Below are 144174 nucleotides of genomic sequence, written 5' to 3' on the forward strand. Positions count from 1 at the left end.
GACTGTCCTCTCAATTCCGGGGTCTGTGTGGTCCGCCATTGAGTCTTAACTCTTTGATGCATCGTGCGCGCATATTCATTCGCTCTCGCTTCGCACAATACCCATAGTGTCCATACACGGCATTGTATGACCCGTGCGCCGAGCGTTAAACTCTCTGACACACACGTACACAGTCGTACAGTACCTACATACACACTTAGAGAAAAGCGTACAGATACGTTTATAGAGAAAGAAAAGTAAAGAGAGACAGAGATACGTGTAAGGGTCTTCGTGCCTTTAGAATGCTTCGAATAATTCATTCTGATTGACTCGGGCTCGTCCGTGAGGGGCCAAAGTTTGTTTAATTTTTTAGGAAATCGGTTTTCTGTGGATGAGCATGGTATGAAAAGCTGGAAGCGCGGTTGGATTTTGTGACAAATGTGTATTTCTTTATTCCTTTCGGTATTCTTAATAATGGATATATTTCACTAGAGAAGCAAGTAATCACGTATACTTCTCTGATGAATAGATATACTTTTTCGGATAATTTATTTTCTTGTTTCGAAAATATGAAAAATATCTTCTTATAATATTTCAACAAATATTATTTCTCTCCGTTGAGAGGATTAGAGATTTAAAAACTAGTTCTACATTTACCATGAAAATTCAACCCGAAACAATTCTGTCAAGTATACCAAATACACTTTGCTCTTTTCTCCATCTAAATTGACGAAGAATGGTGGGCGACGACTCGACCAAAGGAATCGTAACAGTTTCCGAGAAATTTCACGATGATTGAAAGGCGTTCGGAGACATGTAATAAGCGGCACTATCGATAATGAGATCCCAGCTAGACGGTTGTCGACACTATTCCGTCGACATTATTCCATTCCGCGTAACGTGAATTAACGAGACGTCATTGTCGCCTAGCATTTTCTCGGTCGACGATGAAAAATGAGATGCGTCTTCGGGCACCGAGAGCAACGTAGCTGCTTTCCGAGGCCGACGACGGACCACCGGACATGATTTTCCGGATATTAATGATGCGAGGTTCCGGGCCATCGAGCACCCGCGACGCTCCTGCAAATCGTTCACCCTCCTTGTACACTGCTGTTTCCAATTTGCTGGAACTTTGCCGGATAATGACATGTTTCCACCAGTCATTTCCGTTGTGGTTGCCGCGTCCCGTGCTTCGTCGACGATGTTCTTTATACCTCGTTTCTTCCGCCACATTGATGAAACGTTAGTTGAAAAAGAAAATAGAAAATTTACATGGGGGGTATGCTTCTAAGATATTCGTTCAATAGATTCTTTCCTTTTTATTTGACGGTGCGCGAGATGTTTAGGCAGCTGGTGATGATTATTGGTTTTGGTGATCGTTCGAAACATTGGAAAATTAGTTCTTTTTTCATTTTTTGTTTTAAAGTCAATTTTAAAGTTACCTAAATCAATCTTAGCTACTTGTCATTGTGACGGTATACCGAAATTTAAATTCACTTTAAAATCTGTTACAGGTACAATCCTGTCTTTGACGAATTCATACCAGGAGATGATATCGCGTCGACGGCTCAAAGGTAATTTACTTCAAAAAATTTTCATTTTAATCTTAGTCTTTAGTCTTTATTTTATTAAAATGATTAATTAATCTACATTGAAACTTTCATTTATATTTATTATTGTTGCTATACCACTAGTCCTGGTATAATCATTTTCCGTTGAGAAGGAAAATTGAAATTTCGTATTTACCGCAAAATTATAGCTCATTTTAAAAGTCTTTTACGTCGTTAACACGTTCGGAAATATATCTTCACATGTTCTCTTTATTATCCACTTTCCATTTCTCTGAGAATTGATCTGTTAGACTAGACGTAAAAGCTGTCTTATCTGCAAAGGCTTCGAGCAGACAGCGCCGCATTAGACCCTTATCTCCTTCGTTAGCTGAAAGCATTTTACAACATGTTTTCAACGTTTTACGACCGAATCGATATTCGAAATTAGTCGCTTCCGTCGATTCACAGAAACCATAAAATCTCCGCCGATTAAATCTCATTTTAGACACGTTAGTTATATTATCAATCCCATTCAGCTGCCTACATTCCATCTCATCCCACAACACCATAAAATTCTCTTTTAAACCTAATAGTAAGAACCCTTTTCGTCGGTCTAATCACTTTACTACTCAAACGAAATAAAGCGAGAATATTTCTGACGTTAATACAACAACCTGTGATATTTACATAAAAACCAATGAAATAAATAGTAAATAATGAAATATATTATTGCTATGTTTTCTAATGGATCTATATTTATAGCCTGATGATTCTATAAAAGAGTATGTACTAAACTATATTGCTAAGATACGTATTGCTAAATATTAATTTATCGTCAATTTTCACACTTTGACAATTCTATATATCGAATTACTCTCGAATCTATCAAAATATCCAAATGTCTATGGACGGTGTGAACTGTTGTACACGACAATGTCCACCTGTTCCAACACGAACCTCCGCTTCCTTCTTCCTCCATTCATCGTGAAAGATCAATGCTCGCGAACCAACAAATAATATCACCTTCACTCGTATAATCCTCACTTTACACGTTCGGTTAACCAAGTCGGCAACCGACTTCTTCACCAGGTTGTATCGATGCCGTGGAGTCTTTCGCGAGCACTTGGCCCTGAATAGCAGTTACAGGGAAACAATGTCCTCCGGAGTACGATTACGAAGGGGTTGCGCGATCTTCCCTTCCGAACGAGTAATTTTTCTCTATGGCATAGCACGAGGTGGATCTTAATCCTGGCGAAAAGCGTACGAAAGAAAACGAGATTCGTAGAGTGAGGGTAAAAGGATGGGGGGTTGGGGGGGACTTAAAACTTCAAACCGGACACCGGTGGATGTGTTTCGGACAACACGTACACGGTTTGGCGCGTTCTGAAAGACGGCGCGTCGCAGCCTCGCGTCCCTTCGCGATTTCACCCCGATTCTAATGCAAATCGGGGTCAGTTATGGCGATACCCCGGAGTCCCCATTGAAATAACATTAATCTAGTGTGGCAGCGAACGCGCCGCACGGTTGCCACGTTCGATTATGCCTGGGTCTGGCTACCTTCTCTTCTCATTGCCTTCAGACGAAAGTCTTCGTCAATGGATCGAACCCCTCTCTTTCTCTCTGTATTTTTTTACTTCTTTTTCTTTCTTCCTCTCCTCCGACGTCATTGTCACTCGGGTGCGAGCCCCTGGCATACATTATTTCTTCCGTTCTTCCGTCGCGGAAAATGGACCGACGTTAGACTCTGTTTTTTTTCCTTTTTTTCTTTTTTCTTTCTTAGATAGCAGAGGGTTCTATGTAGAGGGTTTAGAAAAGAGGGAGAATGCTCGATGAGAAGTTTAGAGATGCCTCTGACGAGTTCTACTCTCTTGACGTTCAATGGGGCCTTGCATGGTGAATGACAGGTTTGTGGAGTTATGAAGTTACGTCAGTGACGGTAGGAGGTAGAATCGTGCGTAGAATCGTGCAGCGATTCTTCTGTCGCTGCGGTGTTCACCGTTTTATGCAGACGTGTGTTTTCATTTTGCATAGTTCCTTCATTCAATCGTGGTTCTGTGATCCTAATATCGTATCGCATGTGAGAAAGGATCCATTACAAGCTACAAACTGATGAAATTAGTAATAATCAACGTTATCGATAGGAACCTACGTTATGTTTCTTCCGCCAAAACTAATAGCTTCCACGCTTTGACACTTTCCCATTCTTATCGCGTCTCTTTCGTAACGTTGCGTGTTTTCAAAAACAAGCGCGTGCAAATGCAACTCGTTCGTATCGGACCTCAACCACTGAGGCCCTTACTTTCTGCGCATTCAATAGACGGAATACGTTCAAAGACGATCACCGAATTCGCGGCGCCGCGTTGTCAAGCGCACGCGCGCGCACGTCGAAACACTAACGCGGCAAAAACGGCTAAGTGGAATTTATTGCGGTCTCGACAGGTCGCGGCACTGCCAGTGTTATGTTATGCACGGCCGGACACGTGTAACGTGTATGCGTGTGGTGCAGCTATGTGTCCACGCGCATCCCATACAGACACACGTGGGCGTCGGACGCGGCTTCGTGTTCCCGTGTGATTTACACGGTTTCCGTCGTAACTCTTAGCGGACCATAAAACCGAATTAATCGTTCGAAAACGGCCCGCGGCTACGAGGGCCTCCCGCGAATAAAATCGACCCGAGTGCGTACCATCGTCGCACAATTCCTTTCCACCTTCTTTCGTTCGCTCGTTCGCAATTCCCGCTTCACCTCGTGTTCGATCTCCTTTTTCCTCTGCCGTCCACCTCTCCCCCCTGTCGTCTTCCATCCACGCGAGAATATTTATGCGGGCCCCGTTCACCTTTCCCTCCACGACGTCTCTCATTTTCTGCCTTTTCTCGCGGGTGAATAGCGCGAACGGTTCATTTCTCCGGCTGCGTTCGCTTTTTCTTCCTATTCCTTCCCTTCCCTTCTTGCTCGCTCGAGAACGTGGAGCCACGCACAGAAAAGAATACATTATCGCTCGTGTCGCGTTTTAACGTTCGCCAGAATTCCTTCTGTCAGCCCATTCGAGCAGGATCGAGTTAACGAAGCGGGTTTTCTTCGTCGTTTCCAACGACCGAGCTGATTTTGTTTGATCGGAACACTAAAGGGGTTGCGGAAAGAGAAAAGAAAAGAATAACGTGTATCGAGAAGGGTTAGCTAAGCTGAAAGTTTCACACGGATCGGGAAAAAAGGGGTAACGATTTCTTCACCTGCTCCTGGTCTTCGAGTGACCGTTGTTAAGGGGCTTTTCTACGTGGAAACGAAGGGGTCCCGCGCATGGATCGCGATTCCAAAGGGCTGACGCCACGTCGAACCCTTTAACCCTCGCGAGAATACACGCGTGCGGCCGACCTTCGGCTGGATTTCCAAGGAAATTTGGGAAAAGCTTCTGTTAAACGACAGATGCGTCCGGGGATTTTTGTCGAAACTCGGTTTAACGGATACCGAGTTTTTTTTTTAGCCATGACTTTCGCGTCGTTCTTTTCGTCGGGTTATAGTTGTATATGTGTTTGAATTCTACGCTAACGGTCGCGCTTTCTTGGCTGAAAGATATATCGAAGAATGGTGGGAATTGAGATTAAAATAAAATTGAAATTTTACGCAACGCGAATTTAAAAATAAAATCGTTCGTGTATTATAATTTGATAAGTTGATAATTCAAAAATATAACTCACAAAGTGATAAATAACCGAGTGAATCAGAATCAATCTAACCTTCGTCGCCCAAGTTTTGAATTAAATGAAAGGAATCCTAAAACGTACAACTACGACCGGATGCCTCGAGTTCTCCGGAAGTGAAGACGTGAGAAGTTCGCCACGTTTTCCTCGCGTTCCAAGGCGTATAATACCAGTCACTTTCAACGAAGTCTGGTCTTCTTTCTCAGCCTCTACACGGCCGTAAACCCTCGAACGCGTCGAAAGTTGAAAGTGAAATAGTTTAGTGGCGCGCGAGCCAAAGGGCCCTGACAAAGCAGCGTTCCTCTATATTCTATCGGGTGTCCCGGCGAAAAAGCGAGATCACCGACGTGCTGGCTCGTAAACTATGCGCCGGGGTCCCCATTGAAAGCAGTCGAGCCGTGATATTTCAGGCCCACGACGCTTGTCCGCGCGCGTATGTCCCGCGTACGATTCGTATTATGCAAAACAGACGCGGAACGTATCGTCTGTTGCGAATCGCTCACGTCTCCGAGCTCATGCTCGGCTATTTATCCGTGTGGCCGCTCGAAACACATATATTCTCCGCCTAATTGCCGTGGCGTTGGTACCGCCGGCTTTCCTTTCTCCTCGGCCGCTTCGGTTCACCGGGAAAATGTAACGCAGGTAGAAATCGTTGCATGAACTTTATGGTAGACACGTTTGAACGATCCTCGGTGAAGAAGCGAGAGGAAGCGAGTTGCGTGTGAGTTTAACTGGTAGTGTAAGAATACGTGTTAGACGCGGAAGAGGAAAATTCTAAAATAGAATTCAAAGGTCATCGTTTCATACTTTGCTTAAATAAAACATTACAAAATTTCATTGTAGAAATAACTATATCTCGCAATTATAACAGATTACGTTGTAATATGTACATTATGTTATATTAACCAAGGTTTATCTATATAAGAATCTGTGTAGATCTTAACCTCTTGTTTCCTGATCTTCTTAACAGATACTAAAACAAGTGTTTATAATCTATTCACATTCATAATCATAATCGTAAATATATTACAGAATTATATATTTTAGAAAAACGAAATAAAAATGAAGCTTTCCGTGATACAGTTAGTTAAATTTGTGACTAAGCAACTTTATATGCTCACCGCTATATCCACATATATCAATTTCAAGCTACTTCCTCCGCATCAATCCGGCAAAAAAGAAAATCTACCTCAACGCGCCTCAAACTATTCCAAACATCCCTCGATTTGGCTCGCGGAATCGTACGTACGCACAGTCGTCGAAAAAAATAAGTTATCTGGTCGGAGAGAGCTAGTTCGCGACAGAATAATGGAGCAGCACCCTCGAATCGCGCGGGGCACTACCCGGCCCCTTTGATAAGGAGTACAATCGGGGATTCCATTAGAAGGTATTGGGTACACGGGGAAAAAGATAGAGACAGGGTGCGGGGGTGGGAAATGGAGGAGCGAGAGGAACGATAGAGAGTCCGGAGTATCGGTGAATTCGGACACGGGCTATCCATTACGAATCCACCAACAGAATTCCGTCCTATCAATCTTTGCAAACGCCATGCTCACCCTTGCTGCTCGTCTTTTTCTATCCGTTGCAACCACCCACTCTATCTGCCCTATTCCCTCTCTAGCAGTGGCTATCTATAGGTATTGAGTATTCGTCGGATGTTCGATGTCCGAAGGCACGAATCAGTCCGTTAATGCATACCATCGACGGCCAAGTGCCACTACGAAATTAATAGTCATCCACGTACGCCTTCTTTCTCACGTTTTTCAATCGCCACCCCCTTCGGGTTTCCAGATGCCACGAAAAAATAACGTCCGTGGTCGAAATGGACCGGTGTGATGTAAGCAGAGGGTGGTGGTGGAAGCTTTTCTTTGGAAATCGAACGCTGTATGGGGAACAGTCACTTTGCATCACGATGCTTGATTCGAGGGTGATAACGAATCGCGCTGGTGCGCTCGTGTTGCCCTGTCAAGTTCGGCCAGGGGTGGCTTGGCAGTGGATGTTTCACTGGACACGACGATCTTTTAATAATTTTACGTACGACGTAGTGATATCTTCGCTAGTGGAGATTTACGACGATGATCTTTACCGTGTGGATAATATCCGTGAGCATAGGGTGGGGAAATTAATAGTCATCCCTATCACCATTTTCGTCGTTGCGAGTTTTGTAACGAATTAGATACGTTGGTCGACTAGTGGGAAAGTATCATGTGAATAGAGATTCCGTGGAATGCGAGGAAAATAGAGATGAGATTGCATAATACGTTGGTAGGGTCAATATCGAGTTCTACGGCCCAATGGACAAGACTTGTCGAGATCAACGATGAAGTTACATTGATTTCTAGATAACCCACAAACCCATAAATAGATAGACCACCTATCAAATCATACAGATATTCCGATATTCCTCTGAAAATTTCTTCGATGCCATCGAATCTTGTTACCAAGTACGTACGTGAAACATTTCTCAAAATAATAGGCATATAAAATAAAAAAAAAAACATTCGCAAGAATATTTCCAAATTTGTACGAAGGACACGAAATTTCGATGCATCGGTTGTCAACGTAGCAACGAATCGTTCGAGACATTCGGTTGGTTTGAAACGAGTAAGAGATCGCATCAACCCTCTCATCGGTGGGGGAGGCTGAGATAGTAGATGTAGACGGGCAATAAAGACAGAGACATAAGCTCGCTTGGGTGGGCACACGAGGCGGAGTAAAGGGTGGGAAATAGAAATGGGTTGAAACTTTTGCGAGGAATAGGAAAGATATTCAGGGAGCCGCGGTCTAATTATGAGTTCGCGGGATAAAGCTGGCATTATAAGGGAGCGTTCGTGCAGCAGGCATTCGGCGTCAGCGCGAAGCTATACGAGGCTGGGTGTGAAAGAGAACGAGACAGAGCTTGAAACAGACGCGAAGCTTTTGCCTGATGCCGCGCATAGAAACCGGCAGACTTGGAATTTCTGCGTATCCAGTCGTATGGATAGACGGGATGCAGGCACGCTCGGATGGATGGTTAGGAAGAGGCGTCGAATATATACGCGGCATTGTATCAGCATATATGAGCGGTTAGGCGCGTTTCTGGCTGTTTGAGAGGCAGCCAGATAGAGGGTGGGCGGTGGTGGGCGGAAAAGAAAAGGTAGCAACGCGCACAAAACCAAAATGTTATTCGTAATATTCATCAGGCAGCCGACTGCATAGGTGCGAGGATAATACGCCGCGTATATACGTCGTCGCAGCGTTAATACGATAATGCCGGTAATACCCGTATATATCGTAATTATAGCGAAGTCTCCAAGCCGCTATAGGTCGTTCAAACCGTCGAATACCAACCCCGTTCCTTTCTTCGCTCTTCTTCGTTACTCCTCTGTGTCTCTCCCTTCTCTGGCCCCTTTTTCTTTCGTACGTCTCTTTCCTTCTCTATCTTTTTCATTCGCTTTCTTTCTCCATCGGTTGCTTCGTTGCACGTTTGTTCGCTTCTTTCTCGCCCAGTTCACGACTATGCCCTCGCAGCCGCGATCCGACGATACGCTTTGGCTCGCGCGGAACGCGCGTCATCTCTGACGCCACGCCAGACAAAAGCCACAGACTCGCTTGCCGACATAACACCTCTGTCTTGCTCTCGCCAGGTTCCCTGTGTTCCGACCGCGACATCGCGAAACCGCGACTAACGAGAGCAGGGGCGGAGAAAGGCACACGACACCACCGACAGACCAATAGAAACGTTAGATTCGTTTCAATATTTCCTTTGTCCTTTCATTCCGCACCCCTTTCCTTTTTTTCCTTCGTTTGCCGTCTCTCTTTCTTTATTTTGTCCTACCACGTGTACCACGAAAGAGAAAGAGAGGTTTTCTCTTCTGACTTCTCGCGAATTCTTTCGCAACTCTTTTCCCACCTTTACCTTTCTTTTCCTTTTTACCTCGCTGTAGCTGCACCACTGGCTTGTATGCTAATTTTTCTCGCGTCGAAAGGGCGGTTCGAAGAAGATCCACGCTTCCCTCATTGACGATTTGCGATTATTTATAATAAACGACTGCTTTCACCGCGGCTGTCTGTTGACGATTTTGCCACGGGTTTCATCGTAATTACGGACAATCTCTTTCGCGACGCTTCTGACGCTTGTTTTTTATCACCGCTGAATTTGCGGTGAAAACCGATTCCTGGGTTTTACTCGCTCGTCCTCAATTCACAACACTGTCGCGGAATTAAAGCTACGACCGAAGAAAGGGGTTGCTCTGTGACATGGTGCGGTTGACGCCAACGTTACAAGGATTCCTGGAATCTTTTTGATCAGTGGCTGATTTTCGGGGACAAAGGGGCTTTCGTTGATCCAGACCGAAATTTTACAAACATTATTGTTCGCTCTAGGTAGAAATTTACGTATTTATTATGTAATTATTTCTCTATGGAGACTAGAATACGTTTCTCAAGGTATTCTTTCAATTGACAGCTTGTTATTACAGATTATTAGAGGAATTACAACGTGATCTTTAGAACTTTTGTTCTGTCCAAATATATTCTCTAACTTAAATTGCAAGAATTATATCTAGAACATACTATACATCTAATATATTCAAGTTCGATAAAGCAATATGCATACATCTAATATCAGTTCGATTGAATTCCTCGATCCTTGGATGAAATCAAAATTCGTAATTAACGTATCAATTCTAAAATCCAGAAATTAACCACAAAATTGATCCAAGTCCAGCAAATCTCAACAACTTCGATGTTCTCCGTTCCATAAATCGAAACAAAATTCAAGAAACCAATTCCAATGTAAAATCGAGAGAAAGACGAAACAATGTAACCAGTGAAAAGGAAAAACGTCAAGTTCAAAGTAGTGGCAAGGAACAATTTCCAATCACCAGGCAAATAGTGGCGGGTCCGTTCATAAATTACCTGTTCGTTATCGATAACCCGATCCACGGGCAATCGTGATTCCTTCAACGGTGATTACCACTCTGGTCGGACGCGATGACGCGGATCCAAAGGGGCCACACAGAGTCCCGAAGGTGTCGGCTCGACACGTTTCGGAACTGTTGCCACGCTAACGAACGCCCATAAATAATAACGTTCCACAGGGTTCGCGTAGCTACGTGGAAAGGTGCCGGTTGATTTATTGCGCCGAGCACTCGTCCGACGACGTAGCTGATTGGTGCTCGCAGGTGTTGCGAGCCGAGCACACGAACATCTTCTCTCCTCGTGTTGTTGCCGCTCAAACGATGCCAGGCACCGTCACGTCAACCGTGCGCCTTGCCTGTCATCCGAATCATCGATTGCCCCCCGCGATATTTTCTCATTCGGCCGTCTCGAGGCCCGCACAACGTGCCGTTGGCCATCCCTGAATCTCATCTTCCGTGATACGCGAATAAGTTCTCAGGGATATTCTATTCGTGCTCGACCCAAAAACTTTGATCGATGTTGAAATTTTATAAAGATCTTTTTAAATATCGTATACAGAAATTTATTTATACGATCCGTGCAGTTATTTTTCTGTACAAAGCCCAGAATGTGACTGAACCACCACTGCACTTAAATTTCATTGTACGTATATTGTTTATTCCCCGATAATTGGATTCCAAAGAATCTTATATTTATGTTATTTTAAATATTTCGTAAGATCCAAAGCCTCGTTTTTACTTAACACCACCAGCTTTGTTCGGAGCAAAGATTAAAAACTCAGGACAAGTGAAAGTTTTCTGATCTCAACCCGAAAGGACTTTCCAAATTTTAAATGCTCCACTGCATCTAAATATGCAAAATTACGATGTATTAGAAATTTCGAAATTGCAAAATTTTCTTCTCTCCCTTCGACTTTACCATCTATCGCTCTACCTTTTCCTTTCCCGTCCTACCAAGCGTTAGCAACAAAAATCCATCGCCTTTCACTTAGCCTACCTGAACCTGCAGGCATCGTTTGAGAAAACCTGCGAAAGTACACACGATCTTGCGTTCGTTTAGAAGAAATCGTCGAAAAGTCCCGTTGGAAGAGTCGAGTCTCTCGTACACCGTGAGCAGATCCTCTGGCTAAGGTCCGTTCAGGGTCAGTTTGATGGCTCGTCCAACTGTCAGATACGTCAGGATAGTGCCAGATCGGATCTGTGTTGGCGGAGAAACGATAGCTGCTAATGTACGTCGCGGTGAACAAGAGGTGCCACCCAACGTGGCCCGATAGGAAGCGTGTTGCTTTGATCCGGGCACCGGGAGTGCGCGAGCAGAGCGACCGTTTCACGACGATCCACGTCTATCTAGTTAAAGCAACTCGACACGGAGATTTCTGTCCAGCTGTCCGTCCATCGACGAGACGCGAACGACTTCTCCATATAATCACGATGATTAGCAGGACGCAACATCGGGCAACGATGGTTACCCGTGTTTGCATTGTATTTCGAATAGATAACCGACCTGGTCGATCGAGGCAAGGGATAAACGGATTTCTTGGATATGAGAAAGTTGCCGTTTGCTTTCCTCGTCTTGATTAATCAGACGTTGATGTTGGAGTTTGAAGTATAAATGCATAATATCGTAAGTATTTTATCAAAGTGTACAAATTATATATACGTTGTATATATAATATATATGTCGAGCCCGCACTGGGGTTAGGAGCACTTAACGAACTTAGTCACTCAATGAATATAATAATAAATTCACAAGATAATTATGTAACTGTTGCAGAATTTAACAATTAACCGTGACGATTAGATACTCGAGAAGCTAGTGACAATAATCTTAGATTCAATAACGAATACACGGTCAACAGGATAGCAACTGCGCTTACTCACTTGTTCAAAGTCCAAGTCAAAACTGAACTCATGTACTTTTCTATATCTGCGGCCAAGTTTCAGGACAAAAATACAACACAAACAAGAATACACAAAAATTCCGCTCCCCTGCGGCTTAAATCCAAAAAACAAAAATAAACACAAAAACCGTAAAACCACGACACATAATATAGCATGGCTACGTCGTACCGTCATTGTTTATTGTAAATTTCAAAAATGTATAAAAAAAAAAAACAAATCTTGGCAAAATAAACGATTTAAAAAAAAAGAAAGTACTTTTCTATGTAGCTCTCTGTATCTCTTGGGTCAACTTTCTTTTAAGAAGAGCTATATAACTGTCATACCTCTCCTTGGCAAAAATGTCCATCTCGTGACCGTGGCTACGTTAAACAATTAGATGTGTCACTTCTATTCTAAGCCTACTGTCATAAATCTTGGACTAAATCATAAACAACTATCTGTAAGTTTTATTATTTAAGTACAGCTGTAATAAAAGGTCTAGACCAAAGTATCGAGGACTTTCTCGAAAATTCCAAAGGAAAGGCGCCAATGTTACAACGGCCTTGTTCAGTATATTTCGATTATTTCTAAGAAAATATTCATCGTATTACACAATTGGTGTGAGTATATCTACAATTAATTACATTATAGTAGAACAGCGTTTAATCTTCATCTTGAAGTTGCGAAACTTTGATAGAGGTAGCTTTCGGAGAATTAATTTTTACGTTTATATTTTCCACTATCATAAAAGATATAACTTAGAAAAAAACGAAGCTGGCACCCCGCTGGGGGTAGCCGCCCACATGCTATATTATTTTTTATTTATATTTTTTTTCTTCACCAACAAGATATAACACTTTACCAAATGTCCGCAAGGACAAATTGTAAAATAACCAAAATAAAATAAAAAAAAAATATTTTCCACCCGTGATTTTCATCTGTGAATCGTCGATCGTCAAATCACGTTAAACTAGCTTATTACTTATATTTCATTGCAAATTTCAAGTTGCAAAGGAAAACGTCTTTGAGAATCTAATTTCATTCATTGCGATAGGTATATCACTACACCGCAGAATTCTCACAGTTACATTCCCTCGACCAAGAAGGAAATAAATTATACTAATTTCCCGGAGATCCTCCACTCGAATCTCGAGCGCAGCTTCTCGGTTCATTCTTCTCGCGTCAATTTCGAAAACCGTATCGATTTCCATTCGCTTCGATCCCGTTAATAATTCCAACATCCCTCATATACGTTTCTTGCTCGTTGTCGAGTAGCCTGGCCGGATTTCGTTGTATCTAACGATACTCGTGTAACATTTCTTCTTCGCCATCGATCGCGTTCGTCTTTCAACGAGAAGCAACCCCTGGCTCCCGATGTCCTTTTCTTCTGATACGCGTACACGTGATTGAAATAACATCGAATACGATGGGGAACCGGATCGACCTATCGATAACCCAGCCGATCACGACCACCAAGAACGAAGAAAAGGACCATACGAAAGGTTTAGATACGGATTCGCCAATAGGAATTCCATACAATGCTAATTAAGGAAAGGGTTTATTCCCAGCCAAAGAGCACGAATGGGAATTTGTAACACACGTGGATCACAATGAGACAGTTTACGGGACACAATGTCGATCCGTGGAAGGGCTCTTCCTTTCTCGACTTTCTCCCCTTTGGGTTACCTTCTTTTCGATCGTAGATCGTCCACGAGCCGTCGAATTTTACAACCGGAGCAACGTTTCTACTCGACAATACAATTTCTTCGTTGGTTCATTGTCGCCTAGTGATCTCGTCTCGAAGTCGCAACGGATCCCTTTCTCCGCGTGTACAATGCACCTGAGTCGATTTGCTGATTATTAAAAAATATTATTTCTGCATAATCGATCGACGATCGTTGTTAGGACAGATGTCGATATACGCTTGAAAATCGTGTCCAAAAGGAAAGCTAAGAAAGGGAAGATGTTATGGGAGGGCAACGGTGTTGTGTTACGAACGCGTTTCCCGTGAGAACGATAACGAAACTCGATTGGAAATGGCATCGGGAATTGAACGATTCAATTGTTAATTGATATTCATCCTACGATATTCGATTCATATTCATCGATTCGTATCTTAATTGTAATGAGAACGAGAATCTTAACGCAGGCTGACTCTAGGTTGATTCGTGTGAACGTTCAAGTATCCTTCCTTAGAGCAAAATATCAAATATCACTTTAGCTATTGACTACTAAGACTACCAGAGATCCTATCAAGATCGTGCGAAGACTAAAAATTATCCAAGCTTATCCGAAAATTGTACAACGAAATTACAAAACGAAGTCGAGCCTTATAAAACCTTCAAGCAACTTTTCTGATCGTAAAACTTGTCGAACCGAGGATGTCGATTGCTAACGTTTCGAGTATTGTGCGCGATTCCAAGCCGATTTCCAACGATTTCAAGAGAAAAAGAGAGAGATGAACACCACGTCTGTCAGGGGTATTGGCGTCTCGAAGAAAGCAGGGTGAAAACCACGGTGAAATAAGGGTGTCGAAAGTCTCGGAGCGAAAGTTTCGACCAACCCCCATGCCAATCCTCGCGCGTATATGAGTACGTGGAGCAGGGTATACCACAGTATACAAGTGTCAGGAACACATGTCACCGTGGTGCTCCTGTACTCGAGCGCTACTTTAAAGATGTCACTGCATCGAAATTGGTCGAGATACATGCGTCTTATAATCCTGAATGCCCCATTATCCACTCGCCAATCGTGGCTTTCGCAAAAAAAGCAGGATAATTTTACAAAACGGAATTGTATTTGACTAGGATCATAAATGGACGCAATATACAGGATGTCCTAGCAGGTTCAAGTTAAACTTTAGAAACACGTAGCAGGTACTCATTAAGATAAGTAAAAGAAACTCTTAATAAATATGAATCCAAGCACCGTTAGCTTTTAATTATTTCAGTGAGTAAGGTCTCACATGTTTCTAAAGTTACACATCGACATTGTAGAATTCCTGTATACTCTACGCTGGAAAATATTATATATTAACATGGTAAAAAGTATGTGATACAATAGTTGCTAATATGCTCTCATATAAACAAATACCAGTCTTAAACCTTCGTTTATCAGTCCCTTCTCTTATCAAGCGTCCGTATAACGCTTGCTCGTCATTCGAGCCACACGATAAATCTCAATCTCTGAAACCGCCCTAAACAAATTCTTGTTTCCACTACCATTCGTATTACCACCATAATCACGGTATGATGGTAGAAAATCGAACCCCCACTCTAATTCTCCCTATCTTTGTCGATTGTTCAAGGACAGAAGGTATCGTCGAATCGAATCTTGAAGAAGCAGCAATCTCGATCGAATCCGGTAATCGGTGTCGCGCTCGAGGACACCTCGAAGGTAAATTAAACGTCGAATTTAGGCGATTTACGTCGCGGCAGTCCTCTCGTCGCGTTAAAAAGAAGCGGTAGGAGGCGCTATCAACGAAAGAAGACGAAGAAGAAGCTCGATCCCAATCCTCTTCTTCTTTCTTCGCGCAGGGTTCAATCAATTCGCTATGCAAATTCGCGGTGGCAACGAGCACGTCGAACAATCACGGAAGATGGCGCGAGGGAAAATAAACCGGCATATCGAGGGTGGGTTAGAACGACGAAGTCGAGCCACGAATATCTTAATCAATGCCACGGAGTTTTCCCTTACCCGATGATCGTTGGTCGATCCAATCCCCCGTCGAATAAAAGTGATCCAAGAGAAAGAGGGTGTAGAGAAGTGGCCGACAAACAGATCACGGGCTGGAAAAACGGATAATTATCCGAGCCGGTTTAGTCGTCTATTTACATATCAGTGGTGTCGACAATGGCGAACGCGGATCGGCCACCGAGCGGGGATTCTAAATTAAAATGTTGTTTGCGCCGATACTTAAATCGCGCGCACACTTTGTCTTTGCTCCATCGCGTTGCCTTCGTTCCATCTCGTTCGCGACGATCGGCACCGATTCGACGGGGCGCTCGAAAGAAACGCGCGGCGGGAAAGATTAAAGAGGATCGGTGGACGTTGAGCAGCTAGGAATGACGAGAGATTTCGAGGTTGGTCGGATACGATCGGCTGGATGAATTGTATCGGACCGTAGTTGCGAGTGCTTGTTTCGCAACTTTTATTTCATTAAGGACGTTCGATGATTAGGAAATGTAACGAGTTGAAACGTTTCGCAATTTCTATTTAGATTTTAGTTGTTCGTGCGTGTTCGTAAAGGTAGGAATTTACGCGAAAGAATACGCGGTCTACTTAGAACGGATATTTCTATAATGTGGTAATTTTTAATTGTATGTAGCAGAGCGTAGCTACGTACGACGTTCGTTAAAAGCCGTGATGGTCACGCGGTCGAATGTTTCGCGTTAAATTTAACAAACGAATTATAATTCCTAGTTATCGCGTACGACAAAACGAGGTTGACAAACGGGCCGAACAGCCGGGGGAATTTATGATAAAACTCGGTCGAACAGGCATGCAGGGGTGCATAAAACGGGCCGCGGCGAATCCGTCGGGCAAAAGTGCGCGCGATGCGAGCGCTAATTGAAACGTTTGTTTGCCTCGTTTGACGAGCCGCGCTTTTCAGAGAAATTTAATGGCCAGTGACAAAAACAACGTCGCACCGACGCTCGATACACGCCACAATGGCCGCGTCGTCCATGTGCAATTGCATTTTGAAAATTGGAGTTCGGTAACACGCCACAGGTTCCGCCGAGTTAAGGCAGATTGCGCGGCATCGAACAATGAAAGAACCCAGCTACGTTCTGTCCGTTGATGAAGTTAAATAATAAAAAGTATAACGAGCTGTTTTGTCCCTGTGCATAGATGGTACAGCTATATTGTTGCACCATAGAGCGGAACAAAATATGCATTTGATAATTGACGCGTGAACACGGATTTGGATAAATGCCATAAAAATATTTCGTAAAAAAGAATCTTTTTAGCTTGGGGATCAACTGAATTATAGCAAGTAGAATATCACGAAAATTATTTATTCTTTTTTACGTATTCTGATAATAAGAAAATATATTTCGTTTCTAATGTAAATACAAGATAATACAGTCTTCTATCTTTTTAAAAAAGAAATATCTTATCTATGACATGTTTCTACTATCTTTTGCTAATAACATTACGTTTCCATAAAATATTTGCAATATTTATGTTGCTTAACATCGGAATTATCCATCTGCTATATACTATAATAAAGATACGTTCATTTTACCAGAAACATTTGCGTATTTTTCTTCAAAACAAAGTTTCGAAACCTGTTATTTTGACAATTTTAATAACTTCGAGGCTTAACCAAAAGTATACATATCGCAACGAAAGTATTTTCAAACAGGAGTTTACTGAAATTTAAATTCGAGAATTCGAGTCGAGCCGTGCTCCGATCTATTGACACGAAGATTTCGGGAAAATGTAGAAGAAAAATTTGCATGTCGTCGAGCCGTGCACGTGTTATGTTAGAAGCGAGGTTGGAGGAAGGTGCGGTGCTTGGTCATCCTTTGAAGGGACGAAAAGCTGGTCTCTCCCATAGGGACGTGTCCTTTAATAAGCTGTCCACCATTCATCGGCGATCTCCCTTTTTCAATTTTCATTGACGCCCGCGTAGAACGTGTCACGGACCATTAACATCGTAAATCCATTGATAGATTTTCCGTCTTGAAGAAAGAAAAGGGTCAGTGACAATAATCGCGTAGCACCTGCGCTTTTCGCATACTTTTTATTCGCCTGATCTGAAATTACAACATTTGCAAGCAGTGATAGTGATCATTATAAATTTGTAGATATGAAAAATTAATTATATGGCTTGTCATCGACGTATTGTTCTAATCAAGAAAATAGGAAGATTTAGAGATTTAGATTTTTATTTATGATGTTGGATCTAGGACGCGAATAATCGATAGCTTTTCGACGATCGCTATCTTCATTGCAAAATGACCGTTCTATCTTGTATAGCGATTCATAATACACGCGAATTATTCTCCCTTTTTAAATATTTTCTTAACAAAATGGCTCAAATTACTATATTTCCTGTGTAACATATTCTCGCAAACGGGGAATTTCAAAGGAAACAATATGACATTCAAGACGATGCGATAAATTTGAAGAATCTTTCACTTATTCACGCGTCTCAAAATTCTGAAGAAATTTCTCACAATACTCTCATCGCCTCCAATCTCTATTTACGTTATTTACGAAAAATAAAAACTCGATAACGAATTTTCGCTCTCCTGCCCTCCTATAATTCCGAAACTTCTGAACTTTATAAACTCGCTACCCTACACAATCCCTCGTTCTCTCCATTCCATTTCCAACGTAAGACAACCAGTATATATCTTCGACCGATTTGCCCATTCAATTCTCGCCACTCCATAATCTACGCGCCCTTCGCCCGAATCTCAAGTATTCATAAATTCCCAGCTAAGAGACAAACCCTCCGTAGAATCCGAGAAAGATCTCTGGCCCCGCTGTTCCTCGCTAAGAAGGCAATCTCTTCGTGGCTTCCCGACAAAAACGATATTAAGAAGCTTGCCTCAAAAGAACTAAGCAACAGCTCGAAAATGGCGAACGCTGAAAAATACGAAAATTATCGGTGTCCTGTTCCGATTCTGCCTTTTTCCATTCACCATTTCCCGCCTGTGGCTTCATGAATGGAAGAACCAGAACGATTTTGTCGCCGATGGCCTCTCGTTCTGCCCATCCTTGTCTATTTCGTGCATCTTCCTGCTCGTTCCTTTCTGTCATTCTCTCTCACACACACACACACGCACATTAGCTCTCCTTCTTTTCCCATCGTGCTCTCGTGACTGTTTAAGGTCGTCGTGGACTTTTCTTCCAGTATTGTCGACTTGATCGCAACAAGATGCCAAGACGCGCGACGATTCTCGTCGCTTCTTCAGGTACAATGAGCTTTCGTTTTCGAGAATTCGTCTCGGCCTCCATGGTGCCGCGCAATGGTACAACGTGTTGAATGACCGTCCGGGAAAAACAGCGTTTGGTCACGCGTATACCTTGTTACCCAAGCGAAAAGGGACCGTCAGGGTTTTGGTAGAGCGATGGACGTTGGTCGGTTACCGGAAGATTTCAAAAGTCAAGTGGTGGGCGACGTTTTAAGGGTTGGGAAACTGGGAGAAAGTTGTAAGAAAGAAGGCTGTATGACCGTTGGAATGATTTGGAAACCGGATTTGAAAGAGATTAATGTCATTTACGATACTGCTGTTGAGCAAAGAACGTTCTTAAATAATTGTAGAATTTTGTTCGTGAAGTATAAAACGATAATTGCAGGGTTGATATCTTTTCAGATATTTCATTTTCGAATTTCATCTCATATATAACCTTAATATCGTCTCAACTAAAGACTTCTAGCCGTTTCTTCTTACTATATAATAAGTTTCCAATCACCGTAGGGCTCTAGTCTCATCTCAACCGATTCAAATTAAATTTTATTCCCTCTTAACCTAACCGTTCAACGAAAGGAGAAAAAAAAAAAAACGATCATCTGTATATGCGCCTCTCTACCCAAAGTCCCAAACATCAAACTACATCACATTTTATCATTCTCTGACGCCATTCGTACAACGATCCGAATTTTGCGTCACATTGCTCTGCTAACGTTACAAAGGCCAATTCACAACTGCGAAGATAACCGTTCGTTCGTAAGGAAAATTGCTTTCTATTGAGATTCAAAATTCGTTCGCCGTTTGCGCGACTTATTATTGGTGGCGAGGTTCGCGCCGTTGGTAAAGGAGAAAGGAGAAAAAGAGGAATTACCATCCGAATTCAGTGGGGCAACGGTAGTAGCTTAGCTCGATGGGCGGCGATCCGACCAAGCGATTTATTAACCGGCGAACGAATGCGAAATCAATCCCCGGCGTCTCGTCGCATCGCGTGTACCACCGATATGTCGGGTTTTGTGCTGCTTCGCGATCGAGGCGTGGCCCGTAAAACCCGCCTGAGAAACGACCGATCTCTCGAGTCGCCGACGAGGTAATAAACGATTATTTATCGGTAGGCGTGTTTCGCGGCTCGACCGAGGGAGATCGATTGAGTCGTTGCCTTTCGTATCGTTTAACGAACCCTATCCGCGCCTCGACATTCCCCGCGAACCAGATCCCGAGGTTATGAATTTTATATCGCGCCGCTTTATACCCGCGTACGCATCGTCGATCGAGAGAACAGATGTCGCCCAGACGATTCTTCTTTTTCACTGTGCGAAAGATATTACGATCGTTCGATTTATCGAGGGGTTGATTCGTTATTATATTTCGTTTGGATGGAATTAATTCATGGGGTGCGATTGGATTTGATAGGAGTGTGATGATTTGGCTGGCAGGTTTTCGTTAATTGTAAGCATTTAATAAATTCCTTTCGTTCGATATATATATATGTAATGTCATAAATCTCGGGGTAATTCAGGTGATCGATTCTGAAGTCTGAAAATCGAGTTTATTGTGTAAATAGTTAAGTTCTGTGCAATGTCTACCTGAAAATCGAGAATCGATTTTCAACGTCCTGAGCTACCGATCTTTCTCCGTCAATCTTCAATATTTTAAATAATTATTCTGCGATCTTGTCTATCTCTGATGTTGCTCTCTGTCTGTCCATTTGGAAAATCAGTGTCTCTCAAAATGGTTGTCCGTAAAATAAAAGAAAGTCACTCTGTCCGTGAAACAAAGAGAGTTGTGCTGTCCGTAAACAGAGAGAGTCCCTATCACACGTGAACTCTATGGAGTTTACATACGCAGGTGTTTGAGGAAGGATTTTTATAAATTTTAACGTAGAAGAAATATTAATTTTCAAGTTGACAGTTTTATGTATTTTATAACGTAAAGCAGAAACGTATGTTAACTAAAAGGTATGTTTGACAGTAGAGTGCCGATCGAGTCTTTCCTAAGTCAGAAATTCCTTTGTTTCCCCATGTAAAAGTCCACAAAGACGAATTTAGACGACGCACAATTTCAATAGCGAATGTAGAAATAAAATACAGGAGTAAATATGTATATAATTGTGCCATGGAATGAAATATCATGAAATGATTTCAGTCAAATAGACAGAAATTCTTTCGCCTATTTATATTTTCATCGTTATGTCACTTCGAATACCAATCTTCTTAACAAGCTAACAAATGTCCAGAGATAAATACAATTTGAATTAAAATTTCAATTAAGACAATAAAATAATCGTATCGTACAATGACGGTGCACGGTATGTAACGTAGTCGAACAGATCTTCAAATGCATCTTTCACAACGATTAACCATATGTCCATAACCAGAGGCGGCTAATCGCTGATCCGGGCAGGCGAAAACCATCAAAGCTCCGCGGCGGCGAACAGTGGCGAACAATGATCCCTGGCCGGGATTGTAAAATCAGCGCGAAATTGGCGCGGTTCGAGCGATTTGACATCGTCTATTCTAACGATTGGCGCAGCGTGTGCCATTTCGATGTGGCTTACACGGGGCCTGGTCCACTGTCATGCAAAACCGCGACACAAATCTCGAATCCCCGATTCGATTGCCATTCATCGAGAAATGGGGATGGTGACTGTGGCCTGGCGGGACGCGAAATCGAATCGAGTCGAATCGATGTTTCCAGCCGCACTCCTCCGATGCAAATGCATCGATCCAGCCTTTTCTTTCTCTTTTCTTCCTCCCCTTTTCTATTCTCCATGCCTTCTCACTCGCGCTTTATCTCTTTCTCTGTCGATCATTCGGTTTTTTCTTTTCTAACTACCTTCTCTGTCGGTGAATCCTATCCGTGTCTGTCTACCCATACGCCACTTAGCCTATCCACAGCACAGAAGGTCGTGAAAAGGAAAAAAAAAAAGGGAGGTCGATGTTCGAGCAGGTAACGCGCACGCTTACGACCGATGCCGTACGAGGATCCTGCTGACGGTATGAATAATTTCTAATCGGCCGTTAACGTTCTCCCCCGACGGTAATTCGACACGTATTTTCTGCGTACCAGGGCTGGATCGAACGGTTGTTCGATTCCATTCGGTGACATTTTACCTTTCTACACCACCGTTGCTCTTTTGTGGATCGACTGGTGAATTTTGATTATTCGTCGAGTTATCGAGTCTAGACCAAGTTGGAACTATGTTCGGTCGAGGTTGGAAAAGCGACGTGTTGCGGAAATAAAATCTACTGGTAGCGTTTGACATTTTATGGATTTTCTTCGATAAAATAGTTTGTTACGTGTTGCGTATAATTCTATGAACCCGGTAGATGTAGAATTATAGATATAGTTGATAGACAATGTAGGGGACGAAATTAAAAACGTTATTAGTAGAAACATATTATATTCTTTTCTGATTTGAGAAAAGTATGTATGCGAACGTGAAATTATAGAACACAAATTAAGATTACGCGTGTACAATTTTACTAGCAGATTTACATACATATAGATTCGTACGATGCTATGCTTGTGCTTATGTATCGTAGCATGTTTATGTATTTTTTAATAATTGAATATCTTTACTAGGTATACTAGACGTTTTTACAGTTAATCGATACTTTCGCTGAAGTCTTTCTATCCTACTATATTAGAAGAAATATACCCAATATTTTCCTTACCTTCATCAAGATTGATGCTAATGCTTTTACTACTTATAACTAATACTTATATTGTTAATACCCTTTTAAAATTATTACAATTACTTACAGTAGCAAACATATAAATAGGGAACGTTCGTATACTAAATTTCATTAAATTAATCAATTTCGGTAAAAGTACACAGAATGCATATAATATACAAAATATGAAAAGTAAAATACCTGTCTATTGAAAAAATAAAACAAACCTCTATCTAGATATTTTCGTAATTCTATTCACGAGAATTCATACATATATCCTGTAACTATAAAGAAACTCCAACTTCTCTTTCAACAACCCCTCTCCATAGACCAATGCTCGATATACGTTATATACAATGTACGTTACACCTGCTCTACATTTATCCACAAACAGATCGAGTCCACGTTCACGCAATTAAAATCCGGTTTACCGGACAAAGAGGGTGACGAAAGGAGGAAGGTGTTCCCCATTCGGTTAACAACGAGGCAACGGGGGCGATAAAAACGGGGAACGAAGAAGGAGGACGAAGCTCCGGCAATCGCCTTGGCCGCGCACGAATGGGGCAAGGACGGAGATTTAGTTTCGTCTAACAGGGCAACAATAAATTCGTCGTGCTGTTAATAAATCCCATTGCCGGTGAGACGAGAGATCCCGAAGCCGGTGTACAAAAGCGCGGATGAACGAGAGGATACAGAGGGCGGCCCCTTTGCAGCATTTATTGTAGGAAGCCAGCTTAAGCATTGTTACCTGCTGCTACTGGCATTGTCACTCCCTCTACTATTCCACGTTTTCCTCCTCTAGCGTCTGCACCCTCTGTGTCTCTTTCCTCTTCCTTCACCATTTTTTCGATTTCGAAAAAGTCTGCTCTATTGTCGACGAACCATGTCGAGAAATTTGCTAGGAATAAAGTCACAGGTCGGTTTCCATGGATGCGAGTGTTTGACATCGCGTGAGAATGTTTAAGATGTTGACTGAGTCGATGTATATCGAAGGGTGCTATCGAGAACGAAAAGCAGTATGGATGATTCTTTGACTTTTCAAGCGTCAGTCATTGATCGTGATGTATTCAAAGTTTTTAGGATTCTTGCGGTATTTAGGAGTTTCAAGATGTTTGATGGTTTCGGTGAAAAATTAATTAATCGTGAAAAATTTGATTTCTATTTCATACGATGATAATTTCTATAAAGTTTTTTTTTTATTTTACAATTAATTCTTATTGAGAATTATAAGTAAATTATTCTGGCGTGGTACTATATCGTGTATGATAGGTGATGATTATCGTATGTTTGATTCTAGCTGAATCTAATGTGTTTCTATAAAGTAGCATTTAAAGACACGTTTGGTACATTTCAAGGCACTATAAAAATAGAAATTATGCAGAATATTTCAACGTTTGGATTTGCACACGGTGGTTGGAAATATAAGACAACAGGAATTACACAAAAATTTACACTTAAGACATTCGCAGCTGAGAAATCTACCATAGTTACATAAACTATTTATCTCATAAAAGATATAATTTAGAAAACACGAAGCTGGTACCCCGCTGGGATAGCCACCCACATGCTATATTTATTTTATTTTATTTTTTTTATTTACCAATGAGATATAACACTTTACCAAATGTCCTTCAGGACAAATTGTAAAAACCAAAATAAAATTAAAAAAAAAAAAAACTATTTATCTCTCGATACGTTCAAATATACAACTTTCGTACTAAAAGGTTCCAACGAAACCTATGACGGTGTCTAAGAATTCCATATCGAGCGAGTCTTTTTTAAAATCAAACCAGAAACACCAAGAATTAATCGTTGGAACGCGTTCGGGCGTGGTTTCCATGCGAGGGCACCGTTTCATGGACTGACACCTGCCCTCTCGACGTGACACGAATCGCCTTTTCACTCTGTTCAATTTCTCTGAACTACCTGCGTGCGTAGTCTTACCTTCTTCTCGTCCTTTCTTTCTCGAACATCCCCGAGCCACATGTTTTCCACGCGTTTTCGTCCGAGCAACAAAGAGAGCATAGAAGGCATCAGGTTTCATTGAGAGTTGTTGGTCGTACGAAACGAGTCTATGGGTAGAAATAGCCTAATGGCCTGAAAATCCAAGTCCACGTGTATTCCGGATGCCATTGGTCAGACCGCTGGGCGCCTTTAATCTTCCCTCACATTTTTGGCGGGAACCAACGCCATTCAGTCGACCGAGTCGATTATTAACCTCTCGATGGAGCAAAGGTATTCCTATATTCCACGAAAACGTTAAGAGATTGTAGAAACGAGAATGCTTTTCAGTTCTCTCAGACATTGATATTTATATTAGTTATATCAAATTATATAATTTACGTTCGAAAAGTGTCTTCCGTTTACAACGACGCATCTTTATACAAACATGAAACCTAATCTGTCGAACGTTGTGATCATTATGTTGATAGAACAAAATGGATCATACGTAATTCGATAAAATAATGTAAAACAGAAAATATTGTGCATCCATTATTATCCCTTATAAAACGAAAGAAACTTTTCGGACGACGTAATATTATATTTATATAAAGTTACAACTGACTGAAAAAATTGTTGAATCGTTGAATTGAATTTTCGATATTTATCGATCGAACATAATTTCTATTGAAAACAATTTATTCCGAGAAGAGTTCACCTAATATATAAGGAATGTTAAAGATACACGAAAAAAGTATGAGTCTCTGATTATTATAATAATAGAGATAGTCAAAGATTACAGAACTTTTTAAAATATCGAAAGAATGAAATACCGACAATCTTTTCTATATTTACCCTATCACAAGAAGAAAGGAAACTTTGATATCTCTAACGTTAATTTACAATGTCGCTATATCGGTCTCGTAAAGTACACACAAGTTCAAATCGACCCATATGACGAGTAAAATTAGCAATCCCACGAGTGAACGAGTCGACCGATCCTCCCAGCAAATAAGATTAGAAAAGCGAAAAAATAGGAGGAAGAGAAAAAAGATCGACGCAGGGGTCGAGGCGGGGAGCCACAAAGAGCCGCTGCAAAAGAGAAGACTTTACCGGGTCGTTGCACGCTTTTCCGCAAGGATCGAAGCAGATAAGAGATCTACGAGAATATAACCTACCCTTTGTGGCGAGTCGAGCGACCGTGCTCCTGCTTATGCTCCCGTCCCACGATTTAAAGTTACACGTACGCGCGAAACGTATGTACGCTCGGGATAATCCGATCGCGAGCTCATTGTTGCGGATCGGCTCGACGCCCACCGTTCTCCGCGCAAAACTTTACCGAGCACGTCTCGCTTTCTCTCTGTCCCAACCTTCTTTTTTCTCTTCTCTTCCTCGCGGTTTAATCGGTAGCCATCCGCTCCCGGGGTTAACATTCAAAGTTTTTCGATCGTAATCCCGTTACTTCCGCGGATGTGAGCTCGGTCGATTCGCGATACGTCGTTTCGAGCGTTATTCTCGAGGGTAAATTAAGCATGAATGGTATTTCTCTGCGATGGAATCGGCGGCTGAAGATTCTGTCTTTTCTTAAAGTTACAATATCCTATCTATCATTGTAGCTATCATTGAAACTGAAGAAACTGAAATGTTACTTTATTTGTGGCTGTCTTTGATTTTTCTCGTTTACAACTTTACGTAAAAGGTAGAAGAGTACGGGCAAGTTTAGATATTGTAAGATATCTTAAAACATATGAAAAAGTACTAGACATTTTAACTAATGCGGGCAGACTTTATGATATAAATATAAAAAATATAGAATATAGTATAAAGTATAACTGGACAGAAAGATATAGCAATTATTACGCGATACAATAACCACCCTCTTTTACCAAGCTACTCACGTTCAAACCGAAATAGCTCTCAAAAACCAATCTCCATTTCATCCCAACTACCACAAGAACCTCTCTCGATCTACCCTCTCTTCGGAACACTTCACGAAAAACTTCTTACCAGGACTCTCCTTCAACCAGCCTCCCCATAGCTTCGAATTACTAGAAGAACCAATACATATCCCTATTCCGAAAGAATAATGGACCAGAGTGTACTATGTTCGTATAGAACGTTCCTTTTCCTAAGCGATCTTCCTAATCTGGAAGATGGGCCGATAACGTCAGTCAATTGGCGATCGACTGACTCGGTTTGACTCTCACCCCGCCCTTCTTTTTCGCTCGTGCACAACCCTCGCCGCTTCCTCTTTTGTGGGAAAAAATGTAGCCAAACAATCGGATAGCAGACGGCCTGTTCATTGTGTCGGGACTAAATGACAGTAGAGAAGATCCTTCAGAGCGTAGAGCGCCGCGATGCGGATCTCTCGGTGGCTTCGACTTCCTTTCTTCGGGCGTAATGAGATGTCCCGAGATGCGTCGTGCAACACACACGTATACGTGGTACAGTATATATGTAGTAAATGCGTTGTACTGCACACACGTTCAAACACACGCATACAATGCACCACATATACATAGTATGGTGTATATGTAAATGCGTCTTGCACTCACGTTCAAACACACACGCGTACGACGCATCACGTATACGTAGCTGTGTTTATATGCGAGTCTACGTGTGTATAGGCGCGTACGCGTGTATAGAATACAGAGAGACGTTACATAGGTGGGATAGAAATACAGAAGCACCCTCTGAATCGGATTTTCCTCCGATGCAGGGGAAAAAATAGGAGATGTACGTGGACGGTAAACGCGGTGAAAGCGCCGCCGGGACGTTTTGTTGTCGTGCACCGGTTCGCGTTCTACGGTTTTCCGCGTTCGGCGTCGCATCGACTAGGATAGGCCGGGGAAAAGCGCGGAGAAGCAGCCTTGGTCCGAAACACCATTTGCTGCCTGCCATTTGCATTTTCGTTCGCTTCGCCGTACAGACGAAATAAGAGGAAGGGAGCAAGAGATATAGTGTACTGGGCTTGAATATTTTCGGAATCGGTATTGTGCGTGGAAAAAAATTGGCATTTTCAATTCGAAGCGCAGCCACTCTTGTTGTATTTATTTTTAGCGTTCCCTGCTGAAACGCAACTGATTCGTTGCAGCAGATTTTCAGACCATGTTTTAGGAAGATCGTCCTGTTCCACCGATCGTTCAGAAATCTCGTGGGATCTGCTTGATTGCTGGAATTTTTGCGAATTCGGATAGATTAATGAGAACGTGAAAGATTGGCTGGTATTTAGAACGTTATTCGAGCAAAGAAAATGCAGTTTTTATTTATCGAGAGTAAGAAGAAGAGTGCTGAAAATGGTAATTTTTAATGTTCAGTAGCTCGAAGATATTGTTCTTTATTCTTACGAAGACCACAATTAACATATATATATATAAATATAAATCACACAATGAAGATACAATACTTTGTCAATCTATGATCGTTCGAATAGAACAAGGAAGTCCGAAATATAATTACGTTATAATAAAAGACAATTATAAATGGTTATAATATGATAAACTATAATTACAATTACATTCCAGTACGTCCGTTGGATCATTTCTTAAGCAAATTACAATTTACAATCCGTTTAAATCTTTACGAGATAGGCATCGCTTAAATTGACCTTGATAAAACACCATCGTCATACTATATCTAATTTTTCTGTAAAACTTACAATCTCTTGAACAAGTTTCTCAAATCGTTTCAAGGAATATCGGTCGCTACATTCGAATACAAAAGAAATTGGCGCTTGAATTTTTCTGTCATTTCCATCTTGTCGCAAAATGAGCATTATCACGATTCTCGAGAGATATCCTCTTCGACTCTAGCAGCTGGACAAAGAATACGCGAACAGGAGCAAGGAGCCGCGAGAAACCAGAACGAAAAGGTGGCTAGAAATAGCCGCGACGATTCGATAATATCGTAAGCGGATCTTGTCGGATACGAGCTTAATTTCGCTCGAGAATCCGGATCGTCGAAAGTCTGTAGCCACACAAAAAGGACGGACACACCACGACCGACGTTTTACGTATTACGTAGCCGAGTGACCGACGAAGAGAAGCCATCCCACGAGTCCCGAATTCGGCTTATCCAGGATTTCTTTCTTGGTTCGCGCGTGTTCGCCTTTCCACGATACATCTGCACACGAACAGATGTGAATTTCCCTATCTTCCAGAACTAACAACGCATAGAGAGCTATTATTTGAGGAAGATATATCTTTTCTCCTTTCCTCCTCGGACGTTTGACAATCAGTTCAAAAGCATATAGGGCAACCGCGAAACAGTATTTGCACATACAGTGATAAAGAAAATTACAAATTGACACGCTATTGATTTTACGAATTTTGTACTAAAAATTGTTTACTATACTCGTATTTATTCTATGATATATACGTATTATATTTATTCGTTGCTCTTATTAAAATAATCATCTACCTGGTAAAATGAAGATGTCCTTTTATATTTCTTATTTTATAATCTTCCTTTTGGTCGCCGCTGTACCCTTATTTTCCGCTGAAGCATTTCTTTTGTCAGATTTTACATTTCGACCTGCTCCAACTAACCATTCGATACAACAGTACAAGTGTATTTCAGCGCACACAGTGAGGTTTTTCGACCGAAAATTCGATGGACTGGGAACTGGATGGATGCCGTATAGCGCGGCATACACAAATGTGGAATTCTTCTCGAGTAGGCAGCACACGTCAGCGCCGTAAGGTGTCACAACTCGTGGGGGTGGGCGCGAAGGGGGTCGAAAGAAAGGAAGCCCGACGACGACGTGAAAAGAGAGAGCGAGAAAGGAGGTTATAAGGAAGGGATGGTGGAAGAATCGAAGAGAAGAGAGACGAGAATTTATCCACGAACGTCGCCTCCGTGCAACCCGCGATTTATTTGCCTGGGCTAAAAGCTTGAGAGCCGTCGTGTATTCCGCGCTGGGAATACCAACCGGCGGTGTATTCTGTATTCGTGTCGTCGTATTCTCATCCATCAATTCCACGTATCACGAAAGAGTGCGGCCGACGACGAAGAAGAAGAAGAGAGGCTACGCTGGCTGGTGCGCGGCTCCAGGGGCGGCAGAGTCGAAGATTTTTTTCCTCATTGTTGGCGTGGTTGTCGTCGTCGTCGCCGCCATTCGTCTGGTTTATTCGCCGCTGCATTGTGTTTCTCGCGGATGCAAGCACGGCCCTTTTCTTCGCGTACCGTGCCGCGAAAATAGGTGAACTTGCCTCCCTCTCTCTCTCTTCTTTCTTCGTCTTCCCGCCCCTCGGCAACCTCTTCCTCGACCGCCTCCTCTGCTTTCACCAAGCTCGTCGAAACGCGACATCGAGGAAAATGGAACCGATAAGGGGAAAGATCCTTGCTTAGACCCAGGCTGTGCTCGTTAACCCGTTAAAAATCAGATTTTTATTTGACTGTCTGATAAATGGAAGTAATAATGCGTTATTGGCTTGTTGGACTGAATTAAAAGAATGCGTGAATTTTTGCGAACTTATAGGTTCTTGAAGATCCGTATTTAGACTTCAAAATGTATTGTAGGATTGAAATAATCTGCACAGTATTCTCTCCGTAGATCACAGAAACCTTTAAATAAACGTCTTTGATACATAATCCATCAGACTAAGCGAACTATACCTGTGCGTTTTCATTGGAAACGGATGAGACCACACTGTAGCAAGCATTGTATCGAACACAAAGTAATCGGACAATAAACAGAAGCAAAAATATACATTGAATCCGCAATGGTCTCGGTAAACAACGATCTCGTTCACCGAAACCACGGAATATTCTCATAACCCTTCGAATTCTTTTCAATACTCCAAGCCGGCCAGCTAAATCTCTCTTACCAATTCAACATTTTACCTAAACATAACAACGTACTTCTAAACTCTGAAAAGACAAGGTATCATCCCTATCATCCACCCATTTTCAATTCTGTTGCGAAAAAGAAGAGAAAAAGAAGCAAAAACGAACCGATGCTCGTTCGTTGGAAAACCAGCAACCATTATGCGGAATTAATCGAACAGACAGCGAAGAATGGCGACAGCTTCTCTTCCGGTTGATCGAGTCGCTTTAACGACGCCTCTTGTCCGATATAATGGCGAAGAAAAACACGCGAACCTCCGTCCCTTGACTACCGGGAAGCGGATAGAACCTTTTGTAGGTGCAAATTCACATGTAAGTAGGTGACAGAACGATCCTAACGGATCTGGGGCTACCGTCGGACGCTTTTAAAGGGTTTAAGCGCAAGCATTAGCCGGTCATTAGCCCTCCTGTTCGCCTTTGTTCCAGCTTAATGCGTACATGCCACCGCTTCCGGGATTTGTCGCTTGACTGTTATTAATTATTTGAAGCGGGTCACGATCCCTGGAACACCTGTAGGCCACGAACCAACCAGGCCACACAATCGCCTTTGAAGGGACAATCGAGTGATTTTCGACGAACAATATGACGCGGATGTTCGGACTTTCGTGTTACATTGCGTCGATGTCCGAGGTTCGTGACTGAAGATGATCCTGAATAACGTACAATGAAACTGAGGAGGTTTCATCATTCAGACTTTAGTCACGTTCCAGGATGAGGTTACCTGAAACTTGAGAGTGGAACTCGTATAATTTTTCTGAATAATTTCATAGATTTATGGAAATATCTGTTCAGTTTTGGAAACTCATGATATTTTTGTAAAATGTACGGATAACGACATTATTTTTCATTCTGATCTAGTCTCGAATGGTTCGAAAGCCAAAGTCAGTCCAAGTTTTCCATTGGATTATCACATTAGCTCCTGTAATTGGTAAATATTCCAAAAAGGAAAGAAATTGTAAGAATCTCAAGCATCACACAGTAGCCAAAGCCGTAATCCTTAAACATTAACCTCCAATTTTCTACTATCCTATTAAACCAATATGTTCATCCTAATTCACAAACGACGAGATTCCTCGCACCTCGATCATCGTCATCCTCTTCCTACTGTGCTGTTTGTAAAAGGCAGAGAAGCGGCACATTTTTATTAAATCGTCAGAGACAAGTTATTCATTGGTCGGAAAGGAGCAAAAGGAGGAAACAAGCGAGCCACAGGGCGAGCAATACGGCAAAAAGGACGGCACGCTGCGCGTCGACAATTCGCCGTGACCTTTTGGACGAGCTAAGTTTTACCAGCGGCCGTCTATTGTTCCATTGTGCTTATCTCTCACGTCACCTGCTGCTCTGCCAAAGAAAAAGACAATACCGTAAAAGACAAGGCCAACTTCCCAGTATCAGTGCCGATCCTAAGATCAGCCGACGACTAGACCAAAGCTGGAAGTTACTTCCGGTTAAGCAGGCCTAACAGTCCGTTTCATCTTCTTAACTTCGGTATTCAAAAGTTCCTTAATAAAATTTCTCTCGTTTTCGTTAAACACTGTCTCTCTCTCCAACAATCAGTTCTGCTTAAAGAGATTGGAGTCTTGCCTGCTGGAAGGTCTGGTGGCCGTCTTTTGTCCTCGCAGTAGGCTGTCGTTTGTAATCCGACTATCACCGCAAAACTGCAGGATTCGCTGGAGACAATGTAACAGTTGTTCCCACCTACGGATCGTTTCGACAATTGGTGGAACTTCCGAGGGACACGCTCGATGATCCTCGGCCTGGACACGACTGGTGGCTCAAAGATGTTGGAGGTATTTTAGCTGGTGGCCTATTGCTTATTCTAAGTTCGGAATAAAAAGGATGCTTGGCAGTTGTATTGTTGAATGTTCTTGTCTCCCTTCTTAATAAATGGAGTTGACATTGTAGGAGGAAGAGAAAGTTTTACTCGGGTAAACGGGATGAGCTATGGTATTCTTGGTATTTCTGAGTCTAGTTTTAAGGAAACTGACGCGTTCTAAGTGGGAATAATAGGGGATAATTGATATGTTTGCTCGGAGCAGACAGGTTGCGATTTGTAACAGGTTTGACATCGAGCTTAACTTCCTGTGGCTTATAGTGTGAAACGTGTGCCTAACGGTTCTTCCATATTCAATAACCAGCGTTCGTTTAACGTGTATTTATTGAATAATTTTTCTGCTATCCTTCCTATAAGTCTAAATTTACTTTCTACAATATTCTAAATTAGATATATCTAAAATCATTCATCAATCTTAAAGCGAGGAAAATACATTCTCCGATCTTCGTCAAGGATCTCTTCTTTCTTTCGAAGTTTCTTTCGTTTTATAAGGAAATAACGAATGCACAACATTTTCCGTTTTATATTATTTTACCGAATTACGTGTGATCCATTTCGTTATATCAAAATAAAGATCACAACGTTCGACAGATTAGATTTCATGTTTGTATAAAGACGTGTCTGTAAAGGAAAAACACTTTCCCCACAACCTAATAATTATAGTATATTTCTAATATTCATTCGTTATGTACACTTTAATATACAAATTCATCTCCCGCAAATTTCACATATATATCTATTTTCAAAGTTGTTGGTCGACCTTAAGACAACGAAATCACGTCGATTTTTATCAATTTCCATCGAACACTTTCTCTCCAAGAATCCTTATCCTGATTAAATTATGTTCTTTAACCGTACTCAGCCGTACCGTTGATAAGATCCATCCTCTGCAATGATCACGAACGATCATCCGTCGACAAGTTGAATTTCAGTGGAGCGCGGACAATTTGGAGAGGCTGCGGTCTGGCGCGATTTGCCCGAAAGTTATTATCGCCTCTCGTCGTATCGGCGTGTACAGCGTGAGATTTACACTTGGGGCGTTATTCAACGATGGTGGATCCCGAAGGGAAAGGTCCCTGATTCACAGCCGAGACCCCTCCGGTTTCTCGAGGGTGGTGGCCCCTCTCGAAACAAAACATATTGTCCGAATTTAATTGTGGATGGGGTGCATTAGATATTCATACGTTACATGTTCCACGACGCGTACAACAATATCGGCGCGACCCTGAACCGTGTACGGGGAGTCAGCACGTGCTACGCCGCAGAGGGGAAATAAATCTTCCTCGTGATAAACACTGGCGCGAATCACGAGTCTCTTCATCCTCGTGATTTTGCCTCGATTGTTTAGCAGGATATTAGGATTTTTTCAATTGATTCCATCCTAAGAGCGGGTAATAGGATGCTTGTTAAAAGGTTTTAGAAGGTAGCTAGATCGCGGAAGAATCCTTAGTAACATTCCGTTAATTTTGTAGGAAAATAGTAGGATTTTTTGGATCAGTCTGAAATTCGTGATGTGTTGGATAGTACAGTTGGATTTGAGAAATGTTTATCAAAGTTATTTATACAAAAAGGAATGTGACGAGAATGGAATGTTTATTGCTCTCTTTCGAAGTACAAAAGTAAGTATGTTTGAAACATTTTATTGAATCTTTAAACATTAATATATAACTTTAGTAGTATTTTGCAAGTCGATGAAGAACTATCTTTAAACATAAAAGGATTCTATTTCGTGTGTTCCAGCGAAAAAAACATTAGTTCGAAGCAGACACGGTTTAGAAGTAAAATCATTCGCTCAACATCAGAAAGTTCAATTTTCCAAGAAATTTATCGAACGTTTTCTGTACGTGACTCGATCGTTTCTAAAGAAGAAAAAAGCAGAAATGAAATTCGCTTGTTCACCGGGCTCAATTATATTCTCGCGCGGACAAATCAATGACTACCGCTAATGTTGTTCCTAACAACGAACCGTGCAACAATTTTCCACGGAAATTACGGGCAAATTATGTTTTACACGCGAAAAGAGTGGAACGAGCACGCTGTTGCTCCTACAAAACTGTTCATTGGCTGAGTCACGCGACTCATCGCGTTTAATGCGGCGAAATCCGCGATGAACTGGTTCCCGGATCGAATATAATTTCTGTTTACGAGATCGCTCGGATCATCGAGTTGAACGAACGTCGATCGTACAGAAAATGACCAGTGTCGATGAAATTATCAGATTAGCGAGCAGAATGGGGTCTCGAAACACGTTGGTCCCCTCTTTTCGTCGCTTCTCACCCTCTCGCGCCACTTGGGAATAAACAAGAGGCGATCGATGGACGCGAGGGATGGCGGAATCGAGTGTCTATAGAGAAAACGGACGGTCTATAAATTCTTTTGTAATCGACGCCACTTCGCGCCGTCAGTTAGGAACCTTTTCACTGCTATGTGGAAACGATGAAATCGCTTGATTGTGCCTGCCTGTCACGAGGACGATCTGGCCATTCGTTACTCCACTGCGGATTTCGTTTGAGATCCTCGAATTGACCAGCTTTTATTCGAAACGTTCTATGCTTGTTAAAAATATTCTCTTAAATAGCGACCATGGAGTAATTAAATGTATATCGTAAATTATTAATCGTGTCAATCGATCAATTTTCTTTCCATATCTCATCCTACATTTCACTTCGACGTGAAATCGCCTGCCAAATACGTATTCCCAAAATATGTGACGTAATAACAGTCTGAGAAAAATTAAGCGCACAGGTTTCATCGGTAAGGATGTCGTATCGATGTAAGTAATTTTCTGTCCATATTTTACCTAAAAGTTACACACTCTCGAAGCAACCACCTCGAATTTACCCATTTACACGCAAAAGCACGTATCTACCCTTCATCGCGCGGGCCAAATATTCCCCTGCGACAGAAATAACAGCAAAGGAAGAATTAATCGCACGTCGCAGATTCTCGATTCGTAAAGATGTCATGCAGGTAATAATTTTCTATTAATGTTTCACTTATGAGCTACAGACTCTGAAAAAACAATCACCCTAAATGCTATTTCCCCTGGAAACCACGAGCTCGTTCTTCGTAACACGTGCCAAATACCGGAGTTTCCGCCAACTATCGCTACTCGTGGCTCACCTATCGACATCGTGCCGGTGCGCACCGGGGGTGAAGTGCGTGGAAACCCCCCGCTATCCGGCCGTTTAAAAGAGCAAAACGCCGTAAGCTACCATTTTGTAGGAGAGTGGGCCGCCTCGTAGATCCAAGTATAATGTCCTCCCCTTTAGTCGAAGCGAGAGAAACACAGCTAAGAAAGGAAAGAGCCACTTATATACAGGGCTGCCGCCAGAACGAGGTTTACCGGGCCAACCAAGGGGGTGGTGGGGCTGGTGTTGCTAAGAGAGGGAAAGGAACACGGTGAGTGGTATCGAAGAGAGAAGTCACCTTCTTATTTCTATTCTCAGCAGCGTTCTTTCGAATTCGACTTGGCAATACCAACGGCCACCATCTCGAAATCGTCCCACCTTCTTCCACCATGTCCCCACCACGCATGGGCTGGATCGGTTGGTACCCGTGGTCGGTGCTCGTGGAGGTGGTGGCGGTAGCTACTTTACCTGACTCCACGTTCTAACTCGCCCCTCGATTTCTCCTCCCTCTCTCTCTTTCCCTTTCTCTCTCTCTCTCTCTCTCTTTTTCAACGTGTCTCGGTCTTCCTACGAAGACCTTTCTCTGTTTCTTGCAAAGGTTTGACCCACCCATCCCTTAGGACGCTACACGCAGCATTACGCGGTCGGAAACAGGTCGGACTCCATTATTACGTAGATGAAAAATTATTGTTGAAACGTTTAGTGATACTTACAGGTGAGATTTGGCGGGTTATGGAGAAAGATTTTATGCATCGATGTTTATGTCCATTTTCTTCGATTTGTTTGATTTTTACGAGGAAAACTAAAAAAGTATCTACGTAACATTATTTCCTGAACTGTGGCGAAATCGAATACGAAGTACATATCGATCTACTCCGAATGTCGTTTTACTCTGTATAACCCATTGCTACAAATGGAACAAATCTCTGTGTCCTTCTCCTCGTTTCTATAGTTCCATTCGCGAAAGCTGATTCCTTGAACTCCGCTCGTAGAAAAATATGAACTCTCTTAAACATTCGTGCTCTTCCAACAACCCTTCATAAAAGATATAACTTAGAAAAAAACGAAGCTGGCACCCCGCTGGGGGTAGCCGCCCACATGCTATATTATTTTTTTTTTTATTTATATTTTTTTTTTCTTCACCAACAAGATATAACACTTTACCAAATGTCCGCAAGGACAAATTGTAAAATAACCAAAATAAAATAAAAAAAAAAAAAAAAAATCTTCCAACAACCCTATCACCTGTAACCGCCGCCGAAAAGCATCAACTTCCCAAACCCGAATTTCCCGGCCTTACCACAAACTTCACCCCTACAAAAAAACATTTACTCCATAGTAGCGAAAATTTTTATAGAAAAAGACGGGTGACCAGCGGTTTGGGAAAGAAATTTCGCGTGGCTGTTGCGAGGTCCTGGAAAGAAAGGCGAGAAACAAGGAGAATGCGACAGGGTGAGTCGCCGAGGTAAACGAGGAGAGAAAATTGAAGTCACGGAAGAGGAGTGCGAAGTGGTTAATGGAGGGGACGATGGATGAACGCAGGACGGTTCGTTATCGACGACCTCGAAGGTTTTGACCAATCAAAGGGCTCAGCGATACCACGATCATCTTGTTTGGACCGCCCATGATCTCGTGCCATTGGATACTGCGCTGTTTCCCGTTTAGACCTTGCTGGTGGGGAAAGACTGGCGCGCGGAGTTCGTGGATCGTCGGCAGGAGTCGAGACGTGCGTGCACATTCCCAAAACTATCGTCCGCGGAGGCAGATTGAGCGTCGTGCACGTCGTGATCGTCCTCGTGCGTCGCTACCGAACGCGACTAGCCGTTTCTCGAACACGGTTCCCGTGCATTTTACGCGACCGACGCTTGCTCACGATTGTTTTGTTCGCGAAGGATGTCGTTGGACCGTGTCCAGTGTCGCGACGCGAATATCTGATCGGTAAACGGGAAGGAAAAGTGTTGAACCGTGTAGCATAGTGATATTGAGACTCGAGTGGATGGCCTGACATGACAGTGTAGTGACTTACTTTTGCTTCTTTGTTGTTGATTTCCGTTGCTGATATATTTCCTTTGGAAACTAGACGAGACGAGAGTCTCAACCACGGCAGCAAAATTGAGCTGGACTTGCACCAACGGGCCGCCGGCCACTTTATGAGGTGAGTTTCTTCTTACAAAGTGATTATATCGTACGTTTGACGAGAGTGGAAGGATGATCGAAGCACCGTAAAGGGAGTTTTTAAGTTCGTTTGAATTTGAATATCGTACGTATCGATAGCGATATCGGTTTCAGTCGGAATTACAATTGAAGCGTAGATTGAAAACTTCGTTAGCTGTTTGTGAATAGAAGGAATTTATTAAATACGAGGATGAATGTATAGATGGCTTCTTGTATCCTAACGAATTAATTAATTTTCAATAGGTAATTATTACCAACTGCAGTCCGTCTTCTACATTTTTATCAAAGATTATTATCAAACCAGATTACGGAATTATTTTACTATCGCAAATTACAAAACGAATCTCCCACAATCTTCGTTTAAATATAATTTGCATTGCTTTGACTGGGAACGTTTGCTCAAAGTACAATGCAAAGCAAACAACATTGACGATCAATATTCGATCACGCAAATACAAGCTGTATCACTTAATACGCGTAACGAGCTTGAAGAATATCTTCAGCAAAGTGAACGATAAGAACGAACCAAACGAACTGCGCCGTGTAAACAATCTGTTTGTCAATAGAATCACCTTTGCCTGCCACATATTCAAATATCCGACGGCTGTCGTGGCTCTCGATACGCTTGAAACCACTTTACCCTCCGTTAGAATTCAAATCGACTTTTCCACGATAATTTTCACCCGTTTCTATTCCGAGTATCCGCGAGAGGCCACTTCATAAACGCACTTTCGTTTTTACGCGATGAAGACGGAGCCGGCTCGAGGCAATAAATCGCCGCGTGCACACTATCGTTGTCCGTTGCCTAAACATTCAATTAGCACTTCCTAATCCCCCGTCGCAGCTTGTCAACAGCCATTACTTCCAGCATCTTGTCTCTCTCCGTTGAACCACCCCGGAGCACCCTTGGGGCCTCTCTACGGCAACCACGCTGCTTCGTTTCACCCCCGTTTCTCGCCACACCCCCCTACCGCCGAACGTCTCTAACCAACGTATCTATTAATCCGGCCTGAATGACACTCGAGGGTGGCCCCGGACCCGAGGGTGATTCTAACCCTACAAAATCGTAACTACCGCCCCCGGGGTTAACTCCCTCAACCACTACAGTTTTTTTTTTTTTTTTTTTTTCTTAATGAATGCTCAAGGAGATCCGCGTAATTGTGTTAGTTCGAGAGGAGAGAACACGTTAAGGGAAAATGAGAGAGAGAAAGAGAGATTTTGATGCCGACTGTAAGAGGGTTTTGGTAAGGAAAGAGAGAAAAGGATAAGAGGGAGAACACACACCCTGAACGAAGGGTGACATTTAGGGTAAAAAGACGGGAGGAGAGGCAACAACGCGGCGAGATTGGTTAATGGCTTTGATACGAGAAAAGGATAAGATTAATTTGCTTATGAATCAAAGAGCAAACGAATAAGCAATTACCGGGACCGTGAGGAGTGGCTGCACGAGTGCCCTCGCTTGCTTCTTCTGCGTGTCGCTGCTGCACAATTAAAATCCACGAATACCGTTGGAATCCGTGTACGTAGGGCTTCATGCGCGCATGTGTTTGTCTTTGGTGCGGTTGGTTTTACTTCCTGAAGTTGTTATACCTGTGACGAGTGTAAATTTTATTGTGTTCAAGTAACTGTATTAACTAACAGTTTTTTGGTTTGACCGATCATACACTCGTACAATGTAATAGGATAACGAAGAATATAGAAAGTTATTACGAATAGAAGGGTACATCCGGTGGAATGATTTACGATACTTGTGATTACTTTCAATAACTTTGATTTTATATTGACGTAATTATTAATGAGGTGTTCATTAATTAAGATACATGGTATACAAGGTTTGTGGTATATTTTCTAGTCGAATAAGTAATTGAATCATTATGAAATTTGTTTTCTAAATATAAAAAGTACAGAATTCTTCTAGAGCAATTATAATTATCGGACCAATTGTAACTATAATTAAAATCTAGTACTAAAACTTCCGTCGCAATTCATTCAGTTCGTCGTAACTTTATCTTACAGGTTTCTCTTCTAAGAAGCTCCTCGGTATACACATAATTTCTATTGTTTCTTAAATCTTTTATGCGAAGGAACATTGTCTCTTTTGCATACTGTTCCTTTTTGGAATTTTTGTTTTGCGACCGGTTGTGAAAGGTGGATGTTTGTGAGTTTGGTCAAGTAACTTGTTGCGTCGGGATGAATGAAACGATGATTGATGTAACGAGTCTGTCAATTTGGAAGGTTATTCAGCACTTTCTTAATGAGTTTAATCTCCTTCTGACAGGCTGCGACGTTAGGATTCGCGGCTCCTTAGTGTCGGTAAAAAGAAAATTGTCAGTGAGTCATTTGAAAGATTGTTTGCTACTCTCGTGGCGATACTAATTTCGCTGATAGCTCGTACAATTCGAAATTTATGTCCAAAGGCGCAAAAAGAAAAAAAAAAAAAGAGAAAAAGGGAAGAATGAGTACAGGGTAGTAAATTGCATCAGAGAAGACTGATATGTTCATCGTTCAAAATTACATTACACGCCGTGTGTTATTCAAATAATTTTACAAACTTCGTAACGTTAGAAAGTTGCACTCAGATTTAATTTAACGCGCAAAAAGGCAGTATTTATGCTTTCTTCGTTACCGGTTTAAAACTACCTCGCGTTTTTAATCTTTTCTTCAAAACGAGTTTTGAGTAATCTCTCGTCACAAACTACATGAAACGTATTCAAAAGAAATCCTCAAATTTATCCGAACAGCAAAAAGGACAACTTTTCGGTCCTTTTAAACCACGTCCCACTTCAAACCCTGTTATTCGTTTCAAAAATACCACCAATTTATTTCGAATTTCAACCGAGTTTATCGCAAACTTTGTAACATTCAAAAGAAACACTCAAATTACTGTTATTCAATAACATCAAATGTTTTAAAGAAACACTTCCTCCCATCGACTCTCTCAAATCTCTCTAATCCATACATTCTATTCTATTCTATTCTGTTCATTAATAAACATCGCTAATTTCTAACCACTTCGACCGAGACACCAGCAATTTTCTTCTCAAACCAAATTTCATCTGATTTTATAAATAACTCATAAACGCCACAACATTCAAGTCGTCGATGTTTACTAACGTTAAACACACCCAGAACAACAGCTTCTTTCATTAAACCTTTTCAAAATTACTTACTTCAAACTTCAACTAATCTGCAATCTGTAAACTCCATGACATCTAACGAATTTCCCAAACTCATTCGAACGTCCAGAGATACAACTTCACCCGACAAATCTTCCAAACTGCCCCTAATCACTCATCGCTTGAAACCTTCCTGTAACACTACAAATTTACTCTTGAATACAAATTCCTAGAAACTCTATCACTCTCCATAAACCTTCCTCATCAAACGAACCATCTCTAGGAACCATCTTTCCACCAGAGATGTGTCCTAAACAACTCAGTGAGAGACTCTAAATGGCCAAAATAACGTCGCGCAGATCGTAAATCACCGAGAGTAGCCAAGGTTCGTCTCCGACGGTGCACGTCCGGGTCCTTTCGAGACAATAGACACGCAGTGTCACGCACTTGTATAAATGTGTGTGTGTGTTTGTGTGTGTGTACATGGAGACAGAAACGTGGAGGAGTTCCTGGAGGTCTGGTCGGTCAGTCGGACTGTTGGTCGTTGTGGCTGTTTTCGCGTGGGCGTGTCCCCCTATTAACGTGGTCGCTGGGCTTACTAATTGGTGGCTGCGTTTAATTACAGAGCCGGCGGCAACATGTGCGACGGCTCGTTCACCGAGACCCTGCGCGGTATGCAGGGCATGTCGGGTACGTCGCCACCCGGTGGAGCGGGGGTCGGCCCCATGGGGGTTGGCCTCGGCAGCCCTCTTGGGCCGACCGCGAAGAAGGCGCAGGTGGAACACATTAAGAGGCCGATGAACGCATTCATGGTATGGTCACGATTACAACGACGGAAGATCGCGCAGGAGAACCCGAAGATGCACAACTCGGAGATATCCAAGAGGCTCGGTGAGTGCAGAAATTTTGTATTCTGATTTTTCTACGAGTCGTTACGTTCTAAGACTTCCGTTCGTGATTGTTAGGATACCTGCTAATTTTATAAAAAATTTAGTATCTTTGATTTGAATTATGTAAGCAACGGTTACATGTTCGTAATTACGTATTCGTTTCGAGTTAAAGAATATTTAGTTTGAAAGAAATGTATAATGTATAATTGAAATGTATAATTTATTTGAATTAGAAAATTCAGTGAAGTCTGTGACAGTTTTCGTCTAATTTGTGGAATCGTTTATAGAACACACTACGGGATCAAACAAAGTTCTATTAGACTAAAAATATTAACTTATCAAATATACGAAAATTTTCGTGGATAATCGTATCTCGTTCTCGATCTGGAATAATTCGAGCAAACAAATTCGTGTCGACGTAAGCATATATTATGATTCTCATTATGCGAAAACCAACTGCTATATGTATACGAACCCCTTACCTCTGTCTCGCGAATGTAATTAGTGAAACTGAAGGTGCCACTGTGTGAAAAGACATTCAAAAACTACCACTCCTTTTACTGGAAAAAAAAAAAGGAGAGAAACTTCGAAAAAGAACTTGAATAAAAATCAGACAACCAAACAACTGTCTATTACTGCAACATACTCGCATTCTACGGTCTAAACGATCAAACTATATTGTAATTTCTCCAGGATATATGCACACACATATACATATTTACAGTTTTCACCAAATACAAGGCCGCGAGAACGACATCTTCTTCAGCATTCGTTCCTTTGAAAATCGGTTGATCGCGGTCGGTTCGGCCAAGTCTCGACACACGCTCGAATTATTCGTTGCTGGCTGTACAGAGAGAAAACGCGAGAGAGGGACAGAGAAGGATAAGCGTAGGATGGAGGGCGGCGAAGCCGTGAGGGAAAAGAAAAGGAGATAAAGAGGAACGGGGACGAAGGTATTCCGGTTGGTATTTCCGTTAAATACCCGGGAATCGACAAAGCCTGTTCCCGCAGCTACCCCTCGAAGCTTCTTTATCCGTCATTTTCTTCCTCGCCTTGGATCTTCTACCCCCGGTTTCTCTCCGGCGTTCCCCCGGCGACGACGAATAAGGGAAGTGCCTGCTCCTCGGCAAAAATGATGCGCGCACGCTCGAACCACCTCCCTCTGCCGCGGGATTCCACCCTCTCCGTTTTCTCTACCTCTCTCTGTATCCTCTTCCTCGACCATTTCGAGTCTCCTCTCTCTTTTTCTCCTTCCATCCCTCACTCCCACCCCCCTTTTCTCTTCTCCAGCTTACACCCTTTGTCGAAGCGACACTTTTTCGTCGCTCTTTTACCGCCATATCCCTGGCACCGCGCGCATTTCTACTTGATATACAACTCTCTGCTACCCCGTACTCACCGCCCCTCCACCCGTCAGTTCCTCGTAGCTGGCTTGTCGGAGCATTTGCAAATTTCATCCTACAACCACCCTCTTGTACCCTTCCACCTCCGTTTCCACGACCCTGCGTCTCCTTCTTCGGCCCGGCTTGTCCTCTTTCCACTGTACCATTCACTTTTCCTCCTTCTTCTCTTCGTATGCCGTACTAGAAGTCGACAAAAGATTCGAGGAACCGATGTACTCCGTGGAGGGAAAGGCTGTGGTTCGGTCGCTGGAATCTCGCGTGGAATGTTGCCGTGATCCACTTTCCTCCTCCAGCTTTCTCGCGGTTTCCGGGGAAAATGTTAACTCGCGAGCTGACTTGCTAACGCCTCAGGGGTGCAGCGATTTCGACGGTTCATGACGCGAATGTATGTCGCGGATGAGTGGATTTCGATCGTGGTGCGAAGGAGATTGTTCTCCAGCTAAATTTTTGACTACTTTTCGTCGAGGTTAAACGCAATTCTCACTGTTCGATGGTCAGAAATTTGGAATCTCTTTTTAGAATTTTATCTAGCTATACTTTTAATTCTGTAGACAGATTTAAGAAACGGAGAAGACATTAATTCTTTCCGCTCGTAAATGTCGTAGTGTGTTCTTTGATGTTCTTTTAAGGTTCTCTATATGCAGGTAGGTTTAATCGAATCATTTACTAATTAATAATGCAGCGTTTGTCCAAGTTTCGAATTTATTAAATTATCAAAATTCTCTACTACAATAAAAATAGTGTAATTTGTACTTAAATTGTTTATTTATTGCGTGACAAGCAAATTTTCCATTTGCAAAACACTCTATTCTCCGCCGCAATTGAGTAAATCGATTGGTGTAATACAAAGCGAAAAATAAGGGATGCAACGAGGAGACGCGCGAAGTGGTCAGTTATTTACTCGTTGCCATAAGCGCGTTCGAACGCGAAAGCAGTGCCGCAGTTGACCAACCGTTTAGGTGGCTGCGGCTTGCAACGGAGTGCAAACTTTTTAGTTGCCCAACTAACTAGTTGAATGCACACGCGGTTTCATACACATACACACACACATACACACGCTCTCTCTCTTTCTCTCTATTCTCGAACCAACTGAACAGTTAACCAACTAAAAGTTGATGGTGTTTGCCAAGCCTGAGCAAACGCGCGTCCTCGTCCAACGCCTGGAAATAGCTTCTAAATGGAAATTTCGATTCGAGATAAAAATCAACTTTCTTGCTCAGCAAAAAGATTCGATATGGGATTTTATCATTGCGTTAGATTATCGTCGATATTCTTGTGGATTATAAAATAAGAGTCTTATTACTTGCAACCGTTGCTACAAATATAAGTTGGGAAAGATTAAATTTGTTTGAAAGACGTTGTTAAAAATGTACGTGGATACCGATAGAGACAGCTCTTTGTAGAAAATCGAGCACGGCGATATGTAAACGTTGAAACTCGGAATGAAGAAACTTATAAATACAAATATGAATTTATGTACAAAGATGCAGAACACCTATGTGTTAGAACAGCAATGATATCATTTAATAAATATCTTTTGAATCTAATAATATTTAATAACTATAACGATTCGTAAATGGTAAACCAAATAGAAATTTAATACTGGAACTACCGATAGTTAACACGAAGTTGTTTCCACCAAAACCAGTCACAGTGGCTGGTCTTTAAAAAATAGGTAATAATAGAATATTTTTATATTTATTGATTTATTACTTCCTTATAAAAGGAATTCAATATTATGTAGAACATTTTTGGTATGATTAATCCATCCGAGACCATGATCCCTAAACGAGGGTTGGCACATTTATGAAATTGTAGAACTAGTCATCTTGACTGGTGTGGTATTTCTAGCGTTAGCATCTAGCAATCTAGCGATCGATCCGGAATTTTCCTGATAACTGATATCATCGTATCGAATGATACGCAGTAAAAATTTGAAAAACGTGTGGCAAGTTGTACAAAACGAGGAAACTGATTAATCGAGGTTCGATAAACAGATTGCAGGACCCTTTTACACTTTGACAAGTACCAGTCATTTCGAGTGGTATTGGCATAAGTAGCCTTGACACAAAATTATTTTGAGTTTGAATACATAAAAAACAAAACAAAATTCATTATATTATTCTTTTAGTTATCGTCGCGGAAGTCATTACACCATTGCGGAGAAAATATACAATGAAGTAGGAATTTTAAAATAAAATTGTAAAACCAATCAATTTGACTGAAAATGTATAACGTCGAAACATTGGTCAATTCCATTTAATATCTTATCATATTCCGATATGCTTCAGCAAAAAGAAAATTAAATAGAAAATGACAACTTCTCGCAATTTATCATAACCGTATCGCCACAGTTGTTATTCGATTTCAATAAGAAGAGAGCCAAAGTAAAGCAAGATTTAAAACACCAAATAATCATCCCATAAACGCAGCTTCAAACTATCAGCATTCGCCAAGTGGACGGATTTAATCAAATCCTAGGACTCGCGACGAAACGCCATCCGCATCTCTGCGAAGAACCAATGAAACGCGACGTTCGTGATTAACGTAACGAACAAGCTGTCGCGTTTTCTCATGCTCGCGCGAAACGTTTCGCGCGATGTACACGCAATTACGATCACATCTGCGCGGCGTGTAGACGTTCGATGAAGCGTCATCGACAGACAACGTCGGTTTTACGACGTCGATTAGCGGATGAACGTCCGCGTTTATCTTCCAGCCGTTCAACCGGACACGTACTCGCGATTCTCCAGCGAAAACTATGGCGGATGTGAGATTGAGCCCTGTATCGAACACGTGAATCCAACTGGGAGAAGCTAATCTGGTTATTGGACGTTCCTGTAACCCGCTGTTCCTCCACCAAAACTTTTCCATCCTTTCTCTGTCTGTTTGGACCATGTCCTTTTTCTATTCGTTGGAAGATTCTACTTTGGTTCGAGTAAGTTAGAAAAGGATAGCGTGGAAGGGGTTGGTTCTTCGATCGTATTTCCTGAGAGGCGAGTTAGGGTGGATGTTAATTGAATGAGAATCGATTAGACCCACTGGGGATGGCGACGGAAAGTTTCTTAAGGGTTTCGTACTATGATTAGGCAGGGAGTGTGTGATGTGAAGGAAATTGAAATGGATATTTTGTATCGATTAAATGAACTAAAAAATTTTTTTGAAGTTTTTCTTGAAATTTGGACCATGAAGAAGCAGTAGCGATGAAAAGTTTCTCAAAGGCTTGGTGTTTTAATATGGCATTAAGAAGATTAAAATGGATATTTTATCTTAGGATATTGAATTTCAACATCTTTTTATTGTCACGTAAATTATATCGACAGGGGATGACGACTTCTCGAGTGTTTCGAGTTTTATTTAATGACAGAGAATATTAAGGAAATTAAAGTGGACATTGGTTATTCGATTTTAAGATCTTTCAATTCTTACGTAAATTCTCTAGAGAGAGAAGTACAAAACAATCATCATGTAAATTCTATTACACAAATTCCACGAAACTGTCTACAGTATCGTATCCTGAACGAGTAAAGTAATTCACGGGACGCGATCGTCCCATTCGTAGCAGACTCAATTACTCAGAGGTGATCACCGAGCGAGTCTCCACTCGTGCCTGCATCGATCGTCGTAATTCCCCTTCTCGTCTCCTCCGGCTGTTCCTCTTCTCTTCCTCTCTAAAATACCCCGGTCCGTATTGTCGTTGCATAAAAACGTGACGAGAACGCGCCACGCAACTCGCACAATACGCGAAACGCATTTTCACGTGCCGGTGCACGTCGAAAACGAAGACGAAGAACTTGGAAGAACGAGATGGTTGGCGAGAGGAAGGTTGGACACAAGGGGAGGGGGCGAGAAGGAAAGTTGACAAAGAGGTGGTGGATGTAGGTACGTGCAAACACGAAAACAGGGAGATTGTGAAACACATGGTCGGTGAAGATAGAAAGAGAGGGCGAGGAAAGGGGTTGGGAAGAGGAGACTTGAGAAGGCAGGAGCAAAGCTTTCATCGTAATGAAGTATTTCTGCCGGTTCCCGTAGCCTCTATTTTTCTCTTTTGCTATCTACCTAGCTCTCTTATTCTTTTCTCTCTCTTTCTCTCTCTTTTTCTCGTTTCTCTTCGTCCTTCGAGTTCTTTGACGTGCGTTAAAGAAACGACTTGGTTTTGCGCACTCATCGACGTTGAAGCGAGCCAAGCAGAAGAGAGGGACAGTCAGAGAGGAGGAATATTCATCCTCTCCCGCGCTTGGCGAAGGACAACCCTATTTAACCCTTGAAGGCCGTGGAACGAGCGTTTTCTACGCTTCCCTCCGGCGAGCGCCGATCCCTTACCCTTCGCCGCCGAGGAATCCACTGACGAGCTCAAATTGCTTCGGCATTTTGCGGCTTATCTGGTTAAACGGGGAAAATGGGGGCTTCTTTACTTTGTTTCATATTTTTTTTTTCGTTTTATCTTCGCAATGTGGATGGTAATTGGAGAAAAATTAAGGTTTGGTTGGGAGATGAAATCCACGCGCGATAATGAACAGAGTTTGAAAAGAAATTGGGGATCTTTTGATGTTTCTGTCATAAGGTTTTAACAAATAGCTCTATATTAGTTCTATTCTAATTTCCCTTTGGAGATGTTCGATATTATTTCGATGATGATCACTTAACACCGTATTAACGTTTACTTCAGCTGCTAAAAGAAATCAGGAAACAAGGGGTTAAATTCTACTCTGCGTCAACTATTCTGTTACATAATTCCCACTCGTTTTGACTATGAACAATATAACAGACATACGACACAAACTTCCTGTATCTACCTACAATTCTCTCTTACACGAAAATTTACAAGAGCTTCGAGAGAGATACGCGTGTATAACGAAAGGGCCACGAAAACTCTATTTCTCAAAGGCGAGGCACCGTAATCCCCAGGAAAGTGGACGTAATCGTGTCTAGGACATACACAGAGATAGAGAGAAAGCTTGTACAGGATTCGCGAAGAAAACAATTCGCGGAGGATCCCGACACTGCGATCCTATAGAATCGTGAGAACAATGCCGCCCTTGCGACAAAGGAGGGAGCACAAAACGCCTGCACACAGGTACACGCGCCGCTACTCTCCCGTTCTTTCCTCCCTCTATCTAGCCCTCCGTCTCCGCGTGATTAAAAATGATCGTCCCCAAGCAAGCTTAAAGCTCTCGAGGCTGAAAGCTCGACTTCTACTCTCTCTCTCTCTCTCTCTCTGTCGCTACTCGAACCGAATATACGCATCTCCGCGATTTCGCGTGGATCTTCCGCGTCCGACAAGAATCTTCTTCTTAGCAGCGAGAAATTTTGTGGACGAGTTGTACGTCGATGTGAAATTCAGATAGTGGCAAATTGATAGGTAATTTGTAGACTCGGAAATTTGTTTGAAATTCAGTTAAAATTTGATTTCACGTAGACTAGGAATCTACTTGCAGTGAAAGAAAGAATAACTAAAGATAAATAAAGATATTAAAGGAAAAGGGAAAGTGCAGAATCCCAAATGAGGAATTCGAACGTTAAAGGAACCATTTCTAGCGACACCAGAGGAAAGAATTGCACTGACAAAGGAAAGAGGCGTGTAAACGGACCAGACCAGAAGCTACAACGATAAAAATGCAACACAAGAATATCAAGGAAGGAATAGAAACGCTAAACGGGGTTAATGCAGTAAAGCTTAAGAAAGTTGTATGCGTGATCAGCGGGAATAATGAAAGGAGACACGCTATAAAAGAAAAACCGACGGAAGAGTGAAATTTCCACAAGATGAAGAATATTACAAGATAAGAACGTATGCTATTACCAAGTCGATCTTTGAAAATTTCCAGTGTAAAACCATGTCAAGATATATGCGATAATATACATACATGAATTATACACGTGTATTAGTCAAGTAAATTCTACAATAAAAGAAGAATAATTCACTTAATAAAAGGATTTTTCATAAAGTTGCACTGTCGAGGAAAATAATGTGATTACGCTACTCGCGCCATGAAAAACCCAGTGATCAATTAAATCTCGTTGCACCTGGAATTTCCCTTTCAAATAAGAAATCACACCACCTGGCACAGCTATAATCTGAATTTTTCCCTCGTAAAATACGCAACGTTTGCTTCGCACAATACCGTTCGCGCGTCACACGTCCAAAGTCGTATATTTACCAACGGAAGACGGGCAATTTGTTGGAATTAGATTCTTTGTACGACGAAAAAGAAGCGCCTTGTTGCACGAATAATAACGTGGCCTATTAATCTACAATGTGTACGGCTCATTAATACGTCCAGCAGTCTTCCACGTCGAATAATAGATCGTTAAGGTCGATAAACAGACCATTGTTTCTCGTCGACGACCACGTGGACCTATCATCGAGATAACGTTGCTCCAGGCGTTAATTTATACGGTGCAACATTTCTGACGTGGATCACGCATAAATTACTTTGACTTCGAAACAGGGAGAGCAGAAGATAATCGTTGAAATAAAGAACAAGGTTGCTAAATACAAATAACGTTTTCTATATTTGTTTTGTTTTTTTTTCTTTTTTATTTCTATAATTGGTCGATTTTACAGCTGTATTGTTGGATATCATTAACACGTTAATTGTCAACAGACATCAATGGAGGCCAATATTGCCGGAATTAATTAAGGTGTTTAAATTAGAGAAAGAATCGTTACTCGTCAAATTTATATTTACATACTTTTATTGCAGTAATGATGTCAAGTATTGAATTAACCAAAAAGCGTTTAAACAATGTTAACAAGATACGCATTATATTTGCAATCATCCACAAACGTTTTTGTACACTGCATGATAAGCTTATTTTTCTTCAAGTAAGACGTTGCAAGATTTCACTGAAGATATACAAATTTTTCGAAATATCGTTTCGATTGTAAGAAACGTTCCGTTCCAGAAAATTACCGCACGTTCGTGTCTCGATATTTTTTATCGTGAAATAAGTTTGTTTCTCCTAGGCGCGACGTCGCGTCTCCGCGCAGACAGGAAATGCAGGAAACGTTTTCCAATTTCCACGTTTCATCATCGGGAACAGGCTCCTACGTAGAATGGTTCTGTGGATCGATCGACAATGCAGCAACTGCTCTGCCAACGAGCTTTGCACCCCCTGTTTTTTCACTCGTTGGAGCAACTACTCGTGAGAAATATTCTTTTAAGAGGTCACTGTCTTTTGCGAAAAGATTCGCGACGTTTAGATCGAGACCGAAAGAACCGTGTTCCTCTGTGTAGAATTTTCTCTTCCGAAACGTCTTTTCTTCCTTGGCACGTGTGTTCCTTGAAAGACGTGTACGAATAAAATTCTCCTGTAGAAATTTTATTAAAGAAATTAGTCTTTCAAACATAGAATTTGTTCGTTTGGTACCCTCTAAGAAATTACGCCTCCCTTGAAACTTTTTCACATAAAAATTCACGTTTCGTGCAAAAGTTTCTTCAATTACTTACGTTTGTCAAATAGAACAAAATGTAAATTACTATCTACATTTTACCCTGATACACGGAACTAACGGAGCGACGTCACGACACGAAATCTCCACAAGAAACTTCCAAATAATCACACAATACGTTATTTCAAACGTTGAAACATTCACAGTGCCTATTCTACATTTTCCATTTACAATTCACAAGAAATGCAAACATTCGCCAGGATAAAACACGATAATAAAGCAATTTTAACAATACCGCTGCCATTACAACGGATAAGTTCTAGAATATCGTAACCCAGCCAAGAAACGAGCAAGAAGAACGAAGCTGCCTTTTAACGGAGTAATTAATTAACTAAAAAACCGCTGTTCTCCGGCCGATTCACCAACGAACACGGAAAGGCCAAACAGTATTCGCGCTCGCGCACACAGCACCCTCTGTTCATTGCACAACGAAGACTCGCGAGAGAACAAGAGGAGAGGAACAAAAAGAAGAAAGGAGAGAGAGAGAGAGAAAAAAGAGTACAGAAAAGGGAGAAACAGGAAAAGAATCGGTAGAAAGAAGACACTGAACGAAAGTGGAGGAGAGAGAAAGCGTGGTAGTAGCAGCGGTAGTAGCCTAGTTTTGCCCGTGACAATGAAGATGAGCAAAAGAAGAATGAAAGAAAGGTGAGGGAGGGAAAAAAGGAAGAAAAGAAAGAGAGAGAAAGAAAGAAAGAAGAGAAGGAAGCGGAGAAGCTGTGCCTTGGTAGCTCTCGCTGGACTAATAGCAGCTGCCTTCAGAAATAGCAATGCCGAGGCAATAGCGCGACGTTGGTGTGGTAAAAGCCGCTCTAGCAATGGCTCCCCGTCGCCATGGATGTCCTCCCCTCGCCCTCCTACGTTCGAGTTCCTCTTCCCTTGGCTTCCACGTCTCTCTTCTTCGACCCCGTCCATTAATTAACAGGCTTTGTACTTTTAAACGATGTTAAATAAACGGTATTGTTCACCAGCGAAAGGACTGAAAAGCAGGCGCCATTGTGCTTTAAACCCGGTCTTCATCGTCGTCGGCGTCGTCGTCGACGACGACGAGAAGGACGAGAACCAGTAGTCGGTGTTCTCTGGTTCGCCGTGGCCCTCTCCGAAAGCACGGAAAGAGGTGGAAGGAGTGGTGGCCGAGAATACCTACCTACTAATACCAACGGGTGCCGGGAACCCTTTGTTCTAAACAAATACGCCGACCCACCCCCAAGCACAGTCCGTTCGCCACCCCTGTCCTTCGCCTACCCTTCCACCTTGTTCGTCCATGCCACCTGCCTTTCAGACCGGGCAAACGTGTATCGATTGGTATGAGCTATAATGTAAATAGCGTCGCTGGAAGAAACCATTCTTTTCTGATGGTGCACTTGTCATTGGACGTATTTAAACATCGATCGGATATCATTGGAAGATTCTTCTTTTTCCTGTAAGCTTCCGAGAAAGATTAAGTGTCGTGGTTGGCCTTTTGTTTCCAGTATCGTTAGTGGCTGCTAATTTTTACTGCGTAAGGAAATATATGCTATTTATTTCTAAATTACATTGGAATCTTCTAGGTTTGGCGTAATTTAAAAAAAAAAAGAACGCACAGAAAAATCCGCAAGAATCGACTAAAATACCTATAGATAGGTGGCTTGAGGTTATACGATTCAAATGTTCGAAAGAAAGTATTCAACAATCCTGAAAGAGGTACATCGAAATCGTGTAGCATCCTTACGAGCAATATTTCAATAAGCTGGAAACGGAGAGCCAAACAGCGGTCCATTGAACTATTATTTCGAAACACTATATTTCCTTTTCCGTTCCCTGAACGCATTCTGGGAACGGGCTATGGAACAAGGATTAAGAATGGCTCGACACCAGTCGAGCTCGGCTCGAATGCGTTATCAGCGCTGCACATTGTGCCGGAAGACAAAAATCTCGTATTCCCCGTTCCGTTTCTCTCTTTCTCGCAACTGTTCCTCGAAGGTTCATTGTGAACCACCACGTGTCTGTATTGTTTAGCCTGCTCTCACTCTCTTTCGCTCTGTCTATCTTTCTTCCATCGTGTGCTCCGCTATACAACAAGCAACTCTTTCCATTGTCGTTGCCTGCTGTCAGCAACAATAACGAGGAGAGTAAAAGATCCATCGGGCAACGTGAATCCCATCCTCTCTTCGCTACCGTATCTGCTCCGGTGCGCCTCGAATTTCCGCCAGTGTATCTCGTCTCTGTATCGAGAACTTTCATCCCCCTTGAGCGATTCGTTGTATGCCCGGCCGGAACGTGCTCGTTCTTGATATTGCTGTCGGAACTCACCGAGCCTCTCTCCTTGGCCCCGTTTCTTCTTTGCCTTCTTCTTCTACTTTCAGATTTACGTTTTTCATACCGTTGTCTTTCGTCGATTACATGTCGTTTGAATGCTTTGAGAAAAGAGCAGGTGATTTGGAAGATTTCCTTCTTTCCTTCGATCATGTACGTTAGGAACGATTTAGGACAAGAATATCTAGGTTGTGGTAAAATTTGCTATATATCGTGGAGTTCTGGAAATTTGGTATTTAGAAATTACTCTAATCTTCAGAACCTTTTTTATCTAATTTCATAAGAGAGACTCGACATTTCATTTTCATTGCAGCAGCTTATTATAAAAAGTTGGAGTCTGAAACTAAGAAGCGAAACTTCAAATTAAACTATTCTTTATTCGTTTATCCATCGCTCATTACGTAAATAAATCCCAAATACCTATGTCAGTGATTATCAGATTAAGCCAAATACTTTCATTCGCACATCTGTCATTTTACTCTATATCCTACGATTTCAACGTTACAAACCATCAACCTCCTATAATTTCATTAGTCTTAATAATGATTACCTAATCGCGTTAAAATCTAAGCCAATCCTAGAAATCAAATCACTTCAAACGAAATGAAACATCGCTCGATCTTCGTGCAACCTAACAACATCATAGAAGATCGACGTGGAAAGACGGCGACCGTCTCAACATCGGCGGCCATTATCCTCACGATACTGGCAGCCTTTGTTTCGCGGGTGGAACCGCGGAGTGCAAACCTCGCGCGACGCCGTGCGTCGTTTTCTCGTTTGAGCATTTTACCTCCGTTTGCCAGAACGTCGCGCCGCGCCACGCCGGGGCTTCGCGCTTTGTCTACACAGCAGCAGCCAGCACCCCGACAACAAGTGGTAATTAATTCTCGGCGAAACAATCGGCTCGCTACCGCCGAAGGAACAACCAAAGCGCCAAACAGAGGGCGACAGGACGGAGATGGCGGCTGCTGGAATCGTTTCACCGCGAAAACATCGGTTGTTTCGGGCAAACGACTGCCTGTTCTTTGCCATCGTTCTCCCCGTCAGCACGTAAAACAGTCCAAACGCGAAAATCACCCGTTTCAAACGCGCCAACGCCGTTGTTTCACGCCCCTGACAGTGTCTGGTACTTTTGATCAAAAACGACAAGCGAATGGGAACAGGAAATGGCTTAGAGTCGAGTTTTTACGGAACGAAAGTGAGTTTATGTCGAGTAAACCAGGGTTTAATAATATGACGAGAGATTTGGCACGAACGAATTGCAAAATAATTATTTCTTGATCATTATGATCTTTGGTATTTCCAACATTGGATACGAAAAATACGTACTTTTCATACTCTTTAAAATTGTGCTCTTTATAACAGAACAGAAAATTTGATATTTGTACAGTATTATATTTGAAGATTTGTCACTGTGTTTGTTATGCTCCGCTCTGACAAGGTAAATACGGTAGATATATGAAAAGTGAATAGAAAGATAAATATAACGAACAAGGTTTATAAGAAACGAGTTTCTCGAATTTCTCCTGATGTTGTTCGAAAATGTTTCACGGAGCGACATTTCGTGTCGAAGTCCAGTTAATTAAATGATATTTACAGACCGACCGGGTACTGACATAAGAAATACATGATATTTCAATGTTGGAAACATGCAAGTTCATGCTTCAATGAATCTGTTCGTAGTTTCGCAAAAGGCTATGATAAATTAAGAGTTTCTTTATTTCTAATCTTTCATTCAAAGCTACTATCGCTACCATTGCGTGACTTCAACGTTTGAAAAAATTTGCGATAAAAAAAGATACGGTCTATGTCCATTATTTAATCACGAATAGGCTTGTCCTTTCATCCGTCGTGTTTGTTCCTAACTACAACGCGAAATATCACAAAATTTTTGGTCAAACGAGCCAGTTTGAAACTAATTTCTGAATAATCATTTTTAACTATATCAGAACGCTCTCCTTCTATTATCGTTCAAAAAGAAAACAGATCATGAAAAAATATACCACAATAAACAGAAGAAGGAAAAAGAAAAAGAGAAAAAAATAGAAAAATTGTATTGGAAAAAATGAATACGCAATTTTCCACACAAACAATCGCGAACGAGATGAATTTAAATGAGACGCGATTACGAGCTCGTCGATAATTCAGCCATAACGGTTGGTTCTGCCGCTGGTGGCACACAACACGACCGTTTCATCGGGTAAACACAGCGTCCAAATACCTTTTATACTCATTGATCGGACGCGTTATCCAAGTGCCTATCGTTCGTTTACAAACTGCTTTATACGAACCGCAAACAAGCATTCGCGAGAGAGAACCAGTCACGATACAGACTCCCTTCTTTCGAATTATTCCTGACAGATTTATTACTTAAATTTGTACTTTATTTTCCACAGGAAACTTTTAAAGTTAATATTCCACTTCAAAATATATCATATCATAATTGGAACGTCTAGATTTAATTTACGAATTGTAGGGAATTGATTTACTTCTATAATGGTAACTGCCTAACATGAAGTACGAAAACGTCAAGTGTAAATTCATAAATATAACGCACGTTTTTATTTAATAAAAAATGTCACGCTTCGTATCAATTTACAATTAAATACATTTTCGTTGGTTCTAGCATACGTGGTTGTAGAAAAATTGAGTGGCGTAGAATTTATTGTAAATATTTACTACTTCTCACATAATTATAAGTACATATTTTATTCTGGAAATTTTAAAATGCAAAAGTATGTTATTCGCAATCTAAAGTATGTTAGTAAAAGTATGTCATTTGCAAGAATGAAAAATATCCTCGTATTTATCTTGTAGATTTTTGTTTAAACTCTTTATTAGTGAAAGTGTAAATATGTACCCAGTTTTACCGTATCGAACATCGATTAGATACGATACAATTTGCAAGTGAAATGCTCGCTGAGTTATACGTTCGTTTTCATTTGTTTTGTATTCCAGTTTTTGTTTTTTTTTTTTTTTTTAGAATTTGTGTTCAGAATTGTCGATGATGTGACTTCTAAGATAGCAGAGAGGAATTTTACTATGAATCATTGTTTGGTTTCCCTATGGACGAGATACGGAAAAATTAATGTTTATTGACATTTACGAGCGGACGAAAGATAGATCTTCTTGGAACAATATTTTCCAATGACGAAGGCGATAATTATTTTTCGTAACGTCGAATGTAATTGCTAGAATTATTAGTTTCTTCTCGATTGTTTGACGCGCGAGAAATATCGCGTAAAAAATCGCAAAACTCATTAAATTCATTTCGCGATGTTCGTACTTTAATAAGTTTTTAAAAAATCTAAAAAATATTTAAACTTGAAAATTGATTACAGTGTTATTAGGGAACTTTTCAAAAGGAAATTTTCTCGCGAAGGTTTCATTTCAATAAGTGTATTTCGATTGTTTAAACTTTTTTCCCTATGCTCTAGTTATTTTTCCATCGTATTCGATAGAACTTCTTCAACTATAGGCACTTGAAACAGACGTTGAGACTCGTTAATTCACCGATTCTAATTATCGAAATGTTACATTGTTTCAGGTGCCGAATGGAAACTCTTAACCGAGGACGAGAAACGACCCTTTATCGATCAGGCGAAAAGGTTAAGAGCACAGCACATGAAGGAACACCCCGATTACAAGTACAGACCTAGAAGAAAGCCGAAAACCTTACGAAAGGAAGGTTATCCTTACAGTATTCCGTATCCTAGTGTGCCCATGGATGCGCTCCGAGCTGGTGAGATAATATTTTTGACAAATATATAAAATCTGAGTGTAGAAAACATGAATATAGAGATTTCAAAAAATTGAAATACGAAAAGAATTAGAATTCGTAAGAGAGGAAAAGGAATTCGCTGGATTCTGAATGAAAATCTTTTTGCATAGTTCGAAGGTAAGTAGTCACATTACTCTAAAACTATAATAGATTCATAGTTTGAATTTTTCTCAGAGTATCCGATTATAAAAACATAAACTTGTGAAACATAGAATTCCTACCAATTTCTCGCGAATCTATCGCTTCGTTAAATATCAAAATCCTTCTTAATTTAACTTAAAAAACGAAAAATAAAACAGAAAACATCTTAGAGTATAAACAATCTCTTCTTAATTTACACGAGAAAATAGAAGAAAAATACAACACGGAGCAGTAAAAAGAAGCTTCAGAATCGCACGCAATTATCCGACTGAAAACGCTTGAGCCTGATAGCGAGGAAACAATGCAATTACGATGGCCAAGAGACAAGAACGGAATCGATTCTCGAAGTAAAAATCTCGCAATTCTCTGGTGTGTTGCGGCGGGCTACAATAGAAAAAAGAACAGTTTCGTCTGTTGGGGCTTTGATATTCTTATCTTTTCGGCTCGCGTTTCAGCCGTATTGTTGCCGGCGATGCCCTCGGGTTCCGTGGTCGGAAGTCTTATAATGGCGATTTTTTAGAGGTTCGACCGACCCTCGTTTCCTTCATGCCATTTTCTCCAGCGTCTCGCTAATGGTTCACACGTTGCCCGCTTTTAGAGCCAGTGAAGTTCATCCCTTCATGGTCATCGGTATCTGTTATCAACGAATACCAAAGATACAATTCTAGAAACAACTACAACGTGCTTGACATTCTAGTCCGAGCCATTGGTACCATATCTAGTCACTTTCCTCGTGGTAGTATTATTTTCTGATACTTGTATTATTTCCTTTGTCTTCGATATGAATAACGAGGTAAGCGATCGGATGAAATCGCATGGATCGCGTAATGGTATCTGGTGAAATGGAAGGAGGTATGGAAACACGGCTGGGTAGACTGGCGGATAAGTTGGAGATAAAAGTAAATTAGCGTAATTAGTAAATTACGTGGGATTAATTGTAACGATACTGGTGATTAATTCTTTTATTACGATTATTATATTTCATGTGTAAAATGTAACGAGTGTAAAAATTGATTAATCGTGTAAAATACTATATTAAGAGTTAGAACCAGCGAGACCGTGAACATTTCCTCTTCGTCACATTTATATAGATGAAATTTTAAACGCACTTATTACTAACCACAAACCTATCAACCCTTAACAATTTTTATAGCGTATCCTCTTTCTTAACTTCTATATTTCAAAATTTAAAAACTGTCCTAAATTAAATACAAAACTCGCATCTCTTTTCATTATCTAAATTCAACGAACAATGTATAATCAATATGTAATTCTTATTACTCACAACACATTACCCCTTCCGCAATAATTTTCAAGCATATTCTACCATCAAAATCATACTTCAAACTCTAAACAATGTCCAAAAGAATAGAATTTGAAAAGATCATTCCAAGAATCTCGATGAATTCGTCCAACTTGAAATATTCGGTATCATCGATCCTCGCGTAAACCGTTCATTGTCCAGCCCGACAGTCGAATGAAAATTTAGTGCACCGAATAATTCGTTCACCCTCGTTGGCATTCACGATCATAATTTCACGGTCGATTGTGTCCCGAGGCCGAATCCCGTTTTTTCTTTGACTCGCCGTGGAAAAATTCAAAATTACGTAATCTGCTATGAAGTGGGAAACAATGGGTACAATGGAGACGGTCGGGATGTCAAACAAATCTGTGTAAACCTCGAAGCGAACCGGGGGAAGGCCGCCGTGTGTACGCGAGTCCGATTCATCGAACATCTGTTCCCCGGCGATTTCGCGGGGGATGCTTCGTAGTCGGAGATAAGGCAGGAACCGATCGAAATCGACAGATGCCGATCTCGTAATTGAACGCAACCTTCTACCATTGTCGTGGCAACGAAACGAGTGAAAGCACGGCCGAGTTGGATTGTTGCGTTTCGAAGAGCGACGGCAGACATTCTTGTGAATGAAACGGGGTAGTGTTTGATAGGGGTTGGAAGTAAGAGTTGATGAGCTTGGAGTTAATTATGATTGGTTTAAACTACGTAAATTTATGTTTTCCTCTCTCTATTTACTGTTTTGTGTGTTTTAAACGAGTCTTCCTGGATGCAGGTGAAAAGAATATTTATATTCAGTAAATAACTGTAAAATCTTATAAATCTAATGCTTCTAACATAGTCCGATATAGTTAAATGAAAACGTGTTAAAGGGTAAAAATAATGCTATTAATGACACGCTTCAACTTTCTATTTTGAATTTTGTCATATTTTGTTAATAACAAAACGACTGCTGCCTGTTTATCTTATTCACAAAAGATAAATTATTGAAAATTGATCCTCATAAATATAATCAATGTAAAGAAAATGATGTGCGCATACATATTCAATTAAAAGTAATATAGAAACGTACGAAATATGTACAGAATATGACTCGTACGTACTGTGCGATTTTTCGTCGACAGGAATGAATGTAGCAAACGGGTTAAAAGCCATTTCTACTTCACGTAAAAAGCCAATGTTCGGAAAAAAGAAGAAGCAGATAAATAAGTTAAGTAGTCACGCGATGTCCCCCGCGTTTATTTTCCAAAACATGGGTCAAAAGTTAGCACTGGTATCTTGGGGATCTGTGGCTCAAAGGGCATGAAATAAATCGTCGAATAATTCCCTTCGGCGCGGAAGGGCCGTGGTCCGCCCGAACGATTCATTGGCTTTATGCACGCGAGAGCATAAACATGTCGCTGGCTCATTATTTATCGAATTGTCTTAACCCCTGTGCGTACGATTGCGCCTCCAGACGTTTGGCGGAAGCACGTGACTTAACCAACCAAATTATAAATTCGTTAAGGGATTTCAAAGAAAAAAACACGTGGGGTGATGTGTATAGAGATTTGAGGAATTTACGTGCTTCACCCCATCGCGTTTCTTTAATATTGCTACTTTAGGAAATAGACATTTTTTAATAAATACAAAATGGTTGCCTCTTCTTTAGTTCTTGGCCTATTTTCTTTCTGGTATTTTATATTTTCGCAATTAAATAATATTTTAGATATAACCTTAGCAATTTAGTTTACCTTGTCAGACGTTCGTCAAAGTAAAATGTTTTAGATTGGCCGATGAGAATGTCGAGTAGAGAATCGCTGAATAATCGAAGGATACGAGTTATACGCAAGATTTATAGCATGTAAAAATCATTTTATTGAATCGAATTGAATACCAATTGTTAGTTACTGAAGTAGTAGTTCAAGTAGCTTCATAAAAATTTTAGTAGCTTGATTGGTCGAGCGACAATGGTTGGATTGTTCGAATATCTTTACAAGACTTAATGCAGGTTGAACGAAAGTAGCTCGTGTTAAAGGGACGAATTTTTACAAAATGGTTATGGTTTCCTTTATTTTATGATTTAACCCTTACTTTTTTAAATTATATTTCACATTTGAAGAACACAGACTCTACACAGTACAACTTACAAAGCCTCTTATTTACCGTAAAGAATATTACATTCTCAATGATTAACCAAACATTATAAAATATCTACAAAAAATGAAATGTGTAATATCATACCCTACAACTAAAAATCTGCATAAAGTGATAAATCGTACAAACGTTTTTGTTTAGAGGTACATGAAATAATTTCCTAATTTATCATTTCCAGTAGTAGCGTATAATAAGTGTAATAGCGAGATTTTAAATATTTCGTGACCTCGATAGATAATTTTATTTTCTTCGATATCGTTGGACTGTTAAAAAAATGTAGCGCGAATTTCCGGCTAGAGAGGTTCCCCCCTTAACTTACGGTCTTAAGTCGTTGCTCGCTATCTGCGAACGGAAACCCTGACCAGAAATTCCAGCCTAAGCCGATAATTTATCCCAGCCACCCACGCACTTGTCTTATACGCGTGCCACCGTACAGGGACGTATTCGCCAACAGCCGACGGAGGTTAAAAAGAGAAACGAAAAAAAGTAGTTGTGCTATACTAGTGGAAGAAAATGACAGAAAAAAGGGAGCAGGATCGGTAGCTTTTGCCGATATCCTTTACGATCGTGTTTTCTAAGTAGAATCATTTATTTAAATAAACTGCACAGCATTTACATACTACCATTTCGATTTCAGACTTTATTCGAAAGGAATCACAGACTGCCAAAAATCGTATAATGTAATCTTGGTAATTTCAATAATTTCGTAGAAGAAACGAGAAAAGCAGACCGGAAATTTTTATTGATTGATTTTTACAATTTTGCTCTTCACGTAGAATTTAGCAAAATTTGAAGATATTTATTGATATTTCAAATTAAAAATCTGAAGAAAATCACAAAGTTTACGAATATTTAAATATAATCTTTGCGATTCAAGCAACGTTAAATCGAAGCAATTGAATCGATTGAACGCAGATAGACAGCTTTTACCGATTGATTCACTTTACAATCGTTCTTGCCAAATAGAATTTTGTATCTCGAGAAACTCGAAAGTATTTATGGTTATTTAATATTATATCAAAAACCATTTAATCCTCACGATTTAAGTAATTGAACATTTTAAGCAACTTTGATATATCGTTATACAAACTGCAAAAGGAATTTACAAGCACTTCGATTGCTAAAAATGTCTTCGATCATTAAAAGCACTTGAATTACCAATAATCTCGAAGATAGGATACTAAACATGTCGTTTGAAATCCTTTTTCTATTCCAAGAGAATATTAGAAAATATCTGTATATCTCAGGATATCTACTAGTTTCATGTACCTTTCCTCCATTTCTAGAAAATTGATGTGGTAAAGCACCCTGTAACTTAAGGGGAAAAGGTTGGTTCACGAAAGAGGGGGGATGGAAATAAAGGAGGTAAAAAGATAAGAAAAGAGAAGCGTGGTGTACGACCGATAAATCGGGGATTACCGATCGCGTTTCGAAGTCGCGTGGGCGGTGGGATAAATTCCGGCCTTAATCGGTCCGTTGCCATTGCTGGAATTAATAATTTTGTTCGGTTATACTGTAAGATCACAGGAACGTGAATGAAGCGGGGGAATCTCGTTCCTTTGGGTACTGTGGACGCGTTCACAGAAACTTGGGACAAGTTACGACTGTTACGAGTTACCTGGGGCTAGCGATTCGAGAAGAGGTTGCGGAGAATCGCGATAAAATCATGACAATTCTGACTGTTCATTTTAAAACGATCGACGCGAATCATGATTAGTCGATTGATTAAATCGAATGTTTTCAATATGCGCAACTACGTAACTTCTTTTAATAAAAGGAATTTGTATAACTTGAAAGTTATAGCGTAACTAGCAAATTAAAATAAAATCATTGGATTTTGTAGAAATTCATTTATAGAAAAGTTAATATAGTGGAGACATAATAAATGGTTAAATTCTTGAAACAACTTGCAAGATGTACGATTATTTTACATTTATCGTAACTTATTAGATTGATAAAAGGGATAGCTGACGGTTAAAAAACTAGAGTGTATACGGTACGTGTTAATAAGAAGCCGTTACCCTTTAGCAAATTGTCGTAACCATATTCGCAAATTAAACTCTTGTTTATCACAATATTCTTGAATAATTGACCTCACGTCCTCTCTCACCTTTCATATTTTTATCCAATGATTAATGTCACTGTTCATTTCTCATGCACGTACACGCGTAACTACTCATTCTTCTTAAAAAGTCATAAATCATTATTCAATCAAGATTGTACTTAATTTGCATTGAACTAAATAAACTGTGATTAAGATTAGAGTGCAATTCTATGCTGTAAGTTTCATTCGTTTATAAAGTGTCAAACAAATAAATGAGATGTCAACACTGTAAATATCAAGTAAGGACTCATTATCTCATGAAAATACATCTTCCGCAATCTTATCGGTCTTTGACTAAGTATATTGTGTGTCGTTCTTCTATTCCATTGATCAATCAACGATCACCCGACAAATACAGCAAGAAAAATCCTTCTCACAAAAGTCAAAGTTCATACCATCGCAAAGTAACGAAAATGAATTCCCCATTATCACGATTATTGTGCACACCTTTTTCAGAAAGGCGCTGCAAAAAAAACCTTCGACGACAAGGTACAGCGTGTTCCAAAGGAAAGACAGTCCCTGATATTTTTCAACTACCGGTGTCCCGTATTCTTCGACGAAATATTCTATCGGCATCGACGAAGGTCGGCCGGTTACAAAATCGCGATTAATAATCGACTGGTCCGTGAATTCTTCGTTGTCGGCCATAAATCTCGCCGCCAATCATCCCTGCTTCTATACCGGCTTCTTTCGAGACGTTTCTTCGTCGTCGTGGAGGTTCACGGCACGTCGACAATGAGCCTTCGTTGGCATAGCCATTCTTTCGCCGCGTTTCCGTCGTTCGGCGACGATGATCGATAAGCCCTGAAGCGGGAACGCGAACGGCCTCCCCCTGATATTAATCTCGACGAAAAACTTGTGGGCCCGTTCGGTTAATCATTGGCATTGTCGATCGACGAAAGGCGAGGATCGAAGCCGATCGTCGAGTTCGATTGCCGTATTGTGAATCGTGCACTGCGTTTTGGGAAACAAGTTTTGTCTCGCGCGAGCTGTACGATGAAGATTCTTTTCGGACGATCGAAACCTAAAAATGAAAATCTGTTCGTATTGATACTTATTAGGTGTTTTGTTTTGTTTTCGTAATCGTATAAAGGTGAAGATATGTAGGAGGTGTTTGAAATATATTCTATAGATTTTTATAGATATTTTATAAATACGGAAATATAATTTTATGTTTCTTTTTCGTTATATTACTTTAATTGGAATTATATGTGTAGAGTATATTAGAGTACGATAGTTACAGTGTTAATGTGTGTAATTGTGTAATTAATGTGTGCGAGGAATTGATGAGAGAGTTAAGATTTTTAAAGGAAGGATTAATCTGTAACTAACTGTAATATGGTTGACACTTTGTCATGTAAATGTCGCGTAGCATTTACACGACGCAGAGAAATTAAAAAAAAATAGATAATTAGAAAAGAGGGTAATATGGTAGATTACACTCCTAATTTATTTAGATGTTAATTAAGTCATTCATACTTCAGTCATTTATAGTTTTCATGTTGGTAACGTAATGTTGTACGATTCTGCTATTAATCCTTCAGAATCAAATGTAACGCTCTACTTGCAACAAATTCCATCTAACGTTTATACCGTGGAAAAAGCGCCCGACTTTCCAATTGCTGGATTATCAAGATTTTTCACACGCTATAAACTATCTGTTGCAGGAATGGCTGGTGGAATGGGACAGGCAGGAATGGGATCGTATTATGGTCCCGCGGCCGCTTATGGTTCACTCTCTGCAGCCAGCATGGCCGCAGCCGCTGCTGCAGCAGCACAGCAGTCCGCAGCGGCGATGTCTGCGGGTCTAGCAGCACCTGCTCAGGTGAGTCGATGCATCTTGTAAATAAACAATCGTTTCCTGTCTCAAAACCCGTTTATCGTGTTCCCCATGTTGTTTCCGTGTCAAGCCACTTATCTTCCTCGTTCGGAACTAATCTATGTCATTCAGGAATCGCAACGTGCGATCCTGAAACAATTGCAACGCTATTTCCGGGTTAATGTTCAGTCTTTGACATAACGATGGTGTGTAATGCTCGGTACAAACGAGCAAATTTATCGTGGTCACACCCAGGTGCGGAACAGCGATGTGACGTCTTTGAAACTTTGTACGCATAACACTGTGCCATTTGACAGATTTATGTTTCTAATGATATAAGGCACACGAGTGTGCGATTGTATTATTAGAAATACAATACACATCAAGCTACCGAATTACGGACCAGGTCGAAACAAGATCGTAACGACGTCGCATGAATTTTCCCTTTCGTACAGATGCGAGTGATTTAGAGCGATAAGAAACAGTGTTGTAAAAAATTGCAACAGTATAGTTGAGTGGAATCGTAATTGCGTATTGGTGAGCAGAAGAGACATTGATCTGAGTTTTGACCGGATTCCACGCACGTTGCTCTTGCTTTCGTGAAAGAAGGTGCGCCTGGTTGTACAATCGTATGGTACCGTTATATCGTGGAAAATGGAATTGCTTCAATAGTTGTTGTATTATGAGGTAGTAGTAGGCGATGGATTTTATTCGACAATCTAAAAATCTTAAATTTCTTTTGACGTCGTATCATTTGTTGATATACAAATAATAGATCAGATCAAAAGGTCTTGTCGATAGTGATGTTTTATTTATAAATTGAAAAATATTAAATCAAATGCTACGAGTTAGGAAGAAGGGGTTTGATTCGGCCGAGAAGGGGAGCATCGGCGATTACGATTTGTCAGGGACGAAAAATGCGTAAGACACGGTCGCAGGGACCGAGCGTTATCGAGATGCCGGCGGAAAAGAGCCACCCACGCGGTTATTTCTTGCGCGTCCCTATTCAATGGAATTTGACGTGAAGAGACTCGATCGGGGAATCTCGAGATTTATCGCTGCATTCACGCGCCCCTTTCCTCGGCAAACAAGCGAAATTCTATTAATCGTTGCAAAATGTATATCTTATCTTTTGCTTCGAACAAATCTCCAAATATTCTTCAAGATTATACCAAATAAATAAACTTAAAATACGAACAATCTAATTTCAAATACGAGCAATTTACAAATATAACGTGGCAATTAGTCGTCATATTATAAACTATACCGTAACGACTAAACCGTTCCTTCGACTGCAAGTTTTTTCAACGAAAGACTTTTAACGAGAAACTGACTTACACTGATTTCTGGGTCAGCTCATACATCAATTATTAACAAAATTATACTGAAAAGATCATTTCAACCCCCGCCCACAACTAGCTCAACCGAGTCACTCGAGACTCGCTCAAATCTCCATGAACTCTTGATCGAACCTCGACTCCCTTAACTGAAAAAGTGAAACAATCGCCGAAGAAGATCGTCGACCAGCGATCCACGCGTAACAGAAGGAAACGTCGCGGAAAGGGAGAGATAGATCGCTGATGAGAGAAGGCAGCAGGAGCAACGCGAACATCGTCGAGCGAGAGAGGCTGCAGGAAGAGAAGAAAGAAGAGGAGGTACGAGGCGGAGGACGAGCGTAGTAGGTACGTTTCATTCGTTGTCGCAACAAAGGGGCCCCCGGGTGGCTTCGCAAACAGAAACCGGAGACCGTGGTCTGTGTATGAATTTCCGCAGCTGGGTACGGGAGACAAACAGATAGCTAGTTATTTCTGCATTCAACGGCTGAATGGCCGACGCGTCTGGAACGACGCAGCGGTGCGATACAGACCGACTATTATTGGCGAACCGACGAGCACGAGCGAAGAATTCCAACGCGCGGTCGCGCCGCCGTGTGTTATCGTGCTCGCGGACGAAACGGCACCGTCATCGCCGTCACCGTGCCCGTCATTGCTGGCTTTACCATTTAGGAAGATCTTGCCAGGCTTACGATGCCTCCAATGAACATTTTTTTCAAGTCAGACTTCTTCGCCGCTTCTTCGTCAAAGAAGAAACCCTGCGTTTAAGAAAAAATAAGAGGAGTCGAAAGAAGCAGGGTGACGATGATCGAAGGATAATGCGAGGGTTTCTGGTTTGTGGAGAATTAAGGGGATGGCTTAGTAAATTATGCGAGAAATTCTTAGTCAGAGATGGTTGGTGGAGTAAGATTAGGGGTTGGTAAGGAGAAAACTGTTTATGTGGCATTGTATGGTGGATGATGACTCGAGTGGAGATTTTTAAATTGAAGACTACGCGGTGTTTTGATTTTCTATGCATAAATGAGAATGGAAATACACTGTTTCATAATGCTAGTATAGACACGAGTAAATATGTTCGTATAGAATGTTATTTTTTCAAAATAGTAGTATTATTATTCTTTCTTTGCAATCTATTCAAAAACGTGTTTCTGTTACCAGTAATTAATAAAAAATACATTTTTCTAGTTAAAAAAGAATTTAATCTTGAAAGGGGTAATAAAGAATCCGTTATAACATTCAGAGGGCTGATATGACAATGGCGATGAGAAATTTACTTCACAAACTTTCGAACTAGCTCTCAGCAAGATTACACCCCAAGTTTCTTCTAACTATCCTTGATAGTCTACTTCACGTAGAATGTACATAAATCCAAAGAACAGAATCGAGCTTCCGATTGAAAGTCCATTCTCAACGTTGCTCCGAGGTCTCGAATCCACGAGGGCACAATGTGGGTGAAATATCGACGAACCGGCAGCAACAATGCTTCTCGGTTGACTTTCTCGCTTTGGCCAACCTTTCTGACCCGGGAATGGAGAAGAGCCATTTGGAAAATAAAGTGCTCTGCTAGCAAAAGACATTCCACTCTCTTCCTCTGTCTTTATTCTATTCACACACCGTGTTTGCGTTTCTTTCTCTGTCACTTCTGCGCTCTTCCCTTCGTCGCTTCCCATCCTTGACGACACATGGCAATGCGGCGAATAAGCGCCTTTGTGAATGAAAACAGAAGAATAACGGTACGACATTGTGTTATACGCTCGAACGGCGACACCATGCTGCTGCACAATAATTAAGTCTTGTCAGAACGACAACTACTGCGACGAAGGTGGCGTCCAGCCCAAGTGGAATTTTATTTGGTCGACGCTTGAGGAGGCGTGCAGTTGTAAACTTTTCACTGTTAACCTTGAAAATTAAATATACTGTATCTGATGAGTATTTAATCATCAAAAACTTTTCGACTATTACGTATACGAAGATTAGAAGAAGGAAGAAAAATACGATGTGTAAAAACACGATTTTTGTCGATTTTGATATCACGTTATGATAAAACAGAGGATTTTTAATGAATGAAACAAAAACAGGTTAGGCATGAAGATTTTCCTCAGATCCCTTAGTTTCCACTTTCATTTATATTATAATAATTTAATGTTATAAAATAAATAAAATGTATTGAACGTAGCATCTGTTAGTGTCTATGGTTTAATAGTAATATATTTTAGTGAATATGGTTTAATTCCGCAATATTTGCAGTCCAGTTATAACAAATACTTTACTTTCACTTCGTTCTGTACATCGTTGCACACTGAAACTTCCGATAAATGCATAAACAACTGTACTAAACAACCGTCTACAGGTAGGAAAAGTCATTGCGACTCATCCACGACTCTAACTCGTTATTCGTTGCGAATGGGTTAATTTCCGGGGTCCATGTGATGGAGTCGACGTCGTTTTAACCGATAGAGAACCTCAGGATTCGCAAGGACCGTTCGCGAAGGATTTTGAGTCGAGCAAAGAAGAGGAACCGAGCGGTAATCAATTGGACGTAGCTGGGAGAGGAGAGACGAGCGAAGCGGCTAAGACTGGATGTAAATCATCCGGACAAAGCCGCTTAACGATCCGACAAAGGGTCCGGCGTGGTCCTCGTCCACGAATTATAGAATCGGGAATAATCGCGCGCTTCTCCTGGTTCCCTCTATTTTTTTTTTTTTTCCTTTTTAAGGATCCCGTCGCAGTTTCACGCGGTGGACCATCCACCGCCTCGTGCGGCCGATCTTTTAACCCTTGGAACGGTTATGAAATTTATAGCCATTGGTAGCTTTGTCCTGCGAATAGAACAAATCTCTTTCGAGTCTGTCCGACGTGTCCTCGTCGCGGATCCGGCGATTTCGCGATTTGCACTCGGACCGAGTCGAATGCTGCACCTTGAAACCGTTTCTTTCTTCGTCCCAGGTTTCGGTTAGGAGGATGGTAGATATTCCTATGGAACGTTCATTTATTTTTTCTTTGGGAGCTTCCAATGCGATTTTGATCCTTTTGTTACGTGGATTTATTGGAATTGATTAGGTTGGGAGGAATACATAATGTCGTTGGTAGCTTTAGTTCAGGTTAAGTTTGGAATTCAAGGTGCGGAGATACGATGATCATTTTGATTTTTAATTATTTTATGATGTATATACTTGCGTAGGTTGAAGTAATATAAATTAATTATCTTTTTACTTCTGAAGTCTAGTAAAACTATAAACTTCATACTGCAAATTATACAATTCAAATCATAGAACCTCGTTTCCTCATAGATGTGTCATAGGTTTACGACATTTGTTCTTTCCCCTCGTTCATCAATCTTCCTCTCGATAACCACTAATCTTCTTAGCAAAATCAATTGCTCAAATATAATCCATTTAAGAAGTCATAATCTCAGCAATACCCGATTAACTTCAAATTTGCCAATTCGTCCATTCAAGCCAGACCAGAAGTTACCACAATAACTAACCAATGTCCAATCTTCTCTTCTGTGTTCCAGGTGGTGAGTTCGATGGATGCCATGAAGTACTCGATGGAAGCCGACAAGTACCGAGCAGCATACATGCCGCCGAGCACTCTGGCGATGAGCATGTACTCCGACCCCAAGTACCTGGACTCGAGTCCAAAATCGTACCTAGACCGGAGCTACTTAGACTCCGCGAAGGCGTATTTCGAACAATCGAAGCTCTACATGGACCAGAAGCCTGCGATCACCGACTACAATCGGCCTAGTTACGAACACAACAAACTTTACGAAGAGTCCAGCCCCGGTAGTATCGTCGGTGGTGGTCCAACAAGGTCACCAGCCGCTGAGTCTCCGGACATGAGCAAACAGCACGAGAGGACCGAGCAAGGTTCGTCTAGCGCGAGTTCTACGTCTACCTCGTCGGCTGCGAGTCCTGGTGCCAGTCTGCCAGCCTATTATCCAGGCTCGGTGCAAACCAGCGGTCTATTAGGACCCCAGATGAGCCAATACGGCGGCTATCAAACAGCTCCAGCGCCTGGAAACGAATCGTTCAGACGACCCCTCACTGTCATCTTCTGACCCGATAGAACGTAGCTCTGATCCATCTTCGAGGAGCAGTTGCCCTGAGTTCGGTCCACCGTTTCCAGAGGTTTATACATGTGACGTAGGTAATGGATAGACTGTGGGTGTTTGTGTATATGGTGTACAAATTATAGGAAATATGAAGAGTAAAATTTGCAAAATGTCCAAGATAAAGTTAATATTTGTTATAGCGCTTGGTAGATAAAACAAGCCTGTATTTAGGTTCGTTCCCTTTGATTTTAGTTATCCAAGTACGTCCGAATTTTCATAAACATCCGCAGTCTAGTAATGGATATTGATCTGGCTTCAGAGTGATTTCTTGCTTTTGGAAGCTGGTTCTTCAAGTTTTTAAGAAAGGAGGAATTATAAAACCATGGAATTATGTCTTGATGACTGGGATTGTTCCTGTTTTTAATGAGAAAGAGCAAAGTAGTTGAACTTTTTACGCTACTAGGTATCTTTGGCATCCTAATATATTTTTCTTTTGTTTTCGAAATGGTTAACGAAAGAGATTTATTGAAATTGTTATATGTAATTAATTAAACGAATGTCAGTAATGATCTGAAGCATATAACGATATTTTATTTGAGAATTGAATTGAATCTTTTTGTAACATATGACATACGTCGTTATCTTTATTCTGTTTTAATTTACATATCCGTTATCTTATTGTTATACTTTATTAATATACCATTCTACTTAGCCCTCTATAATTTCGGAAAAAGAACAGATACTTTCTATAAAATTATTTTTCTTAGCTATCATTTTTAAATGCGAGAGTTAAAATGAAAATTTATAGAATTCCGAAATTTGTTAAAGGGTAGCTAGTTTTAGGAACATTAATTATTGGTTCATCCTCATAATTCTTATTTTTAGTATTTTTGGTACACAATATAAGTTGATACACTGAATTCAGAATAATCGAAATGCAAAACATCTACAATATCTACATCTGGTATGAAGAACAATGATTAAATAATGCAAGTAACATATAGAGAATCCTCTTTTGACACAAAAATTCAGACACCTGTACAGTAATTTCAATCATCAAAGCAATTGTTGAATCTCAAGATAAAATATCAAATGAACCTCCTAGAGTCATCTTAATTCTCAAGAATGATCTCTGAAGCTGTAACAAAAGAAAACTCGTCCAAAGGAATATCTAACGTCTTGGACCAACCAATATATTCACGAAGAATATCATGGTGAAATCAGGGCTATCAACGATGCAGATCGTTGAAAGCAACAACGAAGTCGATACTCTCCGTGTTCTAGCCATCCCCAAGCGTCAGATTCGACGCGTGACGATTATTTATCGCAAAAATAGGGTTTCCATCCTCGAAATGGAATTATAAAGAGATTGTACATAGTCCCCGTGTAAATAGTGTAGCGAGGATTATTATCGCGCACGACGCTCGAAAACGGTTTTCCTTCACCCCCTGTTCCCAGTGTTTCCTTTTTAATCGACAGAAGCACCTGCATTTTCGTTCAGGTTAATTCTAAAGTTTCGCAGTATAAACCTATCGATTAATATTCTTTCGAGTCTGTCACCTTGTCCTTTTTAATCAAGTTATTTGATTTAAAACAGTTTGAAACATTTTATTAATACGAGCCTGTTATATTATTAGACTCGAGATATAATTTTAACTCCTAAACGAATCAACTTTTCAATTGTTCTTTGATTTTCTTTAATATCATTTTCTTATTCTTTTCAGTTGTTCTTTCATTGTTTTTGATATTATTTCCCGTAGAATATCTACTTGAACTGAAACGATTTGAATCCAAATACATAAACTGGACTAATCTGAACGAAGTTTATTTAGCACACATATAAGTATACATGTACGCAGAATCCCAAGGATCTTCCCTTTTCCTTTACATCCTGCTTCGACTATCGAACATCGAACTCCAAAACGGAATCGACATATCCCTTCTAATTACCAGTAGCATTAGATAATTACCAATTCCATGGTATTTCGTTTCGAACGAACTTACACAGAAACAGAGAGCAGGATGAGCAGAAAGTTTCGTGCAACGGAACCGTTAAAAGGAGAACGTGATTTTCGTGCGGTCGTTTGATTCGTAATCGCTGTACATAGACCCCTTCGATTTGTTAGAAAAAAATGCGTCGTCACGTCCTCTTCCCTCATTTTCTTGCTTTTTTCCCATTTTTCAATCGAGAAAAGGCCAAGAAAATTTCCTTCGCCTTTCGTTCGTCGTTTAGTATTAAAAGTATTTACAGATGACGACGTGGTAAAAATTTGTTGATCGTTTCCGAATGAGAACTGATATAACGATCCTTTCGTTTAAATTTTTAGCTATTTATTGATCATCAGAATTCTATTATAATAATAATTATTTTTTTACTTAATATGTTGACCATTGAATGAATATAAATCAACTTGTACGTCCATCGTGCATAATGTCCGATAACCTGTGAAACAGATGATTGAAAATCGCCAGAGAATCTGTTAAATATTATCGCTTCTTTCTTGGTTGTTCTCTTTTCTTTTAGTTTTGTGTTTGTTTAATTCTTCAACAAAAATACTTATCTAGTACTTTCTTCAGCTCATTTCTTGTTTTCTTTCAAACATCCCAGTTGTTTTTAATGTAACCGTTCGGTTGAACGATTTCACGAGAGAAAGAGTGAGAGTGAAAAAGGGAGAGAGAGAGAGAGAGAGAGAGAGAGAGAGAGCTTTTATAGACGTTTCGCGAGCGGAAGAGAATAGAAATGTTAGAGATGACGAAGAAGAAGAATGATAGAATGAGATACGCTTTCGTGAAACGTCCATGACCCGCTGTAATCTTTATACTTGTATCGTTACGATAAACCTCTTAAACTATACCGATTATTCGAGTATTACGACTTTAAAGCGGCAGAAGTAATCTATAAATATTGTATTGTAAGTGAGAAAAGCAGAAATAAACGTTAAGTATTATCCTTCGAATACGGTCTCGGACTACGTCTTACAATCGTTTGTCCCATCATCTCGTTTTCGGCCTAATCCGCCTAATAGAATCCATTTTCTCTCCGATTTATTCCATTCTTATTTTGTTCCCTGGCTTAGACCATTTTCCTGGACTTTCTCCCTTTTCTTTGTCGTTTTTAATATATATCACTCTCTATTTAATATTTTTTATTTCCTTGCTACCTTTATTTACAATAGACAGTTGATTCCTTATGTATTCTCTGAATGGTTACTTTACTTTTAAGAACTTATTATCACCAAGGACAAAAAAAAGGTATTTCATAAAGGGAACTCATAATTGGAAATTGAAATTCCATACGCTCGAAACCTGAAAAAACAAGAAGCTGTTCTATAAAATGAGTTCATAAAAAATAGTATGAAAAATTGAAAAATTAATAGTCGAAGATAAAACTCGGAGAAGCAAGAAGCCAAGCTTCTTTCTATAAGCAAGAGCGTCAAATTAATTCGAAAAATCTCATTATCTCGCAACAAAGTTTCTGATGGTATCTTCATCAACAAGACGTGGAAATTTTCGCGTAGCAGAATGGGAATCGATTGAATGGATCCAAGAGACCCGGAAGACTCGTCTGGTGTCCGATTCACCGGGGCCCGAACAATGGTATTCGGTCGCGAAATCCAAGGACCGTGTGTCTGAAAAGAGTCCGGGTCTCGAAAATCCCCGAAAACAAAGAACACGTTTCACCGTTCGACCAAGTAGCTCTGCCATCTATCGAAATCCGACACGCTGCTGGTCGAGGTGCGATGGAAAACGCTGGAAGAAGCTTTCGAGCGGTGGTTTATTGTCGAAGTTCGACAGCTGCGATCGCCATTCGAAGATCCGTGCTATTCATTCGGTTCGCACCTATGCGTCACCCCTGAAATCGTGAAAACACTTCGCTCAACTGCGAACGAGCCAACCTTGCGAGCGTGATTTTATGGCCAATAAAAGGAACTTCCAGTTCCTGAGAAAGTTTTCCACGAAAAATCGCCTGCACTGGTTGAAACACCGGTCAAGCGAGTTACATGGAATATGGAACAAAAATGAGAAATTTGATGGTAACACTGTCGTTTTAAATGCTGGTTAAAGTTTGATGATGTTTTAACACTCAGAATTTTCGAATAGTTTGTTGTAGCTTGATATGGAATAAGGGATACATTAGATAATTCGGTCTTTTTGGATGTATAACGCAGAATGTATTTATTATAAGTTTCAAAGGAACAATGATATTGGTAGATCAATGAAGATAAGATACTCTAATTTAAAATCTTTGACTTGTTTAGAAAAATTGGAATTGCACGAAGGAATCTCTGTACTAGTAACGTATACTTCTTAATATAATAAAGGATTCTTCAGAACAATTATAAGATAAGAAATATATCAAGTTTAAGATACAGCAATTGAATTTCATTATTGGTCTTCGTCAGCTTCAAACTTCGTCAAACACCGAAGAAAGCGATATATTCTTCCAATACTCTTCCGAAACATTTCCTCATATACAAAAAGCGAAGTAAAAATAACAGCAAATTAACCTAAAGATATACCTGTCGAACCTCATCATTATTCTCCATCAGTCTCAAACTCCATCAAACCCCAAAAGAAACAAGATCTCCTAAACAACCCACCAATTGCTCAAGAAAACGTTCTCCCAGCAATCAAGTAATCACGGTCACCCATCATTATAACACCTCATTCTTCTCTCATCACACAGGCAGGTGTCGAAACTGCAGCTCCCGGTGTTTCAGAGATGCCATGATTAAAACAAACTGGAAATATAAAACCAGATAACGAACACTGAAAAGACGAGCTGACCGTATATTTACACGATGAGTGCATCACGACGAAAAAGTATCGTGACCAGTAGCTCTTTCTCGTCCAAGCAAGACGATAGCTCAACTAGTCGTGAGAACGGTGATTACTAACTTGCGTATATCTTTTTGCCATGACAAACTGACAATTTTCACCGTCATTATCCTCTCGAATGGCCACTGCCATTGTTTCTGTCTCTCGGGGAGCCATCGCGCGCTCGCGCGCGTAAAAGACACGCGGAGGTGGAACGACAGTTCAGCAAGAGGTGGCTACCTCCTCATTAAATCCATTATAGCGAGTGAACAGCGACGAACTCGAGGCGGGCTGACGGGCCTCTCCTCGGTTAGACAGATCGTTTAGGTGGAATCTAAATCATCCGCAGGGGCCCTGGCTCTTCCAGCGGACGTTCAACCGTTTGGACGCGCACGCTGCACCGTTCCTGGCAACCTCTCACGACTTCATTAGTACCTGCTGACTTTGGAATGCTTAGAGGACCCGTTTTGGTCTTACAAGCGGCCTGATCAAGCGTTGCCCGGTTACGCTCGGTTTCACGCGATGTTTTTTGTGGCTTTCCTGATTCCTCATCTTGGGATCGGTGGCGGAGGATCACCGAGCACCTGATAGGGATTTCATCGAACCCGTTCCGCCGTCTTTTGTTCGCCATGCCTTTTTAAACGGACCGTGTAAGGTGTAGTTAAGAGGGAAGAGAATGCACGAGGTTTTATTTTCATATTTGGTTTTCATAGGTGGCTAGCGTTGGGTTCGAGGTGCGAGATGGTTTCAGGGTTTGACCAGAGTGTGGATCGTTAATAGAGGTCTTCATTTAGTGTAGGGCGTCGTGTGGTTTAGTTTGAGCAGAATGTTACGAAGATTTTTACGGAAAGAGGATTTGAGAATTTGGTGAACGTATAATTCGTTATTTAGGAGCCTGATATTTCTTTAGATATTATTTTGTTCACATTAGAAATAAATGATAATTGTGTATTTATATTTGTTAGGGCTCAAAATAATGTAAATGAAATTCATTTGTCCTTACAAGGCTTTAACTCTGCGATTACGCAAGCTGTACGTTCTGTTTGTTATATTTAAAAGACAAGTTTCATTATATGTTAAATAAATAATCTGTTCCTTAAACGATATTTCACGTTAACGTGTAATTTATTCTCAAACTTGACGTTTAATACTTGGAAATACAATCCATTCTCTCTTCGAGTTATGAACCATAAAACACAATATACAATAAAGTACCCGTGTCAAGATTTTTCTAAAAGTCATCAATGATAAAATAAGTCGTTTGATGTCCGATCAACGTCCGTTTGATTATCTAAAATTCGGCTACCAGATCCGTGGTTCGACAGATAGATAATTTAATTATTAATTATACATCCTGTCAGTCGTTGGATCGAAACGAAGCGATAGGAGGTCGCGTTTCCTGCGCCGTTTCAAAAGACGACTACAGACGTTTTCTCATTAAATTTATTATAGAGCGACGAGCAATCTACAGACTGAACGAGTGGCTTTCGTTGCCTTAAATCACTTAACCGGAATGTAAATCGTTCGCTGTAGCTGCTCGTCCACCACCTCGCGGCTTCATTAGCGTGACTTCGACGTTGGAATTTCGAGCCTTGATGCCGGAGCTCTCTTCGTATTCCCTTCAACGTAGCCAAGTCGACGCACGATCTACTTCCGGTCGACGATTTTCCTCGACGCTCGATGTGTCTCAAAAAAAACCGACATGCCCGTCGAACGTTTTACTTTTCTAAAGGATTAATTACTTTCGAGATCGCGTTCCACTTAAAGGAGAGACGTTTCGTTGGTTACCAAGGTTCGAGTAGTATCAAGGTTCACGGAAATCTGTAATCGCAATCGCGTCGGATTGAATTACCTTACCTTCCTATTCTTCCACGTGGAAAATGTAAGAAATATACGAGCGAAGGTAATTAGAGAAATATTTAAATGTATTAAATATTTAATGATATTTTATCTTTTTTTTAGTATTATGCACTATTTTCAGTAAGATGTTTGATAACGATTTAAATTGTACAATCGCTTTACCCACTTCCACAAATCTCAATTATAATATTATGACGTAATTGAATATTTACACTTGATAATCTAATGGATAATTTATTGTTTAAATACTTTCCTGATCTCTAAAATGTTATATACTTCCACTAAATGTCATATAGCTTCTACAAACATTTCCACATCCGTTCTAAACTTCACCGATACAATGAAGATAGTATGACGTACATAACATATCCATAAAGGATATTTACAAGCGTTGGAATACCTTCATAAGTAACTATACATACATAAACCCATACAAACGGATCTTTTAACCACCCCCTTTTCATCACGCCATCAGACCAAATCAATCTCCTTGGTAGGAGATCCGAAGGAACCTGACCTACGTCGACGCAGCGTTTCTCGTTGGAGAACAGAGGCTGGCAGCCCATTGGCAAAGTATTTTCAATCACGCTTCAGGAGCAAGGCAGCCCGCGATTAACAAAGCGGCGGGCAAACCGGGCGTCCCCTTTTGCTCGCGTAATTCCTTGATTGGCGCTTCGCGGTGGCTCGAGTGCGCGCGTTTTACACGACCGATCACGATCCCGTGCCGCTATAATTAATCGTTGATCATTGTTCGCGGAAAGACCTGGCGGCAGGCTCGTCGCTCGATTTCGAACCCGACACTCGAGGATCGGCTCGATACCTCGTCTTCCTTCTCCCTCCCCTTTTACCCCTTTCTTTTTCCTCTATTTTTCCTCGTCGTCTGTTGTGCGCTTGCTCGACTTCTTTCATCGTTCAACACGACACGCACCGACAGAAATTACATCGACGATATTACAGGTTGAGGAGGCGACGTAAATAAGGTGGAGTAGGTCGGGTTTTTGCATACGTTTTTACCTTTGCCTCTTTCTCTCTCTTCTTTTCTTTGGTTTTTTGATCGATCAATGTGGTAGGGGAGAGTGTAAGTAGGTGAAATCCTTAATTGAGTGGAGGATTTCTTGTAAGAGAAGTCTTGGAAGATTTGCTGGTAATTAAGCGATGTTTCTTAGTATCTGTTAAGAGTTGGAAACGGTGTACCACTGTATGAGAAAGTTTGGACGGTTCGAGGATAGAAGCTGATCTTGGAAAATGCAGGTTGGCACTTTCTATAGGTGCTTAGCGTTCGGAGATACGTAGAAAGGGTGGAAGAGTTAAAAATATTTATCTTAGAAGAGCTCGTTTTTTATATCACAGGCTGAACCTTCTTCTTCGCTGTTGGAAGATATCCACCTTTCATGTATTTAAATTTACGCTCGGGGGAAACTTGCTCGTGTTGCCCATTCAGCCTAGTCAAATATCTCTGCTCTTTCACAAACTATATCCCGCGAAATGATATAGCAAACTCTGTATGTATAGCGAAACATTTAAATTTGTACGTCTTTCACACGGGAGAAAATTTTTGTTAGAAGAAGAGCATCTATCCTGAATTATTCTATAGCTATTACTATTAGACAGAAACAAAACTTTTCAATTAAAATATAACAATTTGTCTGAGTAGGGACCTACGTTCTTGCTTCTTTCAGGTTTACAAATTCACGATTCTTTTCACTGATCATTCATTCAAAAAGTCATTTCCTTGAAATATTGAACACGCATGTTCTACCTGTTATTCATTTTCTTCAATTCTACACGTATTGCCAGCCTTCTTTATTTTTACTTACTCGTCTATTTCTTTGTTCGATACATTCATAATTAACTTCTCCTTGAACATCCATAATATTACACCGTATTTTGCACGAACGAATAAATCTACATAATGCACGGGAACACAATTAACCTACTTCAAACTAGCACTGTTCGTTTCATTTGCTTGTCGGTGCATCTAACCGGTACACCGCGCGTCACCACTTAATTCTCCCAAACAACCAGACGGCAAACAACGTCATACGGTGTCGCAATAATTCCCTAGGCATACTCAACGAATTATCGCCTAATCTCGGCCAAAGCAAGCCGGCCGGCCGGTTGTTTGCGGTGCAATTATTTCGAGCAGCCAGCACACGATGCTAGCAATCCTTCCCTGCGGTTGTTTATGCGAGTCAATCGTTGCTGTTGCCAGCAACGCCTCTACTACTCGTCGCTACGCAAACATTTGCCATAAGCGCGGTTCGCTGTCCATATCTGAGGCTAATGCAAAGTATGGAATTCGTAGTTAAAGGTGTTTGTTGGTCTATAGCAGATATTTGCAGGGAAAATTGTTTCTTTAAACGAAATGAGAAAGATCTGCGAGAACTCTTAAATAGTTAAATCAAATACTTGAATATTGGTATCTCGAATTTCTCAAGTTTTTAAATACAAGAATTTCTAGGTGTCCGAGTTTTTTAATTTTCTGACATGAAAATCTCTGAATTGTTTTACTTCTGAACATTTCACATTTGCAATTTCTCAATCACCCAATTTTTTAACTTCTCAATTGTTACATTCTCCGTGCTCTTATCGAAGATAAATAAACGATCCTTAGATCCGTGCGTGACGATTGAAATTCAGCAAAAGGCGTGAATAATCCACGTAAAAGAAAGTGTCAATGGCCGCGAGTTTTAACGTTCACCTGATCCAGAAAAAAAAAAAAAAAACTAGCATTCATCGCTTCAAGGGAACTCTATCCAGTCGAAACTCGTTGTCTCATTTACCGTACAATACTTGCTTTTAACAAGGCGCACGTTCTACCTTTTCACAGCTGTGCAAAATCCTCACTTTTATCTCAGTACAAAAAACTATGTCTTCTTTCTTGAATATAACATAAACGACACTCCATTAAAATCCTTTCATTAATTCAACCTAACAATAGAATAAAAAAATCTAAATTAACGAATACCTTAATTTCACGGAAGATTTCATTGATAAGATTAATTTTCACGCACGTATCAGCACATTCATACGTTTCTTAAGTATAATTTGCTGAACATAAGAATTTGATACAAGGAGAAGATGTTTTCCGCGGTGCATTCTCATCGAAGCTAACAGGTAGTGAATTTCTTCTTTTCGAAGCGGTGAAGATACACCCGCCGGATAAAACGGAGGACCTTTGTTGCCGGGAATTCCAGGTCATCGAGAAGGCTGCACGTCGGTTTAGGTGTATGTAAATTAGCCGGTGGTCTATTCACACCCGTACACCTGGTCGCGGCCTCCTGCCGTACGAATGTTCATACATGAACGCCTTCCACATCGAGGCCGAGCCTTCCTTCGTTCTCTCGCTTTTCTTTATTACGCGCTACGATTTTCCAACTCGCGAATATGTCTTGCCTTTCTCTTGAAGAACTTCGGAAGACTTTCGACATTTTATAAGTACATAAGACTTTTAGTGCAAGACTCAGTTACATATAACTTGAAAAAGATCCTTCGAGCGATGATATTATATATATCAATATTCGTTTGAATGTCTAAAATCGATACTTCAAAAATACAAAACATGTCCCATATGTTTCTTAACGTCCTGAACGTAATTCCAGGATCTTAGCAAGTATATTGAAAAATATTCAATTCCAATTATTAACTGGAAATTATTAAGTGGAATTTATGGTAGATTTACCACGCGATTTGAAGATTGTATCTGAAATAACTGTAGATGTTAACCGTAGATGATAACTGTACCTGGTTTTGAGGTAGCTGTGTCACAAAACATCCAATTAGAGTGAAATTCTATAATAGACGTTAGAAAGCTGTATTTTAGACTGACAATAAAATGCTATTGAAGATTCAATAAATTATTGTCAAGAGATTTCGAAGGAATTGTGAATTTTTAATAACTGAAAAGATTGCATGGAAATCAAATGACAGTTAACAATTGATATTATAGAGAACAAGAATTTAATGAAATGAAATTATACGAGAAATTCTGATCATAGAGCATCGACGAGCATCGTTCTCGAGCAACGAGAATTAATTCTATCGATGGTATCACACGAAATCTATCGCCGACTAGGTGGGTCCCACACATGGATCACATTGATACAAATCCAAGATTGTATGCACGTGTCGGTGTAAGAGCTGTTGCATTGTGGCAGCTGCATTCCATACGAGCGAAGGTCTCTTCGCGTTAGTCTCTATTCTCCTGTTTCCTTTGGTACTTTCGGCCCCCGTGCCACCTCCGTATCTTAATTCGGTGTCCATTTAGATGGAAATTAATGCTTGGAAAAAAAAATTCGGTCGCTGGATTTACGAGCCGATTAGATCCCTTTTCATCGTCGTAGAAGCTGAATCTTGTGTTATTTTAACGGGCGGGTTAACACGTGGAAAATAGGATTAATAAAATAACCAGCAGTGGATCTTCCCCTAATAATTTAACGAGAAAACTTCGAATAGTCGAAAAGTTATTCCGTGATCAAAATTTTCTTCTTACTCTCCATATATTTGGATTAAGTTAGAAATTAATTAATCTTAAATATACGGATTGGAAAATCTTTAAAATTTCGTTTCAAAGTTATTCGCTCGAAATAGCGTCTTTTATGTTGTCCTCTGATCGTCTATTATTTCATAGGTAATATGTTAGTGAAACAAATTTTGTTTCATTTTTATTCAAACCGTGTATGCCAATATCAATTTTCCACACTTGATTGCGATAACTGTAAAGTTCGCCCTTTTGTATTTTCTCGTGGAACTTTTTAAAATGTCAAGTCGATTATTGATCGTCGTTCGGTTGTATAAACGATCGATTGTCGAGTCGATTACCGGCGGCAACGGTGAATCGACATCGCGACGCAGTGACTCATCTTCGAAGGTTCGGTCACCGGGGGATGAAGGATTGGAAAGAGGGATCGAGATGGCTTGCACGTTGCACCGACCAATGAACTGACTCGATTAATTCAGAGTAATTCGTGACACTGAATTCCTTCGTAAATTATTTTTCTAAATAAATCTAATGTACAAATTAGCAGACCAGTAATTGGAAAGTTTCACAAAAATAATGAAAAATACATAATCCATTGCGAAGACATTTTTCAAGAATATTTTACAAGCTTCTTTTCTTTCGATTAAGCAGTTCCTCTTACGTAAAGAACATCATATATATTCTCGTTTTGTTCCGTTATATCCGACCACACGTATCGAGCATATCAACAGACTGAGTGTGCAATCTGCGGGATCCAGATAACAGTTATGAATCGCCATTCATTGAATTGCGAGCAAACCTTTTCCTTTATACTTTGAGTCTTATCATCCCTTAGCACACGAAAGCTACCATTTTACCGATACAATACCTGATGATCAGTATTTTCCAACGTATCGTAAAAATAAAAAATATATATGAAATCTGATAAGTTACACCTTACCAGTTATGAGTGTAATTAAAATAAGACAAATTAATCGTTCTTGATTATTTTACCGAATGTTAATTTCTTGCGGTGATACGTCGTTACTACACGCGTGATACGCTATTGGCCGTACAGGTGGTCCAGCAGGCCAATTTCGAGGCCGGAATCCTCGACAATCGAGTATCGTTAAACGCTGTATTCGATCGTCATCCTACGAGTTTCGTTTCTTTAGCGCGGCCTCGTTTTGTGCTCTCCCTTCGCCTATAATGACAGCCACCCCCTGTCTTTCTCCGTCTATCTCACTCTTTCTCTCTCCTTCTTTTCTCTACTTCCATCAAGCGTTCCTTCTCTACGTCCGTTCATTTTCTCCGCGCCTTTCCACCAGCCACTTCGAGGCGATCGTGACTCTGCGCTACGATTGTTCGATGTTCGATCGCTCCCAGGTGGCCGACGACTACAAAACGATACGCGTTTACGCGATTACATCGCTCGAAAGAAAGAGACACCGAAACGGAGAAAGTTTCCATTCGTGTTCATTCTGTGCTCCTTCTGTTCTTCACGAGAACCTTTCCCCAGCCGCTAATGGAACGAGGCTACCGAGAAAATGGTGGATGGTGGAACACGTCCAAGTGAGAAACATTTTCTTCGAAGAAACTAATTTGCTGGGTCCTTGAATTTCTTGGATTCTTCTTTTTTTTTTTTGTTTCTTGCTGTTTGATTTCATGGCCTTTTAATTTCTTGATTACTTGGATTTTTTTAATTCCTTGATACCTTGGTATCTTGATTCCTCGGTTTCTTGGTTACTTAGTTTCTTAGTCCTACGATTCCATGGTTCCTCGGTTTTTGGTATAGCTACACATTGATTTTTGATCATTGGTTCTGCGAAATAAAAATCGGTAACGAAGCTACCTGCAGAAGCATTTCTAATAAAAAGAATTTACAGCTGCTGAAGATAGAAAATGAAATTTTACTCGCAACGAAGATGGAAGTTAAACGAGATTCGACAAAAGCTGACGAATCTACTCCCTCGATAAAAATTTTCACCAATAAGCAAATATGTAGATACTATAAATGCACAAGAACGTGTTATCGTTTTAATCTTTCGATTTGAACATGTCGATCATCTCTTTTGAAAACGATCACGGGTTAAACAATCGTGGATCGTGCTTCCAGCGGCGATCGCTCGTCCGTTCATTTAGCAAATGTTATTCCACAGTTGATCGGCTATCGACGGCAGCGAGCCGATTACGTTTGCCCGTGGACCAGAAACAGAAGCTCATTTTCGCGGGCCGACAAAAGGCCACGGGCAACGTGACCAGCGAGACTTGGTAGAACGATTCGTCTGTGTTTCATCGATCGCCGCCGTCGAATTATCAGGCCCGACGAATTTGATTACGGCTTCTGAAGGTGCCGTGGAGATGGGTGACGCGGCAACAAGCATTGTAGATCGTTTAATAACTCCCAGTGGGTGTCTAGCGAAGGCCACCGGTGTTATTCGACCAGCCAGGGCTTTCATTTCGCCCGTGGAATCCGAAAATCGACGGCACCGCATCAAAGGATCGACTTTACCGATCGATCAATCGATCGGTCGTTGATTCTATGCTGGTTCGATTTGAGTGGAATTGATGTGCTTGCTTGGTGCGAGGAAGTGTAACACCGCTTTCAATCGTAATTAATATTCCTTCTCTTTTTGGTGATTGTTTCGTGAAGTTGAGAAGGAGGTTTGAGCAATGAAAGAGTTCGAAGGACTACGAACGAAGCGCTGAACGATTCCATGGTTAGAGAGAAATTCGCTGACAAATACTTTAAATTTGTTAATATATCTTTGTAATAGAAACAAATATCTTAATATTTTTGGAGTATTTGAAGTGGCAAACTTAATGGTTTGTTCAGAGGCAAACGTTATTCTAGTATATCATTTGCAGTTCTATAATCAATTTTCATTATTATATTTTGATTCTTTAACATGCAGTTGTATAAGGGAATCCCAAAGATTCGTTTAAAATCATCGCTATTTCTCACTATTTCCCACCTACATTCCACAGTTTTGTGAGGTTCGGACAAATCGAAGTACTTTACTATATAACATAGTAAGAGACTGATTTAGTTTCTTCTATAAATTAAATCGTAGAGGATTTCTTGATAATGAAGATTTTAGACAGTTTCGAAACATCGAAATTTCTAAACGCCTTAATTAAATCCATTGACCGCTACATAATCAAAAACTACAATCATCTATTCTAAAACCGTAATTCGACCAACCATAAGCGTCGCTTAACCATTTGAACTCGAAGAACCACGTCGTCGGACGTCGGACACAAACGGCGCTAATTACAATTAATTCGAGACCGAGACATACGAGAAAAAGGAGTAAAACGTGTAAAAAAAGAAAAAGATAGGAGAGTGGCCGGGCCTCGGCGAAGGACGAAGGATCCAGGACGAAGTCGCATATTATATCAGGTCGATGGGGTACGGCGTGGCGTCGTTTGTCATCCGGCTCGGTGTTGCGGGCCATTCGTGTTTTCTAAGCGCGAGAAAAAGAGAGGAAGAGGAGAGAGCCCCGTCCCGCATTGTCGTGGCTCACAAAGCCCACAAAGGAGGACGTGTGAATCAGCAGTAATGGGGATAATGCAAAACTACGGACACGGAGGCAAGGAGAGGGGACATCCAGCCGATTCGCGGAGAACCGTCCAGAGAAGATTGTCCTGCCACTTCTGCGATCGATGAGCGCCCGTCTTCGATCGAGCACACTGCCAGGCCTTGTAACCCTTTTCACCAAGAATAGCATTTTTCTGAAGGATTTTCATCGCGTTCCTGTCTCTTGTTCCAGGTTTTCGTTGGAAAAGCTCGAGTCGAGTTATTTAATTCTTGTTAGAACTGAAAAATAGAAGGAGATTTCAGATCAAAGTGAGGATAAAAATTAGTATAGGATAAAATATATAAATAGGATTTAGTATAGGATAAAAATTAAAGAATATAGAAGAAGAACGAGTAAGAAGAAACGTAAGAAAATAGCATTTCACATTCGATTCTGTTAGTTGTCCAAAGTTTTTCATATAGAAAAATACTATAAAATCAGTGGATCTTGAAGTATTTATTTCCCCCTAACTGGTCTTTGTCATTTATACACACGGTATGGTGACACCTGAGTATACCAGTACACCAGCGGTTAATTTTCATCGTCAATTTTACCTGCCAAATATTGTCAAGTCTACAAAAGTCTATAAAAATCTTCTAAAAAACGTAAACGTCAATTTCTGCCTTGAAAATGACAGAGAGATCCAGGAAAAATTATAATAAAAGAAAGCTTGTAACTTGAAAAATTCGACGTCTCTGTATTCACCGACGGTACGCAGTTAATTTTCATCGTCGATCCCTTCGGCCAGTGTAATCGGCGAGTTTTACGCGTCGACGTGGCGCGCGGATTCCTGCACGGCCTGACGAGTGTTAATGACGTTTATTGGAAATCCGGCGCACAGTCGACGAGCTCGAGGTGCTTCTAGGCGGACTAAGTAGCTGTATAGAGCCCGTTGAACCGAGGCAATCGATATCTCTATGGCACTGGCGGATGCAAAAGGGGCTTTCCTGATTAATGAACGCAGCCAGCAAACCTATTCGCACGCGCTACATCCATCTTCGATTCGTTCGTTCTTCGCGTTCCGCTAAACAATCTTTCGATCGGTTCACCCTGTCCTGCCCCGATCTGAGATCCTCCTCCTCTCTCCTCTACCTTCAACATTCCATTCTTTTTTTTTTTCTATTTGTTCCTTCCTAATTGTTCCGTGTAACAATGCTAATACCTTGTTCAAACGCTCACGACATTCCTGAATGAGTTTTGAAAATGTTTATTCCGAATCTTAATTCTTAAGAACTTTGAATTGATGACATTTTTAAAGTATTTTGAAGTTTGGTGGTCGTTCACTCGAACGAAGACATTATTTGAGGGAACATTTTTCAAAGAACAATGGTTTAGAGTTTCATCGTGCATGATTCTGATAGAAAATTAATCAGGAAAGATCGTAAAGATTGAAATTTATTAGTAAAAGATTAGGAAAAGAATTTTGTTATTCGTGCTTTTATTTATAGAGATTGATAACGTTAATAGTTATACAAGTAGTGTTGCATTTTAATACTTCCTTTATATTTAGTAGTCGTTTAACGCTTCAAACGCCTGTTGAACGATTCAGTAGAATTGGACGTTCCTGGTCAGCCTGCCGAGAAGAATATTTTCCACCGTTTATTCCGAGCTTAGACGGATTAAATTCTTCCCTTCCTTGAAAAATATTCATTTTTATATGATGATGTTCGTATCGTCCCCTTTCATCGTGAAATAATTATCTGTATAATGTGTTTTCTTGATTGTAGCAGACGATTGATTGTCGCCGATCCGAAGCTGTGCTGTTAATTGAACGACGTTATTTATCGTTTCCATTGGATTCCAATCAAACGAATTTCTACAGTACAGTAATAATAAAGTATCTTACATTCTACCAGTCCACGTTCCAAACAACAACATTTATCTTATATCAAACCGAATGATTTCACCGAGTTGGATCAATCATCCTATCGTTACTGGAGTAAAATTCATCGACAGAATTCGATCACGTATGTCGAGCATGCTGTAAACCAAGTTGCTATAGCTGCTTTTCGCACAAAAGGGAAATAAGTCCCGAAGTGAACGGAGAGCAGATTGTTTATCTCGAGAATCGGGTTCCCTCGCGTCCCGGAAAGGGTTCTCTAGTGGAAAAAATAAGGTGAAAAAAATAAGGAGAAGGAAATAACATTTCGTCCCCTCTGAACCCCCTGTTCGGCGTTTCTCGAGCTTGATACGTGTATTCAGGGCAATGAATGAGAAAAAAGAAACTCAATCGATCGTGGCCAGGGGGTCCCCGACGTGTTACTGATCGAAACGGAATCATCGAGCGTTTTTCTAGGGTGGCAACAATGAGATTTGACTCACAAAAGAGCACCCAATGCATGCAGGTAGTTCCATATTCGGTTTTCTTGTGGACATGGATACCGGAATCGAAATCTCTTTTCTTTCTTTCGAATTTTGATTCCTTTTTTTAAGTGTATAATGACTTTAAACGTCTTCAACGCGTTAATAGTTTACGAAAAAAGGAATTGAGGCGATTATTGGATAGTTTTTTGGTATTATTCCATCAAAAAGACGTGTTATATTAAAAAAAAAAAAACTACTCAATTCACTTAGATTACTGAAACAAATTCATCTTTAAACTGGATTGAAATAACGATTTAAAATGCACTAATTAAAAAAATTTACAAACACACGCAAATACGTTAAAAAATCGCGTGTCTCGTTTTCAGACACTATTTTCCGAACATCACACCTTTACTCCGTTAACAATAAGTTGGAGCTCGAACGCTGCCAAAGCGAAGGATCGATAATTGCTTCAAAGGAACGCGACACGGTGTAATTGCATCGCGTTGTATTTACGATTTACAATTACCTAATTTGCACCTTGAAACTCGCCGACTGCCTTTCCCTCCTTCTCTTTCTCTACCCTCCCTCGTCTTTCCCCCTTTTAGCGAAGCGAATGACCGCGAGCGTGTTGACACCTTTGCCGGTGAGTGAAACACCGTGGATTATTTCCCTCTCTGGCACGCTGCCGCCCCTTTAGCCAGCCGACTCTTTCTCCGTTTCTCACTTATAAACAATTTTCAAGCAGCGAAACGGCGAACATTCAAAGGAAACACGCCGAGTGGAGCGTGCACGAGTTCCCTTAGCTTCGTGCTAATGCACGTGTGACGCGCGATAACGAGCGCAAGCGCGTTATTAGCTGGAAATTCTAGTGAAACCTTGTCGAACACGGGGTTAACAGGCGGAGAAACGGACGGAGGGAGGTGGTGAGACCGGGGAGGAATGGAAGGAGAGCTGCCAGGTAAGAATAACGCTGGCAACAATTCTCCAGCTCTCAGACACAGGCCGATTCCGCTCACTGGGTATTGATTTTAATGAAATGATTATTGGAACCAGGGGTTAGCGTACACAATCTACAAGAAGCAGAGAGTAGAAAAATTACTGAATAGCTGTTTAACCCATTCACTGCCAGGCAAATTTAATGCGTCTTGTCCTGGAAGCCAAGATTTTATTTGAAAGAAAACATGGAATTTCATAAAATTTATATATTATTATATTAATATTATTATATACAATTTTCGTTCATAGTTTCTAATAATTCCTAACTCAAACTTATTCCCTGACCAATTACGATCAGTTTAAACTTGTAGCGCAAAGCACGGGATATCTCGTGGTCGGCAGTGTTGGTACATGCGCTTACTACGAGATATCTCGTAGTTGGCAGTGAATCGGTTAATTGTATGGCTAGAGGCTTGCTGATGAATGAAAATCCTTTCTTTCACTTAGATACTGATTTTGGTAAAATGATTATTAGAAGGGGCTGTCGGTATACAAAGTCGAAAGAAGAAGAAATACAAAGTAGTTATTTAATCGTTGATTGAATCAAAAGTTGAACTACAACTTCTCGTCAATTATAAAATGAGAAATAGGTCTATAATTACATCCAACTATTACATTTTTGTTTTATCACCTTTCATTCTATTTTTTTAAAAATAGAATTGTCACGATATATTCTGATAAATATAGTAGATATCAAAGTTAGAATTTTCCCCGTACATCAACGCAAGTATAATCGATAGGATCGAAACGTCGATTCTTTCTATTCCAGAAGGAAAGAATCACGCTGTTCCCTCTAATCCGCGTTTTTATCGAATGGACATAGCGCGCAGCGTGCGTGTACAGACCCGCGGCAAGCACAATGTGTTCTTTAATTCTACACTTTCGTGGTCGACGCTGGAATCCCATAAATCGGCCGAAAATTCCCACCGGGGGCATCCGTGGTCGCCTCGTGGACGTAAATTACCGGCTTATTTCCGCGGACGCACCACCACCAACTCCGCCATCACACCACCATATACCACCATGCACCGCTAGACATCGTACAGCCTGGCCCACGGATAAATAAAAATATTTATACCGAGGCCGCGTGCACTCGGACACTAAATTAAACCTCCTTCGCTCTCCCTTACTTTTCCATGGCTCTCCGCTTCCCCCTTTCGATCCTCCTTCCCCTCGTTTTACCCCTTCTCTTCTTTCTCGATCTTTAATTTTGTCCTCTCACCTTTCCCACCGACCTTTGATTTTCTCTTTTCTAATTCGACTTTGTTATACAGCGTGTATTGCGAGTTTTCAAACGTTGCATCTATTCCTCTTTTTTTCTCTTTCTCTTTCTAAAGGACCATGGTTCGGTTGATTTTTAATTTTCAGCCAGCTACGTTATGTTCCTTTTTCTTTCCTCGCCTCAACGTGGGGCTCGACTTTTTGCGTTACAACAGTGTTACGTTGTTTCCGGTATTAACGCCTGTCGGATGTTGTTTGACGTTGCGGTCGTTTCCTTTTTACCAGCTTGATTTTTCGTTTCCCCTTGAACCGTGTGTATCACGGTTTCTATTATTCCATTGATCCTTTCAAAAACACGGATTTGAGCTAACCGCATGTATTCGAGTTTGTTTTTCGAGAATATGCTACATTGTTTCTTCTTACGAAGTTTTTAATTTCTTTGTGAAATCCTGATTACTTTCTACGAGCTTCTTCGATTCTTTTTTATAGTTTTCATATTAGTTTTGTGCGCGTAAATGCTTTCAAATTAAACTTCAACTTCAAGTAGTTTCTTCCGAATATCATATACATTTTTCAGTGCGCTTCTTTATGTAGTTCTTTTCAATTTGTTATTTTCTTTATCTTTGCGAGCTTGGTCTGTAATTGACTTCGTATGTCTTCTTTCTCTGAACTCATAAACAACGCCAGTATTGTAATTTTCTTCGCTGTTTCTCTGGCGCGCATCTCATTTCCTTTTCCTTCTCGCTATTTTCCGTACTCCGCTTCGCGTGGAACGAAGAGCGCGTGCAGTCACTTTGTTAGCTTGCACCTGTGTCCAGCGACGCGAAGTTTATACTGCTGACTGATTATAAATCTTTCGCGCGTTGATGAAAGTTACGAACGGTGAGCACGACAAGGTGCAACAAGCTTTTTTGCAATATAAATCGAGAAAATGAAATACTAAGTAACATTTGCGTATAATAATTCCAGCTATATACTAAGTAGATATAGCAAGTAATAAAAAATGTATACCATCACACTACCTATACCTTTGACTCAAAACAAATTTCGTAATTCGTTTGAGCTAGGAAGAAGTTCATAAATAACATCTATTAAAGTGGCTATTCATTTGTATGTCCCTTTCTGTTGTATGTACAAAAATTACATAATAGCTACGTAACATTTAAAGTATTAACGAAACAGCCTTTGATTATTTTCACATAGAAGACTCTATCTGCACAATGAAATTTTCTATCATTTTATTTTCATCAACTTATTTTGAATTGCCTTCTTATATGGTGTACGAAAATTTTTGTGGATAATAGTGTAAATATAATTGAAAAAATGATTCCAATTTCTTCGAAACTAATAATGTATAATAATTCATTTTATAAGGAAATAATAGACGCACAATGTTTTTTGTTTTATATTAGTTTATTGAATTATGCACGAACATAATAATAGAAATAGAACGAAATGGATTATACCTAATTTAATAAAATAATATAAAACAAAAATTATTGTTCATCTATTATCATCTTATGAAATGAAAGAAACTTTTCGGACAACCTAATACAATTCCAAATTTCAAACAGTAGCAACAAAGAATATTAGCTATCGTCAAAGGATTAACAAATCCCTTTTCAAATTTCAAGCTAATATTTCCCAAATTCCTGCTCCCAATGATCATACGTCCGTAACACATAGATGATCGCGATTCAACACGCAAAAATGCAGTCGACCGCTCAGTATATCGTGCAAAGAAGGTGGAGACGGGACAGTGGGAAGCACCTGTAGCCTGTAATGGTCACTCCGGAAGAATTATATAGAGACGGTGATAAGGGTGACCGCGTCACGCCGAGTTAATTCTCGACGAGCGCGCGAGCAGCGTGTATATTACTCGTGCCCAGGGACCGTTCGATAGATTTCGTGGATTCCTGGAAGCTCGGAGTACCGGGCCGGCCGCGGGATACGCGATAAATTAGCGTTATTTCAATAAATTAGGTACGCAGCCGCCTGGTGCAGCCACGCAGCCTGTTGAACCCTTTTTGGGACCCGTGGCTCGTTCGACGACTTTGCCTACGCTTTCTGTTCTGCATATTGGACATTTCAGAGTATAGTATGATCAAGCAACAGTGGAATTTCTGTTAGGATTAAAGTGAGGAATAAAGGGATTTACAAAATATTTTTAATTAATGTTGATCGGTCGATTGCATCTGAAGAACATCATTGGAAAAATGGGGAATGTCGAGCTTTAGCGTTTCTCAAAAAACGAAAATTTATTTTCCAATATATAATGTCGTAACTTTGTTATTTTCTTCTATATCGAAATAAAGCATCATTTTATTCTTCGTTTTATTCTGTATGATTCTCAACTTTTATTTCTGATTTTGAGTAATACGTAGCACTGTAAACTCTAAACTGTACACTACAATTTCTTATAACTACGTTTTCCCGTGCACCTTTCATCTACGATCGCGATTCTGTACGTTTACGAAGGTTTCAATAATTTCCCCTCGATATTTGAAACTTAATTATCTGCAAATATCCTATTATTATAAACAGGGCTGTATGTAGGTATATTTCTTCTTCACGTGAGAATAATTTTATAATTATTATAAAGGACTTTGCATATCTTACACTGTTAAATGCGTAACAGGACAGTTTATAGTTATCGCATAGAACGAGCATGTCTGTCTCATCCACTTCGAAGTACCTTAAAAAAAGTTCGATCTATTCCACCAAAAGTTCAACTTGCGTTTTCTCGTGTAACGCGGTTTACAGCGAAGGAACGCGAAAACAGAATTATGCAACAAGAAAGAGAAAAGCGAGAAGAAGGCAGGATGGAAGGAAGGAGGAAACAACGGGCTGGAAAACAGGGAGAACAGAGAATTCTGCACGGCTTAGAGAAAAAGGGGTGGAAGAAAGGGAGAATCGGCGAGAAGGGCGACAGGAATTCTCGTCGTCTCGGAAAAACGCGCATTATGTACACGCACCACTGCAACTTCATCTCCCTCTCCCCGTTCCTCGTGTTCCACGCGGCTCTGCGCCTCGAGACGACTTGGAGTGGGCGAAAATTCCGAATTTTCGCTGGCGCTTTTTTCACCGTGCGCCTGTCGTACACTCGACGACTGTCGACCAACGAGAAACTTACATACATACATGCCGCGCGGCAAACAATGGAGCTGCACTCTTCATGGAGAATCGTGGAACGTTTCGAGGCGAATTAAAAGAACGTTTGGGAGGAGAAGGTTGTTGGAATTAACAGAGAGTGTTTGCAATAATAGTTTCTAGGGTGATCTTTTTGGCGCTTTTTTAGGCGCTCGTTTAACGAAAGTTTGAATCGGAGTGGAAGTTCGTTCCTTGCTTATTTGGAACTGAATTATTATTATTAAGTGTAATTATTCGGTACAGGGCATCAAAAAACATTGACTTAACATACACAGTAAACACTTTTCATAAATGTTGACTGAGTCACGGAAGTATTTGGACACTTATCAGGGTGACTGTTTATGCCTATACCTAGGCATCTATCTATATTTCATACTAAATATATATTTGCAGTAAGTATCTTGTATTTCCTATATACATTCCCAGATTGGTATCTGATTTTATCAATATAATTATGACAGTCGTGTCTCATTACAGTACTGATGAAATTTCAGAAAGTTTTGTACAATATACACAATATTTTCGCGAGTCACTATCGGCAATATAATAAATTAGAAAAGTTAACGAATTAATTAATCGTAAATCTAAAAACATTGCGAATCGAATCTCGCCGTAAAACGCATATCAGATGATCAATGCGACCATTTTCTTGTCGCATTCGCCAATCCGTTTCAACAAGCGTTTCGTTGTTAATCGTAAACTACACCGTTAACAATCCCGGAGCGAACGTATTTCCATAATAAATCATGAATTCTAGAACCACAATGCCAGCCGATACAATATGCGTCGAAGGGCGGCAACATTCGTGCAACCTGAACGCGGCCTATTGTTCGCACTCGTTTTAATTATTATATTCCAACGAAAATACTTTCTGCCCTGCCCTCCTCCCACGCCACCCCGTCATATCCATCTCATCCTCCTTCCACGGATATTTCAAACGGCAACTGCACACCGTAACGTCTGTTTCCTTCCGAATGGTGAAACCTTCCTTAAATAATATCATAATACACCGCCGGTAGAAAATAAACGGAATTGTTTCCCTAATTGCATTCTATACTCGCGTTTTCTTTTACCCCTCTACAATACCTCATTATTACACATTGAATATTATACGCTTATTCAAGCCGTTTCGCCATTGGGATTTCGCCATTGTCCACGTCCTACTCCTACACTCTCGCCGTCGATATAACCGCGATAACAACCGAACCAACAAAACCTACCAACGAATGGATAAAAAGAAATAAAGGACAAAAAGATCAAGCAACCAAAGGAAAGCAGAAAATAAATATATAAATAATTCGAACGGTGTTCGCGACATTGCTATTTGACTCGCGTCGGCCACAAGTATCGTGGTTTCTAATAACATCGCGGTAGTTCAGTGCGGAAGTTATCAGCCTTACTCTTACGAATAGTCGATATTCCTAACACTCCATCTTCGTAATTACTTTGTCTATCAAACAATACAAAATCCACACACTCGTAAGGAGGCTGTGGATGTTTATGGAAATTTCTATTTCTATTGACAAACAAAGTTTATTAACAATAAAGCAGAGAAATCGAACCAAAGTAAAGATCTACTTCCTTCGCGAAATTTTACGATGGACGTGTATACCCTAAACAGTTGATATATTGTACACATTGTGTGTATTCTATGCATCTTTACATATTTCAATTTCCTATAAAATGCATAATAATCCGCAGTCTACATATAACGAACATTCCCATCGTTTCCCATCGCTTGTCTAACCCGCCTCCCAAATCACCCGCTTCGTAATCTCTCATCAAATCTCTGAACTCCCTAATATTTCTATCATTCAACCACCTCCTCATCGTTCCCTTAATACACGGCAAGAAGTACATAAACTACGTTTCCCTCGAAAAAAGCAGGCAGCAAAGGAATCGTCGTCGTTGTCTAGCTGTCCTTTTCGTCCACGAGACGATTCACGTTCCAGCTGGGAGCGTTGCGCAAGGGGAGGAAAAATATCGGTCGTGGCCACATCGGTGAGCAACGAAGGAACGTCTCTATATAAAGGTGAACGTCGCCACGGTAGTCAGCCACTTGGCATCCGTTCGCGTACCACGAAATGCTTTTTTATTAACTCGCACCTGAATGACTTTCGTTCTCTCTTCCGTTCTCCTTGTCCCTTTCTCTAACGACGATTCACCCGCCAGCTGAATACATTCTTCGGCTCAATAAGGCGAGCTGCCGCGCTCACCGTTATTCGAAGAACGAACGACGAGAGAGGAGACGTCGTCGTCGCCGTCGCTCTCTTGTCGGTAATTATTTGCCGAGTGGTAATAAATTGAAAGCGAAGCAGCGATAAGACGACGAAACCGAGGAGGAGAGAAGAGAGGGTTCACCAGCCCCCGTTAACTCGGAAAAGGGGGAAGGGGGTGTGACGCGCAACTTTTCGACTTAATAAGTCAGCCCGCGGTGTTCTTTTTGCTTGTGGCGAGGTGTCGAGCCTTGCCGCTATCCTGGATGCTCCTCTTGTTCCCTCGTTTTCCATCTACTCTTCGGGAAAATCCGGCGTGTAAGCTGAAAGAAGATATTCCGAATCGTCTTTAAGTGTCTCGTTGAATAAACGATGAAGATAATGGCCAGTAAAATATTAGTTTTGTGGGTTAATTAGTAGGAGTACAGGATGGACAGATTGAATGAATATTTTTTATCACGAAGTGAGCATAGAAAAAGGTACCGGACAAAATAATCTGCCATTTATATGTATTGAATGCTTTCGAAGTTTGACTCTATAATACATCGGAAATATTTCATCATCTATGTCGTTCTATCATAAATATATAATCTCCAACTTAATCAACATGAATCAAACAAACAATACTACATTTAAGTATGACCACTAAAATTACTATGTCATTTTAAGTTACATCAGTAAAACAAGATAATATGACAAAAACAAAGGTAGTCGTATTTAAGATACAACAGATACGGTAACCATTCGGAAGCCACGTGAATTTTCCATACTTCCCATTGCCTTAAAACGGATCTGGCATCCCTTTGGCTTGCGGTCGGTCAGTCGGAAAATTCGCTGAATGGAATTATTCTCTATCGAGCACGCGACAAACTTCATCCCTTGCACACGATGCTCGGCTGAGTGCGTGAACGAAAAGGAGAGAAGCCCACCACCGCGTTATGCGAATCGTACTCGGCATCGCAGGCATCCAAGGGAGACGTGGTTTTGGCATGCAGATTCGATCCGGACCTGTCTATCGTCCACCACCCCTTGCATTCTCCTTGTAACCCTCTACAGACCTCATTCTTCTCGCGACCACCCCTTGTACGCAAGGTGTCTTGCTTTTCGATAAAGAAAAAAAAATATACTTATTTCTTTCATACGTGTAATCTCGTTTATAAGTATTAGGACATATCCTAATTTTATACAAGACGATAATTGGAAATTATACAATTAAAAATTATCCTATTTTAGATTCTCCATTATTAGATATTTCCCATAATTGGATATTTAGTTTTTATTTTCGATGAAAATTTAAATCGATTAACGAGAGAACGATTGATCGATGAAAATTTAATTTGATTCTTAAGGGAACGATTAATTAGGTAAAATCTGTTATTCATACAAGATAATGACTTAAGAATCTATAAAACTTATTTACAAAAAGGTAAGAGAGGAACATGATGATTTAAGAGTTGCACGTTCCTTTCCATAATCTCATAATCTGGACTGAAACAATTAAACATTAAATGAATTACAAATCGCAAACCGTCACAAACATCCTTCACGCTAAGCCCACAGAAAGCATTGAAAAATAAATGAATCAAAACCGTCAACAATTAATCCCCGCCTTCCATCCGCGTTCCCTAAACCATCGTGTCGAATGCGGCGAAGACAGAGAGCGAGCGAAAGAACAACGCGGGAAAAATGCTTGAATCCGGTTGGCGAATCCGAGCGATGTAATTTTTCAATGTAACACAAGCCGGCCCTGTTCCGGGGACATTGCGTTCTTATTTCAATAGCTTTGTTCGTAGCGCCCGTTTTTTCCGCATTGTTCCCACCCCCTCCCCCTTGTATATTTCGCGCGCGTGGTGTACATGCATGCGCGAAACCCGAAGCCGATTGTATAAAATAACATAAAATGTATGTCGTGCATCGAACGAACAATTCGTCGGCGACAAAACCGGGCATTGTCTCCGCAAGCATTATGTCGCGTTTGTCGTACGGTATTCACCGCGTCGACGTTGGCGGCGCGTCGACGAAACGCACCCTTCCATCTTACACGTTGCTCTCACCCTCGCACCCCCCTCCGTCCAAGATTCATTTGCCGCAAAACAGAATCACAGGGAACAAAGCGTCGTCGCGTTATCACGGGGCCCCGGTGTTAACGCAAACGAACCCATTTTCGTCGAACAAAATGTCCCAAGGAGAATGGGCGCACACATTCGGTAGCGAAGAATCGTCGGACAATCGCAATGGAGGAAAAGAAACCCCGAGACTGAACTGCCTTTCCTCTTGGCCCTTTTCCTTTCCTTATTTCCATACACATCGCGTTGGTACGATGTACCAAAGGCTTGTCTTCGTTCCGTCGCTTTCATCCCTTTAGCGGCTAAAGTTCAGCCTTCATTCCCATTACGTTGCTTCCGTGCGGTGCAACGCCGAGCTTGATGTATGGCTTTATAAACGCCTGATTTACATATTTTCCGGATTTAAATGGCACCATCGTAGCTGACGGCGAAAACTGGCACGTGCATAGCGTTTCGCTTTAGCTAGGTAGATCTCAGCAGCGCCAGGCAGACGTGTAATTATCATTATCCCTGACTACGACTATCGTCTCTGTCATTTATCCTGGAAAGGGAAACTTTCTTCCGTCTCTGGTACTTCTGAGTCCGCCTTCTCCACGTTTTCCATGCTCGAGCTTTGTAGCGATGTATTTAAGACGCAAGATTGGCAAGAGAATTTTCGGAGAATTTCTCTAATTATCCTGTAATTATCCTTTGCCGCTTTGTTCACCATTGTTCCGCCATTTTCGCGGCGCGTTCGAAGAGCCGAGGAAAGAATATTGTTCTTGAGATACTTATTTTCAGTGTTTGATCTCTGGATTCGGTGTAGTCTTGTACTTTGGTACAAATAATTTGTACTTACAAATAATTGTTCGGCTTGCGTAATGAATATATTTTTCTTTAAAACAGAGATTATGAAAACACGTAAAACTTCATAGTTTATATCATCTTTACTTAGTTATAAATTATGCTTTTATCTTCCAACCTTTTATGGATTTTCTATTAGAATCCTAAGACATCCCTCAGATTTCTAACCTAATCTAATATAATCTAACATAATCTCATCCCAATCATTGCTTGCTTCTTTTATAAATCAAACTTTTCCTTTTATACTGCCATGAGTAGATCATTTAAATTTTTAAATCAGAAATATTAACACAGTATAGGAATTGTAATTCTCGAAAAATAATATTTCGACTTCTCTTACTCATTATTTTACCAAAAAGCATCACTAAAATCCTCTCTATCTCGTAAACAAGGAGAAGAAAAGAAATTTATAAAACTTCTAACAACAAGGAGCTCAATATCCAAGAATTTCTATCTTACCGTACTTTTCCAGCTTCCTTTCTATTCCCGAAATTACGGTTAAAGTCACTCGATTAAGCTATTTACGAGGCATTGCGGACTAGAGCGCGATTTTTCTCGAAGAGAACGCTCAATTCGCGTCGTACTATCTCCGCCAGCGAGTCGACGAGCGGAAAGTTGTAGCGGCTCGTTCGCATAACGACCGACAGAAGCTCTTCGAGATTCGAGGATCCCAGCTTCCGGATCATTTCCGTGAGTTAACAGCGAACGAGTGGTTCGGCTTGCGAGAGGTCCAAGTTGGCTTTCAGCCCTGCATACCTTTCAGCCGGACAAACGGGCTGAAACTGTTTCCACGACTTACGCGTATCCTCCACGGGAAGTTTGTTGAAAATTGCACCCATTGTAGCGACAAGTTTCTCGGTATCTTTTTTTTACAGACTCGATGCGCGGGGCTCGACTGTTTGATGATTCCGTCTATGTTGGCGGCTTCTCGAAATAAAATAGGGCAGAATTTTGTTAGCGGACATTTGTTATTTGAATTATTCAAAGCTTCTTGGCTACGCAGCGAAACGTGTTTTCTGTTTTCTTAATGTTGTCAAAAGGTTTTAGTTGCGAAGATCAGCTCTATTGACGATTAAAATGTAAAACTTGTATCTAAGAGATAAAGATCAGTAGAAATCATCCAATTCTATAAAAATATATAAATAGAATTTTATGAAAAATTATGATACGTTTTATGTAGGTATACACATTTTATGAAAAGTTATAATTTGGTCGTTCTCTCGTATTAAAAAGTTAATCGAAATTACCATATTTTATAGAAATAACAAATTTTTGTAATTATTTAATTAGTATTTATATTCGATTAGGTGACGGAATTGAAACATTGTTGTAAATATTGTTATTTATTGTGTGATAATTATAAGCATGTAATTATGTTATTACTAATGTTGCATCATTGTTGGAAGTATAATTAAAGTTGTTGTGTCATAAATTGAAATGCAATTGTAAACTCGATAATGAGTAGTAGGACAAAGTGTTCACCAAAGATAATTACATGTTAATTTTCGACGCATTCAATGGATCGACTCTATCAGTGAACATGCATGGAAACTAAAAACTCGCCTCTTTTTATTCGATTCTAATTAAAATTCTCCAAAGCAACGAGCCAACAATAAACATATTGCTACTTCTCTCTCATTCATGTGTCCAAGTTATTTCCAATTAATTCTCTTGAAGTCGAAAATAGATTTCTTATTGCAACTGCACTGAAATGGATTCAAAATTAACTTCACGAACAGCTTTCTTAAACTTCACTGCAATTTATTCTTTTGTTTATAGCTAAATTAATTTGTTTGAAGTTTATTAAAAATATTTTAAACGAAATAATATTGTTAATTACAATAATTTTCCAATAACAGCGTTGAAAATTGCCTCACTATTACCACTGACTTTTCCTTTTGTTTCACATCTTGCAATTAGTTCACTATGATATTTAAAATTCTCTTCTGGTCGAACCACCTATTGTATCTTTCTGACAGTCTCATATATCTGTTCATTATTATTAATTATTTTTCATTGTGTTTATTAAACACTTTATTATACATAGAACCATCCATCTTCCATGAATTCTCTGACAGGCTTGTATACTATATACTAGCTCGATACGAATGTATCTTACATGACTATTACAATACTAATTACAAGAATTCAATAGCTACATATTCACTGTCCAATTAAGAGTGTTCCCTGATATATTTCTTTAATTATTGCAGTTCCCTTAAGAATTTTTTATTATAAAGATATTGAAAAATGATCTTACATAAAGGATACATCTTACATAAAGCAAATCCAAAAACAGAACTACACCAAACAAAACTTCATAATTCATTCCATCAGTCATTCGCATATAATTACAATATTCAAATTTCCCATTAATTTTTATTTTTTACAAATTTCTACAAATTACACGAAACCTCCCGCTACTTATTTTAACTACACTATCAAAACGATTTTTTCTATTTAATATCATTCCTAAAAAGAACGCGACACATTTTGCCAGTGATTCCAGAGCCGCAAGGGTCGTTTGGAAGTAAGTCGACGCGCGCGACGATTTATGTCGGTCGTCGTAGATATAGCTCGCGATGGGGCTAGGCATAAAAGTCCTGTAGCAGGACCCGGGACGCTGTGCACGGGGCTGTGCCGAGGATTAGGAGCCGCGTGAATGGAAGAAAATGCGAATTGATACGGTCGTTAAGAAGAATCTTCTTTGGACCGTAGATCCGTATGAAAGCACGCGTGCTAAGCAACAGAATGTTCAGAGTGGGACCACTTCGATCCTTTATTTATTTCCTTTTCTAACTCCGTCCTTCTTTCTAGCGCATCTTCGTCTTTAAAACGTTACCGTTGTATAATTTATCCCTCGATGTCCTGATGTGCATCCATTTTACGAATATTCAGCACAGGTGAATCTACCGATAAGGAATTTCATTACATTCTCTTGTTAGTAGTTCTACCTTATATATTTTCCATGGGTACAGAGACCAAGAAACTTTTTAAGAAACTACGTTAATAACTGACACAAAGAATACGTTTTTAAATGCTCATATATCTAATACCTACATTGACGATACAGCTATTTATCATACAATTACGGAATAAAAATGGTACGAAAATTTTACCAGTGTATCCAAAAGACTCACTAATTTGGAATCTGTCTGCAAGTTTTCAGATATAAGTAGATCAAACATGCCAAATCAAGTCAATAGCATCGAATATCTCCGCAATTACTCACCAGACACAACATCAGGCAAACGAAAGATCGGTCTACACCAATTTCAAAAACTTATCGATCAGACCAAACAAAGATCGCAAATATGAAATCAAGCTGTTGTGCATCTTCCGTAAAATGGGGGATAGTGAAAGGGGGTGGGTGGAAGAAGAAAGGTGGAGTACGGAACAGAGGAGAAAAGAAAAGAAAGAACGCGGAGAAAGGAGAGAAAAGAAAGAAAGGAACGGTGGGGGAATAGGAAAGGAAACAAACTCAGAAAGCTATTCAGATTCGGTTTATTCTCGTTCGTCTCGGCGGAGTGCATAATGCTCCGTGTTCCGCGTTTTCTTGCGAGGCGCGGCCATTATGAGCGGACGAAACAAAGAAAGAGCATATCTATTATGCTGGCCGAGTTGCCGCCGCGACGCCGCCGCTAGGATTAATCCGTTCTGTGTCATTATATAATGTAACGCTGACGACGCCGCCGTTACGCGTCTTTCTCCCTTTCTTCTCTCTTTCTCGCTATTCGCCGTTTGTCTTCGACTCTGTCTTCGTTTCCGCTTATGTACCTGATACACCGTGTACGCTAACTGCGCTCATTGTCGACTTATACTGGCGCGATTACATTCATCCGGATCGGATTCGATGTATGACCGCGTTCCCTGGAACCGAAGAAAGCCAGAAATGGGAGACGGTATCGACGTTTGACGTCGCGACGCCGACGAACGATTAGTCGCTGAACTGGCATTGGTTTTGTATGTAGCGTATGTTCGCTGATGTAATTGGTTTGGGATTGTTGGATTGATGGGAGTATACTTTATGTTAGATATTTTATTGTCTATCTATTAATTATATAGTATGACGATAGTAGAAGTGTTCTTAATAAAACAGAATACAAAGTAGGAACGATAAAACAAAAAGGAATGTGGTATATAATAAATGATTACAGCATGAGCTATTTAAAATATCAGTGATCGATTCTATTGATACCAATTGTCTGATTCCTAAAAGAATACTAATCATATATTCTACTAACTGCTACTTCTCAATAAACATAAATAGGAACATATTATAAAATTGATGCCATTTTTTGTTCCCCCAGCTGCAAATACTCGAAGCGCACGTGCGTAATTGGTAATCGAAGTCTCTTCGACGACGTCATGCCGGTAAACGATGTTTTTCCGGAAGACCGGTTGCAGGAACCAGCGAGTCTGTATTCCTTTTGTCATGGCTGAAACAACCAGATAGATCATTAATTATATTGACGTGCCGTGACCTTTTTTTTTCGTGGCCGATTTTCTAGAAAGGATGCCGCGTACCGCAGAATCATGCGGAATCGACGTTTTCTATCCTCCCGACCTCCTGACAAATTATTCTGCATGAAATGACGTAATCTACGATAACTATAATTTAAAACAATATAATACTAGCCTCGTTCATGAAATTTTAATACAAATTCCAGATTTTAAATGATTATTAAATACAATTGCAACTGAAAAAGAATTACATACATATCTGCAATGGACATTTATTTTCACTTACAAAAACATGAATTTACATGAACAATCTACATATTAGTAAGCGGTATAAGAATCAGAAATATAAGGCGCTAAACTGAACATCTTTCGAATATCCAGAGCACCTCAAATACCTCCACCGATAGAACACTTTAGTTACGCTTCAAAATATCCCTGCGTCTACCCTCGTTTCCGGAAACAGAGAGCAGCGCAGTGTACCAAAAAGAAGAGAAGCTTGCTTCGTAAGGGAATAATGAAACTACAAAACACCCGAAAACTTCTGAGGAGGCAGAAGAACCTGACGCCTGAAAAATTCGAACACCAGTTACGCCTTCTAAAAAGTCCACCCCCGCGGCACCTTTGCTCGTGCACACGCTCAACTTGCTGGTGAGCGAGCGCGCACAACCGGCTGGTTGGTTTACAGACAGCGGGACGAGAGAGTGGAATAGGAAGGGCAGGGTTGAAGGAGAGCAAGACGTAGAGAAACGGGGGAAGACACAACGGAAAGGGTAAGAGATACTCTAAAAGCAAGACAGAGAGGGAAATAGAAGAAACTGGAGGGAGAGAGAAAGAGGCTGTTTACAGGGTGAGTTGATACAACATTAACAACAAGTCGTTAGAGAGATGAGGTACACACGGTGGGGTTGCTGGATCGGTTGTTGGGTAGCTAAGAGGGGGGCGGGGACGGTGGCGCTGTAGTCGCTGGCAGGAGAGGGGGAAAGGTTGGTTGGTGGAGGCGCTGTGTTGGAGCTTGACGAGTGAGTAGGTGGAGGAAGTAGAGGGGGGCCCGAGAAGGTGGAGTGAAGGTGGAGGTGGAAGAGAGTGTGGCACAATGGTCGTCATGGCAACACCGTACGGCTTCCAACACGAGCAACGCGAGCAAAAGAGAGAGACGGAGGTTCGTAGGTGGAGGAGAAGAAGTTGGATAGACAGAGAGGGTTCGATCTAAAGAGAGAGAACTCTGTCTCCGACTCAGGGACTCTATTTCCATAATCTGCCGCTTTGTCGATTCTGAATTATGCGACTACGCTCCTCCTCCTCCTCCTACTTCTTCTTCTTCCTCCACCGTTTTCTCCCCGTACCGAACTCAGAGACTTCTCTTCTTCCTTCAACCTTCTCCGCTGCCACCCACTCACCCACCACTCCACCTTCTTTCACGTATATGTGTATATATGTATGTATAGGTATGTATATACGCGTGTACATGTACATAGAGAGGTACAAGCAAGCGCATACATAGATGCAAAGCGTACTCTCGTAGCCGCCCCTGAACCGAGTATCCGATTATTTGCTTGAAATCGATTTCACGTGTTCGCCTGCCTGCCTTTGCATTTGTACAAACGCGCCCGTACAACGAACACACATCGTGCGTCGCTTTGTGCGATGTCACGGGGTGGCCCGGGTCCTCTCTCGTCGTCTTCCTGTCGGCATTGTCGCGGCTTTGTCGTTCACGACATCGCGTTGTCGTTGTCGTTGTCGTTGTCGTCGTCGCCGTAACGCAGTAGTCTTCGTCGTTGCGGTGGACTGATCTCTGATTAGGAACCACGAGGGGTAGTGCTCCCTTTTGCCTGAGACCTTCGATTTTTGTGTTTGAAGTAACGAGACCGCGGTTGATTTCGGAACACGCTTTCTTCAATTCGATTCCCCGGGGATGCTCGTCGTTATTCTCGTCAGCTTCCAACAGAATTCTATCAGGAGAAGGGGTTGACGGGCTCGTGTTCGCTTGGCAGACTGAGGCTGATCATTTCGACGCCCTCTTGCGATAAAGAAGCTATTGAAAAAGATTTGGGGGAATTATTAACCCTAATGTATAAATCTTCCTTGTTTTACGGAAGATATCTATATACTTATTTTAGCGTAAGATATTGTACGCTAACTTTGAACAATAATAGCTGCGTTTAAACTACTATTAATATAAATGGTGTTTTCACAAACCGAAATAAGACTAAAATAAAGAATATAAAGATTGACGCTTTGTTTAATAATGATTAACATTTAGAAATTAACCAAAATATAATCTTGACGACCAAACTGTGGCATGACATAAATCAAGACATAAGGTTAAGACAAGAACTACCTGCGAGTAAGCTATAAGACTTGTATAAAACAAAACAAAAGAAATAAAATTGGAAAGTTAATCTACTAACAACAAAAAAAAAACGCAATACAAAAAGAAACAAACCTTTGCTTGTATATTTTACAAAAATCATGCAAATCCTCCAAAATTCAATATATATAAAAAGGCTATCGCAACAGAAAACTACAAATTGCTCTAGTAGTACTAGTATCTTGCAAATAAAATTTTCAAGCTCAAATACCAAAACATGGTCGAATGTCAAAACTGAACCTGCTTGACTTTCGGCGTTGATTTATCCCGAACGTTTACTAAAAAAGAGTAGACGAACAAAGGTACCCAGCACCTAACGCTTCTGAGCTCGTACATTCACACGGCTATGTATGTTTTTTTCAGATGGAAGTTGGTGGAGGTTTGACAGTTTTTATCGGACTGACTCGGACCAGCCGGTACAGGAGCAACGCGGGGGTATGCTCTCGAGTTCCGGTTCGGCGGGCAACTTTGCCACGCGTATCCTCCTTCCTTCATCCGCGCTCTCCCTCTGTCTCTGCGGACCCTCTCGCCCGAGCCCTCTCATAAACACTCGATCTCCATTAAACTGACTCTTTTCAAGGGACTGACCGGCTACCGATACTCGACTATCGTAACATCCGGCTTGACTGTCTGTTTATTTTTTTCTTTCTCTTTCTCTCTCTCTGTTCCCCGCTCTCCTCCACTTTTTCTCGTTCCCCGTTCGAATCCGGGAATAAATTCACCTTTTTAAAGAAAAAGTTCTGCGATCGTATGACGAGAGTAAAGAATTCACGCCTTGTTTGCGTTCAACGATGATTTTTCTGCAGTATAGGACCAGGTGTTAGTTTCTGTTAATTTTAACCGCGCGTTTTAAGGATACGTTTCGTCAGATCCAAATAATTATTGTTTGGTATGAGACGATTGGTTTGTAGATCTGGCTAACGGCATGATAATGTAGACAGTGGTTAGAAATAGTATCTGTATATTATATGGATTTTACTTATTTTTCAGTGAAGTGTTTCTTAATATACATTTAGATACATTTCATTTTCCTAACATTAAATTTCTATAATCGTGAAAGTGCATACTATTAAATATGAAATTTAATATATCTCGTATTAACCAAACATATCAGATAATTTAATCGACGCAAAATGTGCAAAATGTGTATATCAAAATCATTATAGAATTCTTCCATAGAGAATACTCGAATATTGCCACCGATACGAATAGAATGCTATTCGAATTCTAAAATTGAATTACTCTCAACTCTCCATTATAACCCACAATTCTCATCTCAAGAAAAAAGGAGAGTAGAAAAGAATTCGTTATAAAAATCCACGGCAGAAAACAATCGTGTGTTTGGTTTGAAAATAATGGCCAAGGGCTGCGCGATAAATTCGCCCTTTAACGATCGGCACGCGCGAACCGCGTTCATCCGGTGGAGACCTATTAGTTCCTCGGACTAATTAATTCGGGTTGGAAGAGGAAAAAAAGCGCGCGACGAGACAGGCGAAAGAGGGGTTCGCGACGAAAAGAAAGCGAGCATTATCGAGCGGGGACAGGGCTCGATGGAAAATAGTTGGCTGAACGACGAAGGGGGGACACTTTCGATCATCGGTTAAATTTCCAGCATCGGCCCATTGTTCGACCTCCATTGTTCTAGTATCTCGAGGGCGGCGCTTCCCTTTGTCTCCACCCTTTGTACGTTTCCGTGGCCGGATCTCTCGCCTCTTCGCGCGGGCGCGAGACGGCATCTGCCGAAGAGGGAAAGAAGAGGAAAAACCGGAGAAGATAAAGGGATAAACGGGACAGCCGGTGCACACGCTCCCGGATCGAATGAAAAGTTATGCCCACCGCCCTCTAATTCTTTCGCGCTCTTTGTCCCTGAGCAATGCATCGCGCTAATGTGCGGGAGAAACTGTTAATTAAATCGATGGAATTTTTTGGAATGATTTGGAGTAGGTGTCCTGCGTGGAATGGTAACAGGTAATTTGATGACAATGGTAACTTTCATGATAAATCAATCAATTTTTAGAATATCATTTTTACAATTTTTCAATCTTATCGTTACAATTTTATAGTTGCGATTTTACAATCTTACGCACTACCTTTTTATGGAAACGTGCTTGAAATATCTACATAATAATATTTTAATATCAATGTTCTTCATAATATAATATAAACATTATTGCTCACTGCTTTTTTCGGTACCTAAGCCATTTTACTAAAAAGTATAAAAATAAAGGCGCAATATTACTTGTTAGACGTGTTACTCATTAGAGTCTAATAACTAATATATTTATAATAAATTACATATATTACATAAATCGGCGCAACATATACGTCAGTCGTATCGAGTACATAAACACTTTCAAATAATCTCTGAAAAGAAATTAAAATTTCTATTCCATAAGTGGTGTGGTAGTTCTATCCCAAGCAAATCCGAGGCATCAATTTCCTTTGGTTGAGCGTTTATTCGCGGCAGGACGCGGTCGAATGCATCGACGATCTTCATCGTGCGTATCTGCTCACAGGCACAATGTTACATTATCAATGCAACGCAATATTCACATATACGGCCGGTATCGAGTTCGCAATCTCTTCCAACAAACCCTTCTCACGGGCAGCTGTGTAACAGAGAGAAAATGTTCGTGCACGCATACAGTCACGATTTACATACACAGAGTCGATTAAGTCGGGGAATCGACGTGGGAGGACATTACCATATTGCTAGGACGTCTATTGTCGTGATCCACCGTAGAATTTGCATCGGATTCACATTCGGCCAGGAAAGTAGATCGCCGCACTTTGTTCTACGAAGACGAATGGCTAGCTCCTCCTGTTCCTTTCTCGGTTCAGGGCGGAACCAGGGGTTAGTCGAAGCTGGTTCAAGATTCCTCCAGTCCCGTCAGCTAGATCGAAGAAGAATCGCAGGATGTAGTGGCAGTATTTATTCGAATCCTTGAATCGTGAGGAGGAATGAATTTTAATAGCGCAATATGTAGATGTTTATCCTGGATCTGCTTAAAGCGGATGGATGGCTTTCATTTTCTTGGTAGAGGGGGAGAATTGTTTGCAGAAAGATGTTTTTTAGATAGTTTCACTAAAACTTATTCGCTTATTTACTTGTTAGTTGTGTTCTTCAATCATTACAAAGTTTCTCAAGCTGTGAAAGATGTGAAAGAATGATCGTTAATATGCCTTATTTCCTGTTTCAATTTTACATTAATATCTTTACTGAAATATTAAATCATGTTTCTCTTGTTTGGATACTTGTAAACTAACTTGTTAAAAATGGAGTTGATCAGTTTAAGTTTCAAAGGAGCTCGTCTAAAAATCACCAATGGACATACAAAATACAATTTTCCATTACAAATTTGTAATCTATCATAGACTAAAATACATTGCTCTGATAATTCTATTTACCTATGAACCATCAACAGGCATACCTCCGAAACCACCCCTAATATCTTATGAAAATACCAAGTGTCTTAAATACCTCACTCATCCCACTATTCACGTCAACCTTACAAAAGCTGCACATTAACCCACCTCCCTAACAACTCGCAATTCCTCCAACCCACAACGACATTCTCCTATCCATGGATCTTAGTAGAATCAAAGCAATGTCCTGTGACGTTATACGGTTATCAGAATATTATGCAGCAAACGGACCAGTTATACCACCTACAAACATAAACGTGCACCCTCGCTGCCACTCCCTTTACATACGTATTCGAATATCACGAACGGATATATCTGAATGTAGCACGGCCACAGGATCAGGGGTTGCCTGGTCGAAGGGAAGGAGGCGACGTGCAGTGGCGGACCTGCATCGAGGAGTCGGGAAGCAAGAAGCCAGCGACGCGAGTGAAAGCGTCGATGTTTGGGTGAATGTGTGCCGGGTGGATAGAGGCAGGGAGGTACGAGGAAAGGCCGATACAATGCTGGCCTCTCCCGCGAGTCGACTTTCCTTGATACATCGCCATTGAGCCATTGTCCGCCTCCCAATGCCCGAACGAAAGACTCCGAGGACGAAAAATTCAATTCAGCTTTTAAATTATTTCTCCCCTCTCCGATCCTCGTCTCGCCATGCCCTGTGTCGCGCCACCCCTACGCGACCGATCTCTTCTTGTCCCTGCCGCCTCTGTCAGTACTAACAGGAGGAGGGGGGGGGGGAAAAAGGAAGAAGAAAAAATAACGTTGGTTACGTCGCTCGTCGTCCATTCTGTTGACGGGCAACCGACGACGATTTCGCTCTCGCCCCCTGCCTCCGTAATCGTAACGAGATCCATTCGTCTCGCCGCGCGTAATGAGACGTTCCTCGGAGAGAAATGCCACCCCCGGATGCTTGACGCGAGATCCGCCAGCCACGGAGTGGTTTTCAAGATTTTCTGGACACTCGAAGCTCTGTCTGATGATCCGCGTCGAATGCACCACGTGGATCGTTTTGGTGAACGGGGGTGCGTGCTGGTTTGTCTTTGGGCTATTGATTCCAGTGACGAAGAGGTGAAGGGATTGAGAGTCTTTTAATGGTTCGCAATATGAAAAATATTTTCTGTAATAGAAGTTGGATAGAATTTGGGTAGAATTTGAGATGTTGGACGTTTTATTCGTTTGAATGATGAAGAATATGTTCTATGATAACTGGAAGAATTACGTAAATGGAATTTCACGCGAAATGATGAAATATTGTGCAAGATATATTTGCAGATATCAGTTTTATTATAGCATATTGACTTCTGAAAATAAATTTGCAGATATATTTATCTCTAATTTTGCAATTACGAGAAATTACATCTTCTTAAAACTAATCAAGCTTGAAAGGTTCAATTAAAATTTTTAGTAATGAATGGAAATTAAAAAATTATAAATTCGGAGATCCCTTAAGAGAGAATTTGTGCCAGTTTCTTATTCAAAAAATTATTCAATATTTTATAAGGTTAATTCTGTATGTTTTATTTGCATTACATTCGATGCTCAGTAGAATCTGTAGGTCGATTAAGAAAAGAAGAAGGTTTTTGTTCGTTATAAATAATTAATATAATCCTCTTAACGAGCCAACGCGCTTTCACAGATTATATCAGTGAATTTCAGGGTGTCGAATTTAATCTATTTACGACCTTCGCACTAGTTGGTTTTCGCAGTCATATTACGAGATTCATCCATCGCACCGAACGTAATGAGACTTTCCACGAGAGAAATGGCTCGGGAATACCTACTCGTCGCGTGTACTCGAGGGGACGACGAAAAAACCCACGATCGCATCTACAGACTCGCTGGCGAAAGTTTGTTGAGATCTTTAATTACGCGGTTATTGCGGAAAGCTTCGAAATTATTCAGAAAAATCTCAACTATGCTTTCATTCGACAATCAAACGTACATTACATCGCACAAAACATTTCCAAGAATTTAAAATTTAAATTTAAGAGTACCATTTCGCGGAAAATTTTACAGTATCGCAGATGTTATTACAGTATAAAGATGTACAAATCATATTGCATATAATATTTCACTTATTGAAAATGTCAAGAAGCGTCTCCATATTTTCCAACCAACTATGTCCTCTACATCATCTACTTCTTTAAAGAACTCCTCCCGTCTCAAAATTACTCTTACATAAAAAATCCACGCTCACGCTACTACCTTGAACAACAATTCAAGAAACATCCTTATATCCTTCAACCAACTATATCTTCTACGTAATCTATCTCTTAAGAAACAATCCCTCCTCGAACCTACCCTTACACAAAATAAGTCCAAGTATACACTGGTATCTCAAGCTAACCATTCCAAATATTAAGAAACATCCCCATATCCTTTTCAAGAAAAATTCTTCTTCAAAACTACCTTTACACAAAAAAAAATCCAAACATAGCATATTCCATCTCAAGCCATTCCAAAAATCACTCTCAGTCTTACACCGTCGAATACAAAAAACCTATTCCACCAGATGGTGGAAACCATCCCCTACGCCTCTAAGACTTTCCAACGGCAGTTTCAGGCCCACAGCAAGATGACCATTGATGCCTGCGTTATCATCCTCCTTATCCATCCTCTCCAGCCGTGAGTCTAGCCAAGGGGATCGAGGAGAGGGGTGATGGAGGTTTAGAGTCGGTGCAAGGGCGTCAATTGATGTTGTGCTCGCCAGTACGAGGTACCACCGACAGGGGCGTCGGGCGCCACATTGTTTCAGCACAATATCACCACCGCCCCCTCCGCCCGTTTCCATCACCACCTCGATTCGCAACGCGACTCACCCCCGTCACCCCCTCAGCCACCCGCCAGTCAGTGACTAGCAGGGGATCTCTAGAGGACACCCTCCTCGCAGCCTCGTTATTTTAATCATCCCCCATTTTATACCCGTAACACGCGGACTATATAGCAACCCCCTGAACGCGGGGGTTAGCTATACAGAACGAATCTCGTGGTCGACGTCGTCGCGCGATTTCAGCCCGCTTTTATAGTTGCCCCGATTTTCATCGACGATCGAGAACACAGAGGCGGAGGGTTGGCTAAGGTGGATCATTAATGGCCGCTACCAGCCACTGGCAACCTCTTATCGGTCTTCGACAGAGAGGGTGGTTTACCTACGACAATGACAATTAGATAGGTGCTCTAGTAGAGATTCTAATACAAAAATGTTATAATGCGAAAGACATGGTGATGCTTTTGGTGAGATATTTCGGTGTGTGTGGCGGAATTCTTAGAATGACAGGTTAGAGGTTTAGAGGAACAAATACAGAGAAAATTAGATATTGTAATAGATGGAGGTAAAGACAGATTGTATGCAGGAATTCTATGTTTGCGCATTTTGATGAAATATAGTGGAACAATTTCGTGGAAGGTTGATACAAGTTCATACTTATCCAAAAAAGTCATAAATTTAGCAAATAGTACATAAACAGATATCTCATTTATCTACAATGAATCCAAAAGTATTATATTCATTATTAATTACTGTATTATTGTATTTATTACATTATCTAGTATTAACGAATATTCTGCTATTAACAAATTTCCAGTTCATTAAACATTGGAAAGGCAAACGATAAAGATCGTGAAATTACCGTCGTATATTCGAAGGGTTGGTTCCCTTAGGCTCGAGGCGAGGACGAGTGTTCTCAATCATGGATAGTTAACGAAACTCAGTTTTTCCATCCCTGAAGAACTTCACCCTCCCTTTTTTCCCTCGCAACCCTTTTTCTCCACTTCGGTTATTCTTGCGAGAACCTACCGCTCTCTCATTTCATCTTTTTGTCTTTCCTTCTCTGTCTCTTCTTCTCTCCTTCCCTGTCTTTCTCTCTCTCTCTCTCTCTCTCTCCTGCTCCTCTCCCTCGCTCCTTCTCTCTGCACTGTTCTTGGTGGGTCCTGGCGGGCGCCCCGCTCCATTATGACATTATGTTCCCGGCATTGTCTACCGCTGAATGCCTGAACGTTGGCTACATTGTCGTGGCACATTGAAGCCAACCATACAACACTACGAACGCTAACTCGTTATCGGGCTGATAGGGACGTGGGGTAGCTGGCTCTCTCTCGTAACAGCAGTCCGATGTCTACCATTACTGATATTCCTCATTCCCCTACCTACTGCCTGTCCTGTAAACTTATCTTTTATATCGGAATGATCGATTACGCGTGTTGTGCCTTCTATATGGGACCATTACTTCATAGAGACAAATGGTCCGGCTTGTCTGATTTCGGTTTTTAAAAGTAATCGATGGAATGTAATGTAACTGTTGAGAGAGTTGGAACTAGATATGTCTTAGATATGTTTAGTATTCGAGGGTTGAAAAACGGAGATTGAAAAATTGTTAAAGTAAGGGTTGAATAGTTCGAAGGTCGTTATATATACATCTTAAAAGTTGAAATAGTTCCAGAATAAAATTACAAAAGATTTGAGGGAATAATTGGTTCCATTAGTGAATTCCCTTTAAAGACATAAATATTAATATTCGCAGAAATATCATAAAGAGTACTATACTTTGGATATTCTCTATATAATTACCTTTTTAATTCTATGCATTGTTACACCTTCGAATTCTCCATAAATTCATAAAAGTCCACAGTATATTAATCACAAATTGCTTCAAACTAACAATTCCATTAAAATTCCTAAAAATCAACCTAACCCTGTGTTCTCTGAATGACATCGTTCACCAACAAGCGAAGCAAATCAGCAAGGGAGCAACGCCCTGTCGAACGTAGTTCTGGACGAGAAGAAAAAGCGGAGGAGGAAGTAACTGGTAGAAAATAGGCTGGTTCGATGAGCAGTACTGGAGTTGGTGGCTGGAAAGAGGGAAGGGGGTATGATAAAGGAAGGATGAAGACGGTGCAGTGGAGAAAAAACAAAGACGGCTTGTTACGCGAAGCAGGACCTTTGTGGATCGGCTTTGTCTTCGCGCTTTATCGTGCGACAATGTCGCGACAATGGCGAGACAATGCCGGCATTACGACGGCTACCAGGCGGCACAGAGAATGGCTTCTCTCTCTCTCTCTCTCTCTCTCTCTCTCTGTCTTATTCTCTGTTCGTTCAGTTTTCCTCTTCGAGAACGAGCAGGAAGGACGCCAGGCGAAAAAATGGGCGTAACAATGGATTTATAATTAGTGGCTTGTACCGCCGCGCTGGCTGCCATTGTTCCACGTCTTTTCTGGTCGTTCTCCTAGCGGCGCGGAGGCCTCCGACCGTCGAACTTGGTTGAAACGAGCCGAAACTCTTTCGTGCTGCGCCTTTCGTCGCCGCTCCGTTAATTGACACCAGCCAAGAAGCCTTTTTCTCGTCATTGTCGCTTGGTCATTAGATCGTGGATAGACATCCCTTGCTTCCGGGTGACAAGCTTCACTTGCTTTTTCCTCTTGTTTTGCGTCTTTCTACTTGGTTTTTGTGAATTTAAAGCTAGAAGAATGTTGAGTGTCGATGTGGAATCAGATATTTAATCTTATTGCTAGATTTTAGAATCGTATTCATATACTGTTAACAAGCAAGAGTATTGCCATAGACCAGTTTTCTCTTTTTTATTTTCTTTTTTTGGAAAATTCGATATAAATCTGTAAAAATCAATTTACGTGTTCATATCTTTTCTGTTTGTCAGAAAGTATCCAATATTTTGCAACAAAACTGTTATATCAAGATGCTAGTTATTTTCATTGAAAATCCATTCAAACTACTTGCAAAAAAGTGCCTTGAATATTCCAGCGATGGGTGATTACTAAAACATCAACGGTCTGATTTTCACAAATTAGCCAGTCCCCCACCCTCTTTCCCTTTCCATTCTCCTGGTCGTCGAACAATGGCGAGATAATGCCATTACGTCCACGTTAACAGCCATAATATCGAGCGACAACGATGCCAACGGTGCCGTGTAGTCTCGAATGATAAATGTCAGCGTTCGAGGTGGAGCAGCTTGTTCACAGGGTGAACCATAGAAAGAGAAGGAAAGAGATTTTTGGTTGTAACGAGACGAAACGAAAAAGGACAACGTATAGCAACGAGGAGGGGAGGGGAAAAAAATAAATACAAGCCAGTGGAGCGAACTAAATGCCACTAAACGGGGGAAAACTGGGGTAAAACATACGTTTCCGCTTTTCTCCCGTAATACGTCATAAGCGTGCGCGAAAACCAGTCCCCATTGTACGGGCCATTGTGCAAGGATAACGAATGGTTGTTCGTGATCCCACCGAGCCACTGACACCACCGCCCCACGCGTCCCTCTCTCGAGTGTGTGTTTTGATCCCGTGATTTTTATGCGTTTCAAGGGGCCCCTTTTCTTTCGCTCTCTCGCTCGAAAATTAAATTTCACGGGGGAATTGTGAGAAGGCGTTTAGAAATCAACAGTGTCTCGCTTTCTTTTTTTAATTATGCAGAATAGTATGACACGTCGCTATATTTTCGAAAGACTAATAATAAAGTAATGCGATACAAAAACAAAACGTTTTGACAAAGTTGTCCCCTTTGTGAACTTGATTTTTATTCGTTGAAATTATTCTTGGATCGAGTTAATTGACAGAAAAATTGACGAAAACTTGGCAGGAAGATTAGTAGAGGAATTAGAAAGTTCACATTGGAACGAGTAGAATCGATCGATAGGAGTTTATTTGACCAGGTACTAATTAAAGCTTCATTTAAATAAATGGAGTTTATATAAACGTACCTAGTTACTGTGTATTACTGCGGTGCTAGTGATTAAGTAGAATGACCCATGCATAAACTGGCACAATGAACGTTTACGGAAGCCGGGCGTGTCTGACTAAGCAGGCTCATTCTCCTGAGCACACAAGATTCTATAACAACGTAACTTTCAGAGGAATGAAATTACTTGAACATAGATTTTAAGCAGTTTTTAACATTTCTATTGTGTTCATCAAAGCTTACGTTTGCTATGTAAGGATCATATATTTCCTCTGAAGAAACACATTTATAATATTGTAAGCTGCATAATAATACATACGATATTGTGACATAAGGACGCAATAATTACATTGCTGGCTATTGTTATAACTATTTTTATAGGAAAACTCGGTACTTGAATACGAATAAATTGATTAAAAGACTAAAGATAATAATAGTTTTAATAGAACTCTTCGAAGTGTGATATCTAATGCTAAGATAGTATCACCAATTAAGGCTTAATTAATCAAACGTTCTACAACCACCCTAAATACCTCTGCATTCCAATTAGAACACGTCAGACGAAGAGACAGGCCAAGTAAACCCAGTCCATTAACGTTTTGTACCGTTTGACCAAATAATTTTCGTTCGTCGTAGCATGAGAAAGGGGATACACGTTATCAGAAAGGATCGTTTTGTCCACCGACAAAATCAGCAGCGGAGGAAGGCAAAAGGAGGAAGGAACAAGGGGATGTGAATCGAACGGAACAGGTATAGGATTCTGGCGCAAAAAGAAATTGAAGCAACGGAGTAACACATTGTGCTTCGTACAATGGCTGTTTACTGTCTCCACTCCGCGACCTACAATGGCCGCTCGTTCCGCCGTCAGTTTTTGTCGATTGTCGTCCATCGTGTATATATATGGATAGAGACAACGAAGGAGTGAGGGGACGTAGCTGTCCGGGGAAAGCTTTCGCATAATTTATCAGGTTTGTTTAATCGATCGACCGAAAGGAACGACTCGACTACGCGTCTCTTGTTTTTTATCGAGCTTCTTCGATCTTCGTCCCGATTTAATCCCCTCTGCCCCGTTGATTCTGTGCTTCATTTTATTTTATATTCATGAAAATATTGTTCGGGGTATTTTAGTTATTGCGTTACTGGGAGATTGGGAGAAAGAGATTTGAGAAAATTGAATTTAATTTCCATCGTTATTCGTTAACTAAACGATAAATATATTTGTTTTTGATAAAACTGTATTATATTTTCCTCACAAAACCATTCGAAGAATGTGTTCCTGTTATACGTATTTAATAAAAGGAACAATTTTGTCTCTAGGCAAAAAGGATTCTGTTCTGGAATAGTTAAGAGTATTCGGTAATAAAATCTTTCTTATTAAATCATCCTTAATCTAATACCTATGAAATTCGATTCTTCGAACGAAGTTCTTTAAATAAATTAATTCACAGCAAGTACACAATGCTTCCATCAATACACATATCTGGTAGCATTTGTGTTTCTTGTGAGCACCATTTGCAGCGCGTCGAAGGCATCAACGTTGCTAGTATTTCTCCCCCTTTCCCGTTTCCCTCCTTCTTTCATTCGTTCCTTTCTTTTTTTGCTGAAAAACCGCGTGATATTAACAAATGTTAATCCCATGAAACCCGTGACAACCGCATTGTCGGAGAAAGCCGATTCGTCGTTTACCGGATCGTTGTCGAAAAGGGGTTCTCTCGACGTACACTTTTGTCGGCGATCAGTGAGCAGGAAACCATGCTGTTACCTTGACGATGCCTCGACGAAAAGGAACGAGGGGAATACATATTCCCGAGCTTGAAAATCGCGTTTGCTGCGAGAGACCGGAAAATGGAAACGGAAGATTTCATATAGTAATAAACCGTGCGCAATAAACCTAGCTTCGATAACGTCCAACTAAGAACGCCATTGTCTTTGGACAGCCCTCGTTAATTGTTAAGGCCTCCTAATACTGTCTTTCATAGAACGAATTCGATTTAAAATGTTTTGTACCATCTACAAATTTATATTTTCTTCGGATGTTGTAGCTATTTAAAATGAAGTTTAACGTTCCAGGATTTTGCAAAATTTTAAAGTTAAAAAAATTATATTTCTGTTTCAAAAATACCAATAATAACAATTTAGCAATTTAAAACAGTACTAATTTTTTCAAAAATAATCATTTAAAAGATCTCCACTTGCCTTGAATGATGCAATCCCTCGAAAGTGAATCTAGAAGAAGGGAAAATAGATAATAATAGTAAGAGACGAAGAAGATGATTGAAACAACACTGTGTATCATAGATGCGTTTAGGAATTCAATTTAAGTAGCGTTGAACCCCGTCAGAATTAGCCGGGACAATGAATAATCCAGATTGGGAATGATGAATCGCGGTCTGGGTGGACTGTTCGCTTCCAAGTGGGGGGACCAGTATAAAGATGTTGCATCCGCATTCTTCACGGCTGCTCCGTGTAATTCATATCGCGATTGTACCACGGACAACAAACAGATTCTATGCGTACGGTCACGTGCACGTGTCTAATGTCCCTATTCCGGCCCATATGTATAATATCCGTATACCGATTAGCGTGCACGTGTAATATGGGCGCAGCGTGTCGCTCTGCGTGGGTGTGGATTGTAATCACCTGAATACCTGCTCTATCGGAGGATCTTCGTTCGGTGGACGCATCTGGATCGTGATACGTAACAACGTCCCCTTTCCTTCCTTATCGATAGGTACCTTTAAAATGTCATAAATATTTTCATTCTGCTCATTTTTATTTTTTTCCATAAGTAAATGAAATACGTATTTTTTTGTAGATGAGAGGATATTGTTACTTAGAGTAAGTAGAAAAAGATACTTTTAACCTGAAGAACTATAAGCTTCATTTTGTGATATTGGACTATACTTAGGTACCATAGACATTCATTGAGGAATTGGATTCAACTCAGATGCCGTTAAAATTTCTTCTTCTCCACTGTAAGAATCGATAACAATATATATTTTAATATGGTAATAATATGATATATAATATAATATTATAATATATATTCCATGTATATCCAAAAGTATAAAAAAATACAAGAAACTTTGAAAATTAGCCTCCTAACATTTAGTAACATAAATACTAACATTTAGTAACATATACAATGCGTATTATTTTCGTTTAAAAAGTACAATATACATCTGTATACATAATACACATATGTATGTATATGCTATTTCTCGCGAACATTTCAGAACATTTTCCATAATATTATTTCGTTAAATACCCATATATTTCAAATGAATAGAAATAAAAATTAGGAAATAAATTCATCTCTAAAGATTTTAAAGAATATTCCTTTTCTTTTAGAGGATTTTGCAATTTCTCGCAAATACTTAAAGAAATTAATAAAACGGTACAAGGACAATGCTACAATTTTTCGGCCCAATATTCTTCAGGGATATACATTTATATCTCAAACAAGAAGCACAGCAAACTGCCACAAGTTCGATATCAGTCACCCTTTACCATTCTTTTCATCGATGACACAGATCTTTCAATAAATCACAAGCGTGCACGATTGAGGATTTCTCGACTAGCAACGAAATGCACGCGAAACTACTCGGCCACGTGGCGACGAGTGACTTCTGGCCCCATTAGCGCGATCGTCTTGCAATGAGCCACGACGTGCGCCCGCTAATACACGACAACGCGCTGTCATCCGTGAAACGTTGGATCGCTGTTAACCTTCTTGCGGTAAGTGGCGAGGGTGAGCCCCATTGGCGTTTCGCGTAATAGATGACGAGGGAACCGGAAGGGTGGACCAGCAATATGATCCGAGCTGTCAACGCGCTTGCAGCCTTCCTGCTAAACTGTTCTTTCTGTGCTAAGATAGATATTCGGTAATTCTGAACGATGACAGTGTCGCTTTAGGTCTAAATAGAAGATTTATGTATTTTTCAGCTTTATCGACGGATTAGAAAATATTATTCAAATATATGGTAATTATTTCGGATAGAGACATCTTACTGATTTCTATGAGTTTGAAATATGTACGTAATAAATAATTTTCCCTATTCGCATAAATTCTATTAAAGACATTTTCTACTTTGGGCATATTAACTTCAAATATCTAAAAATGCTGACAAGAGAATATTGAATAGTCTTGAGTAACTTTAATATGATCTTTGATTACCTTAAATGATTCCAAAATAATTTGGGTTAATTTTAGTACAACCTTAAATCTTAATTACTAAATTTAATCTGTGGCAACTCATAATCGATACAACTATCAAAGATCTCTAGTAAATTCTAATTCGACTTCATAATATCTGGAATAATACAAATTTACAATTTTATAATAAATACCACAAACTGATCACAGATTACCATCACCAAGGACAGGCTCATTCAGAAATTCAATTCTATTGCAATAACACCTTCGAATCCCATAGAGAGACGCGTACCACAAACATATCACATTAATGGAGACATCTCATCCTCTCAAGCTAAAGTAGGGAGGAGACTGTAAAGGTTTTAGAAGGGCCTCGTTTCTACTGCGCGAGAGAACGAGCTTTTTAATTCGATTGATAATAAATGTTTGCATTTAACATGTAACCGAGCGTGCTGGATGCGTGGCATGTGGCAAAGCCAGTATTTGTTCAGGCACGAATGGCAAATAGAAAGCCTGGGTTCCCCCGGTTTTTGTCGCGCGTATCCGTTCATATTGTATTTTCGTACGCCGCATAGTGACGTAAGAACGTCGCCTGTTTTAAAGGGTGGCTTGGTCGGAATACTGACATATTTCTTTTTGCCTCGAAGTGCTCGCCATAAGAGCCTATCATGAGTGCGATTCGGACAAAGGGTAAAAAGGGTGCTGTGATTAAGTTTACTTTCTGAACCGTTTACTGTAATGCGAGATGGTTGTACTCGATGATGAATTGATTCCGAATTTTTGTTCCTTTAAACACATTTTTGAATTAAATTTAGAAATATCTAATAACGATACAATTTCTAATTTCGCCTGTCATGTATAATTTATAACTAACTCTTATGATGCTTAAAGCTTTCGGCGTTGAATTGTATCGAAAATACACAGAGATACGGAATAAAAAGAAGAGCTTCAATAAATTTCCAAACCTTTATCATGCAGACAGCATTCGCAATAATACTGTGACGTTATACTACAACAATATCTATTTAGATAGGAAAGAAGAAAGACGTAAAGAAGGCAAAGGAACAAAAATAAAAATTCCACAATCCTTCAATCTTCCACATTAAACATTATTGCGTTCATTTTCAAAGAAATTCGTTTCGAAAGGATTAAGTACACAGAATCAACCTCCAAACATTTTTAAATCTGCCACTTCCCAAATATATTACATATCAAAAACAGACATACAACGCAATCTTCGTCAAATTCTTCATTTTAAAATGTCCCTTAACATCCCCCATAAGCAGCCCTCAAAGCCCTCCTTTCTATCACAGATCCTCGAAGGTGCAAACGTTGCATATTGGAGCACGATAGTCACGCGAGGAGAGATAGGAGTAGCAAGCCATAGAGCACCCTTGAGTAGGCAGACTGGAACTCGCGTAAACTCGCCGAAATGTACTCATTCATTTCTATACATGCCAGCAACACGCGCTTCTCCGTGTAATCCGCGTAGCGGGCGCATTCAGTGCTCTCGAACGCGTTTCTGTAACTTCTCCGTGCGACGTCTCGTCGCGGCTCGGCCTTCCAGATCCTCCAGGAATCCTATGGGATCACTCAAGAGACAACCCAGTACGCTGTGATGTCAACAAAAGCCCGCAGAAGCATAGAACAGAGTCTTCTGTTCCGAATGTAACGATACCTCAAACTGTTTCCGGTTTTGTCGCACCTGTTTACGCTCGAAACGCATCCGATTGCAAAGGGATGATCGTTGTTGGATCTGGTTTCGTTGATCGATGGTTGCTAGATTTAGAATGGGCTCCATGAAATCTTCGATTCGGACGCAACGGACCGTTTTCTGTTTTACGAAGAGACGAATTCGTCGATACACTGAGCCGCTGTTTGTAGCCTGATGTCAGATAGGATTTACGCTCGCCAATAGCTCCCGGCTGATATTACCGTCATTCGAATTGTAAATGCGCTGATACAGTTACGGGATACTGTGGGAAGTTCGGTGTTTGCGTAGAAACTCCGGTTGACTGCATTTAAGCACTGCGGTACGATGGGAATTTAGGGTCGCGGATGAAATTAAAATGCACGGGGAGTTTCAGCATAATTCTAATTCAGGTTTCTTTGATAGAATTTTTTGATACTCGGATTTATAATATTATTGTTAATCGTAGAGTTATCAGTACTTTCGAGTACATTTATCAGTTTGTCATTACAACGTAGAACCTCCGATTGAGTTCTAATTTTGTAGCTTCTTACAAATAGAATTTTTATTTAATAAATGTGAAGTGCGAATAAGGTAATAATACAATAAAGCATTGGCGATGCAAAAAGTAGAACATCCTTAAACAAGCACAGTGCAGAGATTGTAAAGCAAAAAGAGAACGACAGATTACTAAGTTTAACTGAGAATATCTCTCATTTGACATCTAAGATGAAACACTGTTCCATCAATACCATTCGAAAGCGTGCTCAAAACCAAGTCCTCCACTCCTTACATCATCTGTCACTAAACGTCACAAAAACAATGCCCACTCTAACCTGAACATCTTCGCGATTCATCATTTAACGAGCTCAATGTTCTCGCGACTACATCTCTAAAAATAAGTCTCTAGAAAGAAGAAAGATCGACTACATACGATCCTCTGCACGGCTTCACATCGTGACAATTCACGACCAAAGACTGCAAAGGACGTTTACGTGTGACGACTCGCGAAAAGGCAACTCGTACGTTTCTTCTTCCCATTCTTCGCCTCGTTTCTATTTTTTCCAACAACATCCGTCGTAGAGTGGTGGAACAGAACAATCGCTACGCATCTATACCGATTTCCTTTCGGGAAACCGAGGCTAAGAGGAAGAACGCGGGGGAGAGACGCGAATGAAGGGCGTGGAAAAGCGGGACACACGCTTTCTGTTCAGTGAAATTAGAAGTGCGCCCCGTCCTCATCTGAAAGCAAATAGCACTCGAGCCACGCTCCTTTTCAAGAACAATGGAAATGTTAAGCTAACAGCGACCGGCAATTGACACAAGTGCCGCCCGCGACTCGCTCTCTTTATCCATGGAAAAACTTTTTCCAGTGCCTGTGTTTTTTCCTCACTCCCTCTCCCTTTTTCTCTCTTCCTCTTCTTTTGTCCGTACCACCCACTCTTCATTTTCCTACTGCTCTTCCCTCCCTTCCTCCCTCCCTCCTCTTCATCCTTGACAGCCCTCTTTCACCTGTGCAGAGTCAAGACTTGCGTTTTCCCTCTCTCCCCTCTCCAGTCGAGTTGGTTCGTTCGTTCGCTCCTGCTTCTCTCCTGCTTGAATTCTTTTTGTCTTTTGTCTCCCCCTTTTCTTCTCTCTCCATTCATCCTTTGTTTCTCCCCGCCCTTCTCGTTCTGTTTCCAGCGTTCCCTGTGTTCCCCTGCCCCCCTTTTTCGCTCTCTTTCTCTGTCTCTCAACCGTCCACCTACACACCATGCCGTTTCGTTTCTCTTTTCTCCGCTCTTTTCTTTCTCTTTTTTCTCTTTTCTTCTTTTTTTCTGTCTGTGCACGCTCGTGCGTGCACGCGAGTTCGATGCACTTTGCGCGCAAACCGCTCTCTCTCCCGCAAGCCGTTATTATCGCAGGTGTGCTCGAAGCTGGACTCCCTTCCGCCTCCCGGGTGGACAGTCCGTGTCTTTGACTCAATGTCGATAGTGATACCAGAAGTTATTCTTGGAAGAAGAACTTGGAAGTTAAGGATGGCTGTGTTAGAGAATCTTTAACACGTTGACTGCAACGATGGTCATCGACAACCCACGTTACTAAATCTTTTAATAATTAAATAAGACGAATTTTATAAATATTTTTATACCACGGATGTTGATTCATCTATTTGAAATTTAACTGTGTAAAATATAGAGATAGGTAAAATATTCAAAATAAAATATTCATTGGATATAATTACATTTTAAGGAGGATGATCTCTAGTTAGTTTCTATTCTTTCATTTGCATTCATAAAAATTCGAACTCGCGTAAACGTCTGCATTCTATCTACCATCACTCGCTATTCTCGATCCATCGGCCTTTAATTAACGTTTCTTAGCGAACGTATCCCCAATTTCCACTACCACAATGTACGTAAATCGAACAATGGTCACAAGTAACAACACATGAAACGAAGTCTCGGTTAATACGTCGAGCAATTTCGCGGCAAGAAAGCGATCAAGACAAGGGTCTTTGAGATAAAGGATCAGTCTGAAATACAACGGAAGAGAAGATGGTTGGAAAGACGAGGAAGTGGAAAGAAGAATCGAGGAAGAGAAGAAAAGTCTTGGAAGAAAGAATCTTCTCAATTCGAAGAAGACATTAGGTCCGAGTTTTTTAACGACGTTCCAGCTTCTGCAAGTTTTCGCGACAAAAGATGGGGCCGGAAACGCACGGCGCTACGGATATAACTGCGATCTTCGAAGTCGAGAAACGGTGTTACGAGATTAAGTGGACTGCAGCCTTTGATGTCGCAAACGATTACGAAACATGAACGCGTAAGAAGTAACGAAGAAGAAGAAGCAGCAGAAGAAGGATGGAGATTGTCCCTTATCGGGAGGCGTTTTCTTGATTCTCTTTAGAAGGATGTTCGGCAAAAAGTGATTTAATTTGACGTTATTACTTGTCAAGCGACGACTCGAGACTGTAACTTCTGTTTTATGCTTGTTGTAAATTAAAGAACTTCCGACGACTAGTCGAAAGGGATGCGTTCATTCTTCACGGATGTAATTCATTGGAAGTAAAGACATTCTTTCACGAAAATTAGTCAAAGCAATTAATAATGAGAACTTTTATATTCGCCAAAATTACAATGAAATACTACGATGATCATATTTATTAAAAGTTATGTAAAAGAAATTTTCTAGCTTATTCTGTAACACAAGTTACGTTAGTGTTGATCTTTTCGGTGGCAATGCAATACAAACACGTTTATCGAGTTATGCGACTCAAAATTCTTCGTTTCTCCCATAGGAAAATCCCTTTACAGTGTCATAGAACCTGGCCCCTCGTTGCTCCACAAAGCGGCCCCATATTTATGACATATCTGAAGCGAATAGAGACCTCAGCGTCGCGAATGTCGATTCTACATCAGGAGGGCATGATCGGAAGCGCATAAAAGAACAAGAAAAAGGAAGAGAACTCGTAAATCGCGCACAGACAATGAATCGAACGTGTCGTTGCACCGACTGTCTCATCCGCGACCTCCTGGCCCATTTTCACCCCGTTTCCTACAAGACTACGGACATCTTTACGATGTGAATTTATAACCCACGATTGTCTACACTATGATACCTCCCCTAAAAGAAAAAAGAAAGTCACTGAGGTCTACGGGTCGTTCGATCCGGTTCGATCATTGCTGGTGGAACCGCCCCGAGCGTCACGGCCGATTTATAGGCCAAACGGAAAAGGGGTTCGAGAATCTAACGAGAATCGTATGCACGCTTTATTACCATATTATTGCATCGCATTAAAGCGTCTCGCACGCGTGTTCTGTATAGTTTGTGAATAGGGGCATGAAGCATCTGTTTGCAGAGCTTCCATTTCCGTTCTTCTTCTGAGGAATAATGTTCAATCGATTATTGATAATGGAATCGTTACATTCTTTTCATATGAATCGGAAGAGCATATTATAAAATTTATAGAATATTAAAAAATTTATTTAAAAGTACTGTATAGCTTGGAGAGTTTTGAAGTTTTCTTACAAGGAACACCAACGTCCAAAAATCCTAATCTCCACGATAATCCTACAGTCAACATTTGCATCAATTGATCCTGAAATTCTCTTTTCCAATCTCTACCAGCAGCCTCTCGGGAATCACCCTTGTCGCGTTGAAATAAAAATCAATCTGCAGATCGGTCTCTGATGGCATCTCTCGTCGATTTCGAATTATCCCGTCGACATTAAACAGCTCTTAGCGGTTCCTACGTGGCTGCTGGAAAATCCCCGGGTCCGTTCGCTCGAAAAGGAGGACCGGTAAAAGGTGTATACTCCGAAATCGAGCCAATATTTATGTAACAGAATCGCGTCGCCTCGCGACACCGATGCTTTTCCTCTTCTACTTTGCTGCAAAGGCAAACAGAAGCGTAGATTCGGTCTCCGCGAGTCAGAGCCAGAGGTAAAAAAGAAGAACAGGGACGTGGAGGGGTAACGGGGAGTGCAAACTGGTGCATTATGGCAACGACAAAGAGTGAGAAGGGACTCAAGACTGGTGCATTTCGCCAAGGGACCAAGAAGTAAGAAGATGGTGTCGGTGTTGGTCACAATACCGCGTTCAAATTAAATTTAAAGTGTCATCCCCTTGCCGTCATACGAGGTGGCCATTGTGTCCCCTTCGAAGACGCCTAGATTGGGGAAGATCTTTGGGGTGGTTGACGCCGAACCGCTCGCGAATCGTGATTTAAGAATATGAGACTCGATTCCAGTACTTCCCACGAAGAAACATCTAAATGGAAATGCGCGTATTCGTTCTGAGGTGGTTTGAGGGGCGCGATGATAAATCGAGACGTCGATGGGGTGCTGAGCTGTTAATGATTTCTTGATGGAGATCGTATCAGGATCGTATAAGGAAAATACGAAAAGCTAAGTGTTTTAGTAACTTTATTTAACCTATTATTTTAGTATTTTCTTGAGATTTTTCTTTTGATATTCTCGAATCTTTTCGATAGGATCGTCAACTAGCTGATAGACATCAAATAAGTCTATAATAATTACGTTAATAAAATAAGTTCTCATTTTTTGTTTGAACTTTCTACTTTATTTTTGTGTTTATTGAAAACTATATTAACGCTTTATTACAACGTACCTCCTGCACGAAAGACGTTTATTTTCATATTTCTATCAGATCACGGAATAATAAACAGGAATATATCTAATGAAGGGGTTGATTCTAATCATTGAGCGAACCACGTATAATAAACTATACTCGATAAATGGAGAATTCAATTATAAGAGGATGCAGTGGCAAATTTTGAAATATTCAGCCTGTAAACTTGTCCGCTAAGGCTCATCAGTGTCGCCATTTTCGCGTAAATGCTCGTTAATTAGAATTAGGGGAAATGAACGACAGTCGCGTTGTAAATCCTCATTAAGTCCGTAATAATTTCCAGAAACTCTGTTCCCGGCGTTCCTCCCGATCGCTTTAAGCCAGCCACGATTCTTAGGAACAATCGCACCAATCACAGCGCCCCCTGCTATCACCCACCCTTACCTCACGCATTACCCTTTGCCTTTTGTCACCCTCCTAACAATATTTCTCGGGTAATCACATCCGCGATTCACTTATGGCCACGTTTACGTCCTCGTAATCAGCCATCAGACCAACCGCAGTCTCAAGCTCTCCATCCACATTTCTCTCCTTCCCCTTTTTCTTTCTTCATCTTTCTTGCCTTTTTATGCCTTGACTTATTCGTTTCTTCACTTTTATCAAATAATTCACCGATTAATTTAATGCTAACCTTTCCATACATTTTGTCCTCTTTTCCTTCTTCACTTTTAGAATACGTTTCATTCGAATTTACGATTCACTTTCCGCTCTTATAAAATTACAATGCAAACCTTTCATTCGTTTCCTTTAATCAACCCTTTTCTCTTTCTGGTTCTATTGCACGCGAACGCGGTTATCAGCTTAGCAGCCATAAATTACATGCCTTTTTCTTTTGACAAATTGCCTCACTCAACTCTCACTTATCTGTTTTTCTCGCAGGCTGAATTATTATCTAGATCGACTCTACTATATATCAAGTTATTATCGCGACTAGCTATATCATAAATTTATGTGTATAAACAGTTTGTACAGTACCGTGGAAAAGTCTCAGGCTAATTACTCGATAGAAATATCTTATTTTCATGATGGATATGAAAGCATTACTAAAATATTTGTGAACCAAGAATTTCGAACGAATCTTCATTTATGAATACACTAATACCGAATTCGTTAAATACACTTAACTGTATCGTTAAATAATTATTGTGTGTATATATATATATTCCACTTTATCACTTATCATGGATATCGTCGAATGAAAAACTCGTAGACCGATGCTGAACATGTAACGAGATTATCGCCCGAAGTGGCTGTTTCTCGCACTGGTCAGCATTCATCCGTAATATTACCCATAATATACTTCCACCCTCTTAAGCGGCCACGGTTAAAGCTACAAAGCGGCTTACCCGCGGCTTTGCCTTTCAGCTTGGAATCTCGAGAGCGCCTACATTCCGGGGATAACCGTGTACAGTACCGTTCCACTTTTCAAAAGGGTCCACTCGCGTGCTCGGGTCAGTGTTTGGTGCACGGCCGCTAATCGAGAGTCGGCCTTTCAGACTGTTCGCATCACCGATACCCTACGCGAAAGGGAAAAAACTGAGGTTAAGAAGAAGTGTCCCTTTACAAACAGAAATTATCCATATTGTAACATGCAGTTTGTCCCTTTCAGCTTTTACATTCGCTCGTTGATCATTTTTCCTTCATAAAGGCCAACATTTTCATACTTGTGACATTCGTTAAAAAATAAATGAACATGCATTCGGTTCAGTATCTTTGTAAAAAATAAGTATTTACGATAGAAATATAGTAGGGGGACATTAAATATCATTATATACATTGGAAATATTTTCTTATAAATTGTAAAAATTGAAAATATTATGAAATCGATGATTGACTAAAATATTTTTTTTATACGATGAACACATGTATATCTGTAAATCTAATTGTTCAATGGTGAGTGTACGTTTTGTACCTCTATATTTTAAATAATCGCTAAAACTTCTAAAAATTCTAAAAATTCAATAATATAAATGAGTAGATCTAATAATAATTTTCATCATTTTTCCATTTAAGTTCGAGATAATTTATCTCACAAATACTACGATCTAGAATTACGAACGAAAAACGAATACTAGAATTAAATTTTGAAAAATTACAGATGGACGTTTGTCGATTAATTGTGATAGTTAATGAGTAATGTATCGCTCAATTGTAATTCTTAACGAGAAGGATATAAGTAGAAGATTCCAGGTATGTAATGCTGGTCTTCAAAGAATGAAGTTTTTTATAGATGTCAGAATCCATTATCCAAGATTAGTAGGTTTTATTCGCTGGAGGCAATAACGCAGGACACTCATATACGTTGAATTATCATCTTAAGTCGTACTACCTAAGCTACCGACTATAACTTACGCTATAAACTCAGCTCAGCTGATCATCCTCCCTCTATTACCAACTAAGACGTGTCGCAGTACTAATAAATCGCCAATAATACACCTGTTCCATTATGTTCGTGAAACGGTTCTCAAACATCCAGTTGAAACATTTATAACATCAACTCTCTAAATAATACTCAGTTTCATCCTCCACTACTATTTGTTTTAAACATTTATTTACTATAAAGATACAAAACTAAATCCATTTCTATCGTTGAACTTCCTAAATATTATGTTAATAAATAATATGATTTAAATATATAAAAATAATATGATCTGACGAGATTTCTTTCTTTAACTGATAGATCATTTTCTTCAAACTCCGTTAAATATGTAACTCCATAAAATATAATAAAATAAGATCAACTATCATAAACGTAATAAATTTCTCCTAACCAACCCAATATTCCAGAGATACCAACTCGTTAGAGTCAAACACCAGAAAGACCAACGAAACTCGGAAAGAAAGAGTACCCGTAAGGGTTAACTGGAGCCCTCGAACGCCTCTCAGGTGCAATTAAAGGGAACAGAGAAATAAAATCCTCCTTTGCCGTGGTCCCCATTAGAAACACACGAACGATCAGAGCACAATGCACGGGAAGCCCGGGGGTTGTAACCCCCGTAAGTGGCTGTTCACCGCTGCTCACGTTGGCCAAGAAGCTTGCCCTCCTCGTGAGGGTTGGGTAGGATGAGGACACGAATTCGCGAAAAATCGTCCACCGTGTCTAAAAGCCAGCAGTACCCACCCCCTCTCCGTAACGACACGATCCACGCGCGTATTCTCGAGCAGTCGAGTCTCGAACAGTCGAAAGTCAGGGTGGCGCGTGCTGCCACCGCCCCGTAATGTGTATATTATGTTAACAAATAAGTGGTCGCGGTAATAAAAGCTCGAAGGGGCCTTTCACCCTTCCCCGCTAGTAATGTATGCGCGGGACGTCTTGAACAATATTCCAGCGACTCTCTGGCTGATATATAATGCCGCGTATAAATAATAACGTCTTTACTCCGCCACCCTCTGCCACATCCCTCGTCCCAGATTTCCACTTCCCGCCCTCCCTTTTCCCCTGATTCCCCCACCCCTTTCTCGTGTCTTTGTCCCCCTGGCTGACGTTTTCTTTGTCCGGAATACGAAAGGAGAGAAAAGGGTGACTGTGGAAGGAGAACAGGAAGGAGAACGAGGGGGGTTGACAGAGGAGGTGGAGGTGGATGCGAGACTGAAATATGTACAAACTTGCGGCTTCTTGTTATGAGCGGTGATAAATTACTGCGCTGAGAGGAAGGGGAAGATTGGCAAGAGGGAGGAGGAAAGGAGATGGGGAAGATGGGTATGGTGAAGAGAGAAAGAGGAGCACAGAAGGAGTGGAAGACGGGAACAAGCGCAGAAAAAGATGGAAAAAATGTGGGCGGTGGATTGGGGGATGGGTTCCGTTATAAGTACGCGGATATAGCGGTTCCAGGACAGAAGAATGGGGCTGTGTCGCGTGTTTCGGTAATTTTTCATGGACAATGCGTACGGCTTGCGTACGATGATTTTATGCAGATCAAGGATGCCACGTATAAAAGCCCGATTATCCGTGGAACGAATAAGTTTATTCGTGGCAGTCGATTGAATCGATTGTTGGTTGTTGGGGAATAATAATCGTGTTTGACTTCTTGTCGTTCTTTGAATTGTACGTTGATTCTTTAATTTCCTTCCCTCTGTACATTATTATCAAGTAACTACAGTCAAAATAGGCCATGTATTAGAATGTATTAGAATAGTAGATGCTTTATAAAAACATCCTATACAGACCAGAGACACAAAGACAATTTTTATAATTTAAAAATATGTGTTATTATACTAATTATAAACTTTAACAGCGAATCTTAACTTCTAAATTTTACAAATTTAAAATACAAATTCAAAAAATTTATTCTCGAAATCCAAGATCACAGCTGATTGTCCACGAAGGAGGTATATTCAAGAAATAGGACAACAATCAGAAAGCTGTCGCAATACGTAATTACCAGCGGCAATAAGCAACCATTATGCTTAGCCATGTTAATCAGGTTTCAGCCCTGGCGGAAGGCAAGCCGACCCCGATGATTAGATCGATTCAGGGATAAATCGATTCAGTGATTCTTTGATCAGCACCTGGCCTGCCAGGAGTGCGCCGAATTCTTCATTAAGCCGGCTTTCCCTCTCGTCATCGTCTCTTCATCCACTCGTCGCGATCGCTTCTGCACGGTCATCCTACTCGTCCTTCGCCGCTGCTTTTCTATTCGCTCGAACGAGTCGCGTCTTAAATCATATTCTCGTGTCTCCCGCGACACGCTTCGTTGCTTCCAATCAGAGATCCGTGAGAAAGAATGCCAGGATAGAGAGGGTGGCATGGAAGAACCAGCGAAGCATTTGTTCGACTATTGCCATTGGTTAAATCGATAGATTGAATTGGCCTTTCTGATGTTTTTAGGAAACTGTATGCCCGTTGTGCGTTGCTTTGTATAGTACTTTCTGCAGTGTGAGCAAGTCGATGTGTATAGTGTTTGATTAGAAGGATTTTCACTTGGTTGAAGGGGTATGCGTTTGAATATGTTGCATACGAAAGGAGGATGTAGTATTTGATAAATATCACGCGAACAGATTCTTCAATAAGTAAATGGTTGTTTCTGATTCTCATTAATAAAATCATTGTACTTAACAAGACATTTCATCGAGCAAGATTATTTCTGTCTGCGGGAATTGATCAAATTATTATCATCAGCTTGAATCATCTGTTGTATATGATAATCGTATATTGTCATAAAAATATCGATTTGCATTAACATTAGCGGTTCAAATGTAATTTTGTTTTAAAAATCACATCAAATAAACATCAAATATTTCGATATATCTTGAAAAACGAAAAATTGCTAGGATAGTTTAACTACTAAGGATAGAAGAGCATCGAAGTTCCACTTTCAAATACTACTCTCAAATACTCGGTATTCCTGGTATCAGAATCCAGGATCGGTGTTGACGTTTGTTTCCCCCGTTTCTTTTTTGTTCGCGGTTCGCTTTTCTTCCCGTCGCCGAAACTTCGCAATTAATTCGCCTGGGATTCCGCCGCGTGATTATACGCGACGACACCGGTTTCGGTTCACGATTGGATGGCCTCTGACCTCGGAAGAATTCCCTGCGGAGGACAGCGGAAAAATCGCGGGAACGGTTGAATGAGGCCTTTTCTACCGGAGCTGAGGATTCAATGCGCATTCTGGCCGGGCGCATATGTGAAACGAGGCTGCGGATGATAATGGCAAAGTAGCGAGTTCGCGCGCGCGCCAAGCGACGAATGTGATGCGAAAACAAAAAATGAAAAAGGGAAGAAAAAAAGGAAAGAGCTGCTTTCCTATTGCTGTATAGTATATATGGATATGTATACCCGTATTTTGTTTTTTTCTTTGTTCGCACGCGAACGTGCGCGTTCGTCACCAGCAGAATTCATGGTGGAACGGTGAACAGGGCAATAGAGTAATTGAAAGTTACTGCTAAGGTTTCGCCATTCGGTTTTCTCCACCGATGTGAATTAGAATCCCTTATCCTTTATCCGTACTACGTGAATAGCTCCCTCGATTTTATTGAGAACTTTGATGGATTAGATTTTTTTTCGGTAAATTTGAGAATTGAAGACTGATCGAAAATTAGGAGACTATTTAGGACTTAATAGTTATTTTGTTGATAATTTAATTAATATGTTAAAACATTATAAGGAGGTTACATTTTTTAATGGGAGTTTAACCCTACTGTATCTTCTATGTTATTTTCTATCCCATAGTGTTTCTTTATTACTAAAAAGTTTCTCAATTGTAAGGGGAATATTTATTAAGAAGAACTATTGTTAATATGTGTAGTTTCTCATTTTAATTCTATATCATAGCTTAAATTCATTATGATCAATATCTATGTAGATATGTATGTACCTGTACAATACATATGTGCATGTATACATATATGATACTTGTACAACATTTTTGATTTTATGTATGCTTGTTCTTAACGTTGGCATCTATTAGAATTTTCATGACACGGAAAGAAAAGCGTTCAAATCTTTCATCGAATGTTAGATTAATTTTCGTACGTAAAAAGCTCTTTACGAATATTCGAATGATAAATGAGAGGAAAATATTCCATGATAGAATACATTGTATCAAGTGTGAACAGAACGGATAAATATCCCCTAAAACCGAGCCAGGAGTCGATCAACCGTGAGTATCGATTTGTATCGATACCCATCGACCCCCCTCGCGTCTAGCCAGGTATTAACAATAGCTCGAGCTAATGACTACCGGAGACAAGGGGTGACATCGTCCGAAACTCCCCATCTGTTTCAGCCACTAAATCTTCCCATGGTCATACGCGCGCGTCCTAATCGATTATAGGCTTCTGTTTATGGGGTAAGTGCCGGGAATAGAAGTCGAAACATCCCCTTCGTGAAGCTGCGCCCGATCGCTTCCTATTTCCGGTGGAAATACATTTTACTTATAGGATTAAAGCTCACGTCGTTCTTCTTTTTGAAGGATTCTTTCTATTTTAACTGCATTAATACTTTTATCAGCACATAACTCAAATAATATTGGAAATTTTTCAGTTCTATCGCTCGGTATCTATTTTTGTTTAAACAATTTCAACCTCTTTCTTCGATTATCCCTAATATTCTTATAATAATTTAACGTAAAACAATTCCAGCCTACGATCATTTAGGAAGACCCTGAACTATATGAATCTTTTTATTGACACACAACTCGATAAATATTCAAATTCTTCAATCTTATTATCCTTAATATTCGTTTCTTTTGATACAAGCAAGATCGAGAGAAGACAGTCTCACAGACAGTCAGAACGAGAAAAGAAGCTGAGTAGAGGGGGCACGCCGGTGTCTTGGAGGCCTTTGGACAACGACGGCCGTAATAAGAATAGATGGCTTCTCTCGATTCCTGAATGGTCGACTATTAGCAACGAGCCGTACGGGCGACAATGAGGCCCGACAAACTGATAAATTATACCACGGGCGTATCCGCCGGTGCACCGGCCGCAGGTAAATAGAATTAATCACGCTATAGAAGCTGTGCGACGCGGCCTACGACGCGAGCCAGCGCGAGCTACCAGCCAATATAACAACGTGACTACACATTTTCACCCGGGGAGACAGAACTCTTTTCGTTCCTTCATCCGATCTTTACTTTCGTCCTTCACGTAAGAGACAAGAATATAAGAAGATCGACGAGACCCGACAATTGACATGAAATCGAAATGACACGAATGATCGTTTCTACACTACTATCTGTCGATTTTTGGGATAAAAAATTATTATAAAATTGTAGACTGAGGGATTTAATATTTTATATATACGTTCGGTTATGTCTTGCGAAAACATAGATTTTTATGCAGCTATTTTTATTCAGATAATTTACTAACATAGTGTCACTTTGAATAGTTGTTCTGCTTAAGTATGGAGAAAGACAGTCTGTTAAGAAATCAATTCCTAAATACAAATACGGAGTTTCGCAGCTTCAGCCATTAACATTTTAAATCCAAAGATTAACATACGTCACAGAATTGGTAGATTTATCCGATCTCGTCAAACACTCAAAGCGAACATTCAAAGTCCTTTTTACCAACAGTCACACGTTCTAACAATAAGTACTTTCGATTGATTTCCAATGACACTGCACACGTTTCTTACACGCCTTGACAATTCTTAAAACTTCCTCACGATTGCATTAAGCACATACAGCACATATGTACTACTCGTTCGACTCGACTCCATCGAAATCCTCGCTAACAACACAGCGTACAATCATTTCAACCGTCAACGCGACGCAATCCGCGTGCAAAATCCAATCGCTGTCTGCTCGAAGCTCTGACACTCAGAAAGTAAATCCTGGCTTTCCGAGCGCGTGAACGCCTCGTCATTCCACCAATTAACTCTTCACGGTGGATTCGAGCGTCGCCAGCCATTATCAGAGAATTCCAACGCGGAAAGAACAACGACGAGGTGTGTCGACCGCGTTACGCGACAAAATTACACTGCAATTGTACCTTACTTACGCGTTTTCTTTGCTTTATTCTGCTAGAAACGGTAACTACATATGCCCAGGCTACATATATTCAAACACTTATAAATATCCTTTATACATATGTTATATGTGTTATAGGAAATTTTTCGAAATATTGTTAGCATTAAGTAAAATTTGTGACAAATACAAAATACGAGTAAATATATATGTATGTACAAACATTGTAAAATTCGTCGGATATTTAACAATCCAAGCAGTGTTATACGAGACTGAAAGTAATATACTCAAATTTAAAAGTTTTATTCGTTTGCTGATAATAACTTGAAACTTCACATTTTCTGTTGAATACGAAGTTACAAATATTTTGAAATCGAATTCTAAAAACAACTTTGAAGCACAGATACCATTCTTACAAAAAGGAAACCCTAAGAGACGGCGATGCAACAGGGAAACCGATGAGCCATGAAAGGTTCGAAATACCTTTGTACGCGTTGGATAAAGAACACACCGTGAAAAACAATTTATTAGCCATTGGTGGGAACAATGTCAATTTGTTGAGAACCCAGTGTCTCCCTCCTCTCCATAGACGCGTCTTTTATCATTTGTCGAGGACCACGGATGAAAGATAGAGGGAGAAGGTAATTCACGGTGATTCGGGACCGTATTGAACCGGCATCGGTCGACTTTCGATTCGATTTTATGCGATTAGCCACGGTACACGTCGTTCTAAGCGTAGCCACAGGGAAAAGTTCCTTTTTACCGGTGGCATCGTCGAAACTTTAGGATTCATGACACTTTTTTCCCCTCCTCTTCACGTCGATCAAGTTCATGGCGCAACACGGAAGGGCCGATGACAAAAAAGATGCACGTTGCAATGAAGGGAAGGTTCTCGCTCCTTTCTTTACTTCTATTTTTTTTTTTTTTTTTTTTTTTTTTTTGTTTGGAGGCAGGGTACAATTTGGGGATTGTGGAAAATAAAGTGCGTCAGGGTGTTAGTATTTACCTGCGCCTGTCTCTAATTTGATATTAAACGAATATCTTCACAAACATTTACGTTATTTAATGTTAAGGTTGTTAAAACCAATAAAATTGTAGAAATTCAAGTATTTTGGAAACAAAATCTGAGAATTTATAAATATAGAGATTATATTGAAGATATTACGTAAAGTATGATTCGATTGCATTATCTCTATGTTTATTCTTGTTCAGTGTGTCTCAAATGTGTATGTTCCGGATTGTATTAATAAAATTCGAGACTAATTTGAAAATGTACATAGAAATTACGAGATATTTATTTGATACACTCCGTAGAGATTAGCAAATAGTGTAGGCAATCATATTTATAATATTAATAAGGTAAAATACTTAGTGAGATTATTTTTTCCAATTAGATATACATAACTACTCGCGCACTTTCAGATTGGCTCTAAATGCAATCTAATGCCACTCAATAATCGTGTCTGATTTGCAGTACTAATGAGACTTGAGAAAATTTTACATAATATATTCATAAAATTTTCTATAGTAAATATTTGAATACATTCATCAGCCACTGTATGCAGTTAGCTTTCTAACATCAAATAGAAATACCTTCTCTTATATCTTCCTCAACCTAACGCCAATTTCTATAACACGTGAAGCAAATCTCAGCAAACCGCCGTCCGATCCCCGAATCTCACGTGGAATCTTCAACTAAAAAACATCGTACCCCATCATCCCCGTCGGGTTTACTTTCTATTTGTACACGCCGCCATTGTGGCCGCGTTTGTCGCCTGGTTCCCCGGCTTGCTCCTTGGCACACGAGTGTGTGCCCGGGAAAGGCGAAAGGAGAATGAAAATATTATTGCTCGATCCGCGCGCGCGTCATGCATAAATGCATCGATCGCGAAGGTTTCTCCTCTCTCTTGCACTTTCTCTCGCCTCCTTGTCGCCTCTCGCGGCAGCCAGCAGGCGGCTGTACAAACAACGATATCCACAATGTTCGAGTTACAAGCAACGGATTAGTAATCGTGCTCTGTCTTGCATATACGCTTATGCGTATTCTTTCTCATCATTTTGTTATCCGTTTCAGTGGATGTCTCGTTCTTTGAGCGAGCTTGCCAATTGGAAATCGGGAACGTTGAGGAGAAGCTGCGTTTAAAGAGGCACAAAATTCAACTCGACAGTTTATAATTCTTAGGAACAATTGTCTACAAATATATGGATACTTAGGAGATTTGGTATCCTTAGAAATACAAGAAAATTCGCATTTCCTATTATACCGATCAAACTCATTCGAAGCGAAATTCTAAATTCCACAAACCAGCGAAGAATTCCCAAGCGATCAACTAACCGTTTCGAACAGAAAGCACGAATAACGGCTTGCCACTATCGACATCGAAACCTTCCGAAAATTTCAAGTAGCTCACGAAGCAAGTGGAAGCGAATAGCGTGGCATTAACAAAACAGAAGCAACAAAAGCGAAAGAATAAACTCGTCGTTCTAAGTCGACGATCAATAACAAAGGAAGAAAGGGAAGAATAACGACGACACGTGAATCCTTGAATCTGTACGGAATCCAAAAGCAGAACTAGACGAGACGAGAAAGAGGAGAAGAAAGGAAGAGAATGAAGAAAGATCAAAAATGGTATGAACCAAAAGGGACGAAGAAAGGTTGGCGGAGACACGGAGAGAGGGATGCATTAACAGGGATGCGAAGGACGAAAGAAAGAAAGAATATAACAGGTCGAGCCCAGAAGCCTTCTCTGGAGGAAGACAAAGGGGGAGCAGAGAATTAAAAGTATCGTGGACAAAGCCGCGGGACAAGACGCAGGAGCTCATTTGGTGTCTCCCGGTGAATGGGCGTTCATTATGATGCCTCCCGGACTAACAATCGGGTTCATTTTGTCTCTCCTGCTCGTGGCAACAATGCTGCCCGGCTTGGAGGAGGTGAAGGTTACTAGGAAGAGGGACAGAGAAGAAAGACAGTCGAGCATGAGGTGCCGTTTCTCCGCCGCTATACCATCAGAGATCTGTCCCTCTCTTCTATCCCGCCATCTTGACTCTGGCCGCGATGTTCTTTTGTCGAGTTCTCTTGAAGCAGCCCCGGGAAAGAAAAAGACGCCGGCCTCCGTCGACGAAAGGGAGGAAGTCACCGGCGAACCGGTGGTAGAAAGAGCCGGACCGATTCGAAGCTGGAAGAACCAGAGGCGGAGTGAACAGGAGGAATGGGAGTGGAGTGGAAAACTGGGTATGGAAAGAAACGAAGAATATAAGGGACAGAAGAAGAGGAAACGTCCGGGAAGTGTAACGCGAAAAGATCGAAGAAGGAAGAATATATATATATATATATATATATATATATATATATATATATATATATATATATATTGGATTCGTCGAGTTGAGGAAGGCAGAAAGGTAGAAAATTTCGGACAGAGAAAATAGGGGGAGTAAGAAAAAAAATATCATAAGTTTTTGTCGTTGTTCTGATAATAGACTCGAATTATTTGATACAGAAAATACAGCATAAGAATGATATTCAGATGCTCCTACATCTCTTCCTTCGCCAATTTCAAATAACGCAGTAACCTAATAAAAAATGCCAGAATTAATTGAAATTTCTATTTGTTAATTGGAAGACGTCGACGGTAGAAATTTTATCGAATTTTATCGAAAATAAGTACGTTTATTGTCTCGTACACTCGATTCATAACTTAATGAAGTACCTGTGATATTGCAATTCCAAATAATCAACATCAAGCGTGGAAGAGTTGAAATGTCCATGACATGGTTACACTTAATGTAACTAGATGTCCTAATACTTACGGTCGACGGTGTAATTACGAAAAAATGAGTCTATTTTTATACATTTAGCGAACGTAGAAAGAAAAATGAAAATTATGCCATGCAACGGTTTCATGGTCAAATGAACTGACACTGACAAGCAAGTAAGCGTTTCTTTTAATCAATCGAAAATTATGCTATAAGAGACCAATATGGCGACTAGCGGCCACGTGCAAGGAGAATCACTTTGGCGCACGTCGTTTGGCCGTGCTGGGCGGTCGGCATCGGCCAGTTTTCTTTTTGTTTCCGTCAGCTGCGCCGTCCAATCGGAGACCTGGCTCGAACTGGCCCCTGGAATCGCGTTCCTCACAACCGAGAGACAAAAACTACCGTTCCAGGGCCGCTCGTTTGGAACAGAATGGTGGACAACCAACGTCGACACTGGAAAAAAAAACACGTGCTGCCGCGTCATGTCGGTTTTAATAACGTTCCGCTAATTAAGAGCGAGAATTGGACGCGAATCCTGCGGTTCGTCGCTCGAAATCGAACGAAAGCCCCTGTATTCTTGTTAGTGTGTCCGAGAATGAGCAGCCTTTTTTATTTCGAATGGTACCTTTTGCTCGCTTTTGTGTAATCCTTTTGCTATTACTGCAAAAATAAGGTACATGTAACGAAGTATGAAAATTATATATAATATTAATAGGAGAATAAATTACTATTGTTCTATCGAATTTTATGTAACACAATCTCCACGACCACGCGCATCTAATAGAATCTTAGAATGTACGAACTTGACAAATCTCTCGGATGTATCAGAATTCGATAATTTCTATCATTTTAACAAATTTTATTTACAAATATTTCTACGATCGTGTCAATCGCGTAACACAGTGCAAACGTACCGAGTTCCATTGCCACTGGCTATAAATCGTACAGTAGAAAGTACAATAGTGGCAACGAGGAATAAAAAATGAACAATTGCTGGGAAGTTTCAAAATCCAATAAACTCAATTGTCCCAACGAATTTCATTCTATTATTATTTTCATAATCACATCGATGCCCGATCACAACGTCAGAATATGTAAATTCAAATACATGGTAAAAATAATGTCGAATCATCCCTAAACAAATGTCACCGTAAGTTATCTATAGGGAGGCGAAACTTGACCCGGTATCAAAGATTTACGAGCTGTTCCAACGAAAAGATCCATCATAAGACAGAGACAATCTGGCAACGGACCCACGGGGCGACCTTTGCCCAGGCTGACTGCGACTTTTTCCCGCATCTGGCCGAGGCGCATCGCCATTTTTCTCCCTTTTCGCCCCGCGGATTGTTCAATGGAGCGACAATACGCGCGGCCGGTCCGCCGGTGGTCAATTTGTTTGAATGGACAACGACACAGGCCAGCCGCGCACAATGGCCGCGTCGGCTGTCAGGGGCATAAATCAATTTCGAGAAAACGCTCGAAGGTGGCACGTTGCATTGAGAGAGAACGCCGGCGCGCCGCGGTTTTCGCAGTTCACGCGCGTTCACGTTCATCCCTAGCCCCCTGCGTTTCCACGATAGTTTGGGATTCGAGCCCGGGGAAAATACGGTTCACACTTCGACGCGTTGTAAAACAGAATATCGGAGAATTTTGGCCAGGATCGTATGATACGGAAGTTTGTTATAAGGTCATTGTTACAATGCATGTGCATTCTGAATCTGACGAGTCGTCATTTTCATCAATACATCAGAGCAATGAAAATAGTTTGCATACACTGTTGAAATGTAAAGCACTGTAATAAGAATGTTCTACGAATGTTTTGTGGAACATTATGATATTATAGACGCAGATATGAAAGTATAAGTAATTTTACGACAAAAAGGGATGGAATTTTTGAAGAGTGGAACAATTTTTACAAGAGTGAATATTCTTCGCGTGATGTTACTGTCCTTGTTTCTTTTCACCAATCGCCAATTCATTTCCGTATCTTCCTTCGTCTCTTCATTCCGCAAAACGATGTACATCAAGCACGCGTACATACATCGTTCGCCTCTGCACACATTCATATCATTTCCATACATATACGTAATGTCGTAAATCTCGGGATAATTCAGCTGATCGATTCTGAAGTCGGAAAATCGAGTTTATTGTGAAAATACTTAAATGAAATACAGGAGTAAACAACGATTAATATCAATCTATAACAGTAAACAATAAATAACAAGTTCTGTGCAATGTCTACCTGAAAATCGAGAATCGATTTTCAATGTCCTGAGTTACCCATCTTTCTCCGTCAATCTTCAATGTTTTAAATAATTATTCTTTCTTTTATGATCTTGTCTATCTCTGATGTTGCTCTCTGTCTGTCCGTTTGGGAAATCAGTGTCTCTCAAAATGCTTGTCCATAAAACAAAAGAAAGTCGTGCTGTCCGTAGACAGAGAGAGTCCCTATCACACTTGAACTCTAGGGAGTTTACATATATGTATATTATTGGAATACAACGATATTACAAATACTCCTACACAGGCACCCGCACAGGCATTTGAGCAGGACACTTACACAGGTCATACTCATTACTGTGTAGAGAGTGGGGTTTAAAATATTTAAGGGATCATGTTTCATTACCTACGTGGCCAACAATCGACAATCTCCATACGTTTTTAATTATATCACTCGCTTATATACATTTGGTTCTGCAGTTTTGTTTAATAAATATCACTGAATATTATTTTAACATAAACATTGGGTCTTCCACAGATTATTAATCTTAACATTAAGATTAAATTCTAACATATATGTATAGATTTTCACGAACATATTTATACATTTTGGTCCTCGGATTTTTCTTCTTTAGATCGACAGTTCGTCAGAATAAGCATTGCACACACGAATGTTTAATTCATATAATACCCTTTAGAAGTTCACGAAACACAAAGACACATCCTAACATTAGGTATCATAAATTTGATCATTGATCGCATATACTTTATAACATCATCTTACGTTAATAAAAGTGAAACACAGTATGTATGTACACCAATACAGGTGAAAACTGAGCGAAAAGAGCGAGAGTGTCAGCGTCAACGGGCAAATCGAAACGATTGCACCATCGGCGATCCGTATCCTGGTCATGGTGTTCGAAATCGTTTTTAATTAGCGGCTGAATCTCGATGTGAAATCCCGCAGGCGAAACGTTGTTTCGGTCGGCAAAATATTTTCAGAGCAATCTGCGCCGTTTTATACCGGTTGAATTATCTGCGTTTTTTGAATCGTCGCGTCGACAAACGGCCGTGAAACGTTTTCGGCGTCCGTTCGTGCGTGCGTGCGTACGTGCGTGCGTACGCGAGCGAGTTCGCGCGAGCGTCCGTTTAATCCGACGTTAGTCGGACCAACGCCGAGTGATTGTCTACCGGGCGTATAATGAAATTCAATTAATATAACGAGCCAATTAAGCACGTCGGCACACTGACACGGTGGTCTGGCCCGTTCGAAATGGAAAAAAGGAAAAATAAAATACGCGGCATTCGACTTTCGAACAGGCGACTCCATCATGCGCACCCTTTAATTCGTGCAATTTGTGAAACGCAGCCGACTCGTTATGTCGTAAATTGACGCGATTGTGGTATTACAATTAATGCGCGAACGATGTCGCGAGTTTCGATCCGCTCTTTTTAGCTTTTCTTCCTTCTTTTTTTTATTATTCGCGATCGCATCGCGCTCATGCTTGCGTTTTTATCGACGTTGTATCTTTGTTTTAACCTTTAACCCCCGATACTTCTACCTTTATCCCTTTGCATGTTCGTACTCTTTTCCTTTGATATAAAGTTTGTTCAGCATAACAATTTTCCTTTTTTATAAGCTGGACGAAAGTCCTTTTTGGCATTTGAATGGAATTTTTTGAATTGCTTTGAATAGTGTATCTATTTATTGTTATCCGCTGTTTTTTAAACGATACTGTTATTTGAAAATTGATTGATTTATATATATTTTTCATTTAACTGTAATTCATAGGGATACTGTTCTTTTCTTGGTGTTTTTATTTGCTGTTGATAAATGTGGATTTACTAGGTCTGTCGATAATAGTAGGTGACGGTCCGTAAAGAAGATTCCTATAGTGGAAAATAGCGATTTATAAAAATATTAGATCTGTTGTTTAAATCTAATTATCGAATAAATGCAGGATAGACCCAATGAAATTTTGTGTCTCGTATTCTAAAATATCAATTTTGCAAAAGTCAAAGTGTTCCTTACGCCCTCTGTGATTTGCTGCGGCGAACATCGGAATTATATTCAACTCGATTGTCGAAGTGATAAAAACCTGGCATTTTATAGGGTATTTTGACACATGTTCTGTAATACCATTCAGAAATTTTATTACGCCCTCTACAATTTATAACGTCACGTCGAATGTAATTATTCTGTCTGAATGTGCATTATTTATTTAAACATAACTTTAAGAAGTGCCCGATTAAATAAAGTTGTGGCGATTGAATTCATTGATCTAAACGTGGGCTGTTATTATGTAGGCGAGACGTTGTAAGTATAAAGGAAATTTATAAGTTCTTATTATATGAATATCAAATTATATGCATTAGTTGTTTCGCGATGTTCAAGTAAACGAAATTCTATTGTATATTCAATTCGAACCACAGATTAATAAATAAAAGAACGTAGGTTATTAAATAAATAATTGAACTATAACGATACTTTAACATAATTCTATATTAGAAAATAAAACAGAGCATGAAAACATATTAGATTTATGTATTCAATAAATAATCATTGGAGAATACTTTTGGTTAGAATTAAGTTAACCAAGTTTACGGACATCTATAAGATATTATGGCGGTTATTAAAAATGCAAAATCTTATAAAAGAATTCCGGAAAATCTTTAATTTTTACATATGTATGTAAATGATGGGTGAACATTTATGATCACTGGTCAACTTGATGCTTGGATGCTATAATCTAATTATTTTTATCATAAATAGGCATTTAATATAAGCTCAACGTAGTTCTAAGCCATAAACTAGTATGAGAGAAGTGTAAATTTAGTCTTAGCTGGTAAAAAATATAAAATTTATAAAAGTTATTGTCGTAATAAATTGTTGAAGGCGTAAATTTACAATAAAAATTACAGAATTATTAAATTTAATTATGTTATAACGAAAAAATCATTTTTTATGACATCAACAAAGATCGTTACCTTACGACTAATCTTGTCAAAGGTATCACTTTGTATACATATAAATATAAAGAACAGCCAACGCGCGCGCGAGCTCATAATATAGACTCGAACCTTCGTACTTACATATGTCGGTAATTTTACGTTTGTCGGTATTATACAGGCTTTCCAGTCAATAAAGCCAATTTCTGTCAAAAAACTGCACAGCATTGATTACAGAAAAAGAACGCAACATTACAGAAATATGTACTTCTGAGTAACAGAAGAATAAGGTAACAGGAAGGACAGGAGCTTGATTCTCTCTAAGAGGTTGATCGTTTACATTTCATTGTATTTTAGTAAGTTATTAAGAAATTATTGATTAACTAAATGATGAATGTATTTATTTTCTTCGTACATCCAAAAAAGATGTTTCCATTATTAATAATTGACAGAAAAATATTTATTCTGTAGCTTAAAAATAATTTGATCCTCATAAAGTTAAAGAAGCGAAAGCTAAACAGAAATTTGTTTCGTCTACCATTCTACTATTCTACGTAACATTTAAATTTTAAATAAACGTACGAACACTCAGAGTTCAGAAATTGCTATCAGAATATACATATAAAAAATATAGTTCTCTATCGTCTAAGAGACGAAAAATGTTTACGACAAAGCAACTAATTTCCAAAACGAAGAGCAATCACTCGTAAGAGCATAGCAACCATAAATGAGTATCTAGTAATTTCTGAAGGTCCGCTTCTAGATAACGACTCTAATGTTCCTGCATCGTATCTAGCGATTTGCTTCATTTCCGTATTCGGCAACGCGGCTGCCACAGCCGCGATCCATCCTGACATTTATGCGCAGCTAGTTCCTTCTATTCGATGTGGCAACTTTATCTACCACCGTAATAGCAGTCCCCGTGTCTTTCTTCGCGCCCTCGACACCTTCCTCCCTTTTTTTCTCCGTTATTTCCCAAGCTCGATTCAAATGATCCTCGCCAATTTGACAAAATAAGAATGGATGGAAAAACAGTTCAAGCATTTACCAACAACTTACTTCTGTTTTGTCCGAGTCACTCTGTTTCACCTATTTACGAACGGCAATTTAGAAAGAAAGCTTTTTGGATCTTTGATTGAATTTCGACGTATTCAATTTAAACAAACATCATTATTAAATAATATACATTAGCTATTAAAAATTTGAAATCATCGTCTCAGTGTTAATTATACGTACACTAAATCTCCCGTGTAAGTTTTAGTATTGGGCTGTCCGAAAAGTTTCTTTCGCTTTATAAGGAAAAATAGACGTACAATGTTTTTTGTTTTATATTAATTTATTGAATTATACACAAACATAATAATAGAAATAGAACGAAATAGATCACACCTAATTTAATAAAATAATATAAAACAGAAATTGATGTTCGTCTATTATCGCCTTATGAAACGAAAGAAACTTTTCGGACAACCTAATATTAATTTAACATCAACGCTACAGATAGAAAGAGCTTTTCAAAGTAATAGAATTCTAAGCTGATTTCAATCTTGAAATTTTTTAATTCTACAGGTAGCGTATCTGTCATATGGCCACGTAACGAAATGGAGAAATATACGAAAAGTAGGAATCGATTTGGTTTTCGAGAGGCTCAGATTTCGATGTCTGTGATAATTGAAACACTTGAAAATTATAACGTCTCATCCACAATTCTTCTATCAAGAGAGTAGTATCACGGATTTGAAATTTACCCTCGTTCTCCTCGTCTTCATTATTCTTTTCCATTCTATCCTCTGTGTCGGTCTAGCTCCCGTCACGTCAATTCGGCAAATCTTTCGGCAAATCTTCTTTGCTCGATTCTCGTCGGAATCCCGTGCCTTTCATTCTTCGAGAATAACGCGTTCCTTTGCCCCGGCGGTAAGCCGGTCGCGTTATCCGCGGGACTTCCTTTTTCCAGAATACGCGGAGACAATTTTATATTATTGCATTATATTCCACGGAGCTCAGTGAAAATTGGCTCTTCCGAAGATTATCGTATTATCTG

The 144174-nt window shown here is 40.4% G+C and overlaps 1 protein-coding gene across 2 annotated transcripts; it reads left to right on the plus strand.

Moving 5' to 3' along the window:
• The first annotated feature begins 1493 nt into the window (after positions 1–1493).
• LOC132906952 (transcription factor Sox-19b) lies at positions 1494–72321 on the plus strand. Of its 2 annotated transcripts, XM_060959634.1 has the most exons (7): positions 1503–1553; positions 3310–3433; positions 36724–37521; positions 41283–41548; positions 56246–56440; positions 63822–63979; positions 68825–72321. In XM_060959634.1, the coding sequence occupies exons 3-7, from the start codon at positions 37517–37519 to the stop codon at positions 69368–69370; spliced, it is 1170 nt and encodes a 389-aa protein (XP_060815617.1). In that variant the 5' UTR covers positions 1503–1553; positions 3310–3433; positions 36724–37516; the 3' UTR covers positions 69371–72321. The 2 variants fall into 2 exon arrangements, with proteins under 2 accessions (XP_060815618.1, XP_060815617.1); XM_060959635.1 differs by lacking the exon at positions 3310–3433 and having other exon boundaries at positions 1494–1553.
• The last annotated feature ends 71853 nt before the right edge of the window (positions 72322–144174 follow it).

Source organism: Bombus pascuorum, chromosome 5 (assembly GCF_905332965.1).
Source record: "Bombus pascuorum chromosome 5, iyBomPasc1.1, whole genome shotgun sequence".
NCBI lineage: Eukaryota > Metazoa > Arthropoda > Insecta > Hymenoptera > Apidae > Bombus > Bombus pascuorum.

Excerpts from the sequence above, each read along its gene's own strand:
- LOC132906952 (XM_060959635.1), top strand. Across the intron at positions 41,549-56,245 it reads GGAGATATCCAAGAGGCTCG|GTGCCGAATGGAAACTCTTA; the intron begins GTGAGTGCAGAA and ends ACATTGTTTCAG. Across the intron at positions 63,980-68,824 it reads GTCTAGCAGCACCTGCTCAG|GTGGTGAGTTCGATGGATGC; the intron begins GTGAGTCGATGC and ends TCTGTGTTCCAG.